Raw genomic sequence first — 144179 nt, 5'->3', positions numbered from 1 at the left:
CTGGCCGCCTCCATCCCTGGGGTGGCTGAATCTTAGTGGCGGGAAGCATTCTTGTGGCCTTTGACAGGCAGCAGGCAGGTCAAAACTGGAATCAGGCAGCCTGTCTCCAGAGGACAAGCGTTTGCTTTCCTTTGAGTTGCAGGGGATCCCTCCTGACTTCTTTCTTAAGGGGAGGCTGATCCGGTCACACCCACTGGTGCTTCTCAAGGACCTTGGTGTATTTGGTGCCCTGTGAGGGCTGGGGCTGAATCAGTGAGGCACAGACAGCAGCCAAGTGTGCTCTCTCTCATTCAGAACTTTTATCGCTGGTCTTAAGAAGACACCCCAAGCGTGTCCCACCACCCAGGCACCCCTCATAAACCCGAAAGACCACCACGAGTCATTTAGAGGGAAGTGCAGTTCTTTATTAAAGTTAAGCCACATCGATTCTTCTCCCTCCCTCCTCCTTCCCCACCTCCATTTTTTTCTGTCTTGTGAACCTGGTATATTACAATAACTGTTACGTCTGATTTTTTTTTTTAAAAAAAAGTAAGATTTGATAAAGGTCAGCATATCTCCCAGACACATATGCAGAAACATTTTTTTTCTTGGTCCAGGAATAAAGAGATTCTATCATTAAAACTAAAAAGCATTAAGGACATCCCTGGAGCCCGTGGGGAACTGGGGAAAGAGGAGACATTTGTTATCAACGTGCAATCACATGATTTTTTAAGCAGTATCTCTAATCTGCTTCTCCTCCTGCCCCCTGCCACCCATCCAGCCCTTACTGCTCATGTCCCCCCTCCCCTCCCTTTCACATCAAGGTCTTTTATCTTCCAATTTTGCATCTAAAGATGAGGTGAATACCATTAGCTCAATTCAAACTCAAGTGCAGTCAGATGGGCCTCTGATTTCTGAAAAGCGCCGTCTAAGGTCACATTAAAATGTATAAGAGCAGTTTGATGCCTGAGAAGGGGGCTTATTATCCACCCGCGGGGCGAGAGAGGAGTGGCAGTGGCCACAGACTTGGGTGAAAACAGAAGAAAGACCAGGATTCCAGGCTTCTGTAAGCAAGCTTTTCTGATTTCCTTTTAGGACTTTCCCATCAGCCTTAGAGATGGCACTGCAGATGGCAAAGTTGAGTGGGGATGAAGAAGGAGGGGGTAGAAGAGGAGGAGAAGGAGGGGAGGAGTGAGGAGGAGGGGGAAGAGAGGAGAGGGGGAGGAGGGGGAGGAGAGGAGAGAGGAGGAGGGAGAGGAGGAGGGAGGGGGAGGAGAGGAGGAGGGGGGAGGAGGGGAAGAAGGAAGAGGGGAGGAGGAGGGTAGCAGCAGTTGTGTGTGGAGCTATGTTTTTTACATTTTGCTAACTCCCTGGTGTTCTTACCCTCTTTATACTTATTTGTTTTCTGCTTTAACCCACTCCTCTGCAGTCATCCATACATTACTTGCTTTCATGACATAAATGGTAATCGCCTCATCTGACTGAAATTGTACTCTGTGTGTGTCTGTCCTTTCAGTAGACAGGACTCTGCACACGCCTGTGCACTTCAGGTAGAGCCCAGTTTTGAGGGGAGCCAGCCTGGTTTTGCTACCTCGGTGAGATGTGACCATGGGCGCATACTTGTTCACCGGGTCCACAGAAGTTAACAGTCTACATTCAAGGGGCTCTCCAGGTCTCGGGGGAGCAAGGGACACAGAGATGAGCCAGGTGACGCTGATGAGAGTCTACTTCCCGGATTGCTTCTCTTCATAGAGAGAGCAAGGAGAGGGTTAGACCCAACAAATATGTCTAATAAGATCAACGGCCTGCTTGTGAAAAAAGGAACTTAAAGAAACCCTCTTCAGGTAGAGTCATCTACAAAGGACACGCTGACAAAATAGCATTTATGTCGAGACCTGAACGTTGAGACCGAGACACGATTTCAGGGATCAGGGAAAGGTGAGAGGGTCATCGCTCAGAGTGTCGGGCAGCTACTCGACCCACGAAGCAGCCACTGAATAGTCTTGGCAGGTCAGAGACTCCCTCCTGACCCTTACAGGAACGTGCAGGTCACAAGATCCCAGGTGGAGCCAGCTAAACCCACTGGGGACATGCTGATGCAAAAGGAGGCACCTTAGTTTTTCTTCCTGGATCCCCAAAATGTCTCTAACTCCTTATTCTCTATTTCAGACTTCACAACAGTTAGAGTACGTGGGCCGCCACTAAGACATCTAAAAGTGGACAATTTCACTGGTTGGTCCAAATCTGATTCTAGATTTAAAGGCAAAGAACCATTGATGACATTGGAATCAGTGTGGCTCACCTTTCAGATTGAAGAGGCCCTTGAAGATGCAGGCTGCACTCAAGTGTCATCTAGCCAAGAAGAGGACGACAAAACGTGATTCTTATCTATACTCAGGGAGAATCCAGCTGTCAGAGATGAGTGCAGAGGTTGAGCGTCCCACAAAGGCTCTGAGGGTCTCTTCAGAGAAGGACAAATCCCTTCCAGGACCTTACCTGTCTGCCTTGGCCTCGTCACTGTACCTGTCTGGTGCATTATCTCATGCCTTTGAGTATTAACTTCCTTCAGTGATATTTTGTGGATTTGACACCTCAGTTCGTGCCTAATCACTGCACATCTGTAATCATCCTGGCTGACACAGTCGCCTGTGCCATTTGCTAATTCAGTCCAAAATGTAGAGAAAAAGATTCATGCTGGACAGACAATTTTCCCCTTAACAAGATTCCGTAGAATTGCATTAGGTGTTTGCAGAGTGTTGATGTTTTATTGGTATTATTAGTCATTTAAAGTCAACTTAAGGAAGGACATACACAAATCTGAACCATCATTCACTAAGGGACTTGAAGGACATAGATTCTACAAGAGGTCCTGGAACCAGTGCCTGCTAGATACTGAGGGACAGCTGGACCAGAAATACAGTGGATTCTCTATGCTGGTTTCCTACCAGGAAAGGATTTATTCACCTTCTACCATTTTGACAGATCCAGCATTTATATGTCCACGTCCCTGTTATCTTCAAATAAAGATGACTTGCTTCTTTTCTCTTTGTGCCTTTTTCCTTCTTTTTCTTGCCTTATCACATTGTCTGGCACCTCCAGTTGCAAAAGGACACACTGAGTTTGGCCATCCTGGCCTGATACTGACCCTGGCATTTTCATTACCAAGCATGGTATTGATACACGGTTTCCTCTGAAGCCTTTGTGTTGATTTTTTTCCTTCTTTTCCCAATTTTCTGCAATCTTTACTGTTTTACGTCTGCCAAATATTGTCCAATGATTTTATGCATCTATTAAAATAATCATATGATGTTCTGTAACTTTGCTGGAAATATTGGAAAAGGGTGTTGACTGCTTTTCGAGGTCAAAACAAGCCTGCCTGATAACAATATCTCATAATGTTCCCAACATGACAATACACTGTAACTAGTTTCCCTCCATATTCTTGAGGTAAACTGCTCTGAATGTCCCTTATATTTTCTTTATATTGGTTTACAGTACACTGTAGTCACAACAATGGCTTTTTCTTTTGTCTCATGAAAACGTTTACATGCTAATATCAGTATTTCTTACTTAGATCTTTAATCTAATTTTCCCATTGAACCAGTTAGGTACAAAATTATGATTTGTTGATACCTTTGTTTCTTTACATCTATTCTAGCAAGTTACACATTTCAAAGAATTTGTCCATTTCATATAAGTTATTTAATGTTATTAAATGTATTGGAGAGATGACCCAGCAGTTCAGAGCATAGGCTGCTCTTGCCACGGACCCTGGTTTGGTTCCAAGCACCCACACGCTGCCTAAAGTCCATCTGTATACAGTTCCAAGAGATCGGATACCTTTTCCTGGCTTCAGCAGGCACCAGGCACACACACACATGCAGGCCAAACATACATATAAAACACAAACAAACATTTTCTAACGAATTACCGCTAAGATTGTCAATCTAATTGGTCCGTAGCTCCAACCCCTATGGGGTTTAAACCCAGGCCTCCTCACGGGCTAGGCAAGCACTATGTCTTAGCATGTCTTGTTAAGGATACCAATGCATTTGTATTTTGAGACAGAAGATCAATTAGCCGAGTAAACAGTTCTTGAATCCTCCCCATGGCCAGGCAGGCCTTGAACTTGGGATTCTCCCACCTCGGCCTGGTAGCCTCATTCCAAATCAGGGCTACCTTTTACACATCTGCTGAACTTTCTGCAGTGTCTTGTGTCTGCGGACTCTGGGGACACTTAACTCCTACTTCATACACAATCCCAGATACCTCTCTGCCCAAATAACGCAGGGGTGCAGGCAGCACTTCCAACTTCCATTTTGTCCTTTTTGTATGTTTTCTTTTTTTATTTCTTCTGTTGACAAATCAAGTTTTCTACAGCCATTTGTTTTCTACTGCTGATTTAAAAGTTCTCCTTTGAGTCACTCCATTAACTATCTCTCAGTTTTAATACTTTCATATCTCATTCCGTCCTTCTGAAATATTTTGCTTGCTTAAGCATTTTATATAATAATTATGTTAGGGAACATGTGTGTATAGTTTCTATCCCATGTTCTGGTTATCTAAAAATATCTTTATGTCATCGTGCCTTTCAAATAATAGTTTGATTAGAATGGGATGGTATATTCACAGTTATTTTTCTCTCAACCTCAAAGACGTATTTCTGTTTCTCTCTGGCACATGTTGTTCTTGAAAAACTGGTTGGCAGTCTGACAGCTATTATGCTTACAGATAACATGTATTTCTTTCTCTGGTGCCCTGGTGACTTTCTCTTTACCAGTGTTACTCTGAAGTTTTGCTAGAGGTGACTAAGTGGAGATCTTTGTGTCCTCTGAAAAGCTTTCAGCTCTTACAACTTTATACATCACCTCACTGCCCTTAATCCGTGTGTGTGTGTGTGTGTGTGTGTGTGTGTGTGTGTGTTTGAATTCTCTTTTATATTTTATTTCTACTCCAACATTTTCCTACCATGCTCATTCCATATTCATACACCTCTGTATTTCATTCAAAGTTGCTATTTCTGTTAACTGTCTATTCTATATGTTGAAATAACTCATTTTGACCTCAACTTTTCTTAAGTTCTGCTTTTTTTATGTTTTTAATCATTTTTTATACCAGGGATTGAAACCAGAGCCTTGCATACATTTTGACAACAGCTCTGCCCCCACACCATATCTCAGAACCGTTTTATTTTTGATTTTTTGAGAAAGGTCAGCACAGGCTGGTCTTGAACATGTGATCCTCCTGCCTCAGCCTCAGAAGCCATAGCTTTAACAATTTATGTGTTCAAGTTTGTCCTAGACTTGAGAAGGCTCTCTGTTTTAATTAATTTGTTCTTCTCTCAGTCATGTCTGGCTGACCCCTTGGGCTTCTCTTAATGGTTATACTTCCTTTCTATTTTGTCCTAGTTGTCTATTGCTGTGATATATGCTGTGACCAAAACCAACTTGGAAACAAAGGACTTACTTCAGCAGAAACCTGGAGGCAGGAGCTGATGCAGAGGCCATGAAGGAGTGCTGCTTACTACCCTGCTCCCATAACTTGCTCAACTTGCTTTCCTATGCAACTCAGGACCATCTACTGCCCAGGGGCGGCACCACCCTCAATGGCTGGCCCTCCCTCATCAATCATTAAATAAGAAAATGTGCCACAGACTTGCCTACAAGCCAATAAGAGGAAAGCATTTTCTCAGTTAGGTTCCTTCTCCCCAGATGTCTCAAGACAAGTTCACAAAGACACAAACCAGCACATATTTCAATGCCTATTTTTTAACCTCGAATGCAGTTGTATGTATTTGTAGTAATCTTCATTTGAAAGCATCTCATCGTTATGTGATTACACAGTACACTGTAGCTTGCTTGCTCGTTTGCTTGATCCACGGACGACTTCTGTCTGACTCTGGAACTCGATATGGAGACCAGGCTGGTCTCAAATTCACAGGAATCCACCTGCCTCTGCCTTCCGAGAGTCAGGATTTTAGGCACCATGACACCCAGCTATTTCTCTATCACTCTCTTTGTTTTTTAATCTCAACTGCTGCTTTTCTCCGACCCCTTTGTAGAACATATAACACACAGAATATCTATCATTTGTGTGACTTACATTTATGCACTGAAAAGAGTGGGCTTGTGTATCAGTCAGAGTTCACTAGTGGAAAATTATAAACATATACATACACATCATAAACACATACATAATATACATATACATCATATATATCATATACATATACTCATACATATATATCATATACATTATATGCATATACATCATATGCATATACATCATACACATCATACACACCATATATACCATACACATCATATACATCATACACATCATATGTACATCATATACACCATATACAACATACACATCATACACACCATACACACCATATATACCATACACATCATATACATCATACACATCATATGTACATCATATACACCATATACAACATACACATCATACACACCATATACACCATATATACCATACACATCATATACATCATACACATCATATGTACATCATATACACCATATACAATATACACATCATACACACCATACATACCATACACACAATACATACCATACACACAATACACAACATATACATCATACACATCATATATATCATATATATCATATATATCATATGCACATATGCGTGTGTGTGTGTGTGTGTGTGTGTGTGTGTGTGTGTGTGTGTGTGTGATTTATTAGAATGGTTTACATGCTGTGGTCTAACTAGTCCAATAATGGCTGTCTACCAACAGAAGGTCCAGGTATCCAGTAGTTGTTCCATAAGGCTCAGTGTCTTAGCTGGTCTTTGGTGTGTGCTGAAATCCCAAAGAACTATGCTCTACTACCACCAAAGGATTGCATTTGCTAGCAAGGTGAGAGCAAACAGGCAAAGGGAGAAAGCTTTCTTCTTCCATGGCCTTTATACAGGCTGCCAGCAGAAGGCGTGATCCACTTCAAAGATCCCAATTAAAAGTGGGTCTTCCCATTTCACATTATTTAATTAGGAAAGATCCTTTATAGGTGTGCCCAGTTATTTTAGTTAATTCCAGGTGTAGTTAGGTTGACAACCAAGAATAGCCATCACGGCTTGATAGTAGCACCTAGGCCAAGCACCCAGGAAACCCACACTCCCTCCATAAATAGAAGTCCTGATCACAGTGACATAGGATTGTAGGAACCCCAGAAATTCTTTTCCCTAGAAGGCCCCATTGGCTTTTGATACGCAGATCCCTCCTTCAACTACAGCCCTTGTTCTGGTCAGCTTTGTTATCAACCTGACACAGCTGAAAATTACGTGGGATGAGGGAAGCTCAACTGAGGCATTTTCCAGATCACATTGGCCTATGGCCATGTCTCTAAGAGACTGTCTAGATTGATGGAGGAGCCAGCCCACCGTGAGCGGCACCATTCCTAGGTAGAGGGTCCTGAGCTATGTAAGAAAAGTAGCATGAGCCAGAGTAATTCAGCAAGCCAGGAAGCAAAGTTCATCCATGGTTTCTACCTCCAGCTTCCTGCCTTGAGTTCCTATCCTGGCACCCTTAGTAATGGACTAGAAGAGCCCTGCATCTTCTCCTGCCCAATGCCTTTAGCTTGTTGCACCAAGACTCCAAAGTATAGTCATGAGTAGTCCTACGGGAAGCATAGATCTCCTGAAAATCAGGGCTCTGAGGCATACCTCCAAGAACTCTACTTAGCATTTAAAAGAGAAAGATGTGAGGAGTGCCATTCAATCCATGGTACAGTATAAACTTTAAATATAGATTTACTTAGCATGCAAAACAGAGTCCTGGCCGTGACCTTCACCACTGAGCAGGCGAACAAGCCACGGGTGTATCTGCGGAGTTTGCACTCCACCTCCTCCTGGAAGCTGATGGACTGAAAGAGGAGGTCAGCCCTCAGTGTGGCCCCTGGAATGGTTCCACCTAACATCTCCTGCTTCAGAAGCCAAAAGGCCCACCGTCCGTCTGAGGGGACCAAGCCCTGCCCCAGCTCATCAGTGGAACCTTGTGGGATTTGGATCTTGAGTCCACATGCTATGCTGTGTTCCGTTCCAGGCCCTTCCTGGATCACATCCCATTTTAGGTTTTTCCTGCTCCCTGGTGTGATCCCAAGGCTCCTACCCATGTCGGGAGCCCCCCATTTGTTGACATAGACACACTGCAATGTTTCTACCACAGCTGTTGTATATACATGACGTCATTAGCGCTTGTCTTAGAAAGCCATTCCTCAGGTTACAATGGGAAGAAAGATTATGCCTTCTGGAAGAATGGGTCTTCAGGAACCAAAACTGAGTGAAGCCTCCAAACGAATAGCAGCCAGGAAGGAGGTGGGAAGCCTGGAATCAACAGCTGAGTGGGATGCAGTCAGCCCCAGCAGAAGGAGTCGAACCAGATGAACCCACTGGACCCCATTTGGAGAGATTTTTGGGGTCTTCAATTTTCAGAAATGAAGCCGGGTGGTGGTGGCACATGCCTTTAATCCCAGCACTTGGGAGGCAGAGGCTGGTGGATTTCTGAGTTTGAGGCCAGCCTGGTCTACAGAGTGAGTTCCAGGACAGCCAGGGCTACACAGAGAAACCCTGTCTTGGAAAAAAAAATTCAGAAATGAAGGCAAGACTCCATGGAACTACTCACCCACCCGATGATGAAGCTGAGACACAAACCAACAACTGAAAGGGCCATTTTTCCAGGTGAAAAGTAGCCCACGTGTTAAGTTTTAGCCACGCTGCCCTTGGGCTCTTGTGCCCTTTGTCCTACATCATGGAGTCAGAAATACTCAACGCTTTGTCTGTGCTCTTCCAGTTACTGGCTGGTATTATGTTTCCCATCTACTGTTAAGAAACAGGATGCTCCAGTAAAGCAAGGATCCAGAGTGGGCCAGGCTATTATGAATTTATTCTCCAAATGGATGCCTGTAGCTGAGTTCACAAATACTGAGGCCAACCGATGTAAATTCTATCCAGATACAGGATGGGCTGAAAGATTGGGGTTTGATATGTGAACATAGGGCTAGAAGTTAGCTTATTAAACTTATGAATAGGTACAGCCAAGATCTCAAATGTTAGGACCACAAAAGACCTAAGGGGGAAAAAAATCCATTGCCTGGGACTGTTTAAAGGCAGCCAGGCGTGTCATAATAAAAACTCAGCTTCCTGTGGTCGGGGTGCATCTTGTAATTCCTTGCAGGCACTGGACCCTGTAGATGGACTGTTTCTCAGGTCCTGATCAGTGCACATGACCTCTGTCCTCTAAAATAAACGCTGGGCTTTGGCAAGTGGGGAGTTTGCTCAGTCAGGGAAGTGTCTACCATACAAACATGGAGGTCTGAGTTCAATCCCTAACCCCCATGTTGAAAATAAACAAAAGTCCAGCACCTCTTCGTGATAAAAGTCTTGGAAAGATCAGGAATTCATGGCCCATACCTAAACATAGTACAAACAATATACACCAAACCAGTAGCCCACATCAAACTAAATGGAGAGAAACTTGAAGCAATCCCACTGAAATCAAGGATTAGACAAGACTGTGCACTCTCTCTCTACCTGTTCAATATAGTACTCGAAGTCCTAGCCAGAGAAATTAGACAACAAAAAGAGGTCAAAGGGATTCAAATCGGAAAGGAAGAAGTCAAAGTATCACTATTTGCAGATGATATGATAGTATACTTAAGGGACCCCAAAAAAAATCTACCAGAGAACTCCTAAACCTGATAAACAACTTCAGCAAAGTGGCTGGATACAAAATTAACTCAAACAAATCAGTAGCCTTCCTCTACTCAAAGGATAAAGAGGCTAAGAAAGAAATTAGGGAAATGTCACAATAGTTACAAATAATATAAAATACCTTAGTATGACTCTAACCATGCAAGTTAAAGATCTGCATGACAAGAACTTCAAGTCTCTGAAGAAAGAAATTGAAGAAGATCTTAGAAGATGGAAAGATCTTCCATGTTCATGGATTGGCAGGGTTAACATAGTAAAAATGGCCATCTGGCCAAAAGCAATCTACAGATTCAATGCAATCCCTATCAAAATTCCAACTCAATTCTTCATAGAATTAGAAAGAGACATTTCCAAATTTATCTGGAATAATAAAAAAAAAACAGGATAGCAAAAACTATTCTCAACAATAAAAGAACTTCTAGTGATATCACCATCCCTTGACCTCAAGCTCTACTACCGAGTCATAAAAACTGTATGGTATTGATACAAAGACAGACAGGAAGATCAGTGGAATAGAACTGAAGACCCAGAAATGAATCCACATATGGTCACTTGATCTTTGACAAAGGAGCTAAAAACATCCAGTGGAAAAAAGATAACCTTTTCAACAAACGATGCTGGTTCAACTGGCAGTCAACATGTAGAGAGATGCAAATTGATCCATTCTTATATCCCTGTACAAAACTCAAGTCCAAGTGGATCAAGGACCTCCACATAAAACCAGATACATTGACTCTAATAGAAGAGAAAGTGGGGAAGAACCTGGAACACATGGGCACAGGGAAAATTTCCTGAATAGAACACCAATAGTTTATGCTCTAAGATCAAGAATTGAAAAAATGGGACCTCACAATATTACCAAGTTTCACTAAGGCAAAGGACACTGTCAATAGGACAAAACGGGCAACCAACAGATTGGGAAAAGATCTTTACCAATCCTACATCCTGTAGAGGGCTAATATCCAATATATAGAAAGTACTCAAGAAGTTAGACTCCGGAGAACCAAATAAACCTATTTAAAAATGGGGTACAGAGCTTAACAAAAAAAATTCTCAACTGAGGAATACCGGATGGCTGAGAAACACCTAAAGAAATGTTCAACATCCTCAATCATCTGGAAAATGCAAATCAAAACAACCCTGAGATTCCACTTCACACCAGTCAGAATGGCCAAGATCAAAAACTCAGGGGACAGCAAATGCTGGAGAGGATCTGGAGAAAGAGGAACACTCCTCCATTGCTGGTGGGATTGTAAGCTGATAAAACCACTCTGGAAATCAGTTTGGTGGTTCCTCAGAAAATTGGACATAGTATTACCTGAGGACCCAGCTATACCACTCCTGGGCATATACCCAGAAGATGCTCCAACATGTAATAAGGGCACACACTATGTTCACAGCAGCCTTATTTATAATAGTCAGAAGCTGGAAAGAACCCAGATGTCCCTCAACAGAGGAGTGGATACAGAAAATGTGGTACATTTACACAATGGAGTACTATTCAGCTATTAAAATCAATGAAATTCTTAGGCAAATGGGTGGAGCTAGAAAATATCATCCTGAGTGAGGTAACCCAATCACAAAGGAACATACATGGTATGCACTCGCTGATAAGTGGATATTAGCCCAAAAGCTCGGAATACCCAAGATACAACCCACAGATCACATGAAGCTCAAGAAGAAGGAAGATCAAAGTGTGGATACTTTGATCCTTGTTGGAAAGTGTATCAAAACACCCATGGCTCACAACCAACCAATAGAATGGAGCAGCTAGAGACAGGACCCAAGGAGCTGAAGAGGTTTGCAGCCCCACAGGAAGAAAAATAATATGTACCAACCAGTAACCCTCAGAGCTCCCAGGGACTAAACCACCAACCAAAGAGTGCACATGGAGGGACCCATGGCTCCAGCTACATTTCAGACATCAGTGAGAAGAGAGGCCATTCATCCTATGAAGGCTCAGTTCCCCAGAATAGGGGAATGCAAGTCAGGAAATTGGGGCGGGGGGAGGAGACTAGCAAGGAGAGGGGAGATAGGATAGGGGGATTTCGGAGGGGTAGCTCAGAAAGGAGATACCATTTGAAATGTAAATAAAGCAAATATCTAATTTTAAAAAAAAGAAAGAAAATAAGCAAAAAGAAGCCCACAGTCGGGCATGGTAATATGTATCCGTAAGCCAGCGTTAGGGGTGGGGTTGGAGGGGGGTGGAGGGGGATTTGGCGGGGGCAGGGAGTCACGTGGTTCTCTGAGGCTAGCGGCAGATGATCTAACCAAATGCATGACCATATATATATATATATATATATATATATATATATATATATATATATATATAGAGAGAGAGAGAGAGAGAGAGAGAGAGAGAGAGAAGACAAGAACTCAGGGTCAAAGATAAGCTGCCAAGCCAGATGGGCTGTCTCAGAAGTGAGGCTTTGTCCGTGGACAGATGCTCATCCCACCTTCCAAGGCCCCTCTCTGCCTTGACAGGACACTCAGGCCTCCTCCCAAGAAGGCACACATTGCCTGAAAGGAACACGAGCCTCAAGACCACATCCAGAAGAATCAGGTTCAAGTCCCAGACTCATCTGTGACGGTAGACGCGATGTCATTTCAGGGTTCCCCACAGGTGCTCATACACACCGCTCCAGAGGCCATGCTAAGAGACCACAGGTTGGAGAGCAAGTCTTAATGGGGATGTATTAGTCAGGGTTCTTTAGACTTAGAACTTACGGGTAGTCTCTATATAACAAGGGAATTTGTTGATGACTTACAATAATGATCAGCAACAGCTGTAAGTGGAAGTCCAAGGATCTAGCAGTTGCTCAGACCCACAAGGCACAGAGGCGAAGAAGAGAGAGAGTGAATCTTCCTTCTTCCAATGTCCTTATGTAGGTCTCCAACAGAAGGTGTGGCCCAGAATGAAGATGTGTGCCACCATGCCTGGATCTGGGACTTGCTTTGTCCCAGATGACCTTGAACTCAGAGATCTCCCCGTCTTAATCTTCTGGGATTCATAGCCACTGTGCCTCAAGATCTCCATGCATAGATCCAGGTCAGAGTTCATTCCAGATATAGTCAAGCTGACAACCAGGAATAGCTACTGCAGGGGGTGTTGGCAAGAGGAAGGCTTACCCAGCACCTATGCTCTACCTTATGGAAGATCAGGATGGCCACCATCTGCAGGAGGAGGGCCGGACCTGGGGCCGTGGGCCAAGAAGCACGCTCTTGAGGAAGCCTCCCGGGAGCCTGGAGCACCATGTGTGTGAGCAGCGCCATTTACACCCAGGAGTCGGTTATTTAGAAAACAGCGCTGGTCCCAAGCACGCCATCTGTGGCCAAGCTTTCCCTGCCCGTCACACCATATTGTGGAAGGCGCCGGCTGAAGGAAACAACGTCCCCGCATCGAGCAGTGTTTGTTTAGTTTGGGGCTTTTGTTGTTTTTTTGTTTTTTTGTTTTTTTTTAACAAATTCAAATGTGGCTTCTTCACTTCGAGAAGCAGGCTGACTGAGATCCCGAGGAGTCGCTGGAGACAGAGAGGAGCTGACGAAATGTGTGATCTGTGCACTGGCACTAGGTGCCGGCTAGCACCCGGCACACACCGAGGGGTATTCTGTCAGGCGTTTGGCTAAGGGTGGCATACAACACGTAGATCATATGTGTGCTTTCTGTCATTTACACAACCACCTCATGTGGTATTTACCACCACCATTCCATTAGATAGATGTAGAAATGGGAGCACAGAGAGACTGAGAAACTTGCTTGTGGTGACACAGCAAGCAATGGCAGACGCCAGTCGAGCTGGGTTCGTCCGTTAGCACCTGGTTGATTTCTAGAACCTTGTTAGTGGCTACTCTCTGCCCCCCCCCTTTCACTTACCCTTCAGTATCTTATTCTCTATGTATCGGTTGGCTATGGAACTGTTATCTGTAGTAATTTTTATGTTGCCCTCACCAAAATGCCATTTCCAAATAAAGAAGGCTGCTCCTACTTACTAACCCATGGACCCTGGTATCTAGCACAAGACCTAATGATCACAAGGCATTTGCCCATCCATCCTGGGTGTACTAGAATGCCAGTAGATACATGCCAGTGTACTTCAGACTGCGTCTGAACCTCAGATCCCTGAATTGTGAAATGAGGCGGGAACACCCAGGTGGATTGACCTGGAAACTCACAGTGGGCCTCGCTTAGCACATACCCTATGAGAGAGTTCTCTGTTCTTGATTGGCCCAACCTCAAGATTAAGATGAAGCCATGTCCAACTTCTCTGCTGCTTGGCCCTGGTAGGATTTATTTTAAATCATTTGACATCCCCCTTTGTTTTTCTCGGCCTCAGTTTCCCCATTTAGAACTGTTCTTAAAAGCCCTATGCAGCTCTGACACCATTTGGCGTAATTTTTCCCCCAGAGTGCTCAGCAGTGGAACAGATTACCAAAGAGCACAAGACAGTGACTTGTCATGGAGGACCGGTCCCAAGGTGCTGCACCCATGTTCTGGTCAGAATCAGTCTTCCCTCAGCCAGGAGCCGTTAAGGAGCCATGCGCCACTCCTTTAAGTGACTGCAGAAGGTTTGGAGAGTGTGGAGCAGGCTCCGCTCTGGGAGCACATTGTAAAACTTGGTGCAATTATCAGTGAGTAACACACATTTACTACTACAATTTTGCTCGATTGGCACTCCTGCCCTGCCTTGGGATGCCTTCTTTCTTTAATTTTTTTTTTTTTCTGAGAAGAGAGAAAAAAAAAAAAACGCTCTTTGGGAACCGAAGCAAAATAAAAATGCCAAGAATTAAAAATGCAAATTCATCCAAGATGTTTTCTGCCCAAGACAGCAGTGGCCACATGGCTCGATAACATTTTAAATGTTAAAAAATGGGTAATTTTCAGTAAAAATCAATTTTGCCAGAGCTCGAGTCTAAAGGAGTCCTGTATAGCACTCGGGCATCCAGCCAGTATTAATGAACAAGTCCTTGCAGAAGGCTACGTACTATTAAAACGGCGCAAAAGCAGACTTCACATATACAACTCTGGTCCTTGGGAAAGGCGGCTGGCTGGCTGTAAATCCAGCTCAGCCACAGCCTTGAACAGGTCTATTGCCTCCCCTCCCCACCCCTCCCCCATCCGCCCCCTCTAGTAATTTGGCCGCCGGACTGTACTCTGTGCATGAATGAAGGCTACCTAGGTTTCCTGGGACACTAAGATCAGCAGAGATCAAAAAACAAACAAGTACAAGCAAACAAACAAACAATATCCCAGTCTGTTTTCTGAAATAATGCAGAAAAGATAATGCGGAAAGAAAGCCAAGTTTGGCAGGAGCCTTTGAAGGTGGAAGGATGTCCTGCATCATCTGCACAGCTTCAGGTAAGGATCACAGGCAGCAGCTTCCCTTCCGGGCAGGCAGTAGAAGTACCCCAAGGCTGCCTGCAGAGGAGAACCAGGGACGGTGGGGAACGGCATGGGCTGGGGTGTGCCCACTGTTCGTGCGCCCTTCTCTGCTACGACAAACTGCCCATGAGAAAGCAGCTTCAGGATGGAAGGGTTTATTTTGGCTCGCAGTGTGCGGGAATGCTGTCCGCTGTGGTAGGGAAGGCTTGGCAGGTGGGGAAGCTGGTCACACCGCAGCATCTGCACTCAGGAAGCAGAGAGGTATGGGTCCCTGGGCTCGCTTGCTTCCTCCGTGTCTTCCTGCCTCCGCTAACCCAATCTAGAAACTTCCTCACAGACTTAGCCAGCTCTCCCAGGTAATGCTAGCTAGCTCTCATCACGCTAACATCCAATGTTGACTGTAACAGCCATGCTCAGGAGTAGTCTAGTCTCAGAGAGACTTGTTTATCCCCTTCAGTCCTCACAGCTCCCTACCGCAGCACTGACAACTCAGTTTCTCCTTGTCTTAAGATGTGTCCTGGTAGCCCTGGACAGCCTGGAATTCATAATCCTCCTGCCTCCGTTTCCCAAATGCCGGGATTATAGGCATGACCTAGCAGCCGGATTTCAAAGGGAGTTTGGACGGAGACAGGGCACGTCCATGTGATGGCAGATAGAACTGGTGTCTTCTCCGTGAATGCAGCAGGTACCCTATGGCAATACCTCGCTAAATGGAAATGTTTAGAGATGGCATACACATCGCATTTGTGGTACAGTGGAATGCCCTTTTCTCCCCCACTGAAGTAGGCCAGGTCTACGTGACCTGAATTTCCAAAGAGAGAGAAGGCAGTCAGTCAAGGTGGGAACCCTGGAATGAGGGACCATACCTCACTGAACTGGTGGAAGATCCTAGCTCAGAAAGGGTCACTCAGGTCAAATGTGTAGCTAACCTTCTCACCTTCACTGGGTTTATGGTGTGTCATCGGTCATACGGGGATGCTTGGATTCGTGGGTAAATCCTGTGATTTACCCTTCATCCTGTCTCTGTCCTTTTAAAATGTGCATGTTGAGAAGAGCAAGTATAAGCTCACTCAAATCACCCTACACTTCATGATGTCCCCTTCTACTCCTTTCAAGACGGACATCTCACTGTGCCTGTGGACCCCTCCATTTCTCTCTTCAACTCCCTTCCAGAGAGACGTATCTAGAACAGTTCTAGCACACCTCGCCTGTGCCGTGGGATTTCTCCGTCTCTCTCCTCAGCAAAGTGATGCCTGCTATTCAGCTAGCTGACAAAGCCCAACAGCCAGCACATCATTTGGTTGATGAATGGATGAAGTAGTTAGTTGATTGATTAGTTATTGGTAAATTGGTTCACTGGTCAGTTTTTTAATTCTCAGATTGATGAACAATTGTTGGCTGGTTAGTTAGTACACTGGTTGGTTGGTATGGGACAGGTTTTGTTGTTGATGGTTGGTTGGTGGTGTTGATTAATTGGTTGCTTGGATGGTTGGTTTGTTGACTGGTCAGTTTATTTACTGGTAGGCTGGTTAGTAACCTGTCCAATGGTCTCGCTGTTTGGTTGGTCATATATTCGTTAAGTAGTTGGTTGGATAGGTTAGTTGGTTAATAGGTTAGTTGATTGGTTTATTGGCTGGCTGGTTGTATTGCTTCAAATCAGCATGACTTAGCACAGTGTTGTGTACATAGCAGATGTATGACACATGTTCTTTCGCTACTCTCATGTCCTTGCTGTTCTTGATTTATCAGCCTCAGTGGCTTCGGCAGGGAACAGGGAACTTTGGCCAGAGAAGGCTAATGCTCACCTGCTCAGGAAGGGACCAGGCATCTCCTATTCCCCTAGAGCTAATTTAGTGTCCTGTATCTTTCTGGGCATTCCATCCTGCTGTCCCATGGGCCCAGATGGCTGTTATCAGAAGAAGACAGCAGAGACCCATTGCAGGGACTGTCCACTCCGTGAGCAATTATAAATTCAGGACGTTTGGTTCAAGTCGGATAGCTGTCTTCTGAGCAGTAGCTCTCTTATTCTGAAAGCCAGTGTCCTCAAGACTCCTTTGCAAAGGCTTGTAGCAGATGTACACCCCACGATCTCCCAAAGCAGAGGGAAATAAAGAGGACAGAGAAAACCCAAGCAGGAGGCAGGCGCCCTTCACTCCACAGGCAGAACCCGTCCAGAGCTCACACGGGTAAATGATAGGGAGAGGGTAGGCCAGGAAAAAAACTGGAGGCTGGACACAGACGTCCTAGCCCTGCTGAGAGCTCCTAGCTCACCAGGCTACAGTGCCTGACTCCTTCTGGAACCTTCTAGGGCATAGCTGGAGGGACAGTGTGTTGTAATTCCCTGCACAGGAGAGATTCAGCTCGAAAAGCCAGAGTTCAAATTCAACAAGCCAGGCCAGGAGCCAGGCATGGAGCTAGGGAGTCCCTGGGCCCCTGGCACCACCCCCAGCTCACCCCCAGACTGCCAGCCAAGCTCCTGGAGCCTGTCAGCAGGCTCTCGCCTCTGATGAATGAGAGGGAACCCTCCACAGCAATGCCAAGAGAAGAAATGAGGGGAAATAGCGTGTTTGTTCTCTATTACTAATTGTGCGGCCTTTGGGTTTTCTTACTCTGTATTTTTGGTCCACTGGTTTCACATAAGCACATTACTCTCACACCACTTTACAAATTCAGTTAGCAGGCCCTGTCTCCCATGTCACCACACGCCACCATGCCGCACAGGGCAAGCGGCGCTAGAAGACCATCTGTTTCAAAATGCTGTGAACCTATTAATTGATTACCCGTCCCACCCTAAGGAGCACCATCCCTCACTATTACCTAGGGACACACCCTCCATCCTTCCTCCTGTTTACATAATAACCAGTGAATTTCAAAAGGTCACTGGCCACTGGCCCACCCTTGCTCCAAACTACAAAGCAAAGGTAGTGAGTGACCTCAGGCGGTGACTCCCCTGCCTCGTGAAGGAACTTACTGGCTTCATCCAGTTCTGGCCCATAATCATCCAGCACCTGGTCAACACACAATGATATAAAGCCCTGCACAGCACCTTACAGGGAAAATATCTAGAGACAGTTTGGCACTGAGTGCATGGTGTGGTGTGGTGTAGTGTGTGTGAGGTGTGGTGTGAGGAGGTGTGCTGTGAGGTGTGCTGTGGTGTGGTAGTGTAATGTTGTCTTACCCTGAGTTGTATTAAGAACCAAGGCTTCTTAGACTCAGCACAGAGCCGACCTTTCCTGTCTGTCACCCTTCGTTCACAGTCAGCCTTCAAGCTTCGCCATCCTTGTTTTCCACAGGAGGAAGCAGACACTAAGAACTCAAGAACTGGCCCAGGTTTCATAGCTGCTGCTGGAGGGTGAGGATCAGCCCAGGCAACTGGTGATGTCCCCATCCTTTGCCACTGTCCGGACAGACAAGCTCTATATGGTCAGTGCCGTGGCTACCACTAGTAGAAGTGGGCACAGGGTCAGCCTGCCTGGGGATTCTAGCCTGACTTTGGTGGCCGGCTGCTTTCTCCTGGGGCATCTGGAGGGTCCCTGCCTCTGGCATATTGCTGCAATAGCATGATCTGCACATAAAGGAGACTGGAGTTTGCAAAACCAACCCCAAAGCACGCCCCGTCAGTGTAGAAACCATCAACAAAGACCTCCAAAGATGAATTGCAGCCACCGGAGGTTCCTGCCAAGCCCAGCACCCAGCTTACGGGACAGACACGAGCACGCACACACACGCTTGCTCACTGCCACGGCTCGCCTCCCCACTGCCCCATCAGAGGATAGAAAACTAATCCTTCATCCCCTTCTTCCCAGCACGCAGGCCAGGAATGCCCAGGCTGCTCCGAGGAGGGGTAATTTGCTAACTCCAGCCTGTTCCAAGATCAACAGAAAGCTTGTCCTGCCAGGCCCCTCCCACAGCCTGTGAAAAGGATGTGTATTTTCTCTTTCACGCCGTGCATGCTTGTGCATGCGTGTGCTGAAATCGTGTGTCTATGAATGAGTCTATAGTGGATGTTCTTGAGCCGGCGTGGGAGTGGGGAGGATGCCACATGCCTTCCCCCATGCAACAGTGCTGCTGAAAACTGGACGCACTGAAGAGATGCTTTTTCTGAGTGAATTCCCACTGAAATTCCCTCCCAGTTTGTCTTTCCCTAAACTCCATAGACAGAAAAGCCCTGAGTCTCCCCCGTGGCTATTTTGTGCCCAAGAGATAAAACCATACTGGAGAAGATGACCAACTTGTCATGGTGAGGAAGTCGTTGTCCTTGTCCCTGCTGAATGCATTCTGTAACCACACTGGGCTCCATCACACCAGACTGAATACTGGGACCAAGGTATAGGGCCCACAAAGTGGAGCCCAGCCTGTCCCATAGGATGATGCCTGAGGGGAGAATAGCTAAGCCTGTGCAGGCTGGGAGCATCTTATTGGTTCTGAGCAGAGATTATTCCATGGCATTATAGAAAGTATCCAGCGTCCCCCACGTCCCTAAGAGCTAGGCATGTGAGGGGACAGTCAGAGCCACAGTCACTGAGGGGTGTGAGAAGAAGCTTTCAGTGTGGTGGCTGCATGTGGCGGGTCAACTGTTACATCTTAGTTAATTAAATCTGTGCAGAGAGTTGCCTGCAAAGCATGCCCATGGTCCCCTTCTTTCCAAACGGTTATGTGGTTGAACTTCCTGCTCCGTTTAGGCTGAGTGGAGGCCGGCGCCAAGGCCATCCAAGGCCTGCTGAGAACATAGCCTGGAACTAGACAGGCCACTCTGCAGGGCCTGGAACTTCAGCTGCATCCAGGTCTGGTTTCGGCCGCAGTCTCACTGACAGGCTAGCGCATACACAACTTGGGGTCCTTTGAGGGGACAGAAGCCACCTGCAGAGGAGTTGAGGTAGCTGAAGGGAGAAACATGGGTCCTTCTCAGGGTCTGCCTCCGCCTCTGACCTCTGACCTCTACCTCAGCTCTTTATTCTTTCCCACAGATTCTCTCTCTCTCTCTCTCTCTGCCTCTCCCACCTCTGTTTCTCTCTATCTCTGTTTCTTTCTGTGTGCCTCTGTATCTGTATGTCTCTCTGTATCTGTCTATCTCTTTCTTTCTCTCTCTCACCTGTTACTCTGTCGCTCTATCTCTGTCTCTCTCACTCTGCATTCTGCAACCACCCTCATCTCCCACCTCTGTGTGTGTGTGTGTGTGTGTCTGTCTGTCTGTCTATCTCTGTATGCTCTCTGTATCTGTCTCTCTCTACCTCTTCTTCTCTCCCTCTCCCTCTTTCTCTCCCTCCCCTCCCCCACCTCTGCTTTTCTCAGCATGTTTGCTTCTATCTGTCCCTGTCTCCCTCTCCCTCTTTCTCTCCCTCTCCCTCTCCCTCTCCCTCTCTCTCCCCCTCCCCCCTGAGTCTGCCTCTCCATCTTCAAGGCACCTTCATCTGCCTCTGCCCGGTGATGGTTTGTATTTGCTTGGCCCAGGGAGTGGCACTATTAGGAAGTATGGCCTTGGAGTAGGTGTGTCACTGTGGGCATGGGCTTTGTCCTAGCTGCCTGGAAGCCAGTCTTCTGCTAGCAGCCTTCAGATGAAGATGTAGAACTCTCGGCTCCTCCTGCACCATGCCTGCCTGGATGCTGCCATGTTGTCCAGCCTTGACAATAATGGATTGAACCTGTAAGCCAGCCCCAATTAAATGTCATCCTTACAGTTGCCTTGGTCATGGTGTCTATTCACAGCAGTAAAAACCTAACTAAGACAGAAGTTGGTACCAGGGACTGGGGTATTGCTGTGATAGGCCTGACCATGCTTTTTTGTTTGGAAGAATGTGGATTTGGGGAGTTTGGATTTGAAAAGTAATAGAATGCTTTAAATGGGACTTAATGGGCCATCCTAGCACGAACATGGAAGACTTTGTTGGTGAAGGTGATTTGAATTGTGCAGACCTGGCCCAAGAGGTTTCAGTGGAGAAGAATTTCAGTGTGTGCCCTAGAGACTGTTTCTGTGGTATTTTGGTGAAGAATGAGACTGCTTTTTGCCATTGTCCAAAGAGTCTGCCTGAGGCTAAGGTGAAGAGATTTAGAGTAATTGCTTTGAAAAAGAAAGTCTCAAAACAGCCTGGTATAAATTCTGTTGTGTGGTTACTAAGCATTTTAGTGAAGGAGCCAGCTAAGAAAGGAAAAATACAAAATATATGGTCCAAGTATAAAAGGGGCACTGGGAAGTAGAATGGGATTCTACTTCCCAATGTTCTGGGATTTAACAGATTAAGGGTGTGAAACTTTGGGGCAAGTCCCTACACAGCAAAGTTTAGGACTAGGCATGGTGGTACACACCTTTAATCCCAGGAGACAGGCATGCAGATCTCTGAGTTCAAGGTCAATCCATGGAACAAGTTCCAGGACAGCCAAGCTTAGGCAGTGAAGGAGTTGGAAAACCAAAAGCTGCTAATAATGTAATATAACAATAGGGTCATGTTCCAACTCCAACAAGCAGCAGAACTCGGGAGTTTTGCCCACGTGGCTCTGGCTTTAGAGTCCAGAATAGAAAGGACTACTGGGTGCTGGTTGGCTGCAGCTAAGAAATTAGCAATAGTTAAGAAGAGATCGGCATCACTGAGATGAAATCTGGGAAGTTTTTTTTGAGAGCACAAAGAAGCCGTGTTCCAGAGATAGCTAAGGTTGTAGCTCATGCTGCAGCTGGACTTAATAATGTGTAAGAGTCACCCAGGTGGTGCTGGTTTTGAAGGCATGAAGGGGTCATGAAGAACAGCTGGGGCTTGGCACTGTGAAAGGCCATGGAAGGCCATTGGTGAAGGTGCAGCCTCAGTTGCAGTTGATGGCCCAGGACTGAAGGGGTCATGCAAAGGAGTTGAGGCTTAACACCATGAAGAGAACCTATGAGAGGCTATTGGTGAAGCCTGGTTGCAGTGGAAGACAGCAGTGTTTTGAAGATGCTAGTACCATGAGATGATCACCAAGAACAGCAGCAGCAGTGGAGTGGGTCAACCTGAGCTTAGAATGCTACAGAAGGCAGAGCTGGAGAAGTGACACTGGCCCTTTTGGAGGAGCCCAGAAGATCATGTGTGGATCCCAGACACTGGAACAAGAACCTGTTACATTGAAGTTGCCTTGGAGACCCCAAGATGTTTGAGATGGCAGAGCCATGGGTGATCTGCTGAGGAAAGCTGCAAACAGAGTGGAAACAGCCCAGGAGAAGGAAGTTGGTTGCAGTCAGCAAAGATGAAAGAGAAGTTGGAGATCTGAAGACCACTTTGACATCAGACTTGGAGTGGCAGAGTTTGGAGTTTGCCCAGCTGGTTTCCTGTCTTGCTTTGGGGATTACAGTTAAGGGATTGGAAGGAAGCACGTGCTACCACTGCCCGGCTAAATGTATTTTTTATTATGCTATAGGTAGGTATGACCCCCATAGACTCATGAGTTTGGACAAGCCTATGAGGGCCAGGAAGTAGAATATGATTGCTTGTATACGCTTGGCCCAGGGAATGGCATTATTAGGAGGTGTGACCTGATTGGAGTAGGTGTGTCACTATGGACATGGGTTTTGTCCTAGCTGCCTGGAAGCCATTCTTCTGCTAGCAGCCGTCAGATGAAGATGCAGAACTCTCAGCTCTTCCTGCACCATGCCTGCCTGGATGCTGTCATGCTCCCAATTTGATACTGGACTGAACCTTTGAACCTGTAAGCCAGCCTCAAGTAAACGTTGTCCTTATAAGAGTCGCCTTGGTCGTGGTGTCTGTTCATGCCCTGGGTCTTCCTCCTCTCCAGCTTCAGACTCACTCGTGCGCTCACTACCAGTGTCCTGCGCTTATCTCTCCAGTTCCCTTCCCTGGAGGAGCTTCCTCCATCTGACCACACAAGGGCTGGGAGGCAACAGCCTCAGCTTCAGAGCCAGGCTCCACCTACCCAACCTCTGACCACCAGTGATCACTGACCTCTGACCTCTGGGAGACAGTCTCGCATCGCATCATAAAAAAACGTCTCATCAGGCTCACAGGAGGACCACTGAGGTGATGCACATAAAAGAGTCACAGAGCGGACTCCAGGGACCGGAATGTGGGCTGCACAGTCCCTAAGGACAGGAGTCAGTATACGCTGTGCTGTGCCCCATCCTGCTCTTCTCCCAGCTCAGCCTCCTGGCTCCTCCCTACCCAGAGCTCCCTAATCGCAGGGCTTCCCAAATGCCAACTTGTCCCCTGGCTGTTCTTAGTGCCGCTTCTCCACACAGAGCCAGGGTGGAGCCCCTGTGGCAGAGGGAAAGGCTGGTAGACAGTTCTAGAAATAAAACCTTTACGGTGGAACAGAGAGACCCTTCTTTGCCTACTTGCCTTCAAACTTGGCAAAAATTAAATAGCCAACTAAGAAAGAGCAGGTGGCCTGTGAGCTTGGGTTGCAGAGAGAAAGAGAGGGAGGGGACGAGCATCAGCTTGCCCTGAGTGGTGGGGGATTGAGGGGGGACAGCAGCAGCAGATGAACACTGTGGAGTGTGGTGGTACGTGCCTGTGAGCCAGCATTCAGGAGGCTAAAGACAGGAGGATCATGAGTTCAAGACCAGCCTGGACTACAGAACGGATACCCCACACACACATGCACACCATCTCAAAATAAGAAAATGAAAAATAAGAATAAATCAACAAAATCAAGATTTTTTATTTAAATTAAAATGTGCATTATAAAAATTTTTTCATAGGGCTGGAGAGATGGCTCAGGGGTTAAGAGCACTAACTGCTCTTCTGAAGGTCCTGAGTTCGAATCCCAGAAACCACATGGTAGCTGACAACCATCCCTAATGAGATCTGACTCCCTCTTCTGGAGTGTCTGAAGACAGCTATAATGTGCTTAATAAATCTTTTTAAAAAATCTTTTCAAGTATTTTTTAAAGGAGTTTTTATATTTATTGTACCTGATAGTTTGCTAAGCACAGAAATGGTAAATAATTTTTCCAGAGACACATAGCTAATAGGGTTCAAGCATATAAAGTTATAAACATATAATATATATGTTAATACAGTATATATCTATAGCATAAATAAGAATACATAACATATATCAATATAACTGGTGTTAGTTTTATATGTGATACATATTTAATAATGTATAAAATACACATAAATTTGTATGTGACATATAGTTTATAAAAGCTCATAGCTCATATCATGAATCTATACAATATTTAAAGCATATATAAACTTACAAATGAGATTATTGTAGCACTATGGACTGTCCAGGCACGTCATTGGCTACCTTGGAAAGTTGCGAGCTCCCCATCATGGGATCACGACTGGAGAGCTGTCATGGGCGCAGCTAGGAGGCATGGAGCACAGGCCCGAGGGCCCATGGTTCTCACACTCTCCAGTCACAACTGGAGCGCACTGGGAGGGAGCCAGCTCAGGCTTCCCAGGCTCAGCTTTGCAGGGTGGGTAGCCCGAGACCAGGCAGCAGAGGTCAGAGGTCAGCGGTAATGTCAAGAGCATTCCCTTCCCTGAGGTTGTCGGGTGGCCCAGGCCCCACAGCCAGTAAACGGGTCTCAGTAGGGGATATGAGAGGGCTGAGCAGTCGTGGGGCTTGGGACATCAAATGGCCCTGACAGGAGCATGGGCGAGCTCTCCTGGAGGCTCAGCAGACTGTGGATTCTCCCCTTCTACCACCCAGCCCTGTGAGTCTGAACCAGAAGGACTTGTTTCTAAATTTCAGCACTAGACCTGTCCTTACCTCCTCCTCTGGGAAATGGGCTAATGAGTGTCAGTGGTGTGATTGACAGCAAGAGCAAAGGCCGCCTACAGAGGGGTCAGCTCGGAGCCCTGCCCATTTGCCTGGGCAGGCCGGCGGGAGGTGCAAACTCTGTAAACGGGTGGGTCCTGATGGCAGGCTGAACCAGGCGAGGTTCTGAGCCGAGGTCCACTTCCGCCTGCCCCACACGGTCCCTTTGGTTCTCCTCTGAGAAATTCAGGACTCAGACCCAAGGTTGACCAAAGACTGCCCACGTCGGAATAAGCCTCTGACCAAGGAGACATGCAGGGCATTAAGTCCGCATCTTAGAGCATCTCAGGGGTCCATGACAGAGACGAGTGACCCGTGACCCGCTGCCCAGAAGTGGCTCAGTGTACATTCTATTTCATGTAGGCAGCACACCTGAGAGTCTGGAGCCCTGGACTTATTCCTAAGATGGGGAAACAGAGGCCATGTCCACAGCCCCCAGGGTAGCAGTCTACCTCATTCTCTTGGTTTCAAAATCAAAGCAATTCCCGCCTCTACTTCAGGTCACGGTTCAGGAAGCCCTCTTCACACTACTGGGAAAGCCCTAGCTAACCCTAACTAACGCACTCCTAGCTAACGGAGTCTTACATTTGCTTTCTTCGTTCTTTCCTGAGAACAGCAGAGGATAGATCCCTAAAGCATCCATGGCTCCCTCACTTGCCCCAGTCAGAGCTCGGAATCTCAAAAGAAAACCAGAGTCACAATCAGAAGACACCAGGAAGCAGGGGCTGCAGGTTGGGAGTGGGGGTGGGGATATGGTATCAGCCACAGTCAGAAGGCATTGAGGAAGGGGGGGTGCGGGCTGTGGGTTAGGGTGGGCGTGGCATCAAAGGATGAGGCCGTCCTCTGTGTCTTCCATGTCTAGAAGGCTCTGCCTTGATTCTGATTTGATCTGCATGAGATGTTGGGAGAGGAAAGGGACGTGTCACATTTCTGCCATGAAGAACGGGTTCCTACCGAGAACCAGGTAAGGAAGGCTCCAGCAGCAACCTCGCCATCACCACAGGTGGCAGCTGACTTGAAGACACTTTTCCCCTGGTCTCCTACGAAGCAGCTTCGCTCTAGGGAAAGCAGATCTCCCTGTCAGTCCGTAGCCTCCCCGCCAGCTCTCTGTCCTGTCTCTGCCGCAGGTCTAAGACTCCCTGTTTCAGGAATGACAGTTTTCTCTCTGGGTGAAGACAGGAGAGCCGGGGCCAACTTCTCACAGAACAGACTTCTTGGAAGGAAGCCGGAGGCGGTGGCAAGGGAGGTCCACAGTGGAAGTGGGACAGCAGTTCCCAGGAGGAGGCCAGCGAGATTCCACATGATCTCAATCAGGGACGGACACCCAGCTGTCAGCCACTACCTCACAACCAGTGCCAGGCACATCCTCGTGTCTACAAAACATCCTGTCTTCCAGGTGTCCTGCATCTCCCCTCCCAGGAGCCTCTTCTTGCCCCTGGGAGCCCACCTGATATATTCCAATACTCATGGTTCCACTCTCCAAGACCAGCTGTTGCCCAGAACATTCACGGCTGGATACAGTTTACAGAGTGTCTGGGAGCCTTCCCAGTGTTGAACACGAAATAATAAGACAGCCTAGGCCCTAAGCTACTCCTGGGCTGCTGTTCCTGGGGGAACATTTCAAAGCGTTACACAGAAAGTAGCATGGCCCTGTCTGTACTCAGTAGGATCACATTTCCAACCAGAATCCCCAGCAAGAAATCAAAGTGATGCGTCCTTCTGTCAAAGGGAGGGCTTATTCTACACTTCAAGCGAACCTCCATACTTAAGGGCCAGAGCCCTGCAGGGGTGAGAGGCAGGGTTTACAGCAACATCCAACCCTGCCTCCATCTGCTGTGCACAAGACAAAGCAGAGAGAACTTACTAAGGCAGCTTCGGGGCACAAAGCTAAGTAAGGTGTCAGTAAAGGCCCTGGCCAGTAGCTCAAGCGGAAGCAGCAGGAGCTGACCTGACAGCCTGGAGAAATTTCCCTAAGCCTCTCTGGTCCCTTAGTAGGATTGGCCAGGAGCCTCTGTCTACCCCCTCCCCTTGCTGTCTTTCAAGTGAGATGTGATTTGATCAAACTCTGCCTGCCCATGAGCCAGTTCCACTAAGTCCCCAGATTAAAACCCATCATATATATATATATATATATATATATATATATATATATATATATGTAGTGTATTGTGTGTATATATATATATACATATACATACATACATACATACATACATACGGAGTCAGTGGCACCTCCCTAACCCTGGTTGTGACTCACCCCACATTGAGTGAAGCCAGGTGCACACAGCAGCTATAGAGGCCCCACTGAGTCGCCTTTACAATGTGTCGTCGTTGTCGTCGTGCCCAGTCCTCAGACACCTGCCCGCCTGCTGCTGCTCCAGAACATCGTCCCTTGGGGTCAGAGCTGGGGACTGCGTGGGCTATGATCTTCCTGGTCGCCAGCATCTGCTTTCCGAGACCCCACCCCACTGGTCTCCCTGTGTTCAAAAGTCGCTTGGCCAGATGATGTTGAAGGATCCCATCCACTGTGAGACCTGAGGGACTCTGCTCTCTAGATTCAGCACCCAGTGAGCTTCACAGGAACCCGTGAGGTTCAGGAGCAGAGGAGAGTGAGAAGACGAAGGGTCCACACTGCAGAGGTGAGGTCCAGCTCTCCAAGAAAGCCTTTATAGTGCTCCCCCTCTGTCAGCAGAGGTCTCGGCTCTGGGATTTCTCAGATCTGTTTGCCAACCCTGTCTGCTCCTTCCCACTCCGGTCCCTCTGCTGCACCACAGCAGGGGCCCATTCTGCTCTGAAATAAACACTGCCAGAAAGATCAAGGGATGTCAGTGGGGCTAAAGGGAACCTGGGCCTTTAGATCAAGGCCTTTAATCTTAACCCTGGACCTGACAATGGGGAGGGGGTAAAAGGGCCCAGAGGCTACTTTCCTGGAAGGGGGATGGGGAGGGGCTTGATCAAGTTCTCAGATTGTTCTGCCCACTGCCAAAGACTGGAAACTGAAGCAGGAGCTGAGAGTAAGGAGGAAGCTTTTTGCTCCTTGGTGAACTGGCCCTGCACACAATGCTGTTGGTTGAGGGCCGGCTGATAGCAGGCTCAGGGATGTGCGCTGGGTATACAGTGGAGACTAAAACAGTCTGCAGGGATGCGGGCTGTCAAATATTGATCAGATGGGTAAACTTAAGCCAACAGTCCTGCCGGAAGGTTGAAGAATGAGGCCAGACAACAGCCAGCAGCCTAGTAGGCTGAGACACGTAAAGGTGCCAGGGCTTGGATATGGACACAAGACAGGATGAAGTCACATCCAAGAGTCCTGAGTGACACTTTAGCACATGACTTGCAGATGGTTTGTGTAAAGAGAGGTATGTGGTTCTGTGGGAAGGCTAGGGCTAATAATCCACAAGGCCTGACTGAGTAACCTCATTGCAAAAAATGAAAATGAATAATTGGGGTAGTTCCCTCTGTGGCTTCATGGGAACCTCCAACACCCAGACATCTCCCCAATGGCTTCTGAAAGGAATCCTCTATAAACCAGAACTCCAACTGCCCGGGAGACCTGCTTCCTCTTAACCTCCACAGGAAAGCTGTTGCTCTTTTGGAAGGGGGTGGGGGGGGCTTCATCACCAGGAGGCCAGACACATGATGTACCACGGGCAGATGCCCATTGTTGGGAAAAGATGGCAGAAGCCACATCAAAGTCCCCTACTTATCTGGGGCCTGGAAGGAGCACAGAAACCCAGGGGCCGTGTTCATACCAAACATGGCTCTAGAAACATAGCGCAGAAAGCCATCTATCAACAGTCCATAGCTGGAGAACAGCAGACCGCAGGTAAGCTCCCATGGCTGCTTCCAGTGGACAGAGCCAGGGCCCAGCTTAGAGCTCGGAAACCACCACTCTCAGTGGTCACCTGAGTTCATACCCGTTGTTGGAGCAACCACATTCCAGCAGTCCGCTGCTTTTGGCATGAGAAAAATGAGCATCAAATGACACTGGCCCAGAGTAGAGCAGGACCATGTGCAGGGACTGCTGAGCTCCAGGGATCAGCACAGGCGGGTGGGTGGTCCAGCCAGCTGGGATCAGACTCTCCCACCCAAGCAGCCCTCTGCCCCCTCTGCCACTGTGCCCAAGGCTATAAAGGCCTGAGCTCTCACTTACACAGCGCGGCCTGCCCACTGCCTGGAATTCCACAGGCGTGGCTACATCCGGGCCTTGGAGAACAGAGGCCACACACAGGCTGTCTGGGGAACATCAGGGCCTCCACAAAGGAGCAGGGACAAGGCTGGGCTTGACCTACATAGCAAGCAAGAAAATGTGTAGCAAAGGCAGCCAACTAGGGTATTGCCCCGGGAAGGGTAGAGATAGATGCTACACAGCCAGGATAGGAAGGCCAGACTGGACTCAGAGGAGGTATCCATGGTCATGCTGAATCAGGAAGGTCCCCTCTCAAGTTGGTGACAGGCCTCTGACCAGAGCTGTGACATGGTCCCACTAGACTTTTCGAAGGAAAGCAAGGCAAAATGCAGCTGGCCCCCACAGCTCCCAGTCCGCCTGGCGCCAATCAATTCCCAAACCCCTCCCCCTCAGGAAGCAGGCCTGGGCTAGCTTGGAACAATCCCAAATCAATAATACATCTTAATCAAATAGTAGCAAATCTTTAATTGAAACCAATCACGAAATTGCCTTCTCCTCCCTTCCCCAGAGCGTGCTTTTGATTAGGCAGACAGAAAGTGGCATAATTTCCCACCCAGGGACTCGGGGGTCCTACCCAGGCCCCCTTCTCTGCTCGCAGCTGGGGAAGATAAGCCCCACGGGGGTGGGGGGAAGAATGGGGGTTGTGAGTTCCCAGACAGGCCTAGGTCCAGGGCTGGGCTGCAAGTGTGGGTTTCCCTGTGTGGTCCCCGGAGTGTAAGAAACACTTGGGGACACCTTCTGGGATACTAGAGAAGCTTCTAAAGCCAACAGGATGCCTGGTCTCCTAGAGCTCCTGAGAGGCCCGCTTAGTGGAGTCTAACGGAATGCAGGATTCCTGGGTAGCTAAGACCAGAGGTGCCATGGGTGGTTTGCCAGTGGAGACTCACAGTGTGGGCTACCAGACCCTGCCTCTGAACTTTTAAGCCATTGTCCAAATGCAACCAAGTAGTCACCCCCTACCCCGTCACACATATTCAGCATTGCACATCTAGAGACTCTATTTTGTCACTAGGTGACTAGGATAGACCTCAGTCCCCTACTCTTCACCATCCACGTCTTTGACTCTGACTCTGCAAGTTGACCAATGCCCTGCAGGTCTGGGCCCCTGTCTAGCTGTAACTGCTTGCACACCCAGTAGAGCATGGGGTCCCCAGGGATTTCCTCAGGGCCTGGCCTTGTGCCTACCCTCACCACACCATTCTGCCCAGGGCCATGCCTCCTCAGGATCCTGTTTCTAGCCATCAGTGAGGTTCACCCAAGCCTTTGGAGTAGGCAGCGATAGTTGTAAGCAGGTACTATGTGACTCTTCCTACCCACGCCTCTGGTTCCTCAGAGGGCGGTCCAACTCCATATGGTACTGGTGCGACAATCAGATCCTGTCTCCCACCATCACAGTAGCCAAGCTATCAGAGTACCCTACCCTAGCCACGACAGCTTGTCTAAGATGGACAGAGGAGACAGAAAAAGACAGCCAGGCTCCTGCTAAGCTTGAGAACTCTGAGGAATGTCTCCAAGATACCAGAAGCATCTTAGCTGCCAACAGAGACCAATGGAACCACGAGATTCAAGATGCGACCATTGCCCCATAGAAACGCTTGAGGCCACACGTTCACCTGAACTTGCAGACTCAGTAGAAAGCCTTCAGTCCAGACCATTTGAGTTTATTTTGGTCACTGTCACCAAAGGACTTATAACCAGTCTGTCATGCGGAGTGCTCTTACCCTAGTATTGATGGAAATGTCACAAGATCTGTGAGCACCCCTGGGTTTAAATGTCTGGCTACAAACAGACAGGCATCATGACACTGATACAAAGTCCATGACCAATGGATCTCAGCCATGGATATCATAATTCCCTCAAATCTCCCAAGTCCCTGGAAAATAACCCCTGCCCCTCTAGTGTCCCTGGACTGAGAAAATATACAAATCAGTAAATTTTTGAGAATTAACTTGTTGGTTTCCACATCAACCGCATCTGCACATACCAGGAAAAAAAAAACAAACCTAAAGCCTTCTAGTTTGCTTTCTGTCTCAGTGATAAACACCATGACCAAGTTCAACTTGGGGAGTGTCCTGGCTGGTTTTATGTCGACTTGACACAAGCTAAAATTGCCCAAGAAAATAGAGACATCAATAGAGAAAAGAAACGTCTCCATAAGATTGGCCTGTGGGGTAGGCAAGCCTGTGGGGTAGTTTTAAAATTTGTGACTGGTGGAGGAATGTCTAGCCTATTGGGCATGGAGCCACGCTGGGCTGGTGGTCCTGGAGGCTACAGGAAAGCAGGCTGAACAAGCCATGGGGAGCAAGCCAGTGAGCAGCGCCCCTCCACAGGCTCAGCATCAGCTCTGCCTCCAGTTTCCTGCCCTGTGTAAGCTCCTGCTCGAACCTTTGATGAAAAATAGCGTTTTGGAGGTATAGTAAGCAGAATAAATCCTTTCTTCCCCACGTTGCTTTGGGTCACAGTGTCTCATAAGAGTACCGGTTGCCCTGACAGAGTCAGGGGGAAAAGGATTGATAAGACTTACCTGTCTCAGTCACTGTCCGTCACGGAGGAACGCCTCAGCGAGAACCTGGAGGCAGGAACTGAAGCGGAGATCATGGTTGCTGTCTGGCTTGCTCCTCCAGTTCCTCGCTCAGCCTGCTTTCTCCTACAGCCAAAGCCCACCTGCCCAGGCGCCAGTACCGCCCACAGTGGGCTGGTCTCTCCCATGTCAATCACTAGCCATGAAGATCGCCCACAGATATGCCCATAGCCCAGTCCAATGGAGGTAGTTCCCAGGTGTGCCAAGCTGACCACTAAAGCTGACCTTGACACGAAAAGCCCTTCAGACGTACTGTTCTCAGTCCTAACCAATGTGCGGTAGAGGGAGGAGTGAGCTTAGTGGGTACCCCAGGCAGCACCTCCTGAGGGGTTCACTTCCATCCCAGTGACAGAGCACATTTAGGGGGAGAAGGGTCCCTTCTGGCTCAGAGTTTTAGATGCTCATGGTTTTAGTTTGGTCATGGTGACTTGGATCTATGGCTTCGTGGCTTCTCAGCTCATGCGCAGTGAAGCGGATTGTCTCCTGGACCAGCGATGATAAATTGTCTTTCTCCAGCTAGGCTCTACCTGAGAACCTTCCTTCCACCTTCCAGTCACACCATCATATTATGGTTCCAGCAATGGAGTGTACCGATTAGATCAGAGCCCTTTGGAGCCAATCGCTTGTCAATTCTCAACGACGAGGGACCAAGCATTCATTATGTGAACTTGTGCTGGGGTGTGAGGTTGCCTCATATACCAATAGCAATATTCAACAAGGCACAACCTTGGTCTCCAATCCTTGGGTGACGCAGACACTTTCAAACTCCAGGTCCTGCCCTGAGAAGGCAGTAGCTACTTCCAGCAGGGTAGCTAGGAGGCCATTTTTTTTCTCTGATCCTACCCAATTCTCTTTCCAAAACCTCTTCACTTTTCCCAAGAGGTCTATGCTGCCCTTGAACCCCGTGCCTGGCCCAGCCACCACCAGCGAGCCTCAGGGATGCTATCTCCAGTTCTAGCGGGGACATTGGTTTGAGACCAGCCTTCGTGATTTCCGTCCTCTGTTGAACTACACCATGGTCGTCTTCCTTCACCATGTGTAGTTGGTCCCTGGAGAGGTTCCCAAAGTTTGGAGAAACCTGAAGGTGGTGGGACCATTGGCTCATGCCTGTAATCTTATCACTGAGGCAGGGGGATTGCTGTGAGTTCAAGGACAACTTGGGATAAGAGAGCTGCTACAGCTACTAGCAAACCTGGGTCCTAGTTTAGCCCCCATCCCCCCAAGCCCACTAGCCCTTCTCTCACCCCCATCCCTGATCCCTCAACCTTCACAACCACCCCCCCCCCAAGCCCTGGCCTGCCCCTGGTGAAGTAGGGTTTTTATAATGGACTTTTAGACAACAGTCTAACTCTAGCTTTTCTTCTGGAAGACATTGTAAACTGTGGACCGTGTGACTTATTTCTCTCTTTGTTTTAGCAGCTAGGAAGCTCAAAGGCAAGTTCTAGCAAGAATAAAAGAGTATGTAACCCTTTTATGGAGTTCTCTCTCTCTCTCTCTCTCTCTCTCTCTCTCTCTCTCTCTCTCTCTCTCTCTCTCTCTCTGCCTTATCTAAAAATATTTGCCCTAACCTTACCCAGCATGCTAGTACAAGCAGGGAAAGACTGTTGTTGGGTTCTCTCTCTCTCTCTCTCTCTCTTTCTCTCTCTCTGTGTGTGTGTGTGTGTGTGTGTGTGTGTTTATGTCTCAGTGTGTCTCTCTCTATCTCTCTCTGTATCTCTGTGTCTCAGTGTGTCTCTGTTTCTCTCTGTGTCTCTGTGTCTCTGGATCTGTCTATCTCTCTGTCTCTCTGTGTCTCTTTCTGTCTGTCTGCTGTCTGTCTGTCTGTCTCTCTCTCTTTCTCTGCCTTATCTATAGTACAAGTAAGGAAAGACTGTTGCATTCTCTCTTTCTGTTTCTTTCTGTCTCTGTGTGTCTCTGTGTCTCTGAAGTGATCTCTGTCTCAATCTCTGTCTCTCTCGTCTCTCTGTCTCTCTCATCTCTCTGTCTCAGTCTCTCTCTCTCTCTCTCTCTCTCTCTCTCTCTCTCTCTCTCTCTCTCTCTCTCTCTCCTGAGTAGATAGAGTTAGAAAGACTTGCAGGGGGAAACCAATCACTGTGTGGGGACAAGGACACAGGTGACATTCCCAGCAGGGGATAAAACTGTGCCAGGACCTGCCTGGCTCATGGTCCCATGCAGTGGAGCAGTGGCATCAGCTCCTACCCCGCAGCCCCTGGCCCTCTGCCACTCTCCCCAGATCACAGTAACCGGCCACACATTCAGGCCCCAGGGACAGGCCGCTCACCACTACCGCTGGGGCACCTCCCCAGCCTCCTGGTTCCTTCCGTCCCACTCTGGACATGACTTCTAAAGTATTTTGAACTCTGCGCATCCCTTCCTTTTTTGGTTGTCTTCTTATGACAAGATCTCTAAGCTACCACCTTGAGTTCTCCATCTACCAGGCCGGGGAGAGAAGATTCCGGGTTTGTAGAACGAGGCCCCCAAGCAGGGTGGTGTTCTGGCATCCTCTCCCTTCACCCTCAAGATGCTCATCCCCCTCCAGTTTAGATCACCTCATTGTTGATCACCCTCTCATCAACGCTGCAGATTCCCAGGTGAGACGGCCACGTTTCCGTCATCCCTCCAAGCCGGCACAGCATACTAAACCAGGCAAGTGGACTGAAAGCATCTGACTTTATCCAGAGCTTGTAAACAAACGGCTATAGACTGTGAGGACTTGCTTGTATTCCAGGGCATGCTCACCCATCTTCCTAATGAAAGTATTTCTGATCCAAAAGGCTAAAAACAAAAACATCAAGGAGATGTTTTTATGTCTCGCTGTGAATCTCACAGAGCCCTGTTGCACCCAAGTAAGGGTCTTCCTGCACTGCGGTTGTACTTGAGACCCGCTGTGGGGTCAGAGGTCATGGGGGCCAAAGGTCACAGGTGGACCTCCTGAGCAGCGTCAGAGCTCTGCCCATTGACTAATGGCTTTAACAGGTGATTCCATCAGAGTGCATGTGGCTGCAGAAATAAGCTGGGGAGGGAGAGAAGGCACTGATCAGTAAACGAACACCACGAGACCACGAGCCGTGCTGCTGACGGATGGGACAGCAGGAATGCCAGGGATTGGTCCTGGCCTTCAGGGTCTCACAGTCGCGTGGGCAGAATGAAGCATGAGTTCTACAGAGGCTAAAGTCACAGGGACGATTGCAGACGGGTGCTTCTCTCAGGTTTGCCTCCCGCGTTCCCAGAAAGGTACTAAGTTCATTTTACATGCTCTTGTGGTCAACTACCTCCAGAAACGTATATTGAGTGAAATTCACCAATTTTCAGCGCACCAAATTTGAAAATTTTGTGAAGTGTATTCAGTACTGTAGCCACAGCTATAGTCGCCACAGGAAACATTTCCACCCCACCCCCAGAAGCCCCTGGTGCCTGTTTCAGGCCCTCCCAGTACCGGTCTGCTTTCCAGCACTTGGCTTTGCCTCACCAGAGTTCTGCATGACTCAGTCATGTCAGCATCTTTTGCAGAATGTTGAGAGTCACCTTTGAGAGTCACCAGGGGTCCTGCAAGAATAAACGATTCCTCGCTTTCCATCGCTGACTAGAATTCCACCCTGTTTATGCGGTTAACTATAGAGGGACATTTGGACTCTCCTCAGGAGGGAGGTTTTATTCTGTGTTGTTTGCTAATTTTGAATAAAAGTTTTTGCTTTTATTTCCCTTTAGCAAATGCTGAGGAATGCAATCGCTGGTTCCTGTGGTAAAGGTATGGTTAGCTTCCTAAGAATCCACCAAGTCATCTTCTAGAACTCTGTGCCGTTGCTTCCCACCTTCCTCAGAACCAGTAACTGTCAGCCTTTTAACATCTGCAGCCAGTGGCTACAGTTTCTCCTTCTGTTTGCAATTTGCCCTTCACCAATGTCCCGTGGTAATGAACATCCTTCATCTATGTATTTAATATCCGTGGCACTGTCTTTACTGTAGCAGATTTCACACCTTTGGCCTGTTCTTTGTGGTATTGTCTTCTATTGTTGAATGCTGAGGGTTCTTCTTCATGGACTACATCTCGCAGTTTGTGCCGGCCTTCCTAGCAGAAAGGTATTCAGAAGGGTCCTCACAGATGAAGCCAGGCTGGTGAAGACAAGGATGGCTGAGGCTGAGAAGCCACTCTGACCATAGTGCATCTCCGAGGAGCTCGACTGCTGGGAGACCATTTGTGAATTCTACTGGAGCCGTCTCGAGGTCTGGAGTCATGGCAAACATGACATTGTAATCTCGGTTATGTTTTATTTATGGGGAGTGTTGCTGCAGCCAGGGTGTGTTAACAAACAAAGATGATTGCATCTGAAGCACTCTCCCTTCCTGAGGTAATTAACACAAAGTAATGCACCAGTTGTGGGGTGCAAAGAGATGGCGGCTTTTTTTCCCCATAAGAAAATGTGGTCCTCGAAACCCGGGCGGAAAGGGTGGGGGTGCGGGAAGCGAGGACGTGTTTCATCTTTGGGTAAAGGTGCGTCATTAAAAGGCACCAGCATAAATTATTCTTCCTCTTTAAAAAAAATCCATACAACATTAAGAAAACTAGAGAGTATAAAATGTCAGGGGCAGAGATGTGTGGATTCGCAGCTGTTAGCAAAGTGGGCCGGGGGCTCCCTGTGTATCTCGAACAGCATAAATTAAAAATATTGACTCCAACCCAAATAGCATTTGCAATCAGCTCGATGTTGCAATGTGTTATACACACCATTTGCTTTTAAAAAAATTAAAATATGAATCAAACCTAGATGACAAAGAAGTTCAGCTTCTGGGGGAAAATCAAATATATCATCCAAAGGCCACAATTCATGGACAAATTGCTGTTAAAATTTATTACTTGTTTGCAAAATGTACTCTTGATCATTGGTAACTGCTAAATGCTTGGGCGCTTCTGACTAAATAAATAAATAAATAATGTGCTCTGCATGTGTTATGGGGGAAAGGTATGAAAAAAAAATACCCAGAATGCTTCAGGCCAGGTGGGGAAGGAAAGAAGCGGTGCTGTCGAGCTTGGTGGAGCAGAGGCAGGGAGGCCAGGAATAAGGAGGAGATAACTGTGGATGGGAAGGGAAGGCTCCTTCCTGCCCCTTTGGACAATCTGAATTATCCAACAATGTGAGAAGAACCAGAGTCCAAGTGGCAGCCTGACTTTAACCAGTAGTGGCTGCGAGGCCATGGGACAGTCTTGCAGACCCTGCGCAAGTCAGTGACATGTCCGGACAGCACGGTCCAGACCTATGTGATGAACCAGGTACTTGTGCTTGTTTGTTTACAGGTGAGATTGCATACAGGTCTCTGAATTCCCACATGTATGAGGTCATATATGCACATCCGGTCTCTAGCAGAACAATATATGTGGGGCAGGGCAGTGTTGTGCGCACTGTGGTATGCACCTAATTCTCCTCGTACCCTTTGCACCTGAACAGCAGCCATGCCGTGCACAGTTGGTTTGTGGGCTTCTTCTAGCCACGTGACTGGTTTGAGCCTGGCCAATGAGATACGAGAGAAGGATGACCGGAAGTTCCAGGTCTCCCTGAGAGATCTGAGGAAATTCCAGCGATGTTTGACACAGATGAAGAATACAGGAGGAAGAGTGGGCTGAGGGGAGTTGTGGGATCAGACTGGGTACACTGAGTCCAGCAGGAAGGATTTAGTCGCAAGATGAACTACAGAGTTCCCGATATCAACATGGAGGCACACTGCTGTCTCCTGGTCAACCAGACAGGGATGGATGGAAGCGTTTAGAGTCGTGTCTCCCATGCCTGGGCCATAAGAGCCCCTGAAAAACAGCTGTTGTCTTCCACCATGAATGGCTCAAGGCAGAGGATTCAGTCAGTACTATGCAGGAGCTTCTGCGCTGACAGAAGTTATGTCATGTCTGCTCACCTGTCCCAGTCAGCAGCCGTACTGTGGGGCACTTGACACGCAGCTAGAGCCACAGAAGAACTAACAGAGGCTTAACTACGGTGAGTTTTTTTTTTAAAAGATTTATTTATTTATTTATTTATTTATTTATTTATTTATTTAATGTATATGAGTACAATTATAGCTGTCTTCAGACACTGACATACCAGAAGAAGGCATCAGATCCCATTATAGATGTTTTGAGCCACTATGTGGTTGCTGGGAATTGAACTCAGGACCTCTGGAAGAGCTCTTAACCACTGAGCCATCTCTCCATCCCCCTGTGGTGACTTTGAACTAACTTAAATATAAATAATAGATTCCATATTGGACAATGGAATGTCCTACCTACCACATGAAGGGCTGTCTCCTGACCTGCTGGATAGGAGGGTGAATTAGCAGAAAAGAGACCTATACTGGACCAAGCTGAGGGTCATGAGGGCTGTCTGTTTCAGCAGCTGGCTAATATGTCCTGACCAATAAATACACTCAGACTTACCGAAAGCTTCCTATAGACAAAAGGCATGGCACTCACCCACCATGTCTTATTTAGTTATCTCAACAGCCAAAGCAGGTAGGTCCTATTATTAACCACCATTTGTAAAAGAGGCACAGGATGGTTACAGAGATCAGAAGGGAATTAGTGCAATTCTAACCCAGGTTGATCTGTTGCTACAGCCCATGCTCTCGAAGACATCCAGAGTGGACACAGCAGGCATGAGCCCCCAAAATTCTGAAACCTAAGGTCATCTCAGAGAGGGTTCAGTAAGGCACCAGGCACCCAGTGCAGGCTCTGGGGCTCTAACTCCCTGTTGCTGCAGAATTTCTGCTGCTTCACTAGTGGGGTCTGAGCTACCAAAAGACCAGATTCTCCAGGCTGTGACCGTTCAGGCAGATATTCCTGCCAGCAGGCACAGGAGAGCGCCCCAGACTCATTAGCCCTCCAGGAGCCATTGTGTAAAGGCCGCAAGATGCTGCATGAAAGAAAGGTGCTGTCTTAGGTAGGGTTCTATTGCTGTGAAGACCATGACCGCAGCAAGTCTTATGAAGAAAAAACATTTCATAGGGGCTGGCTACAGTTCTCAGAGGTTTCGTCCGTCATCATCAGCATGGCGGCACCCAAAGAAGGAGCTGAGAGTTCTACCTCTTGATCCACAGGTAGCAGAAGGGAGACTGTGCTACACTGGATGTAGCTTGAGCATAAGAGGCCTCAAAGCCCTGCCCCCATAATGACATACTTCCTCCAACAAGGCCACGCCTCCTAATAGTGACACTCCCTATGGGCCAAGCATTCGAACACACCTGTCTATGGGACCATTCCCATTCAAACCACCGCAGGTGCCCTGATGGGGACGCACCACACAGCCTGGGTGTGGGGCGGTCCAGCAGCCAGCTCAGAGGAGTTCAATATTGGATAACAGGAGCAGAAGTTAGGTGGGAAGAGAAAGACTTTTCCAGGGGGTGGAGCCAGCGAGGGGAAGCCTATGGGGCTCAAGCAGGTGAGGTGTCAAATGTGGGGAAGTGGAATGGGAACCCCGACTTTGGCAGTTTGTTTAGTATGTCATCATTGTCTGATGTTAAAGGCATGGATTCTTCATCATGCATGACGTCATCAATCCTGCCTACTGTTTAATGCAGACAGATTGTCCCCTCAACGAATTTACAGGGAAAGGGACAGACCAAGAGGTAAGGGGGTCAGGCCAAGGTCACCCAGACGACAGGAATAGCAGAGCCTGGATTCTATGACAGGCTGAGGACCCCAAGTTCCAAGCTTCGCTAGTTACAGTACAGCTGCCCTGGGCCTGAACCCAGGGCCCACCCAGTGCCCTCCCCCACCTCCCTTTCCCCAGTCTCTATCCTGGGAACCAGGTCTTAGAAAGAGTGAAGGGACTCATGCTAACAAGGTCATAGGCTAGAACAGGCAGGCCCTGAGACTGGTGTGTATTGGACACGCAATGGGGTTCTTCCCCGTGGCCCTTAAACATTCCCTGCCCCAGGACGTCACAGAATTCGTGTTTGAAGATACAAATACTTCATGCTGGGCCTTTACGTTCCGAGCAGGGAAACCAGGAGTCTACATTTGCACAAACTTCACAGATGATCCATCTAGTTCGAGGGTGAGAACAGCAGGATGAGTATTGTGCTCTGGTCCTGCATAGTCAGACCCCTGCAGGCTTTCTCCCAATGGCAGCAGGGCCTCTGGACAGGGCATGACCTTTCCTGGGGTTCCGAAAATGACCGGAGTTGGGGTGGGGTTGAGGATCAGGCTGCTGCCAGAGACAAACAAACTCAGGATGGTATACAAGAATCTGAGCATCAGACATCTTGGGTGGAGGAGGCAGTGAGGACCTGGTAGAGATGGGCACATAGCATGGGGCAAAGCCCAGGAAGGGCGGGGGTGGGAGACCAGGCTAGAACAGAGGCTGTGGAGTTCTTCTAACTGGAGGAAGAGAGTGAAGGGAGCGGGGAGGAGATATGAAGGCGCTATATCATCCAGGCGTGGCCCAGACTCCAGGTCTTCCAGCCCTCAGAGACTGAGGAACAAGTGGACAGATTGCCAGTGACCCCTAGAGGTAGCCCCTTGGCCCCCTCCCCCACATGCCTACCAGTCTCTACCAGGTATCAGGGTTGTGCCAAGTGGGTATCTCTCTGCTAGGAGAGACTCCTTGAAGGCACACATGAATGTGGGGCATGGATGGCTGCAGACACCAGGAACCCCAACAAGAGTTCAGAGACTCTGGTCCTCTACAGTGGACCAGTGTGTGTGTAAAGCAGAAGGGACCCAGGCTGCCTGGAGTAGGTTGGGGACTTTCTAGGGACTAACAAGAAAAGAAAAACCAGTGGGTGTTGTTGGGTATTTTCCATGTACCATCTGCCCTGTCTCCACCTACCTGGACCTCACAGGGGTTCTATAGGCATCCTTATCCCCATTTTGCATATAGGAAAACAAAGGCAGAGAGAATCCGGCCCTCAGCTACTTGGCTAGCAGGCAAGGGGCAAAGAGTCCTACTAAAAGTCAGGGCTGCTGAGTTTTAAACTGCTTATTCCTGGGGCTGAAGTGATGGCTCAGTGGGTAAGAGCACTTCCTGTACAAGTGTGAGAACATGGGTCCCAGAACCAAGAAATAAAGGTAGGCATGACCACACACGTGCACCTAAGAACTCGATGCTGTGGGGAAAGGGTCTGGAGCACTGCTGGTCTTCAGTCTCGCTGCAGGCCCAGTGAGAGACTCTGTCTTGAGGAGAATAAGGGTGAATATCAGAGACCCAAGCATCCTCCTTGGGCCTCTGTGAACAGCATGGACATGTGTACCCACACCGGTGTGTGTGTGTGTGTGTGTGTGTGTGTGTGTGTGTGTGTGTGCAGCATGCATATACCCCACACCATATACACACAAAATAAATGAATTCCAGTTTCTTCCCCACAGATGTGTCTAACGTCTGACGTGAATGTTCACACTGGAGAGGCACATAATCACGTTACAAAAAGCTTGCAAAGGCGAACCTCATAAAATTATAAGTCAGTTTGATTTTATGCAGAGCTGAATTCTTAGCCATCCTCAGCCACATGTGGGCCACTGGACTGCAGTTTGGCTATGTCTGCTCTCACGTTTCTCAGGTCTTAATAACACCAAGAACGACAAATGGAGTTTGGAAGCAGTTTGGTTTAGCAGTTATCAGAGTTGTGACCCACCTCAGCCACAGAAGTTCAGATGGCAAATGCATCAGGGGCTTGGATGGGAGCAGACGGCGTGGACAGCATCTAGTATGGCTCTGGGGGGGTGGGGACTGGGCATCATCTCTTTACTTATTAATAATTCTTTATAAGAGCATCTTCAATATTCATGAGGTTGCAATAAAATTACACAGAGAATAACCTTATCAAAATGCTGCATCAAAAAGAATATAGAAAGAGGATTTTTTAAACCTGAAATGAGTAATTCTGATATTTTGATTGAATATTAGATTAAACACTGAGCTTCCTGACAGCAGTGGCAAAATGTAAGGTGCAGTTAGTTTCGTGTATTTGAATACAAAATGAAACATTAAAACATTAAGAAGGTAGCTATTCCTCACTGCTAAGTCCTTACCAAAGGATAACATGTTCCAAATACATACTATCCTGCTCTATTTATATAAGTATGCATTTATACAAAACATAAGTGCATATGTATGTGTGATATATCACACACACATATATAACAATACATCTTTGTGCATATATTCAATTCATGAACTCTAGGATACATGAAAGCCAGAGAAATGAAAAGCCAGACTGCTAAGAAATTGACTCTGCAATGTAAGAGTTTCAGACCCCGAAAGGGAAGTAGGGACATTGAGCCCTAAAGTCCATGTGTGACTGTATGTGTAGATCCTCCAGCACACACCTTGGTTTTTGGAAGTTAATCCATCATCAAAACCGGAAAAGTCTCAGTCATCAGGAGGCAGTGAAGGAAGTGTGTTGCCCACCACCTCAGTCCTCTTTGGGAACTAAAACTTTGGGACCATGAGTGCGTGGGATCCACCAGAACAGTCTCTTCCTGTATTAATTACTCTTTTGTTTCTGTGATCAAAGACTTGAGAAGCAGCAGCTTCCGGGAGAAGCAGGGTTTATTTTTGGCTCCTCAGACTACAGCCCATCATGGCTGAAAAGGTGTAGCAGCTGGTCACATTGCGTTTGCAACCCAGTGACCCTCTTCTCTCAGCAAGGCTCCACCTCAAGGCCCTCCCCAAGGTTAAGAACCAAGTGCTCTCACTTCATATTCAAATCATGATATTTGCTCCCAGCTAAAGTCCCTAGATACTCCCCCCTCCTCCTTCCCCCTCCCCCTCCCCCTTTCCCCTTCCCCGCCCCCCAGCTGAGAAAGGCACTGAAGCTTCCAGGGCTGTTTTCATAGTCAGGACACTGCAGGTGCACTTGGGAAGAATCTGCAAAGGTGAGCTCACAAGTCTGAAATTACAAACTAAAAGAGTCATGATCTGAGGAGAAAACCCTCCGAGGGGATGTGGGTGATAGAATGCACTGAACGGGGCTGTAGAACTATGTTCCATGCACAGCAAGCTTTCTTCTTGTCCCCACGGTCAAGTCAAAACAACAGCTTGATGGCAAGAATTTTTCTGGAATGACCTATCAGTCATAGATTAAAAACCCAAACACTATAGTGAACCTTCTTTTTAGATGTTTATTTACGTGGACCAAACAAAGATTATGCAGTCTGGATCTTCCCTCAGATTGCTATCTCCCCATTGTACAAATGAGGAAACTGAGACAAAACCAGGTTGCATGACTGGATTCTGAGCTTACAGTGCAAGACTGGAGCACAGCTCTAAGCCAGGATAGTCCGATCCCAGCATGCCTCTTGATCCCAGCATGCCTCTTGCTCCCAGCATGCCTCTTGCGCCCAGTTTGCCTCTCCATCCCAGCATGCCTTTGTTAGCCGAACCCATGCACTGTTGCTTGGCAGACAGAGAACTCCCAAATTCCCCAGGGCGTCTGTGAAGATGATTTTGTCAGCCTTTACCTATATATCCTCTCATAGAGGACACCAGATTCTCTTCCCTGATTTTCCTGTCACCTCCAAGCTTCTCCTGTGTCCATAGTCAACTACTTTCCCTGCTGCCTCTCCTTCACTCCCACACTGCCTTGGCTTGCTTTCTGTGGCTGTGATATACACCATGACCGAAAGCAACTTGGGGAGGAAAGGGTTTATTTTATCTGACAGCTTGCAGCCCACCATGAAGGGGAGCCAGGGCAGGAACCTGGAGGCAGGAACCGAAGCAGAGGCCGTGGAGAAACTGTTCACTGGCTTGCTCCTCGTAGGTTACGCAGGCTGCGTTTTTATAGACCCCAAGACCACCTAGGGATGACACCACCCACAGTGGACAGGGTCCTCCCACATAAACCATGAATCAAAAATTTGCCTGACAGACTTGTCTACAAGCCAATAAGATGGAAGCATTTTCTCAATTGAGGCATTCCTTCCCGGGGACCCTAGCGTGTCAAGTTGATAACAATAAACAAACATCGTCATCAACAACAACAACAACAACACACACACACACACACAATCCAGTGGCAGACTCTAGCAGCTTTTCACCTATTCCCAAAGAGAGTTTAAACCAGAACTCTTATCATCTCACCTCTATTGATTTGAGTACAGCCACCACCTTGTCCTCTCCCTCTTGGTAATGCTTATTTTATCTTTTATTATGTGTGTCATGTATGTCTGTGTGAGTATGTGCATGTGTGAGTGCAGTACCGGCAGAGGCCAAAAGAGGGCGTTGCAAGCCAAGACACTAGAGTTGTAGGCAGTTGTGAATCTCTCTCCATGGGTTCTGGGAACTAAATTTGGTCCCTCTTGCAAGAACTGTGTGTGCTCTTAATAATTGAGTCCTCTCTCGGGTGCCCTTTTCTAGCCTTTTAAAAGTTAACGTTATCCTATACAGTTTACAAAGTCTACAGTCCCCTCCATCCGGGTGGAGGTAAATATTTCCTGATGAGGAACCTCTTCTGCATCCTTTTACTCCTCTGTTGCCAAAGCGGAAGGCTGCCTATAAAACTCTGCCATCATACACACCACGAATAACAAGTGTTCTCTTCCCATGCTTAAAAAAAAGACTGTGGTTATGTTTCCTTTTCCCCTTGGGCTGCCAGGAAGCTTACATTCAATTTATGGTTTAAGTAGACAGTTCTATTTTTGTGAATGTGCACATGCACTTTATCTTTTAGGATCTCAGATCCTGATGTTTTGTCACTTATCTGTGTCTTATATGATTCCACTGGTTAGCTCAGACCCTTGTGGGTCAAGGACCCACACCAACTGTTGATAAAACACTGTTCTGAAGTGGCCATCCAGGCACCTAGCTTTTTCCTTTGTCTGGGAATCACTAATTAGCACTCTTAGTTTTCAAGAATGACGTCACTAGATCACTCAGATTATCACTGAGGCTCTTAATATAGACAAGCCCAGAGACTTCCCAGGAGAAGAGGAACACGGGGCTAACCATGATACAGGTGTCAAAGCCAACTCATAATCTGTCTTAGCTGGGTTTTTGTGTCAACTTGACACAAGCTGGAATTTTCACAAAAAAGGGAGCTTCAGGTGAAGAAGTGCCTTCATCAGCTGTGGGGCATCTTCTCAATTAGTGATCATGGGGGGAGGGCCCCTTGTGGGTGCTGCCATCTCTGGGTTGGTGGTCCTGGGTTCTATAAGAGAGCAGGCTGAGCAAGCCAGGGGAAGCAAGCCAGTAAGGAACATCCCTCCATGGCCTCTGCATGAGCTCCTGCTTCCTGACCTGCTTGAGTTCCAGTCCTGACTTCCTTTGGTGATGAACAGCAACATGGAAGTGTAAGCTGAATAAACCCTTTCCTCCCCAACTTGCTTCTTGGTCTTGATGTTTTAATCAGGAATAGAAACCCTGACAAGACAAATTGGTACCAGCATAGTTCCTGTGACAACCTGACCATGTTTTGGGGAGAACTGTGGAAGGACTCTGGAACTTTGCGCTAGAAGACCAACACACAGTCATAGTCCCAACACGGGCAAAGGGCAGGACCGGGCCCAGTGCGGAAGGCATTCGGGCGGCATGACACCTGACTACCCCTTGGCTTCCTAGGTTCACTGTGAGCCCAGCAGTTTTGCATTACCTCCCTCCATGGTGCACAGGACTTGAGCAGGTTCTTGGCAGAGTCTCGGTGATAACAGAGGAAGAGGCAGGGTAGGCGACATTGTTCCTAACCCTGGTCTCCTTCATTGACTGAGATGCTTGCCAAACCTTTGGAGACTGCAGCCTTCAGTGCATTCTGAGCCCAAAACTCTCCATAGTCTGGACCAAGAGCTACACACAACAGCACCACTTGGGATTTATTTGAACAGATAAACTTCCCTCTCCTTGTTCTAGATGGGACCCCAAGGATCACAAGCTGCCCTGTGTCCTAAACCAGACAGCTCCTATGTTTCATTGTTTTTAATTATAAGAGATTACAAGAACACAATTTCCTTTTCAGTGTGATCTGAAAAATAAAACATACTAAAGAGAGACACGGGTATAGAGAGCCCTCACTCCAACCTCCCGTGGAGCCTGTAGATGAACATACACCAAGTCCTGCTTTCTTGTTCCCTCGTGGCATTTCCCAGCTAAAATGGAGTGACTCCATAACTTCCAGGCTGGTGAGTGTGTGCCAGAGGTGGGAACTCGAGAGACTGAAAGGAACAAATAGGTATGTGGGTGGACGGGTAGCTGGATGAGTGGATGTGTAGATAACTTGTTCTGCCGTCTGAAACAGAAATTCCCGAAAGGCGATGAGAATTTTGCTTACCCCTAACTTCCATCAGTGTCTGAGACACAGCATGGGTCTTCGATGTTTGTGAAGTGAAGAAGCATGTGGGTGGGTGGGTGAGTAGATGTTTGAATGAGCGAGTGGGTAGGTGGGTGGACGGATGGATGAATGGATGGATAGATTGGTGAGTGGGTAGGTGGGCGATTGTGTGGATGGATGGTTGTAGGGATGAATGCATGCATGTGTGGATGTACTTAGGAATCAGCGATCGCGATGAAGTACCTCGGGGCTTGGGAGGGGTGGAGTCCTATTCCTACGTGAGCTAGGAATATACTAAATGAATTTTAAGGATGCCAGCCGACTCTGGGATTCTGCTTCTGTATGAATTTGACTCAGCTCTCCCAAGCGCTGTGGAGTTTCTTTCTCATGCCCTCTGTGAGAGACATCATCTCTCCCTCAGTTCTCATCTTCCTGGTGAATCCTCAGTCATCTTTGAAGGAACAACACCCTTTCCCTGGCCCTCCTTCCACCCAGCTGGCCTACTGATCCCCTGTCCTCACCCCTTTGCTGCCCACACCACCTAGCCCAGAAAACTCCTGTCTCTTCTGCTTCTCTTCTTGGGGGCAAGGAGCCAAGCTGAGCCCCCCCCCCCACTGTGTTCACACTCATGACATTCAGCTCAGTCCTTGCCTTGGGAGTTAAATTGGTTTCCAGGTTCAGCCTGTTTAGACGTCTTTTAAGCGTCCTAGATGGTCTGCAATCAGAATCCGATGGAGCCGTTTTGAAGACTATTCAGGGCAGGCAATTAGTGGCGAAGGCATCACCTGCACGGAGCGTCAGCGTTTTCATCCTCCCCGACTTGAAAGTTACATGAGACTCATTATGTATCTCCATCACATTAACATAAAAAGTCCTATTCATCTAGTTATATCTCCAAAGCAGACAAGGGAAATTTTCTCATTTTAATTGCTGGACCTTGCAGCTCAGAATGGGGGTGACTCAAGCTGTCCAGAAACTTCAGAGATGCCCCAAACCACAATGGGATGTTTGGAAATGGCGGTGATCCCAGGATTTATACGGGGGAAACCTTCAACCGTTCTGCTTTCAAGGCTCCTTGAGCCCAGGCAGCTGACACACCTTTAGGATCTGAGGGCAAAATGGTTCGGCCCTGTTGCTTTGTGAGTAAGGAGAGGGAGGCCCAGAAAAGGGAAAAGACTGGCCTGAGGTCATAAAACCAGTTACCTAGGAAACCAGTTGGGACCCTTCCTTGTCCCCAGTTTGCCCCCATGGCCCTCAGTTTGTTGTAAGCCTGAGCATTCAGTAACCTGTTCATCTGAACAGTTACCAGGACTCAGCCCTAAGCATTTGTTCCCTTGACTTAAAGAGGAGAGTGCCTCCCCCCAAAAAAGAGCTCACTCTCTGTGTTCTTACAGTAAGAGACTGGAACATTTGCGCTCCACTATTTCTCTGGGTAAGAAGTACCAAGGCGCAAAGCCTGTGTTTCTAAACCAACTGAGGGAAAGGCTGGGGGGGGGGGGTAGGGAGAACCAAGCAAAACAAGCAAAATGTCTTCCCGGGGATTTCTTGTCCTGGGCTCTAGAAAGCACTGCCCCACTCTCCTGCTCCCCATTACCAAGCCATGCTCCACCCCACTTCCGGTGCAGCAGTTCAGATTGCTCTTCCTGTTCAGTCACGTGACAGCTTCTTGGGAGGACATTGTCTCGCTTGGGCTAAAGGTGGGATGGAGAGGAGCTCACTGCCCCTGTTGGGAAGGGAAGGGAAAGGGGAAAGGGGAAATGGGAGGGGAGAGGAGGGGAAGAAATCCTCCTTTGTGACCATCAGAGACACTGTCTGACCCTGAACCCTCATTCAATACCTGGAAAGCCAAACCCAAGTGCACAGTGGTTTCCAGTTCCGAGTGTCTGCCTACTGCTTTTCCTTTCCTCCTTCCTGTCTTCCTCCCCTCCTCCCCATCTCTCTTTCCTTCTCTCTCTCTCTCTCTCTCTCTCTCTCTCTCTCTCTCTCTCTCTCACACACACACACACACACACACACACACACAGGTTCTTGCTATACACCCCAAGCTGGCCTGGAACCCATTATTAGAAGTTGGGTTGGCCTCAAACTTGAGACCTGGCCACTGCTTCCAGAATGCAGAGTCTAGAGACCACAACCAGAGAAGCCGCTGTATCCCCTCACCCCCAAGCAAAACATAAATAAGTGGTTTCACGTGGTCCAACCCGAAATCTAACTGAGCTCAGGATCTGGAAGCAGCATCTACTAAACCCACTGCAGAGTGTTACTTGACCATGACTGAGCAGGGATTATAGCCATGGAAGGTCCATGAAAATCAGGGTTCTCCTGGGCTGTCTTAAACTGCTTTTCATAGCCATTCCCCCTTTTGTTCTTGAGACAAGGCTTCGCTGTGAGTGCACATGGTGCTTAGCTGGGGCTAAGAACCTTTCCAAACCTCTCTGCTTCCTGGAAGTGTTTTCTCTTCTGGTCACAGGCTTAACGTGTGAGTCAGAAGTGAAATAGAAAGACCTTCAATTCCCTCTTAAAATAAGCTGTCCATTCCCCCACCTTTAAAAGACACAGAAAAAGGACAAGGTTTGGAGATCAAGTTAAATGTCCCAATTTATTTTCATAACTTGAAACCAGAACAAACTTGGTTTTGAACAAATGAAATGGCAGACACATGCTGAACTCAACATTGTGACATTAAGGGGGAAAAGAGGCCCAAAATCTTGTACAGAGAAGAAAAGGAACAATAAATATTTTTACTAAGCCATATTGAAATGACCTTCTGTCATCTCAACATTTTATCCATAATTAAAAAAAAAAAGTGCCCATTCTTAAAAGCAGAGCACAAATACCAAGCAATAATAAATAGCTCCAAACTTGTTGTAAGAGACAAACCCTCTAGGCAAACAACAAAAGCTCATAGATAAGTAATAGAAAAAGGTAATAAAAATATTTCGCCTCGCCAGTACAAAAGCTAACAGCTGAAATCAATGTGCCTTTGCTATGCAGGGCAGACACAGAGAGCACCAAAAATCACAGAATCAAACCTCGGACAGAAGGGCCAGGCGGAGGGCTGTTCACTTGGGAGTTCACATCCTGCTTAGAGTAATCCAGTCTCCTCTTCCCCACCTCTCCCCCTCCCCTGATGACCCTCCAATGGCAAGTGGCAGGTTCCAATAAGGGGGCAACTTTAGGTAAAGTTGTGGCAGTGTGGAACCCGACGTGAGGTCAGCTGGATCACCCACTCGAGAGCCCTTTGTCTGGGTCACCTGCTACGGGTAGGTTGGTTGGTTGGTTGATTTTCTCTTTCATAAGAGAAGTGAAATTCTCTTCTCTCTGCAGTTGACAGAGACACTCCTTGTGCTTGAGGATGGCTTAGTCCTGGCATCCTGGTGATTGGTGAGCTGGTGAGCACTGGCTTTTATGAGCACAGGAGAACCACACAGAGGCTCCTAGGCAGCAGAGAGGCAGGGTGGTAAAAGAGCAGGCTAACCCTGGGCCTTCAGGGCAGGCACACCGGACAGACAGACGCTGAGAGTAGGCCCAGCCTCCCGCTAGGCCCCCCCCCCCATCCTTTAACTGTGCAAAGGCAAGTGTCAAATGGGAAACAGTGAGACAGACTCTGCATTTAGTAAAAATCTGCCTGGAAAGATGCACGATCATGCTTCCGTAACCTGAAACGATGGTTTCTTACATTTCCTGAAATTAATAAAAAAAAAATGGCTTCCTGATATAGGTATTTTTGAAGTGTATTTTTATTCCCTTATCCAATAAACAACCACTTTATTATCTTAAAGCTACTTGACTTAAAAAAAAAAAGGAAAGAAGAGAGAGAAAAGAGGGTCTGGGGAGAGGGGTCAAAGAGGAGGAAGAAAATTAAAGATGAGTCCATAGACAGTAGGCAGAGACTGGGAAGGGCGAAGGAACAGATGGAAAGGCACAGAATCCCTTCTTCCCAGGCCTCACCTTTCTGAAAGGGGTGGAATTGCAGAGAAAAAGCAGGGAAACTGGGGAAATCGAACAGACACTCTCCGCGCGGACCAGGACCTGCGTGCAAGGCTCTCCTCCCTCCCACCTGCACCAGTCTCAGTGGCAGAGGCTCCTCTGGGCCCAGCTGCTCCTTCCGGAAGCTTCACTGCTCCATCCAGGTTTGCTCAAGGGCAAAAGCGACTGTGGATTTCACTCTCTGCTCCTGAGGGTGGTCAGGGGGTGGAGGGGTAGCCGCCCGCCGTAGGCACAGCGGAGAAGGGAACCTCGCTCTCTCGCCGCGATATCATCTTATATTATGGACGGCCTCTTGGAGGAAGGGCTCTCTCTTTTCTCCACCCAACACAAAGGACTTGCCCTCAAGTCTGCTGTGGCCTCACCGAGGAGGCCTGATGCAAAGTCTGGGCAGTCGAATGAAAGCCCAAAGCCAACAGTTCTTCTGAGTAGGCCAGTTCGGACAGACTATATACAACTAAAATGACTTGTGAATCAAAGCATATCTCCTTCTGTGTCTTTTTCTCTTGAAGGTTGTCACACAACCCCCTTCCCCCCCCCGATACAAGAGGCCTTAACACACAAATGTGGGTGGGAGTTTTGTTTGTTGTTTGCTTTGTCTTTTTTTTGTAATATTTTATCCTGCCAAATTAAAAAAATATATTATGGCAGCCTGTTTGTTTTTGTTTTTTTTTCTCTTTTTATTTCCAAATTCACTAACAAAAAGGTACATTAAATCCCTTTAAAAGGACAAGCTTACAGTTAAAAAATTACAAGCTCCAGTAAAAATACAGCGAGAGCCTACATCATATGAACCGACCAATATATCCATTCCAGAGGGGGGTGGGAGAGAAAAATAAGTACAGGTCAGAAGTATGATTTTTTTTTCTTCTTCTGCAAAGCAGTAACAATATTAAGCACTTTCTCTACATACTTTTTCTACACATTGTAGCAATCCCCCTTTAAACCCCAAATACAAGTTTCTATACATTTTGTTTTCAAAATAAAAATTCAACACCCAAGGCAGAAAAGAATTTACTAAAACTCCGACTTTACAGGTTACTGTGACAGAACAGATTTTATAGACCCACCATTTAAAACTTACTGTAACGGTTTCAAGGAAAAGAAAAAGGACTTTTTTTTTCTTCTCATTTTGTAAAATGCCCAGGCAGTCTCAATTATTACAAATACTGGTCCACTTTGACAGTAATCAAGAAATTTCAATATATATAATGTATACTAAAACCCCGTCACCAAAAGAAAACAATATACACCTAGCCATTGTGGCATTTCTGTATAACCTATTAAGCAAACTTTGAAAATAAAATAAAATAAAAAGATCGCTCCAACACACACACACACACACACACACACACAATTTATTTTTACCCTTGTATGTATCCAATACTGTAAACGTATTTTTAAGACAGAGTGCACTAAATTTAAATTTAGGAAAAAAAAATCAGCCATTGTTCCTGAATTGTTTTTTTTTTCTTGTTGTTGTTTGTTTTTCATTCAACGATATCGGCTTGTGTCACGTGAGTTTTAATTCAGCAGTAAGTCACCTCCACTCCATATCTAAGCAGCGTTGCCCCAAAATAGGGGAGGGGGGCTCTGAAAACGATTCTGCTAATGGATTCCAGGGCTGTGCTGGGTTTATTTCTTCATTTGACTGGGTCTTATGGCGTTTTCCCGTCCTCTCTCTTCAACCAGGAATTTTTTTTTAATTTAAAGTAAATGTGGCTTTGTTTCTAAAGAATGTACTTCTCTTGTTTGCTTTTTTAAAAAGTCTTTTTTCATCTCAAAAAAAAAAGTTTTGCATTTGTCTCAAGAGACTCAAATAGGAAGATCAGTTTTCAAGGCACGCACATCAAATTGAATGGCAGTAGAGAAACTGTCCAATAAATTATTTAATTTTGTTCTTTATAGTGCCAGTATTGTGAATGCCACGCTTAGCAACACCGACACTCAATCTCAGCTGTCCCTTACAGTTTAACCCACCTCTGGGCCAAAGACAAGAATATGCTGCAATTTCTTGTTTAGAAGCCATTTAATTTAGATGCAAACAAAAGCTTTAAAGTGCGGGTCAACAGAATTCAAACATCAAATCCCAACAAGTCCAATGTATAGTGTGCCCCAACTAATTGGCGGAAGGAAAACACAAAACACAGAAATGGAAGCAGAAGCAGCGTCCGGCACCTTGGACAGAACTCTTCCCAGCTCCTCCAGGAAGAGAGAACAGGCGAGATTGCCCTGCCCTACAGGGTCTGTCAGCGTGAGACGGGCGACCCCGCAGCTAACTTCTCCAGTCCCACCATCAGGGCCAGCTGCCTGCTTGGGACACCGTCAATTACCACCGTAGCAATGGGCACCTGGGATTTATCTGTATCCTGGGGGCTGAAAAGAGAAGCCATCGTGCCAGGAGAGAACATTGTTAAGTCTCTTCCTTCCTGCCACTACAGGCCACTGCTGCCTACCCAGAGGGTACCCTCAGTCAAATCTACAGCAAAGGGCAGAGGTGGCTTCCCAGAATACGCCAAGCTCCTCCCCACCCCCACCCCCGGAAAAGGACAGTATTCTATTTCCTGGTAATGCACTATTGCGGGATGCGGGGGCTGTTCCTAGAGTCACCCTGGAAAAGATTCTCGAGGTCCCGAGTGGAGGAGAGGCTCGTTTGCCACACCCCCTCAACATTTTCCTTCCACAGCATGAAAGTTGAATTCCACACAGAGAAGCCTCTGCGGCTCAGGAGGACATCAGTGCTACCTCTCCAACGCGATGCTAAAACAAAGTGCTACAATTTTAAAGATTGTAATCCGCTGTACATCCACCTCCCGAAAGAAAAAAAAAGTTGTTTGAAAGCCACCCCTCCCCCGGAAAAAAAAATCTCACATGCCACTTTTCATATCAGGATAAAGTAAATGATGAAAACGCAAACAACTTTAAAAGTCATTTAAGTGTTGGCTTCTTGACAAGAAATTACACATGCTTAGCTTAAATTTCAAAAAAGCAGCACCCCCCCACACACACAAAAAAATTATAATTTAAAAGATAGCTTCCCTCTACATCACTTGCGAGTCATTGCTCAGACTACTACTGGGTTATTAAAAAAATGAAGGGATGGATACTCAACAAAATCTTTTAAAGGAATTTAAACAGAAATAATAATAATAATAGGTACCTGCACGTACATGCCAAAAAAATTACAAAACCCAATAAATACAGAAATTATTGCACAGTTAAAAGGCTCCACAAAATTTTTTTTTTTTTAATTTTTACTGCCTTAATCAACCCTCAGGTTTCCATAGGACTTCGCAGACACAGGTTAGGTTGGACTGCCGCCTCCCTGGGCCCCGGGGATGCGGAGGCCAGTCCGGTCACCGGGTCCCATTGGCGAAGGTTGGCGATGGTCACGCTGTACAAGACGCGCGCACGCAGTGTCCACTACGCATGCGCTTAGCTCCTCTCCGCCTGCTCGATTTTGACATCATTAGTCAGCAAGTGTTCACCGTGCCACTTTTTCATGTGTTTCTCCAGGGTGCTGTAGACGCTGAAGGGCATCTGGCAGATGTCGCAGCGGTACACCTCCTTGCCGATCTGCCCGTGCGTCTTCATGTGGCGTGTGAGCTTGCTGCTCTGCGCACAGGCGTAGTTGCACAGCTCGCACTTGTAAGGCCGCTCGCCGGTGTGGCTCCTGCGGTGCACCGTCAGGTTGCTACAGTTCTTGAAGACCTTGCCGCAGTACTCGCACGTGTCGCTGCGGCGGCCCTCCTTGGAGCTCGGCCGCCCAGGACCCGGGCCACCCAGGTGAGGCGTGCTGCCCCCGCTCGCCGTGCCACTGCGCCCGGACAGCCCGCCGTCCAGCAGGTCCCCGGGAGGCGTGGAGAAACGCAGGCTGCCGTTCTCAGAGGAATGTTCCGACGACGTGGCGAAGGGCGACTGGCGAGCATCCGTGAAGCCCAGAAACGGGTCCTTCATGAAGTGGCGCGACGCTGCGTAGCCCACGAGCCACTGCGAGTACACGTTCTCAGACGGGATGAGGGCGGCAGGTGGCAGCTCCAGGTCTTTCTCCACCTTGATGCGCTTGGCTGCGTGCAGTGCGGGACCACCAAGCCCGGGGCTGGGCAGCGGGGCGGGCTTGCGTGGGAAGAGGGCTGGAAAGGGCTCTGCGCCTGGCGCGAAGGCCCCACCACGCCCGTTCACTGCGCCTGGTGCGCCCGCGTCCCCGCAGCCACCAGCTCCAGTGTCACCCGTGTCGCCTGCACGCTTCAGGAAGGCGCCTCGCTTCTCCCCATACTGCGGCAGTGCGCCCAGCCCTGCGTCCTCCATCACCTTGCCCAGTGCCAGCGCCTTCTCATCCGCCAGAGCCGCAGCTGCTGCCCCCGCGCCCGCCACCCCCGGTGGCACGCCACCTCCATTCTCGCGGCCACGGCCCAGCTCCGAGTCCATGCTGAAGCTCGACTCAGGCCGGCTCTCATTCTCCAACAGCAGCTCCTCTTCTTCCTCCTCCTCGTCCTCGTCGTCCTCAGGCTCGGGGCCCAGAGATGGGTCGCTCTCATGGTGGCGGAAGTCGCCATCGGCAGCTTTGAGGTCACCTGGCAGCTCGCTGGTGCCGGGCTCCGGGGAGCTGGCGGCCGAGAGCCCGTCGTCTGAGCGGCCAGCCAGCGAGCCCGCCTTGTGCATGTGCGTCTTCATGTGGCGCTTGAGCTTGCTCGCCTGCGAGCACGCGTGGTCGCACAGCTGACACTTGTAGGGCTTCTCGCCCGTGTGGCTGCGCCGGTGGACGATGAGATTGCTCTGGAATTTGAAGGTCTTGCCGCAGAACTCACAGGACTTGCTCTTGGCAGGCGGCTGCGGTGGTGGCGTGCCCGCGGGCATGGGTGGCAGCGGTGGCGTGCTGAGGAACGGGGACTTGGGGCTGGGCTGGAAAGGGTTCAGCAGCCGGTGCATAGGGTTGCCACGGCCTGGGGACACGGGAGGCGGCGTGGAGCTGTTGCCGGCCAGTTCTCGCAGCCGCCGGGAGAAGTCCATGGCGGGAGAGTCTATGGCCATGGGGTTCAGGCGCATGACTCGGTCGAAGGCACTGGGGTGCTGGGCCACGAGCCCCATCTCCTCTGCACTGAGGCGGTGTGGGTCCAAGTGATGGCGTGGTGGTGGGCTGAAGAGCGGCGGTGTACCGGGCAGGCGGCCCTCGCCGAAGCCGGGGTGATCCCGCAGGATGGGGCCCGTCATGCGCAGCAGGTTGAAAGGATTGCTGTCCCCCAGGAAATTCATGAGTGGGGACTGCGCCACGGCCTCCGGCCCGAGCGGCGGTGGGATGGTGAGCCGGGGCGTGAGCGAGGTGCTGGCCGGCCCGGGTTCCAGGTAGATGCGGAAGCCATGCGTGTTCTGTGCATGCTGCAGCAGGAACCAGGCGCTGTTGAAGGGCTGCTTGCATGTTGTGCAAATGTAGCTGGAAGGCTCATCTTTACCTGGGGAAACACGAAGAAGAAAGGCAGAGTATGAGAGAAAGGCAGTTGCAGGAGAGCCGGGGTGGCCACAGACCGGGGACAGGCTTCGCGCATCCACCCAGAAGGCAGAGAAAACATCTTCCGAGCGGGCCCGGGGAATCCTTGGAGTCACTTGTGCAACAGAAGGGTAGACAAGCCTCACTCGACCACCCAGATGGCAGGGGACAATGGGATCTATGAGCAGGCTCTAGGTCACCCAGGAGTCGCTTGCATTTAAGAGATCCCGTGTCCCCTGTGTTATTTTCATCATTTTGGGGGCCTGAAGGAAGACAGTGACAGTGGCTACATTATGTAAGAGACAGAATAATGAGCTTCATTCCCACACCACCTAATCCAGGGTTTTTGACTCAGTCACTGTTGACATGGAGACCCCACCCTCATAATTCATTGCTGGGGTGAAAGGGGGGTGCAGAGCCTTCACATAGACAATGCCAATATCCCCACCCTCCAGTGGTGCAGACAGAAAAGTATGCTCGTCATGAAATGTCTCCTCTGGGATAAAAATCACTCCACCGCATCCTCCCCTTGGGAACTACTGACTCTGTTGCTTTGCAAACAAGAAATAAAAAATAAAATAAAAACTTAACAGAAATTGCTCTGAGCTTCATGGTGGAATGCCTGCCCAACATGGACCAGGACTCAAGTTCTGTCCCCAGGAATGCTAAAGACGCATTCACACAGCCCTATGACACCTTGCCTACATTTGAGATTTTTTTAGCCACAGGAAATTCCAGTGTTGTGCAGAAAATACTGTCCGATAGAAACCCAGATAGGTGAATTAAGACTGGCACAGTGTAAAAGCCTGCTACACACCCTTAGTGACGGACTGCCTCATGCACCCACTGTGTGGAAAATCAGCGTCCCAGCCCCCCAAGTAGGGCAGGGGGTGGGGGATGGAACTCCAGCCTAAAAAGCTTGGTGTCTTCTGAAAGCAAAGTGACGAAAGGCGGTCACTGAACGTGAACACAGCAGCCGCACGTGTTGATTTGTTACAGCTGGCTCCGGTGACATCGGTATTAAATCGCAGTGGACACTGGTGGCCCTGAGCCAACATGCTACATATTTGTCAGTCAGTCAGGGCCAGTCACAAGATGGAAGCCAAATCTCTTGTCCAGAGCTGTTGACCTTGATGTGAGGCCACATTCCGCTCGCCAGAACCTTCCTAATGCGTTAGAGGAGCAAGACAGGTGTGAACGGGCCTGTCTGCCATCATGGGATGAAACCACCTCGGAAGCGGTAAGAACGGGTCTCCTATTTCAGACCTGACACAGCAGCCTCAGTCTTGAAAAACCCATCTCCTCTGTTTAAACTTGCCTCTCTCAAACAGATAACACGGACACTACGTCAGTAGCTCCAAAGTCCCTGACAAAGCCAAGCATGAATGCTGTGGCCATACCCTACTGTAGACAGGGCTGTGGAAATGGACCTGAGAAGCCAACACCTTTGCCGTACCACCAGCCTAACCTGGGTCTTCTACAATCCTGGGGAGACAGCATCTTCACTTCCTGCTGGCAAATGACACTTCGTAGGAGGCTGCACCCACACACACTCACACGCGCAAACACACACACACACACACACACACACACACACACAGTTCATGCATGTTCTGAAGCCTCTGTTAACAGCATGCACCTCTGGTTAGGTTTTTGAGCTGGCCAGGACCCACATGGGGCAGCATCCGGATTCCCTTGGACCAGCGAGCCCAGGTCAAGCAGCCCTGGAAATCTAAGACATGTTCTTGCAAGCCAGGGATTTTCCCGCCATCCCCTGATACTGTGTCTGTGGGTTTGATGTTCAGCAGAGAAGGGTGGAAATAAAAGAGTCCCGAAAGTCCAGCCTCATCCCACTGTACGTGTGTTCACGTGTGCAGGCATGCATGCATGTGTGTGTACATACTTGAGGAAGCTAGAGACAACTTCCAGTGCTGTTCCCCAGCGGGCACCATCTTCTCTTTTTGGAGACAGGGTCTCTCGCTGGGACCTGGGGCTCACAGACGAGGCTGGACAGGCTGGCTAGATCCTCTCCTACCTCTCCCACCCCACCCTGAGACTAGAAGTGATGGACACCATCCCTTGTTACTTATGGGCATCCTGGGATTGAACTCCGGTTCTCCAATCTGCATGGCGTTCTTTTACAGAAAACCATCTCTGCTGAGGATACAGTTCAATGGTTCTGTTTGCCCAGCATAGGAAGTCCTTGGTACAAACCTCCACCCCAGACCCTCCAGCAGAACTAAACAAAACAGAAACAAAATAACCACAAAAGCAGTCGGGGGAACAGAGGCTATTGCTCTCCCCTGCCTTCCCAGCCTGTTTGGATTGGGTCTGGATTGGGCAAGAAGACCTCTAAGGAGAATCTGTCCTAGCCTGGTTTCACAAAGTCTGGGCAGCCATGATGCTGTGATCAGACTGTTAGGCTGACAGGAGCCGTGCCTCTCCAAAGCCCTGACTACTCCATACTCAGCTAATGCGCTTGGGGAAGAGAATGACTTGTCCCAGGTAACTCACATGGAGCTGGCCAGAAGACAGATTTAGACTCTCCCTCACATTGTGTGTGTGTGTGTGTGTGTGTGTGTGTGTGTATGTGTGTGTGGTGTGTGTGTGTGTGTGTGGTGTGTGTGTGGTGTGTGTGGTATATGTGTGTGTGTGGGGTATGGGGTGTGTGTGTTGTGTGTGTTGTGTGTGTTGTGTGTGTGTTGTGTGTGTGTGGTATGTGTGTTGTGTGTGGTGTATGTGTGTGTGTGTGGTATGTGTGGTGTGTGTGTTGTGTGTGGTGTGTGTGGTGTGTGTGTGGTGTGTGGTGTGGTGTGTGTGTGTGTGTGTATGTGTATGTGATAAGAAGGTAAATACGAGTCTATTTCAGGCGCATTGGAGCTACTAACACGAATGACCATGTCCTAGGAGGTGACATAGGAAATTAAAGGGTGTTTCTGCACCCTTCTCTGGGCCACAGCCACTCTAAGTAATGGATGTATGGCACGTGGCTGCTGAGATCTGGGGTGTTCTTAAGCCGGGGACCAGCTCTTCTCAGCATCTCCATTTCCTCGAGCAGCTCTGAAGTACTTCCTGTCTCTTTATCTGGTGACCACATGTTTTTTCCTAGACTGTTCTATCCAATGAATACAGAAGTCCAAAGCGGACCAGGTAACTAGGTAGCCAAAATAACTGATTCCATGTTTTAGAAAAGCAGAGAGAAGGACACACAGGTTCTGAAATGCAGGTTCTAGAACCCAGATGCCACCCCCAGAGTTAAACTGAGAAAGGGGGGCTGATTACTTGTCCAGTCAGAGTTCAGGGTCACTTGTCACCCCAGGGTGAGAGCTATCTTTATCAGAGCCCGGAAGTGTCCTTCTACAGAACTCCGGGATTCACTCACGTTGGCAAGCAGCCTCCCCCAGTACCTGACAGAAAGAAAAAAAAAAAGTCTCCCAGTCCTTGAAGGCCCTCCCTAGACAACTCTTTCCAGCCACCCCCTTCTTTTTTTAAAATAAATGTTCATTTACATATGACGACCTCATGGCTCTCTCCAGCCTACAAACAGCCCCGAGCATTGGGGCTGCTAGCTTTTAAGAACTGAACAATGTCAGAGTCTTTTGATGAGCCACTTGGAACATCTTTCTATTCAGGAACTGAATAAGTATTTTATAGACACAGCACAGACACAGATGGCTCGCTTTCAGACAAGAAGAGTCTTAGACAGCAGGTCGCTTCTGACTCAGGGCTGGCCCTAGCTCTTCCCAAACTCTTCCTCGCTGCATCAAACTCAGAGAGTTACCTGCACACAGGTGCCCTGCGGGAGAGGGTGGCTGCTTGGCTAATGACTGGGACAGGGTCCACACTGGCCTCACTCTGCTGCTGTGGCTGCTGCTAATGATCCTAACTGCTGGGTCCGGATGACTTCAGAAGCACCAATCCTGGCCTACAGACCTAGAAATGTCGGCTGCATCCTCTCACTGAATCACACGGGGCGGCTCAGAACCCAGGGCCCCGTCCGGTGTCTTTTCTTGCTTCCTCTGTCCTTACTTTCACAGATCTTTAGAGCACACACTGAGCCTTCTTTGTTCTTCCAGTATGTTGTCTGAGGATTTTCAAACACAGAATCTTACCCCAGATCTCTTCTGCAAGAGCGCCCTCCCCACCCCACCCCACCCCACACACAAGAGCATCAGTGAACACTTGGGACTTGCTCACTGAAGGGTGTAGCCAAGCATGAGCTGTCACCCCTCTGAGCCTTGCTTCCTACTCGGCCTGGGGACAGTGAGGTCTTGCCTCTATAAACCGCCCACTGCTGTATTAACATGGCGGTAGGCATTATATACTGTTGTGGGTTTGTTACCCATCCTTCTACACGGCTGTGAGTGTTTCTGGGATTCCTTTTGGTTTAAGACCTGGACCAATGGTAATGTAGCTTGACTCCAAAGCAGCAAATGGTGAAGGACACTTCCTGTCAGGTAGGGGGACTGATCTGGGCTTCCCAGGCTCCTCAGTAAGCCACAAAGCACCCCACGACTCGCTCGGCATTATCGCTGTCCCAGTTCATGTCACCCCTGTTCACTAACACCTCTGAGGGAAGCCAAGTGAGGGCCATGATCATGTGCTCATGCTAGACCACGAGGACATGCAGTCTGGAGGATCACTGCGCCCTCGCCACCTTCCCAGGCCCCGAACAGGATCCCGGTAGCCTCCCTACATACACCTGCCAACCCCAGGGTCTGTCACCATCTCTGCATGCGTCACATTGTCAGTGGTTCCACGTTGGCAGTGCCCTCTCATGGAAGGCCACTCACTCACTGATTGTCCCTGGACAATCCCCCATTAGGTCTGCCCTGTGGCCGGCATTGACCCTGGGGTGGAATACGGGAATCATTTGACAGATTCAGAAAGCATATGCTACTCGGGAGACCTAGTGAAGGGACCACATGGCAGTGAGGTGGCTGAACCTTGGGCAGGAATTGGTACCCCTGGGTGTTTCACGGTGATCCTCCTCATCCCGAACCCAAACAGAAGGCTGGTCTTACTTCATCACTTAAGCCCTACCCCTACGTCCAAGACACACACACACACACACACACACACACATACACACACACACCCTATAACTGCTAAGAGTGCTGTCTCCACAGTTACACAATGGCAAGAGCAGCCATTGTGACATTAGGTGACAAGTAGTTCTCATGTTCCTTTAAAAACTGTCCCCCATGGGGCCGGAGAGGTGGCCCAGTGGTTAGGAGAGCACTGAGAGCTCTTTCATAGGACGCTGGTTCAATTCCCAGCATCCACGTGGCAGTTCACAGTTGTCTGTAGCTCCAGTTCCAGGGAACTTAGTGCCGCCTTCTGGATCCTGCGGGCGCTGCAGGCACACCCCACACAGACACACAGGCAGGCAAAACACCCATACGTGCAAAATAAAATAAAAATGAATGTAAAATTAAATTAAATTAAAACCTCCCCACCCCTGGCTGGAGGTGTAATTCAGTGTTACAATGGTAGAGTATTTGCCAATCTCCATATCTTCCAGCACTCAAAAAATAAAATAAAATAAAATAAAATAAAATAAAATAAAATAAATAAAATAAACATGTTTCACGTTGTCACTGAGAAAACGTCAACTGGGCTCCTTGAGTACTTATAGTCACCTACAAACCTATAAGCCTCCTGCTGGCTCCCAATCCATTCACTCAGCCCTCAGCCACGGGAGGCAGGAAGCAGAGCTGGGAAACAACAAAGTGGGGAATCTCTGCAGGGATGAGCTAAGTACCACCACAGGCCCAGCACAATGCCCCAACAGCTCAGAAACTGCAGCTGCTATCCGTTCCATTTTACAGATGCGAAAACTGAGGACTGGGAGAGATGCGGAGAACTGCCCAGTACCCCACAGTGGCAGTGTCTATGTGGGGCACTGTAAGGAGAAAGGTTGTTCAAGGGAGAAGTGTCCGCAGCTCAAGGGCCTAGAACGGGAGCAAGAACGTGTGTCTTGGTGTTTGACCTTCCTTCCATCTCAGCGTGAACGAAAAAAGTCATGATGAGTTGCTTTAGGCTGGAACTGTGGTAACTGAATCCGTGCTCTTGAGAACGGGGGAGATCCACAGAAGGCTGTGAGAGCATGGAGGCTCTGACAGTGGCTGCGGGGACGCTACGTAGGATTGTTGACACCTGGTGATGCGCTCAGCTGGCCTCCGTCTAGTAGACGGGCCCTGCAAACCTCGGAATCCTCTCTGCTCTGCGCTTCGGAGAACCTGGAGCAAATACAGGGAGCCTGGGCCCCCCTGCCGTCCATGGCCAGTACGCGCATGCGCAAGCTGTGGGTCGGTGCGCCATGTCATTGTGGACCTTTATTGCATCACACGGGGGTACCCTTATGTGCTTGGTGCTCCTCAGGAGGCTGGATGCACACAGCTCACAGTCCAGGGGAGCCGGAGGTCACCTCATAGATATTTAGTGAAAAGGATGAGAGACGGAAGTGGGGAGACAGCCCAGCCAGTGAAGTGCTCGCCTGCAAAGATCTGAGTTCAAGTCCCAGATGCTTTTTTTTTTAAATCGAGGCAAGAGTTAGGAAACCCAGTGCTGGGGCGGGGCGGGGGGCGGAGTCGGGAGGATCTCAGGATCCTGTTGGCCAGCTAGACCAGCCTGCTTGGCAGTTTCTGAGCTCCTCAAGAAAACTTTGAGGAGTAACATCTGAGGTTGTCCTCTGGCCTCTAATACATACGCACCTCTACCCCACCACACACACACACACACACATGCACACATGTACACAAACACACACGCACACTCACACACATTCGTGTGCATGCACATGCACCCAAATGCACGTACATACACATGCACACTCACACATGCACATACACGTGCGCATACACACGAATACACACACAGTTGTATGAGCGATGCTGAGGGAAAATTTAGGGTGCTAACTGAAGATCCAAGGGCTTAGCCGCATTGGGGATTAGAATCCACAATACACCTACTTCTGCCCTACACCCCCATAACTGCACTCCCTGACCATGTACAGAAGAAGATGGAGGTATTGCAGGCCAGACTGACTGGACTTGGACTATCTGTTCATATTCCCATCTTGTGGCCGGATTCCAAGCTTATCTTGTCAAGTACTAGGACTGCAGCCCCCATGGCGGTGAGGATCATGGGCATGCTTTAATGTCTCTGTCCTGTGGTCCTGCAGTTCCATCTAGCCTGGGACGTCTCCTTAGCTTTCGCAAGCAGACACTTCTCTTCCCTTCAGTCAAGTTGCTGGACAGCAAGGAAACTTGGGCTTCTCACTAGGAAGGGGGAGGCCTTCCTGGGTTGTTTGTTGTGGTAAACTGCCCAAGATGGGGTCCCCTATCCTCTACTTCCTGAGTACACAGCAAACGTACACCCTGCCAACATGCTCCCCGTGTTTTCCCACGGTGTGTGTCACAGACAGTGCCACCACCAGGTTCCATGGAATACCTGTCTCCTTCTCCCTGCCTGATCTTCCACACCCTCAGGCCCTTTTAATGCTGGACCTCCATGTGGATCGCCAGTCTCACCTTGGTCTTTTTATCTCTGAACCACACGAGGAAAAAGTTTTTTCAGACTTCTTAGGAAAAGGGAATCGAATCCCCTCACAGGTGAGTGGGCCTCACAATCCCCACAGCTTGGAAGCTGGAAAACCCAGGATTCATATTCAGACCTGCCCGATCTGGCTCAGATAGCTACCCCTCCACCCCAACCCGACCCCATCACAAAAGAAGTGTTGACTCTGTCACTGGCCCTAAAGGGGGCTTGGACCAGGCAATGCGCAGTCTGTCCCCCTGCCCCTGTGAACAGCAGAGAGCTGGACAGGCAGAGAGGCCAGGGGGTTCAAGCACAGGAAATGGTGACGCGGAAGTAACATTGAAAAAATCTCATTCTCTTCCCCTGTGTGGGACCAGCGCCACACAGACGACCATGTGGCTTCATCTACCAGGCCTTAACTCACCCTGCACTCACCACCTTCACCGCAGTGCAAACCAACTGCCACAGTCCCCTCAATAGACAAGTTTTACTGGAAATGTCAGAGACATTCCCTCCCCTCCAGGAGGCCACGGGCTGAGGGGCCAGTTAAGCATTAGACCCAGAATATTGTCAGGCTGGGCCAAAGTGATTCGTGGACTTCAGAAATACCAAGGGAAGAAGCAGAAGGATTGGGGTGGGGCTGGAGGTTATAATCAAACCAAACATGATACAAGCAGAGGTACTGAGGTGAGGAGAGAGAGACAGGACAGCAAGGCAGAGACAGGCCCGAAAGACAGAGGCAGGCTTACAAAACAGAGACGGGCCCGAAAGACAGAGGCAGGCCTACAAAACAGAGACAGGCCCGAAAGACAGAGGCAGGCCTACAAAACAGAGACAGGCCCGAAAGACAGAGGCAGGCCTACAAAACAGAGGCAGGCCCGAAAGACAGAGTCAGGCCCGAAACGCAGAGGCAGGCCTACAAAACAGAGACAGGCCCGAAAGACAGAGGCAGGCCTACAAAACAGAGACAGGCCCGAAAGACAGAGGCAGGCCTACAAAACAGAGACAAGCCCGAAAGACAGAGTCAGGCCCAAAAGGCAGAGGCAGGCCTACAAAACAGAGGCAGGCCTGCAAGGGAGATTTTCTGAATGCACCTAGGTGCAGGGCAGGTAGCCATGACAGAAGACACAGTTCTGCCTGCTGCAGGAGAGGCATGCAGGAGATGCCACAGCCACCCCACAGAATCCACAAGTTTTGCATTCCAGAGCCTTGGATTGGAGGGCTGGCCCTGCCCACCCACTCAGCCTCCCAAACTAAAGCAAATGCTGAAATGTTAAGGATCAGTCGGTTCCCAGGAGCTCCTCCTCCAAGGTCACACCTTGTCTGGAAAGGAAAACTGTTCCTTAGTGGCAAATGTTCCCAGCACCTTCCCAGTGCCCTTTATCCACCTGCCTCTCTCTCTCTCTCTCTCTCTCTCTCTCTCTCTCTCTCTCTCTCCACTCCACAGACTAGCGAGACATTGGTGACTGTGTGATTTCCAATAAGGGTTCAAATATCTGGCCCATAAAGAAAGACCATCCCCAGCACCTTGGGAGCCCCAGGGAGGGCCTTCTGAGAAAACTCTAGTGCCAACTCTAGAAAGAAGAGAAAGGACAGGCTAGCGGAAGAAAGGAAGTGCCCAAAGCATGGAGATGGGGCCCTCAGTTCAGAGGGGAAACCACGGAGGCAGAACGTGAGAATGGTTCAGAACCCATCTGAGGAAGGGCCGAAAGTGTGTGGAAAAGAAAATCACTTAGACGACCGAATATAAAACACATTGCAATTTCTAAAAAAGAAATAAAAATAATTTAAGCCCATTCAAGATGAACTGTTTTGTCTAGCAAAATCTCACTCCAGCAAAGGGTGCAGGTAAAGAAAGCCCAAGGACAGTTTCCAACTGAATGATGCCCCACCACCACCACTACCACCACCACTACCACCACCACCACCACCACCATCATCATCACCACCACCACTGCCACCACCACTAACAACAACCATTACCACCGCTTTCACAAATGTCAAAAGCACAATAAAAACAAACACGTAGCCAATCCGTGAAGGCCTGTGATGCAGGAGGTAGCCCTCTACCCGACTCTCAAGCAGGCCGGTTATCACGGCAAACCTCTCATTTGACAGCCAAGAACTGTGAACCTTTAGGACCAGGGTGGGCTAAGCAAAATGGAAGAGAAGTTCAGCTGTGGGCGCCATGCCAACAGTCTTCCTTTCAACCGTTCAGTTTTGTGGTCAGACCAGGTGCACAAGGTCAGGCCAGGAGAAGCAGCCACCCAGCTCCGAAACAAAGAGAAATTGCTGACCGAGATGTAAGGAGAGGACAGAGGTGTTTGTCACAGACATTGGGGGCGGGGGGGGGGGCAGAGCAAAGGTCACAGGTGATCTTACAAATGACAGCTCTCCCAGACTGCCTTCAACTACAGTTGGTCCCCCTCAGAACCCTGGCCTCCCGTGAAATCAAGTCCACGGAGATCACCTCAGGCTTCCGCATAGAAACCTGCGCATTGCAGGCCTCTCTGAGCCACACCCACGCTTCTCCAGTGGGTTTCTCTTCATGTGTGTGGGTATGCGTGTGCACGTGTGTAGTGGTGAGGTGGTCAAAGTCTGTCTGTACGGAGGCCAGAGGACAACTCACGGTACTGTTCCTCAGGAGGTGGCCATCTTGGATTTCGCTTTTCTCCTTTTGAGACAGAACCTAGACTTTACTGAAGAGGCCAGACTGGCTGGCTAGAGCGTTTCAGGGAGCACCTGTCTCGGCCTCCTCAGCCCTGAGATCATGGGTCATGTCACTGTGCTTGACGTGTATGTTTGTTTGTTTTGTTTTAACATAGGTTCTAAGGATCAGCGGCAGGTCCTCAGGGTCTGAGGTACTGATGGACAAATTCACCTCAGTGGTTGTGTCAATCCATGCCACCCACACCCGGCATGGGTTTTTCAAGAACTCTGGAGCAGGAGTTGTACCGAGAATGTGCCAGAAATGGCCAAAATGCAGTGAATTCAGGGAGCAAACGGGGAAGGCAGGGACACCCCTGTAGGTGTGTAGGAGCCTCATTTCTGCACCCCATCCTCTCACACAGCGAGTGAACCAACCTCACCCCGTGCGGCTCTCTCTCCTCCTAGGAGACACAGGATGTCTCATGTGTCATGGCTTCCTTCCCAGGAAACTCTCCATCCTTCCTTTCCTTAAATCCACAAAAATCTCCACTTTCTACCCCAAGAAGTATGGCCAGGGCAGTAAATCTCATTTTAATGGAGTGTACGTTTAGCTGTGAGGAGATAATTGGCGTTATGGAGAGCCTCAACGCCGAGTTATATAGGTTAGCTAATGCAGAGGGGACTCATTACCGACACACTACAAACAAGTCGTAATATATGTATATTGTTCTGAGTGGTGTTATAGCGAAAGTGTTCCAGTCCGCGGGGATTGATAAAGCGGGAGAAAACAGCAGATACGCACTTGTAAATTTGTCTCATTTGTCTCTGAAGTTAAAGGTTATTCCCTTGTTCTGAATTTGTAATAAAAACATGCTAGCCCAGGGTTTGTGGAGAATGTTTGAATATTTAAATTGTGTATAATGATAGGCAATTATAGGGTAAAAACTGGACCTTGTGAATGGGGGAGCACCGTGTGGGATCACAGAATGCTCCCCCACAAACCCCTGCCACGACTCTTTTTATCTTTAAAGCATTTTGTAAGCACTGCCCCCTCCCCCTCCCCTGCTCCCCCAAGGGCTGAGGTACATGCCACATTCCACAGTCACCGAGCAGGGACAGCCACACTTGGGGCGGGTGCCCCCCTCCAGTTTTGCTTCCTTCGGTATGCAGTGTGTCTCTCTAACCCCAGCTGGAAGCTGAGGTACCCGGCTCCTCTCAGAGCTGCTGTGTGGCTCAGGAGATGACAGGCTGGGTGTGAGGAGGAGGTTGAGAGGACAGGATGAATTTCCTCTCCCCCCACTTCCGCCATCTTCCCTTCCCTCGGGAGGGGTTGGCAGAGAGCCCCAGCTGTGCCCACAGCCTGGGGCGGGGACAGGAGTGGAGTTGTGGCTCTCTGCTGAGGCAGCCCAGGTACCCACCTGGTCCTGGCTGCCAGTCTACCCAGGTTAACCAACTACAGTGTAAGAGTAACTCTAGCCGGCTTGTCACCGAGCACAAAAGTCATCAGCCAGTGACTGCTCTTTTTTTGCACCACAATTAAGACGAATCAATACGACGTGCCACAAATGGTATTTTACTCTCAATAAGAACTGGAGCTGAGTTTATTCAGAATATTTTAGCGCTTCCCCGGGGGATTTTGGGCCGACGCAGATGGCAAATAAAGTAGTCAGCCTAAGGCTACAGCACATTATGGTAATTCTGATGTCAGATGTACTTTAATATACAGCTCTATTTAATCACCCCATTATTTCACATTTCCATATGAAAAACCTGCGGCTCTTCTGCACAGCTTTTCCTCTGCCTCGTGCCAAGCTTCCTCCAGCCCTCTGCCGGCAGCCCGGCTGTGGTCATCCTCACCAGACACAGCCCAACAGCACTGGGGTTTCCGGGTGCCCAGATGAGCCATTAGAAAATCAGAGGGCTCGGATGCAGGCCAGCATCACCACCGAGGAAGACAGAAGTTAAGCACAGGCACACAGAAAAAAAGAAAAAAAGAGGGATGTGGGAAGTGACAACACACACACACACACACATATACATCACACATGGACACAGACACACGGACACACACACATCATACAGGACACACACACATAGATATACACACATAACACATGGACACAGACACACACATCACACATGGACACACATAGATACACACGCATGCACACACACATTCATCACGCATGGACACATACACATCACACATGGACACAGACACACAGACATACACATCACACATGGACACACACACAGATACACACACATCATACATGGACACATACACATGCATTAACAAGGAAAGAAATTAATGTCACACAGTGATTACAGCTATGCTTATAGCACATCCTCCTCCAAACACTAACATCCCCAGTTATGATTGCTGGGTAGCCTAGCATCTATGTCCAGCCATGGCCTGTGACCCACACCAGCTGTGCCCACTTGTCTCCCCAGCATTCTGTCCACCACCCTAGGACAGGAGGAAATATACACAGGCAGCCAGGAGGGCTGGCCCATCAACAGAGAAGGAGGGTGGAAGGGGCGGGGCTGTGGAATCTGAGGCCAGAAGGTCCCTGGACCTGGATGCTAGATCAGAGAACCGGAAACCATAAAGCCCAGACCCTGGGGCATGTGGGGTCCTGCGGATTCCACGTGTCTGCAGAGCCTCGGGCTGGCTGGCTGGCTGGCCAGCTGGCTGAGAGCAGCAGTGGAAGCCAGAGTTTTGGCTGGGACTAGGAAATGCCTCTTGTGTAGCCACATGGTATTCCAAAGAAGCTGGGCATAAAACCCACTGACCACCCAATTCTAGATTTCTTTTAGATGATCCCCCAGAGGAAGGCAGTGACACCCGACCCTGTCCAGCCTCAGAGTGATGAAGCAATTCAAAGACATAGAACATGATTCCTAGAGGTGATTACTGTATGGGTCATTAGAACAGGCTTTGCTGGGGAGCAGGCCGAGTCTGACTCATAAGAATGGGGGTTGGGGGGTCTCCAAGGAAGGAGGGAAGTAAAGACGGAAAAGGAAGTGGGGAAGGAAGGAACGAGTCCCAGAGAACATTCTACAGTCCTACAAAGTCTCCTCATCAAGACAGCTGGCTCCTAACCATGATCCCAGCATCTGGGAGGCAGGAGGACTATGGTGAATTAAAGGAATTAAAGGGCAGCTTAGGCTACATAGTAAGTTCTAGGGTAGCCTGGTTTAAAGAGACTTTGTCTTGCCCCACTCCTCGCCCCCGACCTCCCACCCCCCACTAAAAAAGAAGAGAACCAATTCTCCCAGCATTGTCTTAGGGGCTTGAATGGAAAGGTGGCAGAGAAACTCAGCTTGGTTATAAAGGCCTGGCCTACTGGCCACACAAGTTCAGAGGCGATGCCTGTGACAGCCAGCTTGTCACCTGGGAACCCTACGGCCTGAACGGGACACATCAAAGTCACCTTTAAGCCAGGGTTAATTATATTACATGTTAAAATATGCTTTGGATGTAAAATCTGGCAGTAGAACTCAATCTCGATTTTCAAGACCACACACACACACACACACACACACACACACACACGTATATTTCTTCCTGTTGCTATCTTGCAACATAAATATGGATTTTCACATTTCTGGTCCTTTCTCTATTCTTGGACGACAGGCTAGACCACCAGTTTTCAATTTTACATGCCCCCCCCCAACCAGGCCTTAATCTGGAGACATTTTGATTGTCATGTCCACAAGGAATTGAGGGGGGCTGAATTCAGGCACCTCTTAGACAAAGGCCTAGGAAGCCATGATGATGCACAGACCATTCCTCCCACACATGCAGAGCGACCCGGCCCTGGGTATGCGCCCCGGTGGGCGAGCAGTCCTGGGCTGGACTCTTCAGCTTCCATATGAGGGCAGAGGTGAGGAGAAAGAAGGGGAGGTTACAACGGGCAGCAGGGGAAGCCGGCGCGGAGGAGACCACCTCATCTCCCCTTTGGTGACAAAGCTTGGGCTATGGCAGCCTTGAAGCCTCCCTGCTTTGGAAAAGTGCCTGTGGCTTGAACAGTAAAAGCAGGCCGAGATCCTGACCCGGCGTCAGAGACGCTGCCACCAAGCATGCCGATGTGTGAGGGACGCCTCCCTTCAGAGCTCGGCCGCCGCCCTAGATTTATTTGGCAGCTCAGCTGCGGGCCATGCAGCGGCTGCCACAGGAGACGACAACCCAAATACACTTCCTGAAGTCGAAAAGATAAAAATACGGTTTCTGCTGCGTAGACCACTCTCGCATCATCTCTGCGTTGCATATGGGGAGGTGGGGAATGACCACACAAGCAAAAGTGATTAAAAAAAATGGTCTAGAGAGATTACATAAAAAGCACAATTGCAGGACGCTCACCATCCCGGGGCCTTCCAGAGTACGCTGCTTCTGGGCTATTTTTAGAACAATCACTGAAGTGAGTCTTCTTAGTTGTAAAAACACTCCAAATCAGAAAGTCAATTTTTCCTCTATTTGCAGAAGTGAGCTGGCTCCTCTGGACGGAGCACGCGTGTTTTCCTTGGCGACTGTTCATAAGACTGCCTTGGCAGTGTTTCCTTGGAGTGCGCACGGTGAACCTGGCTCGCACACACAGTAGCACTTTCATTTGAAGCGCCCCAGCCACGCTTCCCTAATAACAGCCTGGGAACTGCAAAAAAACCCGCCCGTGAGCCCAGCCCTTTTAAATGGGGAACAGAGCAGGGCTCTGGGGCCTGCTCGCCACAACAGGGACTTAGGTTCAGGACTTCTGGCCAGAAACAAGGCCTCCCATTAAAAGCAGAAAACAAAACAATACCAGTAAACTTTCTGGTGACAGCCACAGGCTAACTCTCATCTCTGTACACACACACACACACAGGCTCCTTAGAGCATTGTGCTACCCTGACAAATGCCAGGATCCCCAATCACTTGGGGTGGATAGACCTGGCTCTTTAGCTTGCTTGCCTTAGCTGAATTTGAATGAGTGGGCTCTGGTCTCCTCTGCCATGATGCAACTAATACCTGTATTGAAGACGTAAGGAAAATGCCAGAAAAGGCATGTGAGAGAATGCATCCGATCATTGCTCTGTAGGCACAAGCTCCTGCGCTAAGACTACCATGGAGTGAGTGACTGATTGTAAGTGAATGAGTGAATGAATAAATGAATGAGTGAGTGAACCAGTCAGAGTAAAATAGTGACTGGCCGCATGAATAACAAATGTGTGAGCGGATGCAGACCCCCGGGCAGAACCAAGAACCACTGGGTCCCATATCATGACTCCTGATGAGCAAACTCCCTGAGCCTCTCTCTCTCTCTCTCTCTCTCTCTCTCTCACCCCCCACCCCCGCCGCTGGCCTGTTCTTCCCACCCAGGCCTGCAACTGGGAGCTGCCGTTCAAAGCAAGACTTGCAGGTACAGTTTCCATCCCTCTGCAGCAGGGAGAAATGCCGTTCTTTGGACCTCTCGGAGCTGGCTCGTCACTACCCGCTCTGTCTCACACGTTCCCTTTTCTTTCTCTCTCTGTGTTGTTTACAAAGGTTTCATTATGTTTTCAACTAATCAGAAAGGCCCCGCTAATACACAATTAACATGTGATTATAAAAAAAAAAATTAAAATAGCTTCCAGAAGAAGGAAACGTAATTAAGTAGAGAATGCTTTTCAGTAAGAGCTTGCTTTAACCCATTGTCAGAACACACTCTCCGCTCGTCCACAATGCCTGGAACAGATGCCAAGGGCAGAATGTTAAAAGCAAGGGGGGGAGGACATTATTCTAGGAGAAATAATAACCACCGCTTGGCACAATGCGCCTGGAACTCAGGTTCCGGCAGCAGAGGGGTGACCTGCCCCAATGCACTTACACGCTGTAAAAATACTTCCCTTCCACGGATGCAAAGGGAATGACTGTGGCCAGGCCCAGGACAATCAGGACAAGTGTCCAGTGCGGAGGGGACAATAAGACGCACACAGGACTTAGAGCCCACTGCTAACAAAAGCGCGAGGCTACGGGAGAAGTCCTAAATCGCTGGCATCCAGAGCTCATTCCTGGCAATACTCTTTTAAATAATTTGAGTCAAATTCCAGAAGAGCCCTGTCTCCCAAGCCAGACTGGATTTGAGGCGACTATCAGAGAGGCCGGTGGGCGGGTCATTTCTCTCCCTTTCTCCCTTTCCCCCACATCACTCCAAATCCTTCTTCACACCCCCAGATGCATCCATTTTCATTGGTCCTGATGTTGATTGATGCAACTTCAAGCACCAGAGTGCAGGATGGACTCTGCCCATCCACATGGTTCCAGGGCAAGCTGGGAACCTGACGGTCCCCAGAAGATGGGAGTTTTGTGAGAGCCGAGCATATACCTGGCCCATAATGCATCTGGGGCGCATGGCAGCCCTCCCAACCACGGCGGGAAAGAAGCAAAGGGACGACCTCCCCAATGCACTTACTCGCTGTAAAAATACTTCCCTTCCACGCATGTAAAGCGAATGACTGTGGCCAAGCTCACGACAACCTGAACAAGTGTTCAGCGTGGAGGGGACAGTGGGTCTTAGGCCCACTGCTAGCATGTCTCTGTCTCCCCTCTACAGAGGTTCAGCCTAGGGCTAGCTGCAGGCCTGACTCTCTAGTTTCCCTGTACCAGTATGGTAGGACAGACTCGTGACAGTAGCACCAGAAAGAGGCTTGGGGTGTGTAGTCAATGCATCACCACCCTACATCACCCTCTGAGCCACTTAGGACCCCAGCCCGTGCGACCTGTGAAGTATCTGATGCCATAGCTCAGGGACCTGGGCAAAGCGCTTAACTTCTTAGTCTGCCCTTGGTTGTAAAATTCCTTGTCTATAAAGGAGCCTTGGGGAAAAAAGGGAGAGAGATTCAAAGGGTTTCTGGGAGTTAGTCCTAGAGGAAAGGATGGAGGCAGTCAGGTTCAGGCCTGGAGGATGCATGCATGAGCCAGCCTTTTAACCAAGGGTGCACTGCCTTCCATGGCGACAGCTGAGGAGGATGCTAATAGCCGGCCGTGAAGATGAGGCTCCTCACCATGCTCACGTGACCATCCCATCTTACCATGGCTCCCGAGGGGTGCGGTGGAGCCAAAGCACAAGAGTGTAGCTTATTTACGACCCCACCGACAGGCCTTCTAGCGGGTTGGAGCCTGCCCTTCCCACTCTAGCTGGCCGCAGCTCAAAATCTCTCCCTGGAGGGCGCAGAAGGAGAAACTGACACTACCTAATGCAAGATGACTTCCAAGGTGGCCAATCTAGGCCCTAGAGTCCTACTCCTCCGGGTGAAAGGAGTTCTCTGTCTGCTGAAGCAAGCGCAGATGTCCTCTGGGGTGTGTGGAGTGAGCCAGCCTGGGCTCCCTAGCTTACACTTGAGTCCTGCTCAGCAAAACAACCATAGACACCAACAGCATCCACTCTGACTGCACACACAGCTTAGTTCATAGAAAGAAGGGGAAAGGCCTTCAATGCCCCCCCACCAACATCCTCCTGACTTCCTCTGTGGTATACTCCACTATCCTTCTGTCTCCCACTGATGCTAGAACTCAGAGGAAGAAGGCACTCCCAGCATCCTCACCTGGTCCTGCTCCCCCCCTCCGGGACACTTTTCTGGGCTCAACACCATCAATATTCTGCCCCACCCCACCCACCTGCCCACCCACCCACCCCGCTTGCTGAGCAGTTCTGAGCACTAACTTTAACAATCCCGTGCAAGGTCCGGCCACTTTAGATTCCAGTCTGAGACTGCAAAGCCCCAAGACATAAGGCGACCTTTCAAAGACCACAGAGTTCACCCCTATCCCAGGAGCTCATCCACAACAACGCTCAAAACACAACCCCAATACTAGTCCTTTGTCTGCACCCCCAGGAAGACTGGTCCCTCACAATCATCCCTGAAACCCTATCAGGACACAGCACACAGTAGGTACTCAGGCAATTCCAGCCAGACTCATCTGAGAGGCTGTTTGAATTCTGCAGTCAGCACCCGCCCTACGTGTCCGCACCATGCGGCAAGGACTGACAATTTCTCCTAGATAAATATCTGGAAAGAAGTCGAGAAACAATTAAAACTAGAAGCTAATAAATGATGAAGAAACCCAGGAGCCAAGTCCTGGCCCAATTCCCAGTCTTCATTCATGCATCAAAACAGCCCCAGCGGTCGAGGCTTTGAGAGGGGCAGCTGGGCAGTGGGGCTGTCCGGTGTAATAGGAATGGGACTGTGATATGATCGAAGGTGTTCATTGATTCCCACAGCAGACACTATCTCCCCGTGCATCCCCCGCTCCCCTCCCCGGCCCCCCCACCGCCCGCCACATCTCCCCAGCCAAGCACCCTTCTCCAGGAACACGTGACAGATGATCTTGTAACCAGGCAACCAGGGGGAAGAAAGGTTCCCAAGTTCCTCTACACAAGCAAGGGAGGATGGTCGAGTTCTTTGCACTGTGGCTACTGGCTGCAAATATCTTTTCCAGATCTTACAAACCAGGACTGGGGCAGCATTTAAACACCTGAACACCTGCCCCCACCCCCTCCCCGCCCACCAGGTGGGCTGACCTATTCTGCAACCTGCAGTCCTCCCCAAACACCATCACCCAAAGCTGGCTCCCAAGCAGGATGCAGTGTCAGGCCCAGAACAGTCTCCCTCTGTAGCAGCTACCCTCCCTCCCCACCCTGTGCCCTCCTTCCACGTTAGGCCCCAGCTGTGGCAACAGGCGAGTGCTCACCCTCAAGGTAAGCTGGAAGTCTGACAGCACTTGAGGGAAATGGCCGCCCTGTCAGAGGGCATGTGGGTGTCCGGTGAAGTGGGAAGATATGAAGTAAAACTGAGCTCTGAAGATGGCCGGACTGCACACCTGCAACTGTAAAAACGTCAGGATGGGAGGAGACGTCTCAGAAATCCAACACCTACTGTTTACTTTGGTATCTCACCTGCCAGGCATTTTGGGGGTGTTCGGGCCTCACCCCCTTAGAGAAGAGATCCTACCACACTAACTGTGGTGCTATTGAAACCTAGGCTAGAAGTCGTAAATAGAAAAAGAGCCTACTGTGTGCTGGGAACTTCACTCAAATGTCTCTCTCTTGCACTTGAGGATTTACTCTCAGACCTGGAAGTTGACTTATCTCTGCGTTGTGTTGTTCACAGCAGCAAGAACTGAGGCCCCAGACCAGAGCCAGAAGCCTTGGACCGGCCCTTCTGCCTCCCTAGTCCTAGGGTCCCTGGGTGAACAACCCAGTCTTTGTTCCCAGTCACTGAGTCCTAAAGCACTGTCTTCTAGACAGAAGACTGGTGACAGAACCAGAAGCCAGGAGAGGGCACGTAGGAAGAAAAGGGTCCCTGGGAGAGCACATAGCATCAGGGACCCAGCAAGTACCAAGCAGAACCCTAGAGGCTCCAGACCCAGTGGCCCCTCCTGCCGATCAGTACAAGCCACTATGCAACGCAGGGGCCCGTGCTTTGAATTCGTGGCAGAAATGTCATTTTCCCTCTCTCTAATATCCATAGCGCACCTAATAAAGAAAATGAGTGAGTGTGTGAGATGGGAAATTGGAAAGAAAGTAATTTTTTCTTTATGTGACAAGACTCTAACCCCTCTGGGTGTCAGGAGATGTCGAGGGGCATTCTAAAAGGAAATGAAGACCTCTCGCTGGGGGTGGCGGGGAAGAGAATCACCTGCATATCCAGTGAGCTTCTTCTCCTAACAGGGAGGGAGAGGCCCAGGCGCTCACTGCCACCCAGCCCCATGCACGGAATAGGATTATTACCACATCTATCTGAGTGTCAGTGACCACAGCCAGAGGCTGGGGGACAGTTCCGTGGAGGAGACTGGGAAGCCATCAGCTTACCAACAGCATGAAGAGATCCATCCTCACATAGAGAGTCACCTCCCACATGTCCCCCACCCTGGGATAGGAGGGTCTGAGGGTCCTGCCTCCCCATCTGGAGTCCCCAGCAGAGCATACAAATAGCACCACTAAACAGAAGGTGTCTCCTAGGACGCAGGGGTGTGGAACTGTGTTGGGAATCGATCAATCGCAGCCCACTGACACTGACATCGCGAGCACATCCCATTACATCTAAGGGCGGAATGCTTTTTCTCGGAAGAGAAAGGCAGGAGCTAATGAAACCACAGCCTTGGCACAGGCTGCTGGCACAGGGTGCCCAGCCAGAAACTTTCTTTTCCCATCAGCAAAAGTCGCTGGAACTTTGGGGCTTGGGAGTGGGGGGGGGGGGGTCACTGGGTTTTCTGCTTCTCAAAGGTCAAGTTTGTCTTGACATGCAAAAGATATAGACAAGGATCTAGGAGAAAATGTAAATGCTAGAGTACTTTCTGTTAGAACGGGGAGCCGCCATTTTTTTCCTGTCAGACCTATCCTTGCCACCCTGTCATGTTGCAGACTCTGAATTTAATCCTTGTCCCTCTTGGCACTCCTCCATCCCTGGAAATGCCTGTGATATTGCCATTTTCAACTGCTGTGTAATTTTTCTTCCTGGGCCTGCTTTCCCTGTTCTCTTCCTATGGGAATCTATGCCCTTCTAGCTTCCCCGCTGTCACAGGAATGTCAAGGGTGTCCCCTGCGCCCCTATGGTCAGTCTTCATGGTGTTCTGGAAGTAGCATCGCTAAGACAATGGCACTGAGTGCTCTTGTCACATGCTCAGGACACCCACCCCCAGGCCCCAAGGATACCAGCCTCCCGTAACAGAGATCAGCACGCTAGGAAAAAATTCCCACCGTGCTATGAACTACCATGGCAAAACATCGCCCATCTAGGGCCAGGGGGTGGTGGCCTCTCCACGTTCCTGCCAGGCACAGCGCCATCTCTCAGGGTGCACTCCAGAAGCTAGGCCCAGCGACATGCCTGGACAGCTCCCTCAGGCTCCCAAGTCACAAAACAATGCTTTGTCCACAAACAATCATGTTTTGAAAAACAAACAGAAAGAGCATGGCTGGTACTTTCCCAATCCCTTGCACTTCCTGGAAATGTGAGATAATGAATAAAAATGTTCATTACTGAATTATTCACTTTTCCTCCCCGATTCACGTCCTGGTAATTACCGTGACCAGCCTAATAAAAACTGCTACAAACCGAGGGTCAGCTGGCAGTTAGAAGTGTTCATTTTCATCTCAATGTATTCATCTCTGGCTCCTAATGGCCTCATTTTCTCCCATGCTCCTTAATAAATACCACTGAATTACAGGTTAAATAGCTAAATTAAATTATTGCAATTATAGCGTGCAGAGCCCTGAATCCGGGTTTACCTTTCCTAGTTCAATTAGAGACGAAGTTTCAACAGCCGCAGAATCATGATTGCTGTCAATAATCTCGACGCTGAGAGTCGCGCCCAGATATTTGGTGGGGTTTTATTCTCCCTTCTCATGTCTGAGGGGCTGATTGGAGCGCTCTCCAGTGCAACTGAATCACACAATCAAGAGTGGGTTTTGGAAATCGACCACAAGGCATAATTGGTTCTTTTCTACTGAAAAGAGAGAAGACTTAGCAGGGTTCTGGCTACATGCTCGTGTGTGTGTGTGTGTGTGTGTGTGTGTGTGTGTCTATACATGTACCTGTGTATGTGTGTGTATGTCTATGTGTGTGTACATGTCTATGTGTGTGTGCATGTCTGTGTATATGTGTATCTGTAACTGTGTACGCATGGCTGTGTATATGTGTGAGTATGTGTATAAGTGTGACGATCTGCACCTGTGTGTGTGTGTGTCTGTCTATATATGTATGCGTGTGTATCTGTGTATGAATGTCTGTGTATATATATGTGTGCATGTGTGTGTGTGTGTGTGTATGTATGTATGGGTGACTGTATCTGTGTGTGTGTCTGTGTATTTATGTGTCTGTAACTGTGTGTGTGCGTGTGCGCATGTCTGTGTACATGTGTATGTGTCTGTCTGTATGTGTGTGTGCATGTGTGCATATCTGTGTGTGCACATATGTGTTTGTATCTGTGTCTGTGTGTATGTGTCTGTATCTGTGTGTGTTTGTGTATATATGTATCTGTATATGCGTGTGTCTATGTATATATGTGTCTATATGTGTGTGTCTGTGTATATATGTGTCTGTGTATGTCTTTGTATATGTGTGGATGTGTCTATATGTGCATGCACATGTGTCTGTATATGTAGCATGGTGTATGTGTGTGTGTCTGTGTGTGCATGCACATGTGCCTGTATGTGTAGTGTGGTGTATGTGTCTGTGTGTCTGGTGCATGCACATGTGTCCCTGTTTGTGGTGTGTGTGTGTGTGTGCATGCACATGTGTCTGCGTGTACACGACCCCATTTTCCAAGGGAGAATGCGTGTCAGCACATACAGATGGCCCTTTCTCTTACTCATGGCTCAAGCCCACAGGAATTTTCCTGGTTCGCACTAAGGAACTTCTTCATTATTTAAATATACTCTTTGAGTGCCTGTTGCTCTTACCTCTCCCCAGGATTAATTACCCAGCATCCCCTATAAGACAGAGTATCTTAATAATACAAAGTGCCCGAGAAGGAAAGAAAAATAAATAAATAAAAAGCCCTGCCAGTCCTGCTTCCCCAAATCGCAAGCTACAGCACAATCTATTTCTTGTGTAACAGCTCCCCCTGACTTCTCTATCCCTCGGCTCTGAAGGCAAGGAGCTCCACCGCGGACAGGGACCCTTTTTAAAACAGTACTGCTATTAACACAAGGCGCAAGTGGACGGTAAAAACCCAAGAGCCCACCAACAACAAACAGTAGGTAGAAATCCAGATGTGGTGGGTAGGAGCCTGTAGCCAGGAGAAGAACCCGTGCTCCAGGCCATGAAGCCCAGGCCTGGTCAGAGCTAACGAGACCACAGATTCCCTAGCGGGCACAGAGGGGACCCAGTGATCCTCTTTGCCCAGAAGCTCCGTGCTCCCCACCACTGCTAAGTGTCCAAAACAGAACCCACTGCCCAACCCAGGGCACACGAGCTGTACCCAAGACCCTAAGCGCAGATGTAGACACTGGAAGTCTTCACCCTTGCTGAAGGTCTGAGCCTGTATGCCCAAAACATAAGAGGAAGCCTCCATTTAGGCCCAGCACAGCCAAGGCAATGAAATAGTATCCCATTGCCCATGTGCTTAGAGTCACAGCCATAGCCCCAGACCCCTACAATTCTGCTCCAAGACCTATGCTGTAACCTCCCCTCCACACCCTCAGGGCCACATGTCCCTAGCCTAGGGCAAGAGTCTGGGACCGCAGTTGTTGGCTTGCCTTAGAGCAGACCATAAACAGCCAGTGAGCCCAGAGCTTCCAGAAAGTGTGCTCCGCTGACCTCCAATCTGGGGCCTCCCAGGCTGGCCCAGAGCATACTGTGGACCCAAATAATAGTGACCCCCAAAATAACAGGGACGCACGGGCTAGGAAAATAGAATGGAATGGAATAGAAGATGCAGGCCCCTCCTAGACCACATATGGCCATACAGGGCCATGGGCTCAGCCACCTCCAGGAAGCATGAAGAAGGCGGGACACTGTGGCAAGGCAGGCCAGAAGGGCCGCATGCCACCCCAGGGTCCCCAACATAAGGCCAGAGAACACTCAGTGCCTGGGCAGGTGGACAGGGGTCTGTGCCAATATATCTATCTACAGGGGGAAGGAATAATTCTGTCCAGGGATTTCTACCCTAAAGCAACAGCTGGGCTAGCTCAGAAGAGGGCCGGGAGATCACACTGGTGGGTAAACAGTATCCTACCCAACACCGAGTACACACACATCTAGATCCGAGCCTGGCACCAGCTCCGCCATTCTCCACCTCACGGTCCATACGAAATGTTCCTTTCCCAGTTAGAGATGAGGAATCTCTAGGGCCCAGAGAGGTGAAGTGATGGCCCCAAGACCACACAGCTGTAACCCGCCGGGTTGTTACTAATAGACTGTTCCCTGGGATATGAGCAAGCTACTCTTATCCTAGCAGAGTGCTTCTCAACCTTCCTGATGCTGGAACCTTTCAATACAGCCCCTCATGCTGTGGGGACCCCCACCATAAACTCATTTCATCGTTACTTCATAATTACAATCTTGGTAATCATGAGTCATAATGTAAATATCTGATGTGAGACTAGAAAAGGGTCGCGACCCACAGGTTGAGAACCCGCCCTCCAGAACGATCTGTTTGCCTTTGGATGGTGTTAGCAGCCAGCTGGACACCCCCACCCCCTGCACTCTGTCCTAGGCACAGGAAGAATGATCACTGCTGTTGATGACAGGTCTCAGGACTCTCTCCCTTGAGCTCCAAGCCCTGGCGTCTCCTCTGCAGTGCTTTGAGGGGTGGGAGAGGTCTCTGTCCTCGCGAGTGTAAGGCTCTGACAGTCAGCAGACCTCCTGACATCCTGGCTGCTTGCTGCTAGGCACAGCACACTGTCCACCAGGACCTACACATAGACAAAGGTCCCCAGAGGATGCCAGGGAGACGCGGCGGCCTCAACCACACATGCCAGAGCTCCATGTTGGGCCTTACATGAGATCCTTTCCTCGTGCTGATGAAACACCCCACAGTGAGGTAAAGCGGCGGGAGTTTATTTTGGCTCGTGGTCAGAGGCCTTCAGTCCACCACGGTAGAAAGGCATGGGGATACCACACTCAGTCAGGAGGCAGAGATGGATTCTGCCTTCAGTTCCTTTCCCGTTTCATTCACGCTGTGTCCCAGCCCACAGAACAGTGCTGCCTAATTCTAGGTGTGTCTTCCCGCCCAACTGAGCCCTCTCTGAAAACACTCTCTGGCACACCCAGAGGTGTGTTCTCTCCTAGGGGATGGCAGCTATGGCCTACCTGACAGGGACAAACCATGCTACTTTGTGATCCCTTTTATCAAAGAGGGAACCCAGGGGGAATTTCTATCATTAATTTTCCCTCTGTGGTAAACTCATCTGGAAAGGAGGGGCAGTAGTCTCCCATCTCCACTGACCAATTGCTGGGGATTCCATCAGAGAGAGCTTTGGGTGGTAATCTAGAGATCTACCCAAAGCATACCTCGGGATAGAGGAGAGGCAAGCTTAGGCCTGCACTGGGAAGACGCCAATATTAACAGCTCCGTCCTAGGAGGGAGCCTGAGAGGGAAGGTCAGGGGCTCACTAGGCAGGATGGCAAGGGCCAGTCTCTTCCAGGCCCACGTAGCTCAAGAGGCCTGAGGAGAAGAGAGAGGTTGCCTCTAAGCTACTGGAACCCAGGTCTATCAGCACTTACGGGCACAGGGCGACTGAGCCTACTGACGTAGTGTAACTCAAGGTTGAAGACAGCCATAGATCTAGAGCTTATCAGGAGGACAAGCCTGAGTCTCCATGTTGGGCCTGGGCTCTGGTTAAGGAAGAAGACAGGCCAGAGCCTCTAATGCACTGCCAAGCCAGTACCTCCCACCCAAGCGCTCTGGGGAAAGGGCAGGCAGCTGCCATGAAGCTGATCCCAGGCAGGGCCTACTCCTGATCACCTCCACCCTCACTGGCCAAGGCCTGTCCTGCTCTGACAGAATAAATAGCAGCCTCTTCAAGCCCCTACTATGCCAGGAACAGAATGAGGCTGGGCCCAGCCATGCGTTATGTCACGAATCTCCCAAGGCTCTGTTCTTGTGTCTGCGGCCTTAGAGGGCTCAGGCTTGGCCTGGGTACCATGAGGAGCTCCAAGGATGAGCTTTTCCTGGGTCACAGATGCCTTTCCAGCAGCTGATAATGTGGGTCTGGGACAAGACTGCAGGGTCCTCGGGCTTCCTTTCTTAAAGTTTGGGTCAATGAGGTTAATGGGAGTGGGTGTGCACCCCAGAACCCTGAGGACCAAGGCAAAGGACGATGGGTTCTTTGCTGGCACAAATTCTTTGAACAAGAGCTTCCCGGGCACCCACTCTGCCCTGGGCACCGGGGGATGCAGGGGAAGACCCCGACACAGCGGTTCATCCACCCATCCCGTACTTGTTCGTTGTTGGCCTCCTGCACAAATATCTGCTGACTGCATCTTTGGGTCAGGCAATGAACTGGGGGGTGGATGGGGCATTAGGAAAGGGAACACCCCCCAAACAAGGCACCTATAAGACACTAAGATAGAAAGGATAGAAAGCTATGGGGCAAGGAAGGAAGCAGACACAGTCTGCTGTGTAACTAATCCCACTTGAGCACGTCAAGCCCCCGGCTGGGCTATCAGCAGCATCCAGAAAGCCTCCTGCCTCCTATACAGATGGAAACCCCTCATTTTAGGGCTTCTAGACCCTGCCCAGCACCAAAGCATAGATCATCTTAGACTTCCAGGGTCAGGGGCCTGCCTTCCAGGGGAAGGGGCTGACTCCCGTACAATAAATGGCTCAGGGCTTCAGGTGAGGGGCAAAGCGCTGGACCCAGAAAACAGTTGTCCAAGGTGGCTAGCCATCCCAGGGGCTGAAGGGTGAGGTGGTCTGAAATGAAGGGAGATGGCAGGGAGGCTGGAAATCCTGTGACCATCGCTTCCCCCTCTGACTGGCCACATCTGAGCTCATCCTGTCTGCAGAACCTAATAGCTGTGAGTGAGGTGGGCTAATCAGAAGGGGGGGACCCCGGAACTCAGCCCACATGCATAGAATGCACAGTCCCACGGTCAGTGCTCCTAGGACACTCTGCCAGCATAACACAGCGATGCACCACCAGCTAGCTGCCCAGCCCAGACAGCTGAGTAAATTCCCCAACTGCTAGGGCAGTCCAGAACTTGACAAGCGTCTAGAAACTTCTCTTGTTCTGCACACACAGGCAGAGACTGAAAAGAACACTTTAAACAGAGCTAAGGTCCAGTGGGTCCCTGGTGAAGGCCAGGGAGGCGTCAGCATTGCACATTCAGAATGTCAAAGCCGTGAGGAACCTCCGAACCTTGCCACCTACAGCCTCATAAGACAAGCACAGTTTCCAGATACAGAGCCCGGATGTAGCCCACCGTGTGGGCTCAAGTGTGCTATAGCTTCTGCCTTCACCAAGAGTATGCTTGGACAAATGTGCCAGGCCCCAGATCACACACACACCCCCTGCCCAGGGGTCTGGTCACGTGACCTCTGCAGGCAGATAATATTCTGACTAATTTCCAGATGCTCCTCTCGGGGCAGGGACAGAGTAAATCCCAGGCAATCCAGAAAGCCTCCAAGGACCCGTGCTGGTGGCCCAAGGAGTCATGAAGCTAGCTGTGACTGTGCTTTTATCCTAGGCTAGGTCTTCAATGCAGAGTGCCTAGAGGGTCTCAGGCCCTAACAACCAACTTGCAGGGCCTTGGCGACTGAGTTGCCTTCACTTTAGGAATCCCCATGTTCTAGCAGGTGTGTGCAACCCAAGGCCCTTGGGCAGCATGGGAGCAAGGGTCGTTTGTTATGAATGCCACCCAAACAAAGCATTCGGAACTTAAAGTATTATAAGACTTCTGCAGGGAGTGGCAATGCACACCTTTAATCCCAGCACTTGGGAGGCAGAAGGGATGGATCTCTGAGTTCAAGGCTAGCCTGTTCACCATAGTGAATCCCAGGATAGCCAGGGCTACATAGAGAAACCTTGTCTAAAAGAAAGAAAAAAAAAAAAACACAAACAAAAAAAATGAGATTTTTTTTTTTGAGTGTGGTTTTTCTTATAACTCAATTTTGTGACTCCTGGGAAAGCCTTACCTGAGAGAATGCCCTTTCACGATGGCAAAAGGTTGGACTGGTCTGTACATTTAAAGTCTGCATTCCGCCCAATGGCTGTACTCCAGTCAAGTGCAGCTGACAGCCAGGCTGGCCGTAGCAGCACCTAGGGAGAAGGAACAAGGGCATGAAGGCCCTTCAGCCTCCCTGGCTTTCCTGGGCAGCTACAGGAGCTCAAGGCTTCCTGGCCCAGGAGGAATGGCGCCAGCTCCCAGGGATGCTTGGCATGGCCGTATCTCTTCCAGCCATCGAGTGAGGGCAGGAGGATGGAAGTATGGAGTTAGCAGAGAAGAGGAAGAAGACAGAGCCGGCAGGGCAGCTCCCCGCCCTACAGTCAGACTCCCCTGCAGCAGAAGAAACTCCGAGGTTCTCCTCTGTTCCCAGAGCAGCTCCGGTCCCAGATTCGAGTGACAAATGCCACGGCAGCCTTACACAGAAGATCCTGAGGGACACAATGAGGGCCTGCTGGCACTCACCAGGAAGGGTGGGACCTAGGGAAGGCTCTCTCTCTCTCTCTCTCTCTCTCTCTCTCCTCTCTCAGAAAGAAGAAGGAAGCCCAAGGTGCAGAACAAAAGAGTCACAGCCTCCACTTCAGGGTGTATTTCAACTGCTGTCAAAGAAGAGAGAGAGAGAGAGAGAGTGTGTGTGTGTGTGTGTGTGTGTGTGTGTGTGAGAGAGAGAGAGAGAGAGAGAGAGAGAGAGAGAGAGAGGCCTTGGCAGTACCCATGTTAGAAGCAATAGAGGCTCTCACACTGCAGTCCAAGCCTCAGCCCACAGAGTCTGAAGTACAAACTATCTGGATCTTTGTCTTAGCCAGGGGCCTTTCCCTCCGTATCTAAAACCCTAGGATGAAATCTCCAGCGCTTTAGGCTGATAGAACAATCTCCCTCCAGAGCCAGCCAGATTTCCCATTTTGCCATGGCTGTCAGGAAGAGTCTATATCCCACTGCAGAGCAGGCTACGGGGAGACAACCTTTCCCATCACTTAATGGTGTGATTTCCACTCCCAGCCTGTGTGTGTGTGTGTGTGTGTGTGTGTGTGTGTGTGTGTGTGTGTGTTCCTCAAACATTCAGTCTTACTAACATTTTGAGATGCCTCTCTCAATGAACTTAGAGCACAGGTTCAGGCTGGTCAGCCATTCCACCCCAGTGATCGCGTCTCCAGCTCCGCAGCACTGGGAAGACAGATCTGCTCGCTGGGCCTGAAATTTACATGGGTGCTGGGGACAGAACCCAAGTCCGTGTTCAAGTGCCACACATGTTTTACTAATTAAGGCATCCCCTACCAAGGCCTGATTTCCATTTTAAGATTTATCTTTATTTTATATGTACGGGTATTTTGCCTGGGTGTATGTCTGCCCACCACATGTGCTCAGGGACAGCAGAGGCCAGAAGAAGGTGCAGGTGTCCCCTGGAACGGGAGTTATGGGCAGTTGGGGGTTACTCTGTGGATGCTGGGAATCTAAGCCAGGGGGGCACTGTAAGAATAACTAGTGCGTTTAAACACTGAACCATCTCCAGCCTCTTTCTCCTTAAAATAACTAATGTATATTTCAATAATTTCATACACATACATAACACATCCTGGCCCTACTCCCAACCCCTTCCTCTCTTACCCCCCCCCCACGGTCCTGAAGCCTCCCCCTCCCACTGTCACCTCTTTTAATCCATTCTAGTCCTATCATTAGTGCTTCTAGGCCTTCATAAAGCGTGAAACTTCTATTCCCCTTACTGTGGAAGTCATTCTAGTTCACATAACAACAGAGTGGCCGCCCTGGCTCTCGGGCCTCCCCATACCAGGTAAACCTCTGCACACTCACTCTGGGAGTTCACCCCGCCCAGGGCCCTTCATTCCTTCCCTTCTACACAATCTTCGCCTGGCCGATTCTTCTAGACTCAGAGGCCTGCACAGAGTCAGGGGAGCTTTGAACTCTTCACTCTCATCGCTCCCAGAATCTTTCTTACTTCTGGGCAAGAGGGCTCCAAAGATGGCTCCCCATCAGTCAGATCCACCCTGGCCTTGAACACCAGGGCTTATCCTGAGAGACAGAACGGGAGATGATGTAGAAAGTGTATGTGTGCATGAAAGCACCCAGCTTTCTCCCATAGAAGGAGATCTGAGAGGTCCTGGGCTGTGCTGGGGCTGGGGGCTGCCCAAGGGTGCTTTCCCAAGGTTAAGCATTCTGCTGGCTCTTGAAGAGCCGTCAGGAGCAAGGGCCTGACCCTGCTGGACAGCATCTGGCTTAATCAGGAGCCCCAAAGGGCAGAGCTCAGCCACCCAATAACAGCTGATGGGATTCGAAAGGTGCACCTGTAAAGTCTGCCAGAAAAGTAACCTGGATGCAGAGCCCTCCCGGCAACACCACAGCTTTGAGAGCAGGCGGAGGTAATGGGACTCTCTGCCCAGCAGAGAACAGGTACTTATCCACATAAGCGATCACCAGCAGGCTGCCTAGACTTGTGGGGTACCAAGGCAGTCCAGAGACTGAGCTGGCCCCTGGAACCTACACACCTCAGTGAGGAGCCCCACCAGTCCTCCATCTTGTCCAAAGAGGCAGAAAGTCCAGCCCCAAGCTCCAATCAAATAGGTTCTTTGGTACCCACCCACACCAGCAGGAAGAACTCAGTCCTTTGGTGACCCAGGAACAAGGTTGATGACAGAGCCACAGAGATCAAGGTCCCTGGCCCTCAGTCAGCTTAGAAGAAGGACTCACAGACAGCCACATACATACACAGAAGAGGGACTGCAGCCAGGACAAACACAGGGACTGGAACCCCCAAAGGACAAGAGTGTTGTAAGCACTGCTGGGACACAGAGCAGCGTGAAGACACTCTGATGGGTCCTGTCAGAGCAGACACTGTACGGCAAAGCTGTCCCAAGAGAGAACAGGAGCCACAGCACTGGCTCACTCAGGAGGGCCTTGACCTTCTAAGCCTCAGTTTTATCCATCTCTAAGATAGAAGCAGCCTTCACCTCAGCAGGACCTGAAGAGATGAAGAGAAAGGAAATGACTGAGCTCCTGGAGGAAGAAGAAGAGGTTCCCAGTTCTCTCTCTCTCTCTCTCTCTCTCTCTCTCTCTCTCTCTCTCTCTCCTCACATTCCTAGTGGACCCTAAGACTCCTTGTTGACACACAGCCTTTGCTGACATCGGCAGAGAATTCTTGGGTGACTGGAGAACAGGCCATGGCCCTGGGGTGGAAACCCACAGAGACCACAGAGGCCATGTGACAGAACAAAGCACAGCCAGGGTTAGGGCAGTACGAGGACAGGCCCTACCCTGGATGTAATTCCAACAGAGCACCCGGGAGCACGTGGGACCCCAAGGGAAGACCAGGCAAGGTGCCAGACCACCATCTCAACAAGATGCCTGGGCGCCTGCTCCCAGGCTGGGGAGGACAGCCTCAGCGAGCCAGTGCCTACTTCCGAAGCAGCCAAGAGCACCTGGAGAGTGGCACCCCTGGCACTGTGAAATATGAGATCCCTGGGGTGGTACTGGCTGATCTGCCGTGCTGTCTGATCCAAGGTGTGGACCTCAGGTCAAACCCTTCCTTTCTATGATCTCGGCAAGGGTGGGGTCTGACTCCAGCACACACTGGCTCTCACCAGGGAAGCCATTATCTAATGAGCCCCTCCCTCCATTCAGGAAAGCCCTGCCAGGACAGAAGACAGGCTTCAACTCCTGGCCACTACGATCAATTACTACTGCCTGCCCACCTCTCATCTTGAGTTATCCAGGTCAGGGAAGGTGGTGATCACCTAGTAATGTCTGCCACGGTGCAAGAAGTAACCACTCAGACACACGTGCTCACCATGCCCAAATGCACCCAGGACAACAGCACCCTGCTCCTTTCAAGAGAAAGAAAGAAAGGAGGCCAGGACTGTAAAAACAGGAAGGCTGTTGCGCTGTTCCAAAAGAATGCCTGAAACCACCAACGGAGGAGGGCGGGAGGGCTAGACACCCAACTGCAGGGGCGCTCGGGGCCCAGGGCGAGCATGCAGCTTTCCTAGACACCTTGTCTGCAGACGTGCTCACTGTCCACATCTTCTCCTGGGAGAAACCATTTCCAGATCTCGTGGTACATCCATCCACCTTCTTGTGCGTTGCCCAGCTACGTCTGGGTCTGGGAGGCTCCCGAAAGAGGCCAGGCAACTTACACCGAGGAGAGGGAAGCCAACCACCTCAAGTCAACCATGACAAGGATCCTCCCTACCCTGGTTTGGAGTGAGCCTGACAAAACTGAGAAACAGCTTAGGGAGGGCCTCACTCTGGCTGGCTAGAGAGAGGGAGGATAGTCCTTACCACTGGGGAAAGGTGTACCATTGACAGAAAGGTGTCCAGAGCCACGCCCAGGGTCCCCTCCGCCTTTCCATCATGCCTCAGCTTCAGGGTTGCTGCAGGCCTCTCAGGATTATTCTGGACAAGACACCGTCACCCCGAGTACATTTACCAAACAACAAGCCTTAATCATAGCCTGCCTTGCTGGAGCCCATCACGTGTCAGGCCTGCCCTGAGCACTGTACGTAGACTGATGTAACATCGTCATCTTCTTTAAGCAGGGAAGGAAACTGAGGCTGGAATATGAAAGTGAAGAATCGCCCAGCTATAAAGGGGCAAAGCCGGGAGGCTCTGGTCAGACAAAGGCTCGACTTGTACTCCCTCAGGGCTCTCCAGACTCCACTCTGCCTCAGGTGTGAGAGCATCAGGGGTATGGACACCCACCCAGCCCACATCTGAACTCCACTGAACCACAGCAGGCTGTACATTTGGGTGGTGTCCCTACACCTCACTTCTCTCTGATTCTGTGCATTTCTGGCTCTGGATCCCCTCTTAAAGTACTACAGCAGCTGATCTCAAACTGATCCTCAGAGGTAAGTAGAGACATTCCTCACACACACACACACACATTGTGCATGAAGGCATGCAAACACACAGACAGACCTCACTTGCACCTGAGTGCACATGTGCACACCTTGTGTGTGTGTACAAACACAGATGCATGTGAGCACATACATGCACCTACACCTGCATGTATACACATACACACATTAACAAATGAACAGGAACACATGCATCTGTGCCTGCATGCTCATGCACATGAACTCGCTTGTACACCCAATGTACCTACAAGTTTTCATACATGTCTCATGCGTACACGCCAGATTGTTCATGTACATAAACATTAAAGCATGTCCACGCTTGTTCACATGTTATACGTTCACATGTGAACTGCTAGTGTACCCACAAGCTTGCACACATGTATGTGTACACACACACACACCTCTTGGACACTCACACCCATCATCCTTACTTCCATGGCCAACACCTGGCCTCTAGAACAGAAACACATGGCCCTGGCCTGCTCGTCCATTCCCACTCTGAGATTCACATCGGACTTGTCCCCTCCCTCCAGAACGCCCTGCGGCTGGCCCTTCGTTCTAAATCCTTATTTATTTTATGGAAGATTTAATGAGTAAACGAACTGCCTTTCCAGGCTGTGTTTCTCATCACTTTCTCGGGCTTTTGCTTCTTGGTCGCGAAGAGTGGAAGCTTCAGCTTAATACGACTAAATGAACTTGAATCCCTGCCCACCCCCGCTCCCCACATCCCAGAGAGAAGCGTTATTCCAAACTCAGAAACCACACTCTACTCCATTCCAGACCCAAAGCCTTTCCCGTGGCTGCCACCGGCTTCTATCCTCACCCTCTCCACCCCTGCCCCCCAGATGCCAGGCACCAGAACCCCCTCCTACCCAAGGGTTCACATGAGCAGCAGGTGAGATGCAGCAGCCCTCTGAATAAAGCGACATCAAAGCAAGATGTCTCCCTAGTCTCCAAAACTCAAAGACTGCACCCAGAGCTGGGGAGACACGAGTCAGGCTCATTTGACAGATGTGTTTCCAGGGGATAGTATTCAACTGTGGGAACAGGAGCTAACAGACTCCCCACCGCATCTGACCTCAGCTCTCTGTCCCTCTGGGTTTCTGCTTTGTCCTGGGCTTGAGAAGCAACCAGGCACAGCCCACTGCAGCCAAACATTGACCTAAACACATGGGAACCAGAAACAAGCCAGGTTGGTCCACAGGCAGATGGAATCAATCTCATCGGCAGTAACAGGAACACACCAGAAAAGGTCCCAGAGTCGGTGGGAGCCGCCCTACCATGATCTTTAGCAAAGACTGATTGTGAACCTGAGAGGTCACAGAACCGGAGAAACACACAGCTCAGGAAAGTTGATAACACGGCCACAATATTATCCAATTCCTTACCAGCCTGGCTACATCTCCCCCAAAGCGGGTCCACCCCACTCCCCCACCCCCACCCCCGTGATTCCTCTCTGCCTATATATGTCCCTCTCTTGATCATCAGGGATGTAGGGGGTCCACCCCCACCCCATCGGAGCACCCCTGGGGGAGGGAACAAACCCCCAATTCTAAAACAAACATGGACTCCCAAATCCTTACAATTCATATGAACAGCCAGACGTGGAATCTTATCAACCAGACATTAATCATCTGTGGCAATTAAACACCCCAGACCATGCACAGGGAATCTGAGGAGGCCGTAACAGAAGAAGAAACTCTGGGCAGTCAACAGCAAAGGAGAGGAAGGCACCGTACATGGATGGCAGAGGGCTAGGGTACCAAGCGTCTGGTGGATTACCCGGCGATGAGGTTTAATTGCAAGGATTAGCATGAATGTGATGTTTCCTTTCCAAAAAAATTCGAGGAACGTCAAAACCACTCTCATCTGGGCTGGTGTGACTCATGCTTTTAATAGAAGAACTTAATTTTACTCGGGAGGAATTTGGGCTCAGGGAAACATTGTCTAAGAAACACTCATTTTAGATCCTGGACAACAGGAAACGCCATCACCAACACCACCCCGCCTGCCCCGTCCCTCCCTGCCCCACCCCCTACCCCCCACCCCCCTACCCCCCACCTCCCACCCCAGAGAAAGTCAAAATGAGGACTCTGAGCCAGTCTTCCAGACCTCCTCGGGAGCCCAGGGTGTGGCTCAGTGCAGTTTTCAGTGGGAAAGTGAGGAGTTAAGTCAGGCAGGCAGGTCCTGGCTCAGCCTGGTGGCCTGGGGCAAGTCCTGTCCCCTGTCTCTAGAATACATTGGGTGGTACCTATGGAAGGAAGAAGCCCCGGTAACAAAGCAAAGGGGCCCCTGGAGTCGTCCCCAGAGAAGCAGCCTGCATGACTAAGCACATATGCACAGCTGAAGTGAAGCTCTTTTCTGATCTTCAAGGGTAGAATGACACAGTTCCCCACAACTTCTGAAGAGAAACAAGCGACACACCGTAGCTGTCTGGAACTGTTCCAGCCAGGAAGACAGGGTGAGCAGAAACTGCACCCACAGAGAGGCTGAGCCCAGGCCCCCGGCCGCTCTCACTCCGACTCTCAGATCCCACAGAGAGCGCAGGGAACCTGGGCCCGTGGGTTCACAGATTAGCTACCCCATGCAATGCAAGCACCCGACCTTACTGACCCACAAACTTCAAACCTACCCCCTTCCCTGGGACTCGAATGAGTGACAATGTTTCTCAAACATCTGAAGCTGGGCTGTGTGGGCTACAGGCTTCCCACAAGCCTCTGTTCCCCCTGGCAATATGCTGTTATATTTTCTGTCCCTAGTCCTTGCCAGTGGGCCTTCGGACCCAGCAGGTCCTAGTTGGTATTTCCTGCCACCTTGAAGAAGAGAGGTATCCCAGGCACCCCATTTCCATATGTAGGAACTTTGCAGGTGAGTTTCTCTCTGAGGGTGCTGGAAGAATATTACCAGATGCCTGTGTCACACACACTGGGTCTCAGAGCCGCTGACCAAGGTCTCGGTCCTGGCCCCTAAGTCTCCAACCCAGTGAGGCTACCCTCCCAGCCCCCACCCTGCAATTAAGAACAGATATGCAAATGTCCCTTCCCAAATCTTCCCGGGCCCTGGCCCGAGCCAAGGGAGAGGCACTAATTTATAAGTTGCCGATAATGTCACCGACCATTCATCCAAATGTGTCACTAACATCCCATTAGACCGTAATTATTTTTTAATTAAAACTAAGAAAACTGGCATGCCTGAGCCGACTTTATGCATCTGTTATGGGTTAAAATAGCTTTTAAAAAATGTTTCAGAGACCACAGTCTATTGTGGCCACGGCCTCTGCCAAAGAAAACGCAAGCTTGCTTATTTTCTCCATGGGGCGCAACAGTGCCTGTGTGTGCCGGCACAGAATCGGCTGGCCGTGAAAAGAATTCTAAATAAAACACAAACATGGAATTTGGCAACGCCACAGAAGCAAGCTTAAGACTAATTCCAGCATGCGGACGTCGCTCACATAGTAAGTCTGGCTCCGGCATAAATGAAACCAGGCACTGTAAAATACCAGGGCAAGTTGGAGCCTCGGCTTAAAGAGACAGGACGCTGACTGCAGGTATCCCAGCTTATAAAGCCAGCTCTCGCTGTCTCCATAAATCCATAGGTTATTAGCTGTTTGCATCCAGCCAATCCCTTCGTAAAGAGCTGGGTACTGAGAAAGAAAGGGGAGGTCGGCAAATGGCAACCGTCACTTTGCACTTGACTTTCAGCTCAGATTCTGGGGGTAGGGGTGGGGGCTGCGTTCATTATCTCAATTAAAGCAGAAAGGCGGAGACCTCAGACGCACAAGCCCAAAATGGAAGGGCAGCCGGTACAGCAGCCGAAGGAGTCTGTAGATGAAAGAGGAGATGCCCAGAAAGGAAGAACATGGCTAGAAGTCAAGGCGGGCTGGGGCAGAGACAGAGGAATATCTCCACCCAGGAAACGGCTGCCTAATGATCTCGGGATGATAATTATAGTTATAACAACAATAAAATGTAACAGAGACACAAGGCCAGCTGCTGCTTGAGGCAGGGAGTGTTATCACAAATGGGAAAGACTCAACGGGAACAGTTCGGGAGATACCGTGCCTCAGTTTGTCTGTCTGTAAAGTGGGAACGATGGTACTGCCTTCCTCTCAGAGATGGGCAAGGAGTACCGGCGTAAAACCGGTGGTGTGTCCTGCTGTCAGGGCTGACTGGGACACTCGGTTGGCACAACTCCCATTTTTCAGATGAGGAAACAGGCTTGCTCAGCCACCCACAATCACAGCTCGTCACGGCCAAGAGGAGGACCTACCATCCACTTCAAAGTCTTTGGTCTCCCTGTATACGCTCATGGGTGGCCACACTCTGCACTGGCCATGATGTCTTGGCCTTGGGACAATGAGTTTCCCCAGTGGGCACTGGGAAGAAAAATCTATCTGCAGAGACACACTCACACCAAGGCCACAGCAGGCTGCAAGGCTAAGCCCTGCCCTGTCAGTACACGCCTGTACCAGAGACATCCAGTACCAAGCAGGATAGGAGGGGCCTCAGTGTGTGCTGTCTTTGCATAGCATACTCTCAAAGTACACCTACAAACAACAAACACCAACGTAAACACACATTGACAGGCGTGCACACACACACACACACACACACACACACGGCTTTTTATTACAGAGATTATGCCAGGCCCAACGACCCTGGCAGAGGCAATGGGAAAAACGGGGAGCAGGCATGAGGCAATATTTGGCTCCCAACAAGAGGGCTTGGAACACTTTCCCCTCAAGCCCTAGTCTCTCCTGCAGGTCTGCTGAGGTAACAGGCCAGGCTAGTCTCACCCCAAGTTCCCTGTTGCCCAAACCAGAGCTTAGGTAGCTATCAATTGGCCAGTGACACAGCTACCTGTCCAGGTGAGGCCAGGATGTCCCCAGCTGCCATCAGCCATAGAAACCACAGTCTGACTCTCAAGAATCATTCTCTCAGCAAAGGAGGGCCAAGGACAGGGCTCCTCAGACCCTGTTCCCCCAGGGGCCGACATGCTGACATTACCACACTCTGGTGGTTTCTAAAGATGCTCATCCTAGGATGATGCCCGGCATCCTAGAAGACAGGGGCTAAAAATACTCCTGTTTCCTCAGAGCTTGTTTACAAAAATAATTATGTTTTCTTTAAAAAAGAAAGAGAGAGAGAGAGAGAGAGAGAGAGAGAGAGAGAGAGAGAGATTATAGGCAAATGTGTGTCCAGCTATTTTTAGCTTCTATTCAATTCTGTTAATTTTTTTTCTCATAATCATTACAGGCTTTTTGAAAAACCACCCTTCCCCCTACACACACTCTTGACTTGACATGGGTTGGACAGCTGGACCAGATGTGGCCAAATGTGGCCAATTGACCTGCCACAGAGCCTGAGGAGAGCTGGCCAGAGGTGTCAGGCAGCTGAGAATCGTGACATTCCTGTAGCCACCTCATCTGGGACCCACTCTGGAGTCCAGCAGGGGAACACCACCCAGTGTGTAGAACTACCCCAGACCTTAGCAGATCTCCTCAAAGCAGGTCTTCCCTGGAGAGGCCTACAGTCCAGCAACAAAGGGGCGCACAGGGAGGTTGCTAGTGAGACCCAAAACGTTATACATGGCCCTGACTAAATCGGGGGAAGCTGTGTGCGGCCTCATGTGGATAAAATGAAGGGTTGTGATAGGAGGGCATCCTGGGTGGTCTAGGTGTGTACCCTTAGCCCACTGTGTAGAAGGAGAGACAGCAGACCGCAGCGGGTACTATGTGCCCACAAAGGTAGGGATTAGGATGTAGTGGTCAGAGGCTAAGCAAGAGGCTCCTGGAGTTACCTGAAGCAAGAAAGGCCAGAGTCTAAAGCAATGGCTTCCAACCTTCCTAATGATGGGACCCTTTGATACAGCTTCTCAGGTTGTGGTGACCCTCAACCATCAAATTATTCTCATCGCTACTTTGTAACTGTAATTTGGTAATGTTATGAATCATAATGTAAATATCTGTGTTTTCAGAAGGTCTTGGGCAATTCTGAAAGTGTTGTTTACTGCCCAAAGGTCTCAGGATGCACAGGTTGAGAAGTACTGCTGTTTTGAAGGAAGCCAACACTGTGACTTTGAATCCGTAGCTTCTTCAACACCCAGTTTGCCACAGCCAGCCACAGCACTTGTGAAAGGCATCGGGGATAAGACACAGAGCGGCCCCAGCAGCCATCTTTGCAGAATTCATAATTACTGTACCAGTCTACAAAGAGCCCAAGGCCAATCCCTAGATAGCCTTAGGCCAGCAAGAGCATCCTTTGAGACACAGACATCCCTGAGGCTCAGAGAGGGCAATGGGTTTCCCTTCTCAACACAGCACCCTGCCAGGCTTCCTCCAAGTCACTGAAAATCACTCCTTTGCCCAAGTTTCTTCCCCCAAATCTTCATGCAGGGTAAATGTTTAGCTGACTACTTAAAACCAGCTAACTGAGAGGACAAAGTTGTCGTGGGAGGGGCTTGGGGACTGGGACCCTCGGAGAGAGTTAAAGCAGGTAAGCCAGAGCAGGGCTAAGCCTGAGTCAGTGGGGTCTGGCCTCAAATCATACCCAGGATGCGCTAGCCACGTTCCTTCAGCCAGTTCGCCATGTCCTTGATGAATGGCTTCCTTAGCTCTAAAAAGAAGCAGCCATATGCAAAACCAGCAAGGGTACAAAAACAGGGCGGCTTCTGTGGAAAAGCCGGTCGACCGACCCTAAATTAATAACAATAAACAATAACGATAATAAACAATAAGCACGGAGCCACTTATGAACCCCAGACCTGGGTACACACCCAAAAGAGCTTACAGCGGGCCTGTGAGTTGATGCACACACCCAGGGTCACAGCTGTAGTGCTGACAACAGGCAAAGACAGAAGCTGCCAGGTGAGCACTGACGGTAAGAGGAAGAGAGAGCAAACCAGTGGAAGTCACAAGAGGACAGAACAGTCCTAACATGGAAAGACAGCCTCATGCCTGCTACATGGCCTTACATGAGCCAAGTACATGTGCACACACACACACTCACACACACACACACACACACACACACACATACACACACACACTCACACACATACACACACACACACTCACACACATACACACACACATACACACACACACTCACACACACATACACACACACACACACACTCACACACACACATACACACTCACACACACATACACACACATACACACTCACACACACATACACACACATACACACACACACTCACACACACACACTCACACACATACACACACACACTCACACACACACACTCACACACATACACACACACACACACACACACACACAGAGGGATGCCCCACACCACATCCCATACGAAGTCCCTGGAGCTGTGGCAATCAAAGAAACAGCTGGCAGAACGGTAGTTTCCAGGAGCTGGGCGAGGAGAAGCGGAGTTATTGTTTAATGAGAGACCGAGTTGTTTGAGATGACACAGTTCCAGAGATAAAAGGAAGCGAAGGCCACTTAGTAGCCGTGTGCTTAGCACCACTGTAGTGCATACTTAAAAAGTGGTTCAAAACAAGGCTGGGGTTGTAGCTTAGTGGTAGGCTACGCCCTAGCAAGATGAAGGCTCTAGCAGTGGTGGTGGTGGCGGCGGCAGCAGCAGCAGCAGCAGCAGTGACTACCCTACCAAAACTGTAAATCTTACGCCTATTTTACCCACAATAAAAAAAAGTATTTCATAATCCTACCTTTGAACCATTGTGACACTCGATTCTACAGGGGCTGGGAATATCGTTTGCTAGCATGCAGAAGACCCTGAGTCTGACCTAGCATGCAGAAGACCCTGAGTCTGATTCCCAGCACCACAAAAAACTGGGTATGGGAGCACACACGCAGCACTAAGGATAGAAGTATCAAGTTCAAGGCTAACCTGGGCTAGGTGAGACCCCGTCTCAAAACACATTATTTTTTGACAAGCCCATGGCATACCACAGGCCATCCATCGATGGTTTCTTTTATAATTAAATACAAGGCGAATGAGCTGGCTGATAAAATCCCAAGGAAATTCAGAGCAAGGAGACCAAGTCTGAATTAAGTAAGTCCAGGCTACATTCACCCGGAGTCGCCGACACACACACCTACCCAGTGGGGCAGGCCTCACCCCATCAGCAGTTATCACCTTATTAAGAAAGGCAATAATTAACGTCTAGTTTTATGAACCAATCCCATCTGCCGGTTTCTGCAGACAGCAAGTTCAGTTTTGCATTAACCTCCTTGAAGAAGACCTGAGCCCTCTGACCCCATCTACAAGAACGATAAAACACAGATGGTGTGATCATCCAGGGCCCCAGAGGAGCATCACAATTCACACGTGCCTCTCCCTACCGCCACCTGCCAGGTAAGAAGGGCATCGGCCCCCAGACTCAGGGAAGCCATCATCAGACACAGGGAAGACACATCATTCAATACCAATCAAGCGACATCTGAGATGTCACACGTTGTGCATTCTGCAGGATGCCAGTCCCCAAGGGCAGCCTGAATTCAAAACTCAGAGGGCCGGATCCGAGGACCTCACGCACAGTGAGATTGCAGACAACAGCCTGGCCATGTCTGTGAGCTTACCGCTAGGTATGAGGATCCAGAGGAGAAGGGGAAATCAAGGATGCCTCCCCTGTCACCTGGGGCCACACACTGAGGTAATGTGCCATTTCCTGACTCTTACTAAATAAAGTCCAGAAAGAGGACCACGGAACTAGCTGGGCCATGGTTCCTTGAAGATCTAAAGTGGGCTGGAACCTGTCACACGGAGAAACCCGATGGCTTCTCTCACTCCTGTTTGGATTCAATTGGCCAGTCTTGACTTAGATAAACCAGAGTCTATGGCTTCAACTACTCGGGAGTGGCAGTTAAACATCTCCAGTAGGCAGCCTCCCTCCTTCTGCCCCTGCCACAGATTCAGAAAAACATGGGTTGTTCTACTCAGCTGTGCAAGCCCTGGACTCAGTCTCTAGAATAAGGGTGGGTGGGTGGTCAAAACTAATTCTTACATACAGTTATGACTTTTAGAAATCCCCTCCATCGTGTGCTTGTGGCACGGCAATGTTCAATGTGTCACCCCAGGCTACCCCACAAAAGCAAACTCAGTGCAGAGGGACAGACTCCTCACGAATGAAGGGAGCAAGCCACTCTCCCTAGAGTACTCGACGCTGGACCCACCCTGCATCTCCTCACCGTGTCAGAGTCCTGTCCGTCCACCAGTGTCCCGCTCTCCTCAAGGCGCAGGCCCTACCACAACACACAGGAGAGGCAGATAGCGCCAAGCCTGGCTGGGGCAGACTGGATTCCCACTCAGACACCAGAAACCCCTCCAAAAAAAATTGTCTTAGGACAATTTACCAAAACTGTCTTGCGCACCCCTTTCTCATCTGGGTCCCCGTCTCTTCAATCTTCCTCATGTCCCCCTCAAGTCCAGTCATGCATGAAAGCCCACGTCAAAGCTGCCACGGTCCAGCAGGACTGAAGAGCAGCCTTCCCCGCCTCCTACCTCAGGAGTCACTGGCACACTCTGGTTCTCACACACCCAAGGGTCCCAAGGGTCAGGGTCAGACACAAATGTGGACAGTGAAATGAAGAACCCAGAGGACCCTTCCAGGGACCGTGTCTAAGTGCCGGCCGCTATTCCACCAGCATGCTGTGAGCTGATAGGCAGGTATAAGCAGCCGCTGCAGCCCAGTGGGAGAGCAGAGGGGATAGACAGAGGGGGCACGGCTTGGAGACCCAGCAGAGCCCAGCCTGCACCTTTAGTTCTGTTGGTTTGGTGCTGTGTGAGCTCAGTTGGGTAGCCTGTGCTCCCAAAGCAGAGGATACCCCAGTGGGATCACCTGAGGGGTTACCTCTTCTTGGAGGAAAGATAGGGATAGGATGTCAGGCGAGGGGTAGAGCTGGTACATAGTAGGTTTTGTGGATTAGCAACAGCAAGTTCTGAACGCGGTGAGAGTGATGGCCCCTCTCCCCTTTCATGCGTGCTAAGAAACTCCCACGTGAGGGCTGTCCCCAGAGTCGGCAGACTGGTCATCACAGTAGCCAAGGTCACCCAGCCTGCTCCCTCATGCCCTGGCACACCCTGACAGAAGTGTCTCAGTGCCTTCCCAAAGGGGTTACTTGTGCCCCTTTTGACAAGTGGAGAAACTGAGGCACAGAGAGGAGGAGTGAGCATCCGTGGGTAGCCTGGGGTCATGCATTCACACTCAATGGCACAGAGAACAGGACCCAGGGGGTCCCAGATCTGGTACCTGGGAGTCATAGTGCCTAAACCAAACAAGACTCCATGCTGCAGTTCCAGCCCAGGGTGGGCAAGGCCACAGGCGGCCTCAGAACAGGAGCACGCATGCATAGGGAGCGTCCACAGAAGAGGCTGAAAACCTCATGAGAGTCCCAGGACCACTTATTTGGGGTTCATTGTTGTCAAAAATGCTACCTGCTGCCAAGCCCAGGTGCACAGGACATCGAACCTGGGGGCAGCACAGAGACTGGTTTTTAAGCATTGCCCTTGGATAACAGGTGTCCTTCAGGAGCTCTCCATGTGAACCCAGGACGGATCAGGATGTAGGCTAGTGACGTGGTAGGCTAGTGACGTGGTACCCATGGCGGACTGCTTGCCTAGCACGCATGAGGCCCAGGGTTCAGTCCTTAGCACTACATAGAATATCACGTAGCTATATAGACCTGAAATCCCAGCATTCCAAGTTAAGACAGAAGGATCAGAAGATCAAGGATCTTTTGTTACAAGGATCAGAAGATCTTCTGTTATAAAACCAAAAATGGGTTCAAGGTCAGTCTGGAATACAAAAGGTGTGATCTCAAAAAGAGGGCAGTGTGGTCCAGTGGGCAGAGCCCAATAGCCATAGAGTCAAGTTAGCTCTACCGGCCACTTGTATCTTATGGTGTCTTCCTCCAGCCTGGTTCAGTTTCTCCATCTAGATATCAAAAGGGTCAGATGGGATGTCCAATCGGGACCCCCGAATCCTGGCTCAGTGAGGGCTGGCATGACCCTTGGGTCACCCCAAACAAACTCATTTCTGAATGAGCTCCCCCTGCTGCCCTACCCCGCCCCCGGCACGGAGGGAGGGTGGCGAGCAGCCTCTTCTGCCAATGTCAAATCCCCCTTAAAGGAGCCGGTGGCTGCCTGGCTGCGAGGTCTCTGATGTCCGCAGCCAGTGCTGGGCCTTCGCATCCACTAACTGCTTGAAGGTGCTGCACCCGGCGCTGCATTAAAAATTAATTACACATGCTATTTCATTGCCCGTCCATAGCGTAATGAGCACCAGCTGTGCTAAACAGCCAAACTCCTTTTTAAGACAGCTATAAAAAAAAAAAAAGGAAGAAAGAAAGAAAGAAAGAGAAAGAAGAAACTGCTCTTCCAAATGCCTCTCCTGTCAGAGCAGAAAAACAGCAACATCTTGTACAGATTTGAACAGAATTCTTTGATTTAGCTCTGCCTTCTGAAGGGCCGGCAGAGGCCGAAATGGTATCTGTAGGAACGCCTGTGTCGCTGCACCTCTTTCATCTGAAGGCGGTCACCCCAGCCCCGAGTCCTCCCCTGCTGGCCAGCGGCAGCCCCTCCCCTGAGCCCACTGTAGCTGCTCTGACCCCTGATGGTGCAGAAAGGTGGGATTTGCTACATGGACAGTGGGCAGTGGCCTCTATCTGGAGTCCACCGAATCCTTGTCAGCCTCCAGGGGGCTGGCGGCTCTCTGCTGGCATGTGTCAAGTCAGGGAAGACACTGGGCAGGTCTTGGGCAGTCACTGAAAGAAAGCAGCCATCCTGCAATAACACACACACACACACACACACACACACGTCAATCTTAGGAGCCAATCTCCAGGAATTTCCAAGCATGCTGTAAACGTCAGTCATGGGACCAGACTACCAATATCTTTGTTATATAAACATTGCAAAGGGACAAATGACTAATGACTGATTTTTTTTTCTTTGAGACAGGGTCTCTCATAACCCAGACTGACCTATGAACTTGCTGTGTAGCACAGGCTGACCCTGAACTTCTAATCCCCCCTGCTTTCGTCTCCCAAGAGTGAGTAACTGGCCAGCACCACACACCTGCTTTACACAGTGTGGGACTAGGGTCTGAATCCAGAGCATCGCGCATGCTAGGCAAGCACTTTGCCGACTGAATTACATTCCCAGTAGGGCTCTCTAAATTTTTAATAATTCCACTGAGCCAGCCCCATTGACACGGGGACCTGGTAAATGCACAAAGCACCCCTCCCCACAAAAGCATTACAGTGCAGAGGAACTCAAAGTACATCTGCCACCCCCCCCCAAGGCTTTGACACACACCTCCCCACTACACCCTCACGGCCCCTCCTTCCCCACGAAGGCTCAAACGCCGCCCCCCTCCCACCCCAGCACCCAGTACACCACACCCACCAAGCAGTGCCCTGGCAGGACTGGGGAGGACTGCCAATCTCTGTCCTCTGGGAGAGCAGCTGCCCAGGGAGCTCTGCTGCTAATCAAACCCAGTGCAGAAAGAAACTCCAGCTCACTCCTCATTCTGGAATGAAATGTGCAGCGTGCGGACCATATCATTAACATAAAACTTCCAGAAATAAGACCACTTTCCAGACAGACTGTATTAATTGCATCAAGTCTCCACAGCCAGGGTGGTCTGATCGGAGGCATCCCATTGGATGGTTCTGGGTATAAAGAAAAAAATCAACACAGAGCAAACACCGGGATATAACTGAAGGAGGGGAAGACGATAGATTCTCCCGTTAAACCCTATTATTTACTTACAGGTATTCTTTTATCTTTATTGTCCCTTTAACCCATGCCAAGAAACCCCAGACTAGTTAAATAACACAGCAAGCACAATTTCAGTAGAAAAGTAAATTGAATTTAACTTTACAAGATTGCCCTGTGATTCCAGCATATACTAATGACTGCAAGTGACTCCCTCTATTAAATCCAAACACTTCCACTTCCCCGAGCCTGGATGCTGTGTGTTCTTGCGTGAGACCTTGAGCCTCGCCAAGCACATGCATTAATCACTGAGCCTGATGCCCATTTACAGCTTCTAAATATGCAATGAAGGCTCTCGGTTCCTGCTCCACCTCCGAAGGCTCCTGCACGAGGGAGCCAGCCAAGAGGCTAACCGCCTCTGAGCGTGGAAACCGGGGATGCGGTTTAAGGGAAGCTCCCACCCAGGGCCAGGTCCGAAACGCCATCAGATTGCGAAACCCCTGCTGCTTGCGTATGAATCATAACGTCTGCGGGCTCGTTACACTCAGAGCATTATTCTGAATGTCTGCCCTAAATGACCTCATGCAAAAATCCTCCAGACAACCGTAGAGCTTGCTTGATCCGTCCGTCCATTTCACAGATGAGAGAACGGAGGGAGAAAAAGGACGAGGAATGGGTGACTTGGGCAAGGACCACACACCTAGCTACATACTTCATTCACGAAGGCAGTCTGATATATTCTGAAGGCCACTTTTTGCTCATGATGTCTCAAAGCAGGGAAGGTTGAGGACAGGATGGGGACTGGGGACCCGAGCCAGGCCCAGACCCACAACACCCCAACCTGTTCTAGTCCACAGATACACTCGCAGAGCCTTACTTTGTAATATCACATTCATATGTTATGTATGTGTGTGTATATGTATATGTATGTATTTGTATGTGTATGTGTATATGTACACAGATAGACATGCATATGCATATGAATATATGCATTCATGCATATGTATATGTGCATATATGTATATCATGTGTATATACATATATATGAATACGTATATGTACACATACATGCACGTACATGCATACATACACACATATGGGTTTTGTCAGGAAAGGGAGGTGAGGCTTATAACAGGACAATGACATGCTCAAGACCTCTGGTCCTTAGATAGCACAGGGCAGGGCAATCTGCTGCTCTTGCTTACACAGCTACCTTGATACATCTGAGGGGAAGACCCTTTAGTTGTCTGGAGCACCTGACTCCAAACCACAAAGGATCTCTGTGGAATCCATAAGCAATGCCCCCCTCCGACCCCACCCTCCTGTGTCCCTTCTCCCAGTTGTAACCATCTGCAGGAAGCATGGGCGAAGGGCCTGGCCATGTCTAGATAGTTTTCTCTCCTAAGAAATCACACCCTTCTATAAATAACCCAGAGTGTGTTCATGGGCATGCAATTAACCTGTGTGAAACTCAGGCTTCCTGAGTTAATTTGAAGAGATGGGTTCAAAGCATTCTGATCAGAAGAGGGACAGAGCGCAGTAAGTACCACAGTGTTCTGTCATTACGGCCCCTCCTTCCTCGAGGGTTCCTGGCGATTTTATGCCTCCTCTGCAGCTACTAATTAAACAGGCACTAAAAACACTTCAGCAAACAGCCCAGTGCCAGGAACAGAACCAAAGGGACAAAACCCACTGGAAGAGGATACTTGAATGTGTCAAAATTTATCAGAAAACACAGCACAGCGGTAGAGCCTCACGCAGGCATCGCTAACAAGGCAGAACAATGGCCGTACTGGATACAGGGAGAGGAAGACAGCAGGTCCCTCAGGAGTTGGCTCCAAGAGAGAGGTCCCAGGGCTCAGGCCCTCAGAGCTTCTCACCGCCCCCACTCGACAGTCATCACACATGGGCAGAAAGCTCAGCACTGACCTCCATGCGGGCCTCTGCACTACAGGTGAACCAGGTACATAAGGGAGCCACTTCCCTGAGTTTTCTCTTTCCTCCCATCAGCCTTGGGACATGATCCCCAAAGTCCACACCGTGAGCTGTAAGGTGGGGGCGGGGGCACATGCCTCACTCTGCCCGTGTCCTCACGTGGCCTACAGACTAGGTGCCTAAAGATGCCAGCGAAGTGAGGGGTGAGCAGGTTTGAGCTGTGAGACCTCAGGCCCTGAGGCGTGTCTGTAACGTGGGAGTAAAGCCTTGACACACAACCATTGCCTTGTTCAGGACAGACAGCTACTCTACAAGAACGCAAGTAGCCGGTGTGAGGACAGACTGATGCCGGACTCCTCTGGCTGTCAAGGCCCTGCAGACCTTGTCTGTCCTCCACTGGGCCTAGGCAGGGCCTATGCGGCTAAATGAACTAATCCCCAGGCCTCAGCCCAATCCTCCAAAGGGGATCAGCCATGGCTTCCTGGTCTTTGCCCCTCCCACTCATGGGCACAGGAAAGGCTTCTGCTCAGCACTTGACAAGATACCAGGAGCCTCCCCCTGACACACACACACACACACACACACACACACACGGAGGGCCAGCAGAAGGCTAAGCTTACCCTGGTGGCTTGTGGGACAGAGATCATGTTTCTACATGCAGAACTTGACCGAGTCCAACCATGCACATTTAAGTTTATCTTTGATAGTGTACCCCCCAACCCCGCTCCGTGGGTACAGCAGTGCACCCATGACAGGAAGCCAGAGAACAGGACAGCTGCCCAGCCCAGCAAGTATCCCAAGCTTGGTGAACAGGATCTTCCAAGCTACAGGAAGCCTCAGTCACTTGGGGACTGACCAGGAAGGGAAGCCAGCTTCCTCGTAAGCTGATTCAACTCCTTCCTGGGTGACTTTGGTCTCTGCTTTATACTCTCAAGACCTAAGTTCAGGAAGGAACCAGAGCTCCCAGTCTTGGATGGGAGCTCCGAAGACATATCCACCTGTCACCGCAGGAGTATGGGGCCCGGGACTGCAGAAGGCCCTACTGGCAGGAAGATCCTGAGGACTCAACATGGAGCTGGGGCTATTTGTCTTGGACAAAGCCAAAGCTCCCAATAAGAGAGGTCGCTGAGGCAGTGTCAATGAAAAGCAAGACTCGCCCAATAAAAATAGTTCTCCTTTCACAGCTTGAGTCAAGAGAAAGCCTGCAACGTGCCTGGCAACAATGTAGCAGGGACAAACTGAATGTACCCCAGAGCCGCAGCCACCCTCTCCTCTCTCTCCTCTCCTGGCCCTGGCCACGAAAACCAGGCCACAGCTGCTCGCCACGTGAGTCTGTGTCAGCATCCTGGCTCTCGAAGCCACAGTGTGTTGCAAACCAGGCCCCACCATGAGGCTGCAGGGAGGGCCCTCTCTCCTCGACCTTGTGGGGACCCTAAGCCACAGAAGTCTATGTTTGCGGGGACTCAGAGTAGGGGGGCAATGCAGGCCGTGTCTCCACCTGGCTGGGGATGCCCTTTGTGTAACGGGGTTTCACGGACCTCCAACAACAGCAAAGGTAACTGGGACAAGTCTGGGGTCCACCCAAGAGGCCACAGACCTTCACAGCCCCCTGACCCAGACGCCCACAATCTTTCACGGCTACCCGTGGCCACAGCTTTTTTAGAAGGCTCCTTTTTGAGACGACTTTTTTTTTCCTTCCCTCTAAGTTAATGGGCAACACATTGTCCCAAAGAGAAACTCAGCATTTTGAACGGCTCCAGCACTGTACACAGACAACCCAGGAATCCTCTCCTACCCTTGTCTGGGGTGGGTGGCAGGGCGGCAGAGGCAAGGGGCAGAAGAAAACTTCAGATGTTAAGTGTTATCCAATTAAACTTTAGCTAAACAGCCCAAAGAGATGAAATTTGGAGGTTGGGCGGTGCATTCTGGGAGTGAGACTCTCAGAATTCGAGGGGGCGGGGATACACCGGGGCGAAGGCCTCTTGACCCCTGGGAACCAACATAGCTTACAGTTCAGTTGACATCTTTGGCACTTCTGCTGCCATCCCCCCCCCGAAAAGCTTTTGGAGTGGGGGGGTGCATCCCCCCTGGGAACCCACCTTGGGTCCCCGGCTCGGCCCTGGGGCACAGCCCGCCATCCCGGGAGCCCACCTCCCCCACCGCAGCGGCTCTGTTACCTGACAACTCACACTGGCATCCAAAGGGAGCCTCCATCTGACCCTCACCCTGAGTCCCGTCGCCCGAGATGGGGCGTGCCCCACAGCAAGGCAGCGGGAAACAGGGTGGTAGCACGCCCAGTGCACGCAGAGGTGAAGTAATCACGGAGGTGGGAGGGTGGGAAGAGGAGACAGCTATGGGGGCCATCGATGGCAGCTGGGCAGGCCTGCACGGCCCTGGAGAAAAAACAATAGAAAAGACTGGTCAGTTGGGCCCTGGACTGTAACAAGGGACTTGAGGCACAAGAGGGGGCCCGGGTCACAGGGCTACAGTAAGCCTCGGAGAGGGTTCGACCCCGAGGACACCAGCCCTACGGGGATGGCGACTGGGGTCCAGGGGCGAGCGAGAAGGGGTGCACAGAGGACATTAGCAGGGGCTACAGCTGCAGCTGCCAGATCGTTTCTGGGGGAGAGCTGCCTTTGGGGGCCCTGTGTTAGCACACAGAAGGCCTCCTGTCAGGGCCCCATTCCCAGTTAAGATTCCCTAGAAGGGTCTTTCAGAACAAACTGGAGTAGCCTTCACTTGAGGATATGTTCTCTCAAAATATGAGAGACCCCTCTTTGAAAGAGGCAGGAAACTATGTTGGTATGGGTTGGACAGGCCGGTGCCACCTCAGGCCTACCTCCAAGGGTCTGGACACTGAAGAGCCTCCTGCCTAGCTGATCGCCTGGGCCTTCTCTCCGGACCCTGGCAAACAGCACCCAAGTCCCAGAACCTCACAAGATGCCCTGAGCTCCTCCGCCCTCTCATACCACAAGAAAACCTAGCATAGCCCAGGCCCGTCTTAATGTCTTCGCCCTGACTTAGGAGTTGCCACTCCCTCCCCAGACAGCCGGTGACAGCAATGAACATGGCCGGCGAGAGTGCTCTCTGCCACCCCCACCCCATGTCCCACACTGAGCCTCCACTGCCAGCAAGGCCTGCGTTTGATTTGGCCATTTATCTTACGTTGGTTAAGAGACCACCAGGGCAAAACATTTGTGTGAAGCCCTTGCCAAAACCACAAGTGAAGAAGCCCAAATTCCCTGGGTAAATAATTGAGCAGAGAAGCATCAGAGAGACCAAAAAAAAAAAAAAAAAAAAAAAAACCCATCAACAAGATGCAGGGCAGCTAAGCCTCACCAGCTCTGCAGGGCAGGCCAGAGCTTTACCTCCTGACACCTGCAGATCTGCACTGCTGGGATCTGCCCACCCCAGAACCACCACAGAACCACGCAAGCCCTCGGAGAGCAGGGAGCCTGTCCGTCTTCTCTGATTGGGTCTCTTAACATGTCCCTGAACACAAGAGCATAGGACACCCATTGCACAGACTGGAACAGAGGCCAGAACTGCGGGAAGCAGCAGACTGTAGCAGTTTCGTGTAAATCCAGGATGTGGGTACTCAGAGCATTTGCAAAGCGCCCCAGCTTGGAGCTCAGGCACTGTGGTGTCCAGCCAAGAGGCCTGTGTCAGCCCTGACACCGCTGGACCCTGCTGAGGCAGTGGTGGATTCGTACAAGGCACCGGTTGTTTCTGCACTGGCACGCAGTCCCAGAAGGGCATGGTCCTTAAGCCCAAGAAAGGTCCCAGTACCCAAACAAAAGCAGAAAGCCATACTGCACTTTTCTATGGGCCTCAAGCAAGTACAGCTGGAGGCCAGACCTACCTAGCTCCCATGCAAGGCCAGTGTTTGCCTCAAAGCCCACTGCATCAGACACTGTACTTGACCAGTCCTCTAGTGACCTTGGGGTGGTCCTTTTAGATCATGGGGAGCTCAGGCTCCTTGAAAGCCATTATGGTGTACCTGCAGCAACTATAAGATAGTTCATGGAGGGACCACCTTGCACTCCCCAGGGAGAAACTGAGACTCAAGAGGACGCAAAGCACTCTGGGACATGAACGTGGCAGTGTCTCCAAAGCCTGGCCCTGCTCCGTCCCCACCTCTTTGGCTGGAGTAAAGTGACCAGGGTGCCCTGTATCCAAAGGCCCCGTGGAGGAAAACAGAAAAGCTGGACCTCAGCCTACCCGTTAGTGAAGGCGGAAGGCTTCTGATTCTACCAAAGGCCGTAACTTAGCCAGCACCACACAGCATGGCTGACTGAGAATGCCCACAGGAGCTCCTCAGAGTCGACGCTGACAGAAAGAATGGCCGAGGATCAAAAAGGAAATTGCGTGCCTCCACAGCCTTCTGGAAGGATGCCCCTGGGGCTGAACCGGGGTCTGTCAAGATGAAGTCACACACCCACACCAGGTGGCAACACTCTGGCGAGACAGGTGGCCACAGGCCCTCATCAGGTATGATAACCTCATTAATGTCTACCTGCTCCAAGGGCAGGTGGGTACAGGGCCCCTGTAGAGCTTTGAGAGCAAGCTCTGTCCCACTTGAAGCCCCCTCTAGACCCAGCCTATCTCTGAGCTCTGCATACAGAGGGCATCTGAAAGCCAGCTCTGGCAAAATCTGAATGAGAAGCCACCATGCTATAATGCCATGGTAAGCTTCTGGGCAGCCAAACATCAGGAGACTGAGCAGTCATTACCAGGGGCTGGGGGGAGGGAGGCTGAGAACCAGTAGGTTATGTGGTCTTCTGAGGGTGTGATCAATTAAACAGTAGTGACGACTGTACATAAATCCAAAGCCACAAATGGAACGAATTAAAATAAAGCGTCGCAATATGTGCACCTTAATTTAAAAGGAAATCAAAGGTGAGAGGACCTCGTCTCTAGACCCGTCCCTGCTCACTTCCCAGCCTCGGCCTTCCACTGGAGGGGATGCCTGGCCGGCCTTGGATCCAGAAGAGACAGCTCCTGAGATCTGCTAACAGACTCTGCACCTGACCCACAGAAAGATGTCAGCCTGGGGGAGGGGTGCAGAGACGGACACAGAGACAAAGACAGAAAGACTGACGGGGACAGAGACATTAAAATGGGTTCGAGTTCTCCTAGGCCATTTCTTAGCCTGTGACCTCAAGTGGTCACTTTTGCTGTCTCGGTCGACATGTTTCTAAAGGGACTGTCAGGGCACGATGCAGCCAGAGCCAGCCACCTAGTAAATGTGGCCACTACCACCCTTATTCACAAATTTATAATCTCCAGACCCGGAACTTCCTGTCCTCTCCTCCCCAGTCCTCCACACAGCTTGAAGCCCGCTCCAGCAGGGAAGGACCTTAGCCACCTTCTGCAGGACACTTTTTTTAAAAAGCTCTCTGGGGTCAGCATTAGAGTACTTTCCTAGTGTGCATGGGGACTTGGGTTCTGTTCCCCCAGAATTCCAAACTAATGAACAGAAGACACAGGGTTTAATCCCCAGCACCACCGGAATAAAGGTGGAGGGGTAGAATTAACCCACAAAACTGTCCTGAGCCTCCTTGTGTGCCGCAAGCCACTGCACACGCAGACACGGTAAGAACATGTGCGGTACAATCGTATGCTTTCTTTTAAAAGACACCTTTCTTTTGCAGTCTTAGCCAGTCCAAACAGAGCCATATGTACCAAAGTATGTATGTGGAGAGGGATGCAGGTGCTATCTCAGCTTCCTGTAGTACCTAGGCAGCTTAACAAAACCCTGGCTGCCTCAATTTTATCATAAAAGTACATTCTAATTAGGGCGAAAGAAATAAAACATTGATACTTGTATTATGCCATGCAAGCTTAAAGTATTCCTATGGGGTTGGGGACATATTGCCCCTCTTAAAAAAATGTGAAAACAATGCTTCAAAGTCAAGGTCAGACCTACTCCTTGGTATTTAAGCCACCTACGAAGGAATATCCAAAAAGTCTCCCAAACCGGCTTCTGGAATGATGACTAAAGTCTAAACAGAGGACAAGATCACTGTCGATGCCTTCCTGGCAGTGAGGCACTTGGGGAGCCAGAAGCCCACCTCCCTTGCAAGCAATCCCTGCAGATGCTGGGCTCCATGCCCTGCACATGCGCACTACGCAGCAACACGCCCGCCACCAGGAGCAAGTAGACACAAAAACTGCCTGGAACCGCCCAGCCCAGCCCCGGTTGAGGGAACCAAGCCTTCCCGGTGCAGCCTTCTGGATGCAGCATCCTCGGGGCTACCACACGGCAAGCGGGAGGTGGCAGATGCCATGTTCCTACCCCAAGAGGTGGCCTGGCACATACCGTACAGAAGTCTATTTTTCTCCCTACTGGTGCCTTTCAACGGATACATTTTTTTTAAGGCGAGAACTCCTACTGATAGCGCAGAAATGAGTCAGAGATCAAAGAAGGAGACAGACAGCCACGCCGGCGCGCGCGCGAGCGAGGGACTCTGGCGAGGGAACCTGACAGTCCCCGCGCCCCTTCCCCCCCTCGTGCCAAGACATTAATTCTCACAAGTCGGAGAAAATTACTATGCATGAATGCAAAAAGCATGATCAGGAGTAATTAACATGGCTTCATATGCAAATTTTATTAATGCAGAAGTACAAAGTCATTATGCAAATGAAACTTACGTCAACTCTCTTGACAAATATTCATCTCTCTGAGCTCAAGTTTCTCTTTTTTTATTTATTTATTTAATTCTATGTCTTCCCTATCCCTCTTTCTCCTTGTTTTTGGGTTGTTTTGGTTTGGTTTTGGTTTTTTGGTTTTTGTTTTTGTTTTTGCTTTTTTTTTTGATGGGACTAGGGTGGACCAGAATGACTGAGGAGGGAGATTTGTGGTTCCGGTGTCCCGAGAGGGCCCAGCAAGCTACAAGGGCTGTTTGACAAGTTTGCTATGTTGTTTTCAACCAGAGAAATTTATTCTTGCATTGTTGATTTTTTTTTTTTTTAAGTTGTTGGCAGGTATAAGACAGCTCATAGGAGAAGGGAAATTTTAAAAAAAAAAAAAAAAAAAAGGTCTATGGGCAGCAGGCAGCCAATCAAAACGCCAGAGCCAGTAATGAGAGCGATTGATGGCTGTTTGGCTTTTACTGCGGGGTAATGAACTAGAATCCAGTCTGAGGAGGGGGGAGAATATGAATATTCATGAGACTGTGCTCCTGCGTTTGATGATTAAAGAAATTTTTAATATTCAAATAAGCGCTTGCCAAGTGATTAACAAAGAACAAGCACGCAGAAATATGGAAATGGGAGCCGGGGAAGATTCGAGAGGCGACCATACTGTGCGGGGAGGCAGCCCCGGATTTCGTAAACAAGATAGGCAGATAACCCAATTCTCACGCAGGCAAATAAAAACATTTGTTTCTGATCACTTAAATATTTTGCCAGCTACTTTGTCTTAAGGATGATAAAAAAAAAATGCTGTGTATTAAGAGGGTAGAGGAAAAATAACATGTAACCAGACGCATTGCTCATATTTAAGAATCATTATCCTGACTGTAGCCCGCCTCCTCCCAGCTCGACAGGAAATTAAGATTCTTTTTCCGGTTTGGTAGAGAGAGCAAGAAGATGGAGGTGAGGGCAGATTAGACTTGAGAAGCCAGAGCCTGCTCAGAGCATGACGCCCCGTGGTGGTAGCACATAGATAGGAACCAGCCATAACACACAGCTACTGGGCTAGTCCAGAGGCCACGTGGAGAGGAGGAGCGCGTGGTGCCTACAGCCTGGGCATCTCAGGGTCTGCTCTCACTGGCCCTGGTGTAAACCACAGAAAGTAGGAACAGAGAAAGCCAGAGGCCACGCAGAACCTCCATGACCAACCTTGAAAGACGTCTGCTGGGGCTGAGCTCACGCTGTAAGGGCTGCACCACAGGCTCACAAGGAAGCACATAATAACGGTATTAGCTGGTAAAATGATCCTGCACTTAAAATTCACCTAATTAGCAGCCAATGACATCCATTTTGGCAATTTCCTATTTCGAAGGGGTGGGGTGCCACCTTAATGGAGACAGGCCTGGGTGACTCCCCAGACAAGGTCTGGGCCTGCCATCACTAGCCTCTCACCCACTCTGCTTGGGGGGGGGGGGAGGGAGGGGGAGGGGGGAGGGGGGTCAGTAGCTGAGACAGGAGGAACAGAAATGATCCTAAGAAAGCCCCTCTGCCACTCACTGTCAAAACGACCCAGGCCTGGGGAGCAAAACTCAACAAGTGCATTCTTTTGTTCTTTCATTTGTAAGAAATAAGCAGCAGTGACAAAAAACGAAGCAGCAGAGATGCTCTACGGCTCTAATAAACGTTATCTATTGCCATGAAAACCCAGAAGCCAGGCCAGGCCTCCAAGGCAGAGCCAGAAAGCAAGTCAGGGGAAGGCTGGCTGGGCTCAAGGCCCCACAGCAGCTGCCCAACCTAGAAACTCTGTAAAAAGGCTGAGGGCTCCCCAGCTCCCACCCCTCACTTCTAGATCTTCCTCGGTCTGAGCAGGATGCCCCCTCTTGTCTCAGCTTGCGATGGCCCTCACAAATCTCCAGTCCCTGGCTGACCGGAATGTGGGGTGCCCGAGTCCTTAGCCACGAGGCGAAATTGGGGTCTCCCAGATGTGTTTAGAGTTCCTCCCAGATCTCATGGGAGACATAAATGCCCTTTCTCTGGACTGCCTGCTCAAGGGTCCGTGGCCTTACAGGTGGCTGGGGGTGACCGAATGTTGGATGCAGATGAAAGGGTTTGTCTTATTTCCCCATTATCCGCTGCTTATGACTGGACTCAGAGAAGGCCTCAGTGGGTGTCGCTGGCAGGGAGGAAACTGTCCAGTCACAGCCTGAAGGACCACAGGCAACTGCACAGGACAGAAGCACAGACTACTCTTCCTGCCTCTTCCTGAACTGACCACCCAGGGACACCATGCACAGCCCCATGCGCACAGCTGGACACCTTTCCTGCAGCCGGCTTGAAAAGGCCCAAGCAGCAATCTTTTTTGGATCCTGAGCCGGCCGCCCTCCCCCAAGCTCCTCCCTCATCTGGCATCCTGTAACTGCCTAAGACCAGCACAGTTTTAACTCCCTGCCAGGCATTCCAGGGAGGGGTTCAGAGGTGCAAAGAAAGGGTCGTGCCCTCCGACAAGGGCACACCAAAACCTGAGTCCTGCCTCCTGCCAGTGTTGGAAAAAAGACCATCCCCTCGGGCGGCCGCATCTAGCCATCAAAGCTGGCCCACAGTGGCATCACTTCCCAAGATCCAGGAGCCTTTGTACCTTTTGATGGCTGCCAATCCTAACTACCTCAAGATAAGGAGCTGCTGAAATCCCCTGGAGCAAGCAGATCCCCTTTCTGTACCCCAAAGCTGAAGACAGCTGAGGCTACACCACCTATTCCAGAATCTTCCAATCACTTCCAAAGGCTCCAGGGGCAGAGCAGAAGGATAGTGATCACAGGTCACGAAGGTGTCAGATAGCCCTGAAGCATCTCCTGATCTACCCAGGGTGAGGTAGGGTAGCCAGGCTGTTGATCCTTTGAGCCTCAGTGTTCCAGTCCTGAGATGGGCACCTGCTGAGGAAACTGGAAACCAAAACCTCTTTTGCTTCTCTTGAGGGAGCCTGGAGGGCTCAGAACCCAGTCACATTCCCCTGCTGCTAAAGCCTGAGGCAGCCGGGTGGTTTCAGGCAGCTGCAGGCAGAACAGTAAATAGCGGTCATCAACTGTGATCTTGGCAGGCACACCCCACCAAACCAGGGTCCAGGATTCTGGGGACGACATGGCCTAGGGACCCCGGAGGGGGGGGGAGGTCATGTGTTCAACTTGTTAGAGAAACATGGGTGAGCACGTCTGTGAGGAAGAGAGAGACGCTAGAGACGCCAGCATGCACCAGGAGCATACACATATATCTGTGTCAGAAACGTGGACAGGCCTAAGGCATCCTCCTGGAGTCTACAGGGGCCAGGGCAGAGCTGGGACCCAACAAGAGTCTCTAATCTTACCTATAAAATAGCCAAGACCTAGCCAAGGAAGCCCCTGTTTCCCACGTTAGGCCTTTTAGCCAAAAGCTGGGTGACTGCATCAGCCCTTATCAGATTCGGCCCTCCATCAGTCAAGTACTTCAGAAACTTCATCTTGGTTTTGCCTCCAGAACAAACAGTTTACCGAATGTGTGCACGGGCTCAGAGCCCATGAAGATATTGTCTCAAAGTGGAAGTCAACAGCTAAGTACATTGTTTGCATTCCAAGAAGAAAATGATCCTGAGACTTACAGGTCAGGACCCTTCAGTCCTTTCACAAATAAAACTTAGGACCAGACCCAACGACAAGCGACACCAAGGACAAGCTCGCGTGCCCCTTACACATCCCCCGGTTTCCTTTCCTTTACAGCTCAGGGGGTGGAGTTGGGAGGGAATCCATAATGAAAACAAGTCACGTGACCAGAGGGCAATAACCCAGGAAATGAATTGTCAGATCTGGGGCCTCCTGGGAGTTTTAAGCAAAGAACTCCTTTACGCTCCCAGACAGCATCCACTGGGCCTGACACCAGTAACCCAAAAACAATGACCTTGTCTCTCTTCAAAAGTCTGACCCCGCACAAAATAGGTTTGGAAGCTGCAGAGTTCAGGACACTGTTATGTTTAGAAGGTGCCAGAAGCCCCAACCTTAGCTCCTGCTTGGGGAAAACACAGAACAAGAAGAGAGGATCCTGGGAGTTTTAAACAAATTAGGAAAGAAAATAGCGCAGGCCGATAAAAAGGAACAGAAGGGCAGGAAAGGAGCAGTGAGGGTTTAAGGCAGAGCTCCCGGAGTCCGAGGAGCACAGCGCACGCTGAAGGTACACACACGTGGCGCTGCCCCCCAGGTAAGGCAAGTCAGCACAGCCGACCCTCCGACAGACCAAACCCTGAAACTCCACCAAGACAGATGTGATCACCCAGCCTCTGGGTAGGCAGGGTTTCTTGTTTCAGATGGAAGAGAAGTAAACTTGGTAAAGAGAGAGTTCAAGGGGGGGGAAAATCAATTCTAAAAAGAGGTTCCCGGCTAGCCCTCATCGGCACGCTGTTTGTATTGCGTGAGTCAGTTATGAGCAATTGATCTCTATTATAATGTTTTTTAAAATCCAGCTCTCCTCTAGACTTAGCTGACTTCCACCCTGTCATCCCTCTTGCGTCTTTCGAATGGACACAGAAGGTGGGTTGGATGTTTTGCCTCCCGTAAGGGCAGGCTCTTTCTGTCTCTTTATGTTTCCAAGCTCGGTCTGAAATGTCACTGACTAAGGAACAGAGCAGGCCTGTAATTACTTTCAACCAAGTCGTCTCTTTACCTCAGTTTTCTGTACACGAATGGTATTTAATACATATATTGTGAGCCTGCTTTTCAGCCTAATAGCATTTGATGTCAATAAAATAGATAAATTAAAAAAATTTTAAATGAAAAATAAAAATCACCCATTTCCTTTTAAAGGGGAACCAAGCAGTCTGACAACCACTTTTTAATTTTTTTTTTTTTTGGCGTGAAATTCATTTTCATCTTCTAACACACCAGAGGTCATGTGGGGTGTGTGCGCAACCAAATATGTAAAAATTAACACTTCGTGGGATTAATCTAATGTGGTTATCACGTTAACCCTGGCAACATTGATGCTCAGGAATGAATCTAGTGAGCCCACAGCAGCGGAAGCGCCAGAGGTTACATTCAACTGGGGCATATACCACTATTTAATGTAATTAAAGATGCTGGCAGCACAGTGTAAATATCAATGGAAATATCATCTTTACTACAAAATATTTCCATTAGAAATTGTGGAAGAGCACAGCATACCTACTTTGATTTTATTCTAATATTTTTTCCTGGCCATCTTTACTGCAGAGATGGTGTGCCTGACCCACAGACAGAATTCCTGCAGGAATCTTCCAGAAAAAAACACTTTCCTCCAGGAGTGGAGTGTTTATCTGCCACTTTCTTGTTTTTGAAATCGTTTCTTTACTTTTTTTTTTTTTAATCCACAAGCCTGCACTAACCCAGGAAGCCCTCTGCCTGGCAGACAGGACCCATCACAAAAGTGACTTTCTCACATGGCCCCCAAAACAGCATCACTGGCTAAAGGCAGAGGCAGGAGACCTGCGTAGAGCTCGTGCTATACGGAACCACTGACGTCTGTCGGGTGCTGACAGGCTCCCCATCACGGCCCAGGGTGACGTTCCTAACTGGCACCTCGAAGAAAGAATGCAGCGAGTAGCATTCTGGAAGCCTCCGGAACTAAACAGACCCAAAACTGAACAGAAGGAGGGAGAGAGAGAGAGAGAGAGAGAGAGAGAGAGAGAGAGAGAATCATTGCACCGTATCTCCAAATCTGAGAAAATGAAGTCTTGGGACTGAAAAGAGCTTGTCTCAGCTCCGCGGCTCGGAACAGCCTCTGCACCTCCTACGGGTGCGAGCTGCCCTGGGAGAATCAAACGACAAAACCCCGGACCTTTCTTCTCTAACCTTGCCTGCTACAAGCCCCAAGTAGAAGTGGCTAGGAGGCTTTTCCTTCTCCTCCCCTTCTCCGTGTGCATTTTAAATACCCCTTATTCTGCTCCCTAATTTCTTCGGGGGGGGGGGGGGGTGAGGATCAGTGTCACTAAAAAAAAAAAAAAAAAACGTCACTCTGTTTTTGCAAAATCCAGCAGCTTCTTTGGCAGCAGGAAAGGCTGGCTGGCATTATCCTCTCATTTGACAAAACTACTATTTCTGGGCATGGACTCAAAAACAGGTAGGAAGCAAATGCTGAGAAATAAGGAAGTGGAAACAGCCAACAGCTTTTTCACTACCAAGTACGCCAAGCGTAAACATGATTTATTTAGCTGTGTGTAACACGCCTGTCCTCCGCTCAGCTGCAAGCCCACTTGGGTTTAAGGGAAGGGTGGGCAGGAGGGAGAGGAAGGGGGAAGCTGGAAGACAAGAGGGAGAGAAGAGGCCATGGCTCCCTGGGGAGGCTCCTGAGCAGTTCCGGTTGGAGTTTGAGGAGAACAAGAACATTATACCCCAAAATATATGTAGTGTCAAAAGAAGACAGCCCTAATCTGCGGGTTAATTAAGGAACCGCCACTAACAAAAGATGCAAACGCCGGCCGGGCAAACAGAATGTGCAATGGCTTCTGGGATCTCTGCTGCTCCCTGGCTTTCCCACACACTGTGGGGCTCCATGGAGTCGGGAGACGGTTCCACGCCAGATTCAGCCACAGAGAGAGCCTAGAGCCTCGATACCTCCCTTGCACATCCGTGCATGCTCGCGTGGAACGCAGGTCTGTATCCAATCCCATGCGCCACACACCTGGCTACAAGCCCACTCTACGATACAGACCTAGACTTCTCCTATCTGCGATCCCCACCCACCCACCTCCAGTTCAGAGGGTGGAGCAGAGACTCTGAGGGTGCACACATACCCATCCCATCCCATCCCAAACTCAAGCTCACAAACACTTCAGATACACAGCAAGGTCAGTGTCAGTATACCTTGAAGAGCAGGATTAGCCTGGAGCCTTTGGGTCCAGAAAGGGGTTATTATTAAAACTCGATTCAGGTCACCCAGCATTTGCATTGAGAAAAGAAACCAAGCCTCTTTGAATTAAAAAAAAAAAATTAAAAAAAAAATTGCAACAACAAGAAAAAGGTAAAACGTTGGCCCCCTGCAGGCCACTGGCGGTCTGCTTCTCCCCAGTGGAGGAAGGAGCCATTTCATAGCCACCAGCTGCATACTCAGTGGGTACAGATGCTAATTTCTGAGAGCTTCGAGGAGGCTTCAGAGAAAGGAAAGCAAGATCCCAGGACCTTTTCACCTGAGTTGAGCTACCTGCTGTATACATTTCCCTCGGGTCTGTATCCCATCCCCCTCCACACACACACACCCTCGCCCCCAACTCTCACTCCCTAGCCTTCCACGGCCACAACCTAGTATCAGGAAGGGAGAGGACATTTCCTGGGGTGTTCAGGTCAAGGGTAACAGCAACACCACTAGGTATTAAGATAATGAATGAATCACACCACGTTCCCCAAAAATAAGGAGCTGGAGGTGGGGCGGGAGGGGGGGAGGAGGTCTGCAGAGAAGAGCCTCTGAAGTGAATGGAGGTGGGGGAGGGGCGTCTCCTCGTGGTATGCCGCGGTAAGCCTCTCCCCGAAGCCCCCAAATGCTTCCTCTTTGCATTAAAAACAACACCCTATACAAGCAGCTGTTGGATTCCTTTCCTCTTTGCAAATTAGTCACCCCGCCCCCAGGGCCCAAACAATAACATTCTCGCTGGTATGATGTCTATGAAATCAGCCGCAGCTTCGCTCCACTGGCTCCTGCTCCTATATAGATGGAGACTGGTTAGCGAAAAAGACGCATCCCCATTCTACAGATACGGGCACCAGCTGAGCGACTGGCTGGCCCTGGACCGTTGCAGGAGAGATAGGCTGGGCTGTGTGTCAAGGGCCCAGCGCCTTGCCCTGAGATGGCACCTGATGCTCCGAAGGCAACAAATATTGATCAAACGCCTAAGCGCTACCGTCAGGGGATGCGGCGTGGTAGGAAATGCTACGAGAACACGTTTCTCGAAGCGGTGAACGGGAGGATGCTGGACCGGGGCGCTGCAGGCTTCCATCGCAGCCTCAGCGAGGGACCCCAGGGGCTGAACTGCCAGGAGATGCCGCTGACTGACGGAGGGCTCCGTTTCTACGCACACCTCCCACACAGGACTCCGGAACAAAGCCAAGCAAAGCCACCTGTGCCCCGAGGACACGGCTCAGGGCTCAGAACCACAGAGCCAGGCAGCAGCACTCTGTCACCCCAACACTGGCGCCGAGGCATGAAGGATCTATGCACTCTTACCCCTTACCCCAAAGGATGGCACCTGGGGCGGGGGAGTGGGGCGGGAGGGGGCGGCGTCCGGCCCTAGAGGAAGTCTTATGCCTTAAATCAAATCGAGGTGAGAATGATGTGTAATTTTTAAAATTACTTTTGAATTGTCAAAGTCAGGAAAGCACTAGTGGTAAGCTGGCCTTCTCCTTGGGGCGGTGGCCATTAAGCATGAACGGTGAGCCTTCCTCTCACACACCTAGCTAGCCTCCAAAGACAACTGGATGTTCATCTCCCTTGACTGAAAGAGCTGGGATGTGTACACACACACTCACACCAACACACAAACTCTCTCACACACACACACACACAAACTCACACACTCACAAACACACACACACACAAACTCTCTCTCTCTCTCTCTCTCTCTCACACACACACACACACACACACACACACACACACGGTGTTTCATCTTTCATTCTGTAAAGGAACCCAGGCATATGAATATTAATCAGACGCAGAACTGGCCTTTCCCTCCCAGCCCATCCTGAAGGCAGGGTTGTGATCTTTAGCCGTATTCACAGATATCCAAAGGCAGTTTCTGTCTTGTTGGAACTGTCATAAATGGACGTCTGAGAAATCCAGGAGCAAGTCCAGGCAGGGAGAAACCCTTCCTGTCCAGGACTGGCGGGTTTCCGTTCCAGGGAACGACTTACTGCTCCCCAAGGCTTTTCAACAAATAAATTGACAAGTACCTTCAGACTTCACCAGGAAGGCCAGTTGCTGAAGTTTGGATTAGCTAGACCTGTGCGTTTTGGTTTTTTGTTAGTTTTTCTTTTTTTCCCCTTCCTTTTGAAGATCAACTTTCTCTCAAAATGTTAGGAAGGCGTTGTTGACACAGGACCCAGAGAGGGCAGAAGACTCAGCCTACCAGCAGGCCCAAACCTTAAGTACACAGGGACACACATTTTTAAACCACCTTGTCTACCTTCTGTTCCAATGTATCGATTCAGTCCAGCGGGTATTTCTGAATAATAGAGAATAGAGAATTGGGCCCAATCCAATGTTGCAAAAGATGTCTCAGGTAAGGCAAATCCAGGGGCAAACAACACACGTTTTTTGATTACCAGCTCCGGAGGAATACGTCACCACTGTTTTTCCAGCCCTTGGAGAGCGTCAACCATGAGGCCAATTTTTAAGATACAGGACTGGAATTCCAGCAAGGGGACATTTGCATACAGATCCTCTCTTATGGTCTGTTAAGAGAAGTGGCAAAGGCTGAGGAGGGGGCTGACTCCTTCCCAGTAATTCCACGCTTCACGCCCGACCCCAGTGGCGGGTTCCATTCCCGCACCATTGAGAAAACTTTTGTCCCAAAGTGTTTCAAAATCACAGCCCCAAGATTCCTCCTCTGAAACAGCAGGTGCTGCTCCCCCACTATGGGGCACAGGTGCTGCTCCCCCACTATGGGGTAAGCTCTGCCTGCTCTGCAGGGGCTCAAGTTTGCAGGAGGGAACTGGGGCCGCTGCCTTCCGGTCTCACCTGGATCCTTAGGCCAAGGTGAGCTTAAGATCCCATCTGAGCGATATCTGCAGAAGTGAGGAGGGCGGGGGCATCACTGAGTGGCCCCTGGAGCCAGGACAAAAGTCACAAGGGCTGATAGGTCTGCCCCTCGCGGTGGCGGCTTCGGGGAAGGGGCCACTGGCAGCTTCCAGCAGCTTCTGAAATACAAGTCCCCCTGGCCCGGGGGTCACTCGACTTGGCGCAGGCACGGTGGGCAGAGAGGGGAGGGGCGGTGGGGGAGGGGCGGCCTGTGCACAAAGGGCCCGCAAGGCGGGCGGCCTTCCCGCCCTTGACCTTGGGTCCCCGCCTCCATCCTTCTCCTGCAGCCCGGGAAGGGGGCTGGCGTGGAGCCAGCGGCGTGCTTGATGGCCTGTGGCTGGACTTGGGGCCGCCAAGGTGCCGGGGTGGAGGTGGGGGCGGAGGAAGGGGCACATAAAAGAAGAAGGGGGTAAAAAAAAAAAAGTCTGGGACTTCGGCGCGCTCTGCGGAAACCCGCACTGCAACTCCAGCAGGAGCGGGTCCGAGTGGCTAAGACTCGATGCTCCCTCCCACCCCCAAGCAAAAGTTGCAAAGAATGGAAAGTGGAAGGACGGGCCCTCCCCACCCCCCCAGGAGTGGCCTTTCGGCTGGCCCAGCCCCCACCCCTTCCTACGGCCCAGGTCGAAGCGGACGAGGAAGAAAGGAGTTCGCCTGCCCCGCGAGGCCAGACGACTGCAGGGTCAGCTGCGCCTGCACCCGCCCCGCGCGGGCAGCTGCTCCATTAAGCCCGGGAATTATGCATGGCCCCGGCCCCACTCGCCTCCCGCCCAGGGCGCAATCAACGTGCACGGCGGGGGAGGGCGGGCAGGAATGGCCGGAGGAGGACCTGGAGAGTCCCGAGGCCCGAAAGAAAGCTGCGCGGCGTTGGACCCCAGCAGACCGGGCCGGGCTCGGGGACGGTCACCCGCAGCCGGGGAGGCTCGGGTGCAGTCTGCAAGGTGTCGGGGTGCACATGGCGCCTTGTGCCGGGACAGAGCACAGGGCGGCAGGCTCCAAGGGAGGCCATTGTGTTCTCCTGCTGTCAGTGGACCCAAACCTCCGAGTACCCTCCAAGAAGGCAGAGTCTTAAGGTGTACACCACGTGGACCAGGACGAGGAGCATAGTCCCCGTCCCTTCTCTCTGGGGTCTAGGGGAGGACCAGAGGCCGGGTGGGGGAGGGGCTGCTGGCGGCCGGAGGCGGGAAAGGAGGTGAGCCTTTCAAGTTGCACGTTCCAGGAGCAAGGGAAATTGCATTAGTGCTGCCTTGCGGCAAGAGCCTGAAGAGGTTCAAAGTCCGAATGGGGAAGATTTTGATGTCCATTCCCCCACACACACACCTTAGGCGTCAAAACACTCTGAAACCTTAGGGACCACGACCAGAGCCAAGGGCCACTTTCCAGACCCCTGCACTGCAGTATACAGACCCGATCTCCTCTGCGTCTCGACAGACGCTTGTTTATGAAAATCACTTTCTTTCCCATTTTCCCCAAAGCAAAGGCCAGGTCAGGAAAATTACATGCTTTTTTCCCCCTTCCCAGAGAATAAAGTCGCCTAGTTTGCAGGGAAAGTTTTACAAGCCAGTGATGCAGGGAAGACCGCACTGTTTGGGTCCCTTAATTGGCTAGCTTTGAACTCGGGTGGGGGAGGGGCAGACCCAGCTCCCACTCCAAGAAAGAACTTAGTTCTAGTCTAGGACCCCGCGGAAGGTTTTCCAGCCATTTGCTGGAGGTGGGAACGGCTTAAGGGAGGACACTCCTTTTTAAGGGAGAAGGATCCAGACCCTTGCTGGCACCCTAAATCCAGGACCGGACCTGGCCTCTAACCTCAAGGGCCACCCCTAACTGGACCCCTACCCTCTCCAGAAATCTGGTGTCTTGGAAAAGCTGAAGGGAAGACACTGAGACAGTTCAGGGGGAAACAGGTTTACTTTCTGAACACTAACTCGGACTAAAGTGTGGCACCACTGGGGTGTAGCCCAGGCACCCGGGCTACATGGCAGTTAAGGGCTGGTCCCTATACCCACAGCTGCCCTGTCCCTGTAAGGTCACACTAACAACCTGAATGTTATGGGAACTGCCCCCTGGCTGTAGCCCATGGATGACAGCTACATCAACAAACCTTTAGGTGTGGCTGGTTTGGACTGCGGGGGGGGGGGGGGGTGCCCTGGCCTGGGAAACACATCTAAACGGCTTACTGCAGGTCTACTCCAGGATTGGAGGATCCAGGTCCAGGTATTCTGTGTGGGAAGCCTCAGATGCCACCCACCCGGAGTCTAAGGCTTACCACGAGGTCCACCCTTTCCCTCTCAGCAATCCTCTCCCCAGTACTGCTGATCCCCCCATCCCCCCACCTAACACCCCTTCTTATATTTAGCTTAGAAGATAGGGAGCCAGAGAGGGAATAGGCCTAGTAAAGGCCACACAAGAATACTCCTCCCAGATCTCAGATCCCGGCCCTTCAGTCTGACCCTCCTCTCCCTAGAACCAGAAGCCACCTGGTGGCTATGATCCTATTGTAGGGGGACACAGCCAGCAGTGGACACATAGCCACAGATACGCACAGAACAGGTGGAGCCACAGTTGTCCAGGACTCACTTCCTCTCAGAATGGCCTCAGGAAGTCAGCACACCCATTGTCCAGCTACGAGCAAAAGGCCTGTACCTAACTTAGTTAAAACCCACTGTGTCCCAGGGAAGACTCCTTCCGGGGCAGAGAGCAGAAGCCAGGTTTCACCGAACCACCACAGACTTAGGCCCTACCCTGGCTGTGTTGCCTCTCCTACAAAAACGAAAGTAGTAGCTGATTTGCAGCGTTCGTTCGGAGAACAGAGATAACAGACAGAGATAACAGACAGAACCAAGATTCGGGGAGGACCGCGTCTGTGCTTGTTTTCCCTGTCTGTAAAGTGGGCTTCAAGTTAACTCCTGCTGGACGTGTTTGTAAGATTAAATGGAGGCTTAATTTTTACAAGGCCCTTGGAAACAGTGGCACACAGCACACACGAAATAGGCATGCATTAAATTAAAAACCCAACAACGGAAGCCTCACCCTCCTGAGAAAAGATAACCCAGGGGGGGCAGGAGGAATGGCCAGGCGGTCTTGTTTGCAGTCATGGGCACACACATCACCCCCAACCTTGTGTAAGACTAACAACAAACAGCAGCATCAATGAACCCTATCACACATGCTACATACATACATACGTACATACATACATACATACATCAATGCTCTAGTCAACTGCTAACTACTGTCAGAGAAGCAAACAAACAAAAACAGTAACAGAGTAAATGTGGTTAAATTCTCCCCCAGAGCCAAGTTTCTCTTTCTCTCTTTCCTCTCCTCCTTTCTCAAGCTGCTTCTCTAAGAATGGGCCAATATGCCATCTAGCAAATAAAGAAAACCCCCTAAAGGTGGCTGAGGTGGGGATACCCTTGTAACAGACCAGTGTTTGTAAAGTCTAGTAAGATGCTGGACAACTGCTCGGGCCTCTTGCTGCTCTGATTTTTATAGCTCACGAGCTGTCACAGGTGAAGTGGGGACCCTCTCTGGGAGATGAGTGGGTCCAAGCCTCAGGACTGGGCAGTGGTGGCTGGCAAAGGACCATCTGTCCTGCCTCAGGATCATGAGAGATAAGTTCAGACAAGCCACCAGGTCTGTGGTGGCACTGCCAGTTCTTCCAGGGTCGCCTTCCTCTGAGTGGTCCTGTAACAACAGCGACTGGTCTAGGGGACTGGGTGTACAGACACGCAGTATCAAATAAAACAGTCAGCCGCCCATCCTGGAGGGTGGCAGAGATCATCCTGTCGTTCAGAGGACTGACACTCTCACATGTGAGTAACTAGACTTGCTCCAACCCTCAATTCCACAACAACAACCCAATGATTTGTATTTGTGGGGTTGCAAATAACTGCAACAATAAGTATAAAATCAAAATAAGACATTTTCATGAATGGAAAAAAAATTTTTCCAACTCAGTCCCATGGAAATTCACATGACATAGCCTGATCTCTGGACTGTTACCTGCCTCTCCCCAAAGTCTTCCGAGGCAAGGGTGAAGTTTTGGGGGGCCTGGGGATTTTGGCTATGTCCAGACTTCAGCATGGGATTCAAATGCCATCCTAGATGGGGTAGAAAGGTACTGCCTGCTGCCTCCCAAACCTGCCAGCCAAATGACAGACTTCCCTCTCCCTAGAGACATCTACCCAAGCGAGCCAGGCCAACCAGGTCTGATTCCCCCTCGCTGTATGACTGCGGCAAGTTCTTCAACGTCTCTGAGAACCTTCAAGATCCAATTCAGTATAGGATTAGCTGTATCTATTGGGAGGGTTTCAATCGGAAAGGCCATCAAGTGCAATGAAGAGGAGAGCCAGGCATGACCCCTGTCTGGACCACCCAGCAACATCCCATCCTGAGCCCTGAGGTCAGGCCGCCAGCACCCAACCCCCAATCTTCACCCAGGGTTCTGTCCCTCATGCAGAAGAACATGGACCATTCCTCACTGCAGACAGAACTAATAATTCGTTGTTGGTGATTTAACAGTGAAAAAAAAAGAGATAATCCACACCACACTACACTTGGATTTAACTCATCTTAATTTGGAGGGAAAATAACAACTTTAAATGGATCAAATGCATGTGTTTCAAGGCATCCTGCAAGTGGGGTTATCTCCGGCTTCCAGCACAAACCACTTATTTTCTTTCTCGAACATCCAAAGCAGTGTCTTCGTTTTTTCACGATGAGCCCTCTATATAGCCTGCAGGGAATATTCTTAGAGCAACGTGTAAACCGTGGGGCTCACCAGGACCCCTCTCCTCCAGCAGCCAGTTTCTGAGACCATAAGCCAAGCCCTATTTATACGAGGTCTCTACAGGCTCATCCTGGGCCCCTGTCTTTGGGCTGCTACCTGCCTTTCCCCAAAGCCTTCAGAGGCAAGGGTCAAGTTTTGGGGGCCTGAGGATTTTGGCTACGTCCAGACTTCTAATGAAGGCACCACTGGTGATAAGCACATGAACCACAGGCACAGACACCTGTGGCCTCCAAGCTAGGGAGCTGTCGTCTCCTGCCACCACTGCCCTAAATCTTCTATTTCAGAAAACTGGCATTTGAGGTTAGGGGAACGTTAGGTCTCAAACCCAGGACCACTGGCTGAGACACCTGTTAACTTATCAAAGTAGACATGGCCCCCAGGCTCTCCCAGCATCCTTCAGATCTGTTACAGGGCCCTCCGTCTGGTATACCCTTCCTTACCCTAAACTTCTCCTGCCCAGGGACTGGACTGGGCCTTCTCTTCCCCTGACTTCCCTGGCCCCTATATAACTCAGCCATTTTGGTTACGACAATCTCTTGGCCCAGGCTGTCCCTCTTGGCCCAGGCTGCCCCTCTTGGTTGCTGGTTCTGCTCTTGCTTCCTCTCTCCTCTCATGGCCTGACTTGATCTAGTTGTCTTCTCTCAGGACTGTCTCTATCTCTGCCTATTTTCTCCCTTATATCTGTAATAAAAACCTCAGCCCTTTGGGATCAGCCATGTCCTCTTTTTATTTCGTTTTTTTTCATTGAGAGGAAAAGAAAAGACAGCAGAGAGAGCAGGCTCCTCCCCGCTGGGCCTCCTTTTGGGTGTGGACAAGGTGATAACAAGAAAAAGCCAAGTTCCTTTGGAGGCCATCTAAGGAAATTCTGAGGAGAATGTAGAATCCACAGAGAGGACGAACTTGGCTCCAAGACTGAGAGAGCAGGATGGCTGCTAACCCGGACACAGGCTCTCCTCTGCCCCGCAGTCTGTCTCTGACCTAACCTGGGCTATGTGGTATAGCCTAGGGCTCATTTCATTCAGTCCTCTGCAGGATGCTAAAGATGGGGTGCAGAAGGAAACTGAGGCTGGGAAAGGAGTGACTCACCCTCAGACCAGCTGGAGGAAAGGTGCCTGGATGCAGCCCAGGGGACACGACATTCCCAGGGGATGTCACAACATGGCACCAGATAGAGGGGTGGACATGAACCACCTCGCCCTGCCACTGTTTCTGGTGTGTGAATCTCAGAACCCAGTTGATATTTGCACAGCTCTCTCAGGGAGCCATTCCTTTAAAAACCAAAGAGTGTGTATGTGAGGCCAGGGAACAGATTGCCAGGGTAGGTAGAAGAGGACAACATGTGTACTGCATATGTGTATCACGCCTGTGCCCTCCTGCACCAGGTGCCCACACACAGGCTGCAATCCTCCGTAGCTGCACGCACAGATGAGGAAGCACACACAGATGAGGAAGGGCAGGGAGTGAGTGCAGTAGCTTTATATCCTGTCTTTCCCACACAGCTTCAGACCCCAGACAAGCGAGCCCTTTCCTCTCCGTCGCTCCCACAGACAGCCCCCCGGCAAAGGCTCTTTCCTCATCCCTGACCTGGGTACACCTGAGAGCACCTAGCTGTGCCTGAGCAGAGTTCTTAACAGAGGCAGGGAGGGACACGCGGGCACGCAGCACCTCCATGGGCGGGTGTCATTACAGGCATCCCTTATACTCTTGAGTCAGACCTCCAGCCATAGGCTTTATTTCTGATCACCCTATCCCTAGGCAGGACCCACCTGCCAGGGACCTTCTTCTCCACAGCAGGTGAGTAGCAAGAAGGTCCCAAGCCAACAAACAACATTAAGGATAGGTCTGGTATCTCCTCACACATTCCCTAAGGGACATCCTCCTCAGGGGAGCAGCATAGGTGTCCAGTGAATGAATGAATGAATGAATGTCCTCTAGGAGCCGAGCTTTATAAAGTCTTTTCTGTACCTTCCTCATCCTCTCACAGTGCTTTTCAAGTCGTGGGTAGCAAGCCCCTTGGGGTCAAGCAATCTTTTCACAGGGATTGCCTAAGATATTTACAGGTATTTACATATTCACAGATAATTACAGCTGTGAGGTAGCAACAAAAATAATTTGATGGTATGGGGGCTCACCAAAACATAAGGAGCTGTATTAAAAGGAAAGCTAAGAACCACTGTTCTATCATTTAAAACAACAAAAAGGTCACAAGCTATGGCTAGCTCCAGAAAGACCTTGCTGAGGAAAGACGCTTTGGTTGGATGACTGTCAAATCTCAACTCTACTCTCACCCTGGAGACACAGTTAAGGACAGGGGGAATCTCACCTACAGAGCCACATCTCGACCTATCTCTGGGGCCCTGCTTCTAGAAGAGTCTGATTGACAGGAAGGGCTACCCCATCAAAGCAAAGGCTGCAGGCTTCAGAACACTACAGTCTCACAACCGCCCCACCAAGAGCTCGGCCACAACAGCCAGCCAGGAGCAGAGGCCCAAGAATCAGCAGACGCCTGCTCACCAGCTACTGGCGGGGACCAGTGGAGAAAGCAACAGGACACAGAGCAGCTGGGAAGGGACCCTGAAGCCACAGCCGGAGGCAGAGCAGGGCCCATTGAGGTCCAGTGTGCCAGGGGCCTGGACAGCAGCCGTAAGGATTTCCGGGAGCCAGAGTGGAGAAGAATCCGTGATTCCTAGCTCCCCTCTTAAAATATAAAGACTCAATTATCTTCGAGCAGCTTGCTTTACACATGAATTGACACATTTATTTTACAATAAATAACTGAAAGTTATCTGTGTTTCCTTTACTGTTAATCTACAGAGAAATAATAAACAGGCCTTGTCTACCAAGCCGCAAGGACTGCGGGGTCCTCAGAATTCAATTAAGCTAAAATAATTAATGCTCTCACCATATTAAATTACTTTATACATTTGAGCCACTGATGTTTTATTCTTTAATCTTTTCTTTCTATTAAACGAAAGGGGAAAGACAGAAAAGAAAAGAAAGAAGAATAAGAAAAGTTGGTCCCCAAGTCGGGAAGGACCAGGAAACCCCAGGGTAGAAAGGAAGGGTGGGATAGGTTATAAGAAGAGAAAAGGCCAGTTGCAGCTGGCAGGACATGTAGAGCGCTTTGTGCCTTTGATTAGAATAACATTTTAAATGCTTTGAACAAACATATCTCCTTAGACTTCCAAAGGCTTATTCTACATCTTTTCTCCTAGAACGAAGAAATCCACTCCTCCCTCACTGCTCCTGCCCCGCCACTGAACAGACAGACCAAGGATATCTCCCGTCACACATAAAATAAAAATACCGTGGGCCATTAACAGTATGAGGGGAGGAGACGGGGTGGGGGTGAGGGGCAGAGGGAACTGGAGGATAAGGAGGAAGCTGTGGGGAGATTAACCGCCTTTTGAAAAATCACATTTAGTTGCTTTCTTAAGCAAACTTCCCCACAGTGATCCGCAGGCTCTCATTGGGAAAGACCTTCAACATTAAATGAGGATTTTGAGGCTGGGTCAGCAGATGAAAGTCAAGGAGAGACCAGCCACCCCTCAAAGGCTGCTGTGCACTGCAGACACCAGACGGGCCTCCCCACACTTTTGAAATCCATCCCAAGTGGTATGCCTGGAAGGACAGACAAGGGACAAGACACCCTTTTTGCCTTAATAGTGGAGGTGGTGTGCAGGCCATGTCTGTCTGCCCCAGATCTAGCTGTACTGGTATTATTTTCATGCCTGATTCCCATTGGGACACCCACTCGAAAGCCAAGCTGGCCTACAGATTCTCCCCACTGCCCAACCTGTGCCTTGGGGTTTTCAGACTGTCCTGTCTCTCCCAGTGTACAGGTGGATAAACCAGAGTCCCAATGCGGCATGTGAAGGAACTGGACTTGCAGTGACTCTGAGTCCCTCTACGTGACTGGAGGGCCTGGCCAATGCTTTGTATCACATCCCAAGAGGATGCAATGTGATGCCCCTCCCCACTAACCCGGTGTCCTAAAGGCTCCATGACCCAAACACCACCGGGACTGGCTTTGCATTTCTCCATCTCGCTGCCTACTTGAATGCTGCACAGCCGGACGGACACCCCCACGAGAGAAACTCTCCTGCCAAAGCTTTCCCAGAGCCTCCTCTCTCCATCATTGCTTGAGACCTGCTAGGATTATTCATTCCCCGTTAACAAAAAGAAGAAAATAAGACTCTAATTCTTGAGATATCTAGCCCAAAGTCAAAGGGCAAGATGAACTCTAGAGCTTAGCTTGCTGTCTCATTGGGGGAACACCACAGAACGGGGGCTCTTGTGTTCTCCAGAAGCAAAACCTTTGGTTTGCACACTGCACAAAGGCTCCCTGGGAGACTCAGCCATGCCATCGTATAGCTAGGCAGGGCACACAGCAAAGTCACCAAGAGGGAACATCGCACTGAAGGACACTGGTGGGACTTGGGGCAGAGGCTCCACACATGTTCTTCAGGTAAACAGACCAGCTGTCCAGGTAGAACCACACAGCGTGCCAAAAAACAAGGCTCCGTTGCTCCCCCAAGGGATTAGAAACCAGACAGATTCCCAAAACCTGATGGTCAGGCAAAATGGGAAGCAGTCTCATGAAAAAGAGGACCCGCCCCCTTTTTCACAACAGGGGAAACTGAGTCCAAAGAGAGGATTCAGACAAGTCTACAAGAGGGTAGACAAGCGCCATGCATAAGGACCTAGCAGGCACTGCCACGCTCAGAATCATCTGAGCTCTTCAACAATCGACACAACGTGGGTCTTCTGAACTCCAGCTCAGAGATGAGGAAACCACCCTTTCCAGGTTAGAAATAACAGACTCCAAAGCAAGCCTTGCTCCAACTGAGCCAAGATCACCAACAAAGAGAGGGGCCAAACCAACCTCCAAAATCCCATCCTGTGCCCGAGGCTACTTGTGGCTTAAGCACTAGAGTTTCCTCACCAAAGGCAAAGCAGCCCACACACAACAGCCAGGCCTCCCTCTGCTGTCTTCCCAGGAGAGTCGCCTGGAAAGCGGGCCCTCAGAAAAGGAAATCCCCAGAAGGTGACCCAGAGGCCATCTTGAAAAGCACTGGACCTCCCGAGAATCAGTGCTTAAAGGTCAGGGAGTGGGACCCGCTGGGGAGGCAGCTTCAGCAGCCGCCACCAGGTAAGCAAACATCATACCTGCGATGTTCTCCTGCTTGGGACAGATGCCTTTCGTGGGTGACAGTAGGTGGTCATCTTCCTCAGGGGTGACCTGAATCCCGATCTCCACTGGCTCAGACACTCTCCTGAGCTCAGAGCGAGAGGAGGGTGGAGGACTGCCCTTGTCCAGGGCCTTGTCGTAGCAGGAGCCCAGGCCCCCACACTGTTTCTTCTTGTGCTCTATAAAAACCAGGATGTCCCCCAGCGGGAAGTTCATCTGACACTGGCCACAGGTGAGGAGGTCAGGGTCGGGGCCGCCCACCATCAGCCCCAGGCTGCTAGGCTCCTCTATCTCCAGACCCTCGTCTTCCTCGAGGATGGCAGCCTCCACATGGTCAGCCTCTGCTGCAGACAGAAAGGAGACAGGGAAGGGACAGAGAAGACAAAAGATGGGCTTAGGTGATCACAGACTGCTTCCTCCCACCCTTTCCCCTCTCCTGCCAGGCTCTGTGACTCCCCGCGTCCCCCAACCCCATGTCATCATAGCCCCGAGGGTCAGCACAACAGCACCGATTCTTGACCCCCCTACAACATGCCCCGCGCACGTGTGCACACGCATGGCACACGCGTGGCGCACGCACACCCCGGCTGCCCCCCACCATCAGCTGGAGACACCTCTCTCTGGCACTTCCGGGGATCTGAGCGTCACTGCGAGCTCCGGATCAACGAGGTGGGAAGCCAAACAGCAGCATTCCTTTAAGCTGCTGAGAAGCAGGAAGGTAACGCTGCGGTGCCCAAGGCCGGGCGGGCCCCTCCAGCTGGAGGCAAGCCTTCTCCCCAGCAGCCTCCCCATTCCCCATTCACGAGCTCCCTCCTCACATTCTTCTACCTGAGTCCTGGCCAGGCACCAAACTGGAAAACCAGAAACCCAGACAGGCCTTGGAAAGCCAGTCCTGCCCAGAGAAAGAAGCGCAGGTGCTCGGGGACGCGAAAGGGAACAGGCAGCCGCCCCCCCCCCAGCACCCCGCTCTGCTCAGACCTCCAGACCCTCGTAAAATTCTCACTGCTCCTCAGCTCCCCGCCATCCTTTCTGTTGGTTGGTTTCCTTTTCATTCCGAGAAAGAAAACGGCCTCTTCAGACTGCAAAATCATTTCTTGGCAGCTCTCAAACCACACTTTCAATGGGCTGGATGTTTTTAAATTTCTTCAGCAGTCACTACACTTCCCCTTGTTGTTTATGGTTTTGTTTTGTTTTGTTTTGTTTTCCTGGAAGGGGCACAGGACCTAAATATTTTGAAGCTAATAAATGCTTCAAAAAAATCAGCCACTCCCTCAAGGGATCCTTGGAAGGCTCAGCATCCATAATAAAATCAAAGAAAGTGGACAAGGGACTTCTGTGCTCCCCTCAGGGTCTGGGTGACTCTGCCTAGGACTCTTCAGTGTCAGCCTTGAAGACAAGCGTGGCCAGGTCTTCAGTGGAGCTGGGGACAGCCACAGGTCTGCCACCGAGGAGGAAGATCAATTCTAAACTGTCCAGCAATGAGGAACGGGTAGTGATTGGCACAGAGGAACTGGAGGGGGTGAAAAAAGAGGAAGAGACATCCCATGGCAGTGAGGTTATGAATGAGCCAGAGCCATAGTGGAAAACTGGAGGAAAATTGTCCAGTGCGACATGTAAGTCTCTGCTCCACGCTTTCTCAACATAAGCTTACTTGGGGCCTAGTTCGTGTGCAAAACTGAATGTAGAACCTGAGGCAGGGACGGAGAGTGGGCAGCTGGAGCTGTGCAGGGAGGCGGAGGGCAGGTACCACCAATGGGAATCTCAACGGTCTCTGCCCCTGGTTACCCGGAGGCAGGCAGAGCCCTCTGTGAATTAAATGTAGAAGACACGCACCGGAAAACACGGCAGTTCGGAAACACCCGGCGTGCGTGTAAATCCTAAATCTGTTGTCTGTAGATCATTAATAACAACAACAGAGGTGAAAGAGAAAAAAAAAGGAAAAAAGAGACAGGTAACGGGTGCCATCCTCGCCACACCGCCCAGAAACCATTAATTACACTTGAAAAAGAAATCGGGAGTTTACTTAAAAAGGAACGTGAAGACAATGCTACGTAATTAATTTACCGATTTATCTTATGAAAAGCTGCCCTGCTGTGGTTAAAATGTAATCACAACCTTCAAGCTGAAGGTTCGAGGAAGACAGTGGATTCCCCGTAAACCGTTTGTCAGGACGGAAAAGGTAATTATTCGGTGCCTCCTCCCCTTTAATAATCTAACATTGAGCAATACTGTTTATATTGAAAAGCTTGCACCTTTAATTACCAATTACATATACATAATTTCAGAGCCAAAGGAGAGGACTGTGCAAACAGACCCCTGGAAATATGAGGATGCACTGTGCCCAGCACACAGAAAAGGAACACTGACCGATAAATTGGAAGAGGGTGTCAAAATATTGTTTGGTCAAAAAAAGGGGGGGACAAAGGAAATAAAATGAAAAGTAAAATAAAATGGGGGGGACAAAAAGAAATTGAAATTGAGTATTCAAACTAAGCAGGGAGAGGTGCTCTCCCTGGGAGCTCCAACGCCGGCCTTGAGCAGGTCCTTACAGCCTTTGATAAAACAATAAGCCCCACATCTCCAGCCCAGTGTTGCTGTCCACAGCAAAGGGCTCCTTTTCGCCTTTTAATTGAGTCTACCTTCAATATTATTATTATTATTATTATTCGATGTTAGCATTATTATTATTAGCTTTTTCAGGCACGCCCACCCACCTGGACAGTTCTCAAAGTATGAGTTCCATCCTCCTCCCTGCGAGGAGGTTTCAAGCCACAAAATTTCAAATCTATGTTTTAACTCCAACGAAGCACAGGCCAGTTACAAACATTAGTGAAGGTCACACATGACTGTTCACAGTGGCCTTCCATCTCCACTCCTCCTTGGACCAAGACTCCACTCCAGCATTCTTCCCTCTGTAATATATGGTCATGCGTTTGTCTGTCTGTCTGTCTGTCTGTCTTCTCTCTGTCAGTCTGTCTTTTCACTGCCCTCATGCAGTAAGCCCTGCGAGCCCCAGTAATTGGGTATGAAGGTCTCCAATACTGCTTATTACACTGCGGTTCTGAGTTTCCCTTTATAGGCAAGCCAACCTGGAGCACCTCTGGGCAGGCAGGCAGGCAGGCAGACAGACAGACAGACAGACAGACAGACAGACAGGCTGTGCCAGCACAGATTTAGCTCAGAAGGAGTCAGGAGGAAAAGAAACCAGGAGAAACATAAAACTAGTTCCCCTCCCGCTTCCAATGTTGAAAGTAAAACGCCTGCCCACACGTGACAGCAGGCTCGCCCTGCCAACGCCGAGGAGTGGGCTTCCTCTCCCCACCCCCACCCCCCAGGTTATGTGTGGCTCTCTGAACTCCAGCCTACTGCTAATGATTTTCTGCTGAAGAAGGTGGCAAGGTTGACCCCCCATCACTCAAGCAGCAGAGTCCCCTTGAACCCCAACTTTTGTGTTGGAGGGACCAGGCAGCTGACTGGGCCTGAAGGCTCAGGCAGAGGCTCTCAGAGACACACCAAAGGCTGTGGTTTCACTTCCGTTGGCAAGCGGATATGGGCTGGGCATATAGTGTGTGTGCATGTGTGTGTGTGTGTGTGTGTGTGCATGTACATGTGTCTGTGTTCCTTCCAAGAACTGTATCAATAACAGAAGAAAGAAAAGGGAACAGAACCTGTTGGCCAAGACCTGAGAACAAGGAGGCTGACCCTCTGGGAACCCCGCTTGGCTGCCCTGTACTGAAGATGTATGTCTGGCCTGGACACTTGTATCTCCCAGCTCTGCATCGCCTCGGAGGATCCAGCCTCTGCATACACAGGCAGAGAGTCCCAAATGCACACAGAGACGGATGAAAGCAGCCATTCCAACCTCTAACTCTAGAACCCAGCCCCTCCCTCAGCCTCATCCTGCAAACTCCAGCCTTAGAACTCGAGGCCCAGAAGCGTCCCCCTGAAAAGCTCCGTGCTTTCCTGAAAAGCCCAAGTGTGAGGCAGCCTGCAAAACACAACTACCCTCTGACTGCCTTCCATACGCCGCCCGCGGGGTGGGTAAGAGGAAGATGAGTGGACAGAGGCAGCCAACAGCTTGCTCAAATGTAAGATGCCACAGGATTGGAGAGGGTTTTCAAATATTAAATCGAAGGCACGTGAGCAAATGTATATTTATTATTTGTACAGAGAGAGAGAGAGAGAGAGAGAGAGAGAGAGAGAGAGAGTTAGATTTTCTTTTACAACAAAACCACATTTTATTTACAAGGCTGGCCTCCTCCCAGCTGGTAAACGCATTTAGAGGCAATGAAATCAAGCTTCACAAATAATAATAGTAATAATAATAGGCATCACTGTTAAGTGGAAGGGGAACCCTTGATCCTGAGGCAAACTTCCCCAGTCTCAACTCTGCTGGGAAGGAATTTGGGACAGAGGACAGAAATGGAGAGGAGCTGTTCACAGTGGCTCAGCCAAGCAGCCTCTGAACCTCCGTCAGAAGGCCTAACCAGGCCTGGAAGTCCTTGTGTGCACACAGATCCTAGGGCCCTGCCTGCCCTGGTCCATCAGCAACTGTCTTGCACCTGCCCCCTCAGGGAATTCCAGCCAAAAAGATCTGCTGTCCTCAGGCCATGGGATGTGTGCACTGCTACACACACACACACAGACATATACAGTCCTGCATGCACATTTCTGCAGGCACACACCACACACCCATACACAGACACACATTGCTGCAGGACACACACACACACACACCTATACTTGCATTGCACACACACACACACACATACACACACACACACACACACTCCTGCATGCACATTTCTGCAGACACGGCACGTGGACTCCCATCCCCCACTGCTTCTGATCAGTTCCAAATCTCCATCCTAAATGGCTAACCCTCAGTAAGTACTGTTTTCAGTAAGGTAGGTGGAGACAGTAAGGAAGGATTGGGGGTAGGGGACAGGTTGTTAAAACGGTGTGCCGCCAGCGTCACAGCCCCCATCACGACACGTATGTATGTTTACAAGAAACGTTCAGCATCCACTGAGCTCTGCCTCCTCTGACTGGAGACTTTATGCCGCTACCCAGGAAGCTAGAGCCTGTGGACAGCTAGCCCGTGCTCACCAACGCTCTGCAAAGGGAGCCTCTCATTCCATTCTGGGTGGACAGACACTCAGGAGGGGCCAAGACACCAAAGCAACAGTAACACCACCTACACAGCACCCAGCAGAGCACAACACTTTCTGAGCTCCCATCAATTTTTAATTTATTAGATCCGAGGGAAAATAACGGGCATGGGGGTGGGGGAGGGGGGAGAGGCTGAGTGAGAGAAAGCAAGAGTCAATTCTTGGGGAAGAAAATGATCTACGGCCAGATGACGCAAGACGCTGGGACGACGAGAGGTTTTATGAAGTTCTCCAACTGAGGGAATAATGAAGTGCCCAGAGAGGAGGAGATGGAAGCCAGAGTGAGACACACTGAAAGGATTGTCCCTTTGGGGCCACAAAGGGTTAGGTCCCCAGCAGGGACCTCTAAGGACCCAAATAACAAGGTCCAGTGCAGGACCTAGACAGTGTATCCCACCACCTCTGCCCTGGCCTCAGCCCTCAGGTGTTACTCCCCTGCATCCCCCTAAGACCCTACAAAAGCCACCTACCACCCTGGAGGAATAGTGACACACACACAGGCACACACACACACACACACACACACACACACACCAGGTTGCCACCCTGCCTGCTATATATGTGTGCACACAACTCAAATTGAAATTTTCACCTTTTTTGTTCTTTCATTCATTCATTCATTCATTCGTCTGTCAAGACAGGGTCTCTCTGTGTAGCCCTGGCTATCCTGGAGCTAGCTCTGTAGATCAGGCTGGCCTCGAACTCAGAGATCCACCTGCCTCTACCTCCTGAGTGCTAGGATTAAAGGCCTGCACCGCCATACCCAACCTGAAATCTTCCCCCTTTCTGACAAGTGGTATAAAGACTGAGAGAAGTCAGTCAGCAGAGAATGGGAGGACAGAGTGGGTTTCTCCTCTGGGAAATTGACCAGGATTGGGGCTGATATGGCCAAGGAGAGGCATGATAGAACCTAGTCAGCCTTCCTGGAAGGGAGGGACTTTCTGAGCCTCGAAGAGGCCCTGGCTACAGGGGGAGCCTCACTTACACAGCCTTGCTTGACAGACTCTAGGTAGGAAAATCCTGTGATGGGGACAGAGGAACCCCCTCCCCGTCTGCACAGACTGTCCTATTACAGCTGTGCCTTGGAGAAAGCCAGACCGATCAAGAGCAGCCTCTAAACATCTTCTAAAATGCTCTACAGGAATAGTCCAAGCCCCTCTCTCCCACTGCACAAAAAAACCCGGTTCAGGAGGCCAGATCCCCTCAAAACTGAGAAGAGACTACGGAAGGAACAAGGTAATTCATGCTCAGGTATTTTTCATACAGCCTCACCGCACCAAAAAGTTAAAATGAAAATCTACGCCCGGGACAAATGAGAATGGATCGGCTTACGCTTTGGTAAATAAAACAGCTGCCTTTTAAAAACGAAGGAAGGGGGGAACATCAACGGTAGAACACCTTCTAAACACATTTGCTCGTGACACTGCACGCACCCTCCATCTTCAGAGCCACCGCGGGGCTGGCAATGATTTGATGTGAGAGCGTTCTCTGCAGCCAAATGAGAGCATTGGTTTTGTTTAACATTTTGGGTCTTCAAAGATACAGGGGAAGGATTTCCATGGGTACAGCGGACATAGGCTATCTCTAGGGGAAACCAGATACTCAGAGGCAGCAAGAAGCCACCATGGCTACAGCTCCTTCCCTCACCTCCTCTCCAGGGTAGAAATTTAAACATGACTCTGACCTAGTCTTCCTTCGTTTGCAGTAGTGCCCCTGTCTGAGCACTTCTTAATGGAAGTAATATCTATCGGCACTCAGCTTTCTTACGTCTCCCTGCATGCTGTTCTAGAAGGCCCCTTGGAGCGGATCACAAACGCATTTGTCGTTTAGCAGTTCAGTAGAACAGGTCGTAAAAAGTTATAGCAAAACAGAGGATTTTTTTTTTACCCTCTTTTTTACTTTGAAGTTACTTAATTTTGTGTGGTCTGGCATTTCACTGCAGTAAATAGCTTGAGCTGGCTAATTCCACACCCAAGCAAATTATCAGCTGCCACAGAGAAGGGGGGGACGAAATTCTGGAATTTCAGCAACTACACAAAAGACTTGCATATGTCAAAACACCATCCAGAGAGTCCCCAGAACACAACCCTGCTCACGATCTAGCATCATTCTGTCAGTAAACAAGAGGCCGCTGTGCCCACCCTCTCCTACTAACTCCTGATGAGGGCACAGAGCTATGCCCACCTGACAGTCCGCGTCCAGACATTTTTAGGCACATCCTGGGAAACCCAAGTACTGGGGGAAGCATTGGGGACAGAATGTGGACCGATCTCCCGGCCCTGCATCTAACTCCCTAGGATGAGAAAGAAGATTTGTGACATCAGGGGAATCTGCCCCCTAATAGAGAGCAGAGCACGGTAGACACCCCCCCCCACCCCACAGGATCATATGAGCCATGGTAGGAACAGCTGGGTGACACAGGACCGCCACCCCAGCTTCCCTCCCTGTCTCCTCCCAACTAAGCAGAAACAGGTATGCCGGCAGCTAAATGAAGTCTTCAGGGCAGGGTCAATTCCTTGATCATGATCATGTGGTACAGGGTACAGCCCCCCCCAAAAAAGAGTTTATTTTTCACCTCTCCTCCCCAGATGTGACATCAGCATTAACCTGGGAACCAAAATCCTTGGAGAGTTTGAGCTGAAAGAAAGGCTCAACCAGGCATCCAAAGAGTCCCTCCTCCCTAAAAGAGAGGTTCTCAAAGGAAAACATCTAGCCGCCGTCTGTCCCATCACCCCTTATAATTTTTTTTCACAAATTGAATGTCTGTGTTGGTGTGTAATCACAGTATGGGAAGGTCCCCAAATTCCAAGGCAAATGATTGGGGGGTTCCTATACACTGAATTAAAAACAAACAGACCAAACAAAGCAAGAAAATAACAAACAAACAAAACAGTTCTCTGTAGGCTCTAAGCCGTTGCCCAAACCCAAGTCTGAGAGGTCCTATATTCTTTATTTCATAGCTACCCTGCGTTCGCCCATGGTATGCTTACAACTGGCCAGGCTCAAGCATTAAATGAAGTAGAGACATCATCAGATAAATGGTTAGTCCTCTTCCTCCAGCTGATGACAGCTAAGGCTTTTGTCTGACCTAATTTCTTTCTCTTTCAGGTTAGAATAAAGCACTTTTCCTGTGTCAGGGCCGACAGCTCTTCTTCAGCTCATCCACCGAACTCAAACATACCACACGACTCCAGTTCACTGGCGCTGGCTGCAGATTTCATGAACTCTAAAGCTAAGACGTAGTAGAAACCCCACAACCAATGCATACATATTCCCCGGCACTGAATCACACGTTTGGGAGCGGAGGGGCTTTGTGACATGCCATCTATGAAGGGAACTCTCTGAGGTGAGAGGCACACTGGCCACAGCAAATGCACACACTGCTTGCAAACAAAATCACCCCCACACTATTTGAATTATGCTATATCGTTAGGGAAAGAGTGCGTGCTCCCTTCGTTCTGTGGGCTGTCTCTGAAAAGGGTATTGAGAGCAGCAGAAACCAGAGCTGAAAGGGTCGCCATCCATCAAGTTGTCTTGGGTCCACAACTCCCTTCAGCAACAATTCACAGCAATCCCCCCCCCAAGCCCTGGGGAACATGCGGTAAGATGGGCCACCCCTACAATGGTGACCATCCTTCCCAGACTCCCTAGGTGGACTGTGAATGCTTAGCCAACAAAACAAAATGTTCAGAATGTCAAGACCATGGACAGACCAAGGGGGAGAAAAGCACTCATTCAGAAATAACAATTTTAATTGTTTGAAAAGAAAAGAAAGGAAAGGAAAAGCCACCACCCCACCTGCCAGGTAAGGGTTTACGAATCGATGGCAATGACTTGAAAATAGATTTCTCAAACTTATATTCTCATTTTGTCCTGCACAAATCTCTGCAGGAAAATCAATATTACAACTTCACGCTTAAGACATTTTTTGCAGCGGCACAAACTGCAGCCACTGCTACAGCAGCCTTGGCTGCCGGCTGCCGATGTGCTGATGATGGACGCGGGTTCCCAGGCATAGCGGCCCCGGCACCGCAGCCATGACACGGGCACCGAGCGCCCCCTAGCCGACGAGAGGCGCTAGACGCGGCTTGGAGCATCAGGCGTTTTACCCTTAACCAAAAGCAAATTCCACTGAAAGTTTACTTTTGGAAAGTATTTTATCGCAGCAAGCGATGTGAGAGTGCAAGACGATGAAGACAGGAAGTGCAAAATGGATGCATGAAGATGGTGAGGAGGATCGATCGGGAGTCAAGTCTGATTAGGCATTCAAAACCTCCTTGTTGCTGTACGAAACTGGAGTCCGTAAGCAGACTGGCTCCATTGCACCTGAGATTACTGTCAAACGCATTGGCCTTTCCTCTGACCAAGAAAGAGCTGCTGGGTCCTTTTGGTGGCAAGTTGAAGAGTGCATCTAACCATGGAATCCTAATCTTTCCAAGTCCCCCCAAAAGCAACTGCATTCACCCCAAGACTGAAGATCTGACTTGTTTTTTGTTTTCTGTTTTTTCTGTTATGAAACATCCTGAAGACTAAATAAAATTTGCCAAAGCCAGGGCTCATGCAGATAGCAGGCTTCCCCTCCAAACAAGAAACAAGCAGATATGCAAAAATCTTTGAATAAGAGAAAAAAAAATCTCTAAAAATATGAGGGGTTGTTAAAACGTGCTCGTGGCTGTTTTCTCTCGGGTGCGAGTGACAAATGAATAAAATCAGCCTAGCACCGACACCTTGGGCAAGCACGTTTTTTATTCTCCCGTGGAATCCGAGCCGCTGGCATAACCACACTTCAAATGACACGCGGCTCCCTTCTGTGCAGAGGGCAGACAAACTTGACTGCCCTTACCCAAGTGCCAAAAAGAGAAAAAGAAAAAGAGAAAAAAGAAAGAAAGGGTCTATGTGCTATGAAATGTATCCGAGATGCAGTTTAGTACGGCAAGTGGACCGTTCGAGGTAGACTGTACCCTAGGGTTCAGACAATCGTGAATGTAGCCGCCTTGGAAACGTACAACCACAAAACCCAATCTCAAGAGGCTAGCATGGAATTAATACAACCAGCCTAACTTCTGCGGTAACTCTTGGGTCTCTGGCTGCTGTGCAAAATCACGAATGCATACAGAAAATTGCTATTCTTCCTTGGGAACCTGTTGGTGGGTTATTGAAAAGTTGGCTTCATTCAGGGCCTGTATAATTGATCACTCAATTTTACCTCCACGTTTCTTCCGAAAACCTTTGAGCTTTTCCATGGACCTCAGGACCCATTTCCTTCTGCCTGACCCTGCCTGGCACGACTGGGGCAGGTCCTTCCCTCTCCCTGGCCAGCGGCTGCTCCTCCATTACCTCCCTCACCCCCATGCCCAGGCTGCTCTGTGTTTGTCTTTACTAACGTCTGTGTCTGCCCTCCTGTTTGAAAAGCTGCATCCATCTGGGTCAGAGATTTTGAAACAAACCAGAAGCCCAGGTCTTCTTTTCCAGCTGTCTCCCATCCCCTTGGCTACCTCTGTCCTCTTCCTACCCATCCTGCCTGTAACCGTAACACACTATGAAGCCCTTCTCCTACCCCAGAAACATACGCCAAGATCATGGATGCTATTTTTCTGCTCTTCTGGTTTCCTGGGTCATCAGTGATTCCAAGTTGCATCATTCCCAAAGAACCTTAAGCTGCTGCCCCACAGGCCCAAGGCTGCCACCCAACTGAAAAAAAAAAATATCCGCTGCATTTTAGATGGTTTCCTTCCCTCGGATCTGAAATCTCACATTTAAGGCCTGAGGCGGCACCTGCTCTGCTGGCCAGTCCCTTTGCAACCAGGGCTCCTGTATCCAGGGCTTCATACTTGGTCTCATTCCCCAGACCACACGGTATCTCCTGCATCCCTGTCTGGCCACCTCTGGGGTGACACAGCACAGGCAGAAAATACCAGCTGCTTTTCTGAATACTGTTGGGACCACTCTCCTTGCTTACCACCCCCCAAACAATGCCCAGGCTCCCAGGGCCCCCCAGAAGGCAGGTAGAACGGCTCAGAAGCCTGGCCTCCTGCCCCTCTCCTCGCCCAGCACCTCTCTGCCTTCCCTGCCTCTGCTGCGTGTCAGCTGGCTTTTCCCAGCTGTGTCTGAGCAAGGCTGAGACAGAGACCCAGAGCATGGAAGAGTGTCACATGGAGCACCCCTCACGCCCAGGCCCACCTGCCACCGTCCCTTCCTCTGCTCAGAGCTTGTTCAGGATGTCCCAGGAATGCCCAGGGAGGGACAGCAAACCTATCTGCCTTTGCCCTAAAACTGCAAATGCTCCAGTGTGTGTGTGTGTGTGTGGGGGGGGGCTACCAGCTTCTTCCCCTTCCCACCGACTGACTCTCGCACCCTCCTCAAAAAACAATTCTTGCAATTATACAGGGGATGGGGGTGGCGAACTTCATCCTGGACAAATTAGGGTCTGGAAATGTGGATGTTTTTAAAAACCACTTCACCTAAAGGTAGGGAAGGACTGTAAAATAACCCGTGGCTGCGGCGTACTAAAGGAAGAAAATAAATGCCAAGTGGTCAAAAGGATCTTAATGAGATCAGGCTCAAATCTGGTTGCAAAACATTTTGTTTTAAATGCAATCAGCAAGTCTCCTTTGACATTACAACACTGAAAAAAATAAATAAAGGGACGCCCCTTCTTTCCTCCCCATAAGAGACATCCCTCTCCCAAGAACCTCACTTTAATATATATGCCTCCCAAGATAATAATAATAATAATAATAATAATAATAAACGTACAAATTCTTACTAACGTGTCTGCGGTAACAAAGGAGAGATGGGAACAGCAATAGCTTCGAGCAGATGGTTCCTGTGTTGGGTTGGAGGGGAGGGGAGAGCCCCTTTATATATTTATTTATTTATTTAAATTCTTTAAAATATAACATAAATATTCGGCTCTCGACTGCAGGGCAGCCAGTCCTCAGCGGCGGCCGTCATTCACTGGCTTCTCCAGCTCCAGAGCGGAGAGCCCGGCCCCAACGCAGCGAGGTGAAGGAAGGATTGCAAGATTACAACCTGCCTGAGGTCTCGATGGCACCCAGAGGAAATTTTATTTCTATTGCAATAAAAAAATTAATAAATAAAAAGCAACCGCGACCCAAAAAAAAAAAAAAAAAAAAAAACCCGCGGGGGAGACTCGCGCAGGCTGCGGCCGGGGCGATCCGGAGCTCTGCAAGCCGACCTCGCCGGTGGCAGCGCGGGGACCCGGCGGGCTCCGGGAGAACTGTGTACCTGCGCGGCTGGCGCTGGCGTTTTCTTTTCTAAATGAAGCCAGCTGGGGCGGTGGAAGCTGCTGAGTGTCTGCCCTGCTGCCTGACTTTGCGAGCCCCACCACTTGCTTGAAATCCGGCGGATTTGCACCGCGACCTGCCTTGTTTATTTAGATGGGGAAGATGAAAGATACAGAGATAGAAAGATGGATAAGAGGATGATAGGTATTTTCTCCCCTTCCTATTTTTTTCCTCTTCGTTTTTACTGTTATAAGAGCATCCCTTTTTTCCCACTCATGACTCTCTCTTTTTTTTTTAACTAGTGGCGGGGATTTTTTTTCACCAACCCAAAACCTCCCCCCCACACCTTTTTTTTTTTTTGAGTTGGGGGGGAAAAGAAGACAAGACCGTCCCAGGAGACGGAGGTGGGGAAATGAGGAGGGGGTGCTCCAGCCCAGCAAACAGCTGCGCAGCTGGATTCTTTTGCAAATAGCGAGAGGAGGGGAGGGGACGGCGGCTTCGGAATCCTTGCAGCGGCGCGGTCGGCGCCCTGCCTGGCGGGGCGCGGCGACCGGGAACCCGAAGCCCGCGGCCACCCCTTTCCCCTGCGGGTCCCCGGGTCCAGGGCGCACTAGGGGCTCCGTCCGTCCGCTCCTCCGAGCGCGGACCCACGCGCTCGCCAACTTTTCCCGGCTCCCCCTCCCCCTCCGCTCCCCGGCCCCCTCCCCCTCCTCTCCAAACCCCGCCACCAGCGCCGCCGCCGCCACACACGCCGCTTGGAGGGCCGAGCGTCCGGCCGGGCTCGGCGCGCACAGCCGCCTGCAAGCCCGCGCACCCCCTCCCCGGCCCGGAGCCCGCGGCGGCTGCCCCCCGGCTGCAGAGAAACTTTCCCAGAGCCCCACGCTCAGCCGCTGCGCCCGGGTTGGTGTCCCCAGCCCCGGGCGCCCGGAGCCCCAGCCGCCGGCCCCTCGCGCGTGCGGCAGACACTTACGCGTGATGAGTTCCCTCTGGGACAAGTGCTGCGGGTTGCCCTGTTTGCGGCGGGACATTGCCCCGGCATCTATTCTGGCATCGCCCGAAAAGCTGCACAGATGCGGGCCGGGGAGGGGGTCTGAGCCGCCGCCGCCGCCGCGCCTCCTCCTCCGCCCGGGTTGGTGCCTCTGCCCTTCCTCTCTTCCTCTTCCTCCTCCTCTTCTTCTTCGTCTTTATTTTGCTCTTTCTTCTGGGCTGTGTTTTTGTTTTTGTTTTTGCAAAAAGAAAAAAGAAAAAGCCAGGAAGATGGCTTGCTCTAAAATAGAGAAAGGCTAAAATAAATTATAAAACTGCTGTTGCTCGCCGCGGGTTGGCCGGTTTCTTTAAAAATAAATTCTTTTGGAGGAAAAATATCTCTCACACTTCTTCAAAGTGCTTGGCCTCTTAGACTTGTAAATGTCTTCTTGAAGTTACGCCGGGTTTTGCACCGGCCTCTGACACTTTTCTTTCGGGGTCTGGTAGGTGGAACGCTCACTTCCACCCAAGGGGGGGGGGGGGTTGCAAACAAATTTCAAAAAAAGCAAAAAAAAAAAAAAAAAAAAAAAAAGCAAAGAAAACTTGGGGACTTGTCTCGTACCCCCTCACCCCGCCCCCTCAAAAACCCAAAAGCAATGAAAAACTGCCTTGGTTCCGCTCTTTCTGGGTTTTCTGCGCGCTGCCTGCTTTTTTTCTTTCTCGGAGGCTGACCCCCCCCCCCAGGCTCTGGGGGACTCCGGGAGCCGCTCCTTCCCGGGTCACCTGGCAGGCTGGCGCCGGCCGGAGGAGCTGCGGGTCCCCGCGTGCGCTCCCCAGCGCTGCCCGGCGCCGCGGGCCCAGGGGGAGCGGGGCTGCGGGGCGGCTCGCCCAGTGCGCCCGGGTCGGTGCGGGCGTGGACGGGAGCTATAGATTGCAACGTGAAGATGGCGGAGTCCGGGTTCTCCGGGAGCTCTCGGTCTCTCTGTGGCTGGGGCTGCCTCTGTACAATGGGATAAAATTCAAGTTCAAGTGCGGACGTGACGTTTAATCTGCTCTAGAGACAAAAAGACCCAGAGAGTCGGAGCACTGGGGGCGACTAGCGGTGGCTTTTTAACATTGTACCCTGTAAGAGAACAAGAAAGCACACACCGAGACACGCGCGCGCGCACTCACACACACTCGCCAGTGCGCACACCCGCAACCCAGGCCGGCCACACGTGCAAACTACTGTTTTTGTGAGCTGGTCTTACCACCGAGCACGGGCTGCGCTAAAGAGGGGGGAGGGTGGGGATAAATAAAATAAAATCTTGTCCCCACTCACTCTTCCTCCCCTGGGAGTCGGACTCCCTGAGAAAGGGGGCGGAGTGCTGTGTAACTGAGGTACACTGAGTCCGAGCAAGTCTAAACCCACCCACTCGAGAAGGAGGACTGGAAATCAGGGGGTGGGGGAAGACTCAGGCGACAGATACAATTGTTTTCCTTCACTCCCTGGAAAAGTAGTTACAGTTGGTTTTACTTATTTGGGGAGGGGGCATTTTGTAGAAACTTCTAAAAAGTGTCTCCAAATAAACCGTTGGGGGTTGGTCGTCTTAAACAACAAAATAACAGATACCGAGGGGGCACAGTGAGGTGGGGAGGGCATTTTGTTTGAATCCCGTTCCAGAAGGGTTCTTCCCCTTCCTGGGCCCCATTAACTCCTGGGGGTCAAG

At 50.1% G+C, this 144179-nt stretch overlaps 1 protein-coding gene across 7 annotated transcripts; it reads right to left on the bottom strand.

Annotated features, from left to right (window-relative positions):
* Window positions 1–50519: 50519 nt before the first annotated feature.
* Bcl11b (BCL11 transcription factor B) lies at window positions 50520–143463 on the bottom strand. Of its 7 annotated transcripts, none has more exons than XM_052185114.1 (4): window positions 142475–143463; window positions 129065–129430; window positions 104865–105080; window positions 50520–55310 (listed from the first exon to the last, which is right to left on the bottom strand). In XM_052185114.1, the coding sequence occupies exons 1-4, from the start codon at window positions 142530–142532 to the stop codon at window positions 53296–53298; spliced, it is 2655 nt and encodes an 884-aa protein (XP_052041074.1). In that variant the 5' UTR covers window positions 142533–143463; the 3' UTR covers window positions 50520–53295. The 7 variants fall into 7 exon arrangements, with proteins under 7 accessions (XP_052041074.1, XP_052041076.1, XP_052041075.1 ...); XM_052185116.1 differs by having other exon boundaries at window positions 104877–105080; XM_052185115.1 differs by having other exon boundaries at window positions 129065–129427.
* Between the last annotated feature and the right edge of the window lie 716 nt (window positions 143464–144179).

The sequence above is a fragment of the Apodemus sylvaticus genome, chromosome 6 (assembly GCF_947179515.1).
Source record: "Apodemus sylvaticus chromosome 6, mApoSyl1.1, whole genome shotgun sequence".
NCBI classification, from domain to species: Eukaryota; Metazoa; Chordata; class Mammalia; order Rodentia; family Muridae; genus Apodemus; species Apodemus sylvaticus.
Note: the sequence above shows the minus strand (reverse complement) of the source record. Positions and strands in the feature narration are given on the sequence as shown.

What these genes read in the sequence shown, in the direction of transcription:
- Bcl11b (XM_052185114.1), bottom strand. Translation starts at nt 142,532, where the DNA reads ATGTCCCGCCGCAAACAGGGCAACCCGCAGCACTTGTCCCAGAGGGAA. An exon ending in CCAGAGGGAACTCATCACGC is followed by an intron (nt 129,431 to 142,474) that starts GTAAGTGTCTGC and finishes TTCTGTCTGCAG; the next exon opens with CAGAGGCTGACCATGTGGAG. An exon ending in ATGCCAGTGTGAGTTGTCAG is followed by an intron (nt 55,311 to 104,864) that starts GTAACAGAGCCG and finishes GTGTTTCCCCAG; the next exon opens with GTAAAGATGAGCCTTCCAGC.